Below are 144,179 nucleotides of genomic sequence, written 5' to 3'. Positions count from 1 at the left end.
ACCCCAGTTTGCCCATGCTATGCAGCCACACTCCCTCTTCCACTTTATCATTTTCCTCTTTCACACACACTCCTCCCTCTCCTTCCCACTCCCAAACCTGCAACTCCCATGTCCTAATTCACCCTCTTCACCATTTCCACATCTCTCACACCTCCATAGCCTTCATCCTCCATTTCTACACCCTATGTGTCCCCCTTTCTCTCTACATATATGTCCATATTACCATACTCTCTTCAGCTTTGTAAAGAACTTCAAAAAAATCAGCAAAAATCCAAGGATAACCTCTGCAAATGAAGGCTTTTTATCATGAATTTTCCAAGGTTGGAAATAACATAGCTTCATCGACACGCGCTGCTCCGCCATGCTGACTGCTTCTTCTTCCGGTGCTGTAAAGAGGTGAATGTCAACTTCTCCAAAGCTTCAACCTCTCTTTACAAGCTCATCCTGTCTCCAAATTTTCTCATCATATATCTCACCATTTGGTGAATGATTTTGTAAATATTTTTTAGTGATAATTACTAACTACTAACCACTAACCTTATTGTAAAATGTGCCCTCTACTAGAGTAGGCACTCCCAAATTATTCACTCAATCCTCTCTCCATTCATCCTCAATAATTCTCTTCCCTTGAGCCCACATCCATGTGACTCAAAGGACAAGAGAGACCCACCCTCATTAAAATAAAAATAGAAATATGCATAATCTTTTATTCCTTCAAATAAACTTGATTAGGCCTAATCCTAATCGGGGCTTCTAAAACCTATAAATAGAGGCCTTCTCTCCCTTGTAAATTATCACATGATCATACTACACCACACCATTCTCAACACATAACACACCACTCTTCAAGCCTAGTTGTGTAGAAGTGTGTGCATTGTGAGTGCTCTATTCCATCACTACACATAGGTGCATGGAGAAGCTTGAAGTTAGTTATGCCATCTAGAGGAGTGGAGTGATACTATACTCTGCAATCACACTTGTAGCCTACTCTTGTCCATAAATAAGATTCATAGTTTTGGGTGCAATTGTATGCTGCAACTACGACTCTTCTCTCCAAATTGACTTGATAAGTTGGCTCATCAGGTGGTTGAAGGTATATTGTCCTTGAAGTTTGTTGTGCCATTTCATGCTTGGTGGTTTGAGGGCTTGTTGAATTGTTTGCCAAAACTTTCAATTGTAAGAGTGTGCTCGGTGAGAGGGCTCCCGTGACCCTAAGACAATTTGTGTATTGGCAACAAGGTCAAGTTTTGTGTTGTCTCTCTATTTCTCATCAAGCTTTGTGTGCATCTAGTCTTTAAGGCTAAGACTGAGTTGCTCAAGTTGATTTGTGCTCTTTACCTCTCTCTGGCGTGGTGAATGTTTGTGTTTGGTGTGTGTGGCTATCTTACATTCCCCTCTCTTTGTGCGTTTGAGTACAAGGAGATATCCCATGAGTCCTAGTTCGCATCTACAACTAGGTGGTGCCCCTTTTCTTGTTTGGTTTCTGGCTGTGGGTTGTTGTTGTCTCTGATTGTGCTTGCCCCAGCCCCAATTGAGCATCACGGGAGCCTCGAAGGGTGTTTAGAGGCCGCTCTTCTTGTTGCCCGCCCCGGACCGCCTTTAGTAGATTTATCTACTCATACGCTATAATTGCAAAATCACTTTACGCATTGATAACTAAATTTGAGTGGAAAAATGAGTGCGAGAAAGATTTTCAGACTTTGAAGAAAAGATTGATATCCGCTCCAATTTTGAAGGCTCCGGATTGGGAAAAGATATTCCACGTCCACGTAGATGCATCAGCATTTGCTATAGGATGCATACTGGCACAACCTGGAGAAAACAACATGGATTTCCAATCAGTTACTCTAGTAGACAACTAAACAGTGCAGAGAAGAATTACACAACAACTGAAAGGGAGAGTTTGGGTATGATCTATGCTGTGAAAAAGTTTAGACATTACCTACTTTCCAATAAATTTGTATTCTTCATTGATCACCAAGCACTGCTGTACTTGGTAAAAAATCCTTGCAGTATGGGGCAGATTGTACGATGGTTCATCATACTGCTTGAGTTTGACTTCACGGTTGTAATCAAAAAAGGAACTACACACCAAAGAGCGGATCATTTATCTAGAATGGTGCATGGGGAAAACCTTGTAGGAGTTGATGATAATTTGCCAGATGCATATCTCTTCAACATAGAAATGGTTCCAAGATGGAGCGAGGATGTAATTCCTTTGTTGACTATTGGGTCATTGAATTTGACAAGACAACCATCTACCATTGCAGCATCTAGATCATTGGTAATGCTGGTTGGAAGGCTATACAAACAGGGATCGGATCAAATCCTTAGGCTTTGTGTTGAATCAATTGAACATGACTTGTATCTAAACCAGACTCTTGTACAAACAACGGGGATTCACAATGGGCATGCACAGACCTATCAAAGATTGATGAGAATGGGTGTATATTGGCCAAAAATGCAACAAAGTGTTCATATGCATATCAAATCATGTGTTATCTGCACTTTTCAAAAGCCGATAGAACACGCGACTCTATTCAAATTATCTGTAGCACCCAGATGGAGTAACTACATTGTAGAATACCTCACCACCGGAATACTGCCTGAAGGGATGAGTAAATCACGTATCAAAACGATCACAAAAGAGGCAGAAAACTATGTATTGATTGAGGACAATCTTTACAAGAGGGGAAAAGACAATCAATTGAGAATGTGTGCAACGGAAGAGGAATACATTCCTATCTTAGAGCAAGCACATGGCGGACAAGCTAGAGGACATTTATCAGCTGACAAAACGGCCAAAGCAATTCTTATTGCTGGCATATGGTGGCCTACACTATTCATGGACGTCGAAGAGTTTGTGAAACGATGTGACAATTGCCAGAAGACAAAGATTCCTAGAGCACGAGATGACATGCCCTTGAGGCCAATGATGGGGGCAAGAGCGTTTGCAAAATGGGGAATAGATTTTGTAAGACCAATTGTGCCTCCCGGATATAAAACGCATGCTCAATACATTATTATGGCAACAGATTATCTAACAAAGTGGGTTGAAGCGAAAGTGACAACCAAAAATGATGCAAAAACGACAGCACAATTTTTGTATAAGAACATTTTCACCAGATATGGCTTACCAATAGAGATAGTGAGCGATAGAGGGACTCATTTCGTCAATGAATTGATCAAATTCCTATTGGATGAATTCATGGTAATTCACAGGAAGTCAGATCCCTATCACCCACAAGATAACGGCCAAGCAGAAAGTACGAACAAGATTTTGGTGACTATTCTCACGAAAACTTTTAGTGAATCCAGAGCCGACTTGTATCAGAAGCTGCATTCAGCTTTATGGGCATATAGAGTAGCGTACAAAATCTCAATCGGAACGACTCCGTTCAACATGGTTTATGGAATTCAAGCAATTTTGCCACTTGAATTTCTTATCCCCACACTTTGGGTAGCTAAAGAATTAGAATGGACGGGCCATGAATTATCCAATCAAATAGATAATCTCGAAAAACTGGATGAAACTAGATTGAGTGCAGTTGCATCAATCTACGTGCAAAAACGAAACATGAAATCATTCTTTGATCAACATGTTATTAGTAAGGAATTTGCTACGGGGGATTACGTCTTAATGTATACCCTGAAACAACATTCCCGAAAACTCAAAAAGCGAGGCAATGGACCCTATGTGATTCATGACATATCATCTAGCGGTGCCATTAAGCTTGCGACATTAGAGGGAGAGGAGATGCCTAATTGGATTAGTGGCTGCAGATTAAAGAAGTACAACTTACCACTAACCTCAGAGATGCTTGCCAAAATCCACGCTGCGAAGGAGCACAAGAACAAGGAAAATGAGACAAAGGCTCAAGAACTGGAGGAGGCCAGAATCAAGATTTTAAAGCGGAAACATAAATTACAACAACAAAGACTTCCTCAACCAGCAGATACGGCTCAAATTCCTCTTTCTATAATTCACACTGACGAGCAATGGGAAATAGGATTCGATGTTCGCATCAATGTCAGACTTTCGAATGGCAGATATCAAAGAGCATTGATTGACACAGGGGCAAGAGTCAATGTGGTCAACTTCTCCACTTACAAGATGCTTACCGACGAACCTCTAGTGCAATCCACACGATATTTACAAGCCGCGAACGGGGCAAAAATGCCAACATTGGGCATGGTTAACTTACCAATCAATATTGATGGAAATAGTTGTCCTCATCAATTTCTCGTAATGAAAGACAGAGGAATCAGAGAATCAGTATGTTTGGGAGTTCCATGGATGAGAACGTACAATGCAGTTACCGAACGGTCAGAACATGCGCTGATGTACACACACAACTCTAACACGTACATGACTCCATTCGCCAAAATAGATCATTCGTGGCCGATTATCCCCATCGACAAAAAGCAATCAGCTCATCAGCCAAAACACCGAAAATGGCTATTCGAAAAGTATGGATAAAGAAAACCGTCATGCAGAACAAACGGAGACAGATATGGCTACCCAAGGCACAACTCCCAAGGAAAGCAACGCCATATCAAAGACCTTCAGGAGATAATCCAAAGTGGAAATGGCAACCAAAGCTAGAGACAACCAACAATTCGGCGACAAAGATCAAAGGGAGACCAAAAAGTAAACACAAGAAGCCTAATCTAACGAAATGGCAATGGAAACCTAAGAAAATTCAGGAACCTACATTAAAATCGGCAAATATGAAAAACACTGAATACAAATGGGTTTCAAAAATAGTTGCCATCAAAAAACTAACAATCAAGGAGAGAGTAATCAAACTGTAAGCTCTTTTGTTCCATAAACAGCTAGCCTCGCCATCCAAAGCCACTGAAAATTACATTCAGTCCCCGCATCTTGCACAGCTAATTTTTGCCAGTTAATAAGTATTTTCAATTTATTTTGTTTGATTTTCGATAATAATCTTCCAAAAATTTACAAAATATTGCCCACAGTGTCGGAATCAAGTTCTGGAAGCAAACACCAAAGTATCATGATAGGGTTATCAAGCATGAAAGATATGAAGCTAATCTGAAGATGTCGAATTTTAGCCTTAATGATCATGACCACATTTCGCCAGAATCACATCAAATGGTCATACGACGCCAGAATGACGAACGGTTCGACCCACAGATGGTATGCAGATTATATCGGGATCAAAGGTAATGAAAATAATACCTATGTCACGAAAACCTCGGGAAGATATGGGTCAGGTAGGCCAAATTCTAGCTCATTGTTCATTTTCACATTTTGAGAGAGAAGAAGAGAGCTTCTTGACCTAGAGCGATCTGCCACATTTCTACCCCATACGGACGTTCGGAGCCAGCATTTCATACCAGATTTCACAGGTATGTTCCTTATCAAGTAAAGATCAAGTCTATTACGCATGCAAGCACGAATCATTGCACAAACGGGCGAATGGATCAAATAAAAGTTGGATTGAGTCAAATAGGTCAAGGGCCCTTAGAGGCATCATGACAAAACTTTTTTAGGGACAGAACACATCAATGTGCTCCCCACAATGTCAGGAACAAAGCCATGTGATCAAATCTCAGTTTGGTGGTGGTACAACGATCACAATTAGTGTACCCCACTGACCAAAATTGACATTGAATTTGCAAAAAGCCTCCTCTCAACTTTGCCAACAACCTGTAGGTGTCAAAAATTAATTTGGGATTTATGGTACGATCGCGATCGGTGCCCCCAGTTGCAGGTTTAAAATTTTTGACATGGCCCAGGCTTAGAACTGAGTGAGGGATACACTCTCTTGAATTTGCATGAAAAATGCACAAATTTTGCTCATAGAATGGGCCAAATTTGTCAAACACACCCGAATCGAGAAATTTGACCTACAACTACTAAAATTCGACTGAAAATTATGACGGGTGGTTTGAAAGGCATACCTGTCCGACTAGGAGTCCGCACGGTAGTAGAAAATCCTGATTGGAGCTCAGAATCTCCTACAAGGACAGAGATGACCATTTAAGTCTTGGGTGATCACACAAGGAAAGAATTTGGCCGAACTAATGTCAAAGACTAAAAGATGACTTAGAGATGCCCAATTATCCCTTTGGTACCCAAAGAATGCCTGAAAAATGCAGAAGTCTGGAAAATCTCCCAAGACGGGGTAAAAAGTGCTTGATCAAGTCAGAATCAGACAGTGGAGTAGGCTGATGATAGCAACACATCATGGAAGCAGTAAAAGCTCAAAAACTAACATCAACTAACTCCAGGCTCCAACCAAAATTCATCAGGAAAACCCAATATGGTTAGACTTAGTAAAATAAGGTCAAACAATGAAAAATTGCTCTAATTTGTTCATTTTAAGTCCAAACTTGAAAATAAATCATCAGTGGGCTAGGCAGGCATTGGGACCAAAGCCATCCAGTTTTCACCCAAAAAAGCCCAAGTACTACGATTGCGATCAGTGTACCTCAGCATCAGATTTTGACCAAAACCTAACAGATCTCTTGTACACATCTTGTTCAAGTCACACATCAAGCTTCAAGCCAATTGGACATCAAAAACCCATGAAAAATCAAAGTCTAGTCCAAAACTCCCTTGTAACCCAAAATTGGGACTTATAAACTCAAAAGTGGTTCAAATAAAAGACAAAGTGGACCAAAATGACCCTCTAGGTATCAGCAAACCACTCATGTGATCAAATCTCATTTTGACCTCTGTACTACGGTCGCGATCGATGTACCTCAGGCCCAGATTTGGCTCAGATTTCGATCAGTCATAGATCTAGTCTTCCTAGTCCCACTGGTGAAATATGGACAAGAATGGATGAGATTTGTTCAAGTTATGATCAGTTTTAACTTTTGAACTGCTTTTTACTAAAAGTCTAAATGCTACTGGTTGCGAAAGGAAAATCCTGACAGCTTGTGATTCTAATGACACAGAATGCCTTGCCAAAAGCAAGCAAGGCAGTGGACAACAACACCATATGAAGTGGATGAGCTCTCTACAAACGAAAAAGCTCACATCTCGGATGAAACACTAGCTTAGATCCTTGCTCACATTTTCATCGCGAAGTTTAGGGATGCTGATGGTGATATGGTAAAGACGACTATCATGCCACGAGAAATATGGAATCTCCACCGAAGGCCAGAGGTCACAGAAATCATGTGGGCTGTGCATTTGGAGCAGTTTTTCAGATTGCAGCCATGGGGAACAGACTACATGAGGGCCCACGAGCTCATGAGCTCGATACAGTATGATGGGCAAGTAATGCTCACCAACAAGGATGGTTCAAAGGTAAAAGTAAAGATCACAAAAGAAATCATGAACGAAGCTTTGCACTTCCTTCCAGGGCAACACAACTTGCTGGCAAAGACCAAGTCACTGGATAACGAGAAGGCATTCATCAAAGCAAAAGGAAACAAGTACAAGTAGAGTGACATGATATACGGTGAGCTGGAGTTACCAATGAGATTGATCTCCCAACATTTCAGGGTACAGAAGCCTCCTTGCTACACCGAGCCGATCCTGCACATGGCAGTGGTCATGGCTCTAGCAACAGCTGAAAACAGAACCATCTGATTCGATTATGGTTCTTACATCTTGGAGAACTTGATCGAAGAAAATTTGAAAATCTCGGCAAAGAACAAAAGCTACATGAGTGTAGGGCCAATGCTAACAAGAATAGCATACCAAGCTTTGGGCATGATTGAAGACTTGCCGGCAGCCAGTTCTCAAACGGCCTTGATTCAAAAAGCAAAGCTGGTTGCTCACTCAGTAAGGACGACCACTAGCGCAACATCGTCGCGCTCGGCCAAGGCATCCAACAAAAGCTCAAGTGATGAAGAAGAGACGGAGACTGAAGACGAGGGAAACTCTCAAGGGTCAAAAGACAAAGGACCATCAGAATTTGAAGAAAGCGAGGAGGAAGACTCCACCACACCGCTTGAGAGAAGAAAGAGGGAAAGAAGTACAGTGCCGCAGTCCGACCTTCAAAAAGCATATGCAGAGGCCCAACAAAGAATTGAGGAAAGAAGGACCAAGTTGCGTGCTGACAGAAAAGCAAGAACTGTTGCAACACAACAAACAGAAAAACGAAGGTTCGAGAAGCAAAGACAAGCAAGAATAGAAAATGCAGTTCGCATACGGGCTGAAAAACAAAGGTTAGAAGTGGAACAAAGGCTGCAAAAGTGGACATTTCTTCTCAGTCCACTGAAGGAACAAAGGAGAAAGAAGCGGTTGAAGATACAAACCAAGCAGAGCAATTAAAGAAAGCTCAAAGAGAGAGGAATGTGGAAGCACGACGAGCGGCGGATTTGACTCGCCAAAGAATAATAAAGATTTTAAAGAAAAGAAAAGCGGACACGTCTGCTTCACAGCCAAGGGAAGATACATCGAAAAAGAGGCATGTACAAGTACTGGAGAAATCACCACCTCCTCCCTCGCCGAAATCTCCTCCTCCTCCTCCTTCTCCATCAACCCAAAAACCACCACCTCCTCCTCCATCATCTGCACACAAAGAGTCTGTGCCCCCTACTGAAGCAATAGGGTACCAAGAAGCCTGTCAGGTTATGGTTGAATTTGACTACAGAAAAACCTTGTAAGATCTGAAAAAACAATTCCAATGCTAGCACATGGTGCTAGAGAAAAAGAAAAGCAAATACAGTGATAGCCAACTTTCGAAAAAAAAAAAAAACTTATTTCCCCCCCCCCCCCCCCCCCCCCCCCCCAACCCTCATTACCCCCCCTGTAGGTTATTCCCCCCCCCCCCCCGCCCAACGGGCATTGGATAAAATAACACCCCCTCTCTCTCTCTCTCTCTCTCTCTCTCTCTCTCTCTCTCTCTCTCTCTCTCTCTCTCTCTCTCTCTCTCTCATTTTCCCTACATCCTCTCTCCCTCTCTCCCAATTTACCCCCACTCTCATTACCCCCCCCCCCCCGGCCAGGCGCAAGCTTTGAGCACTCACCCCCCCCCATCCCCTCTCTCGTGCTCCCTCTGTGTGAGCTGCATGGAAACCCCCCCGCCCCCCCCCCCCCCCCCCCCCCCCCCCCCCTCCGCTCTCCCGTATTCTTACACTCACCCTTACATCCCCCCCCACTCTCATTACCCCCCCCTTGGCCCGCTAATATTCTTTCCCCAACCCCTCCCCCCTCTTCCCCACCCGCTCGCCTCACCCTCCCCTAGGCCTAATTTCCTCCCCCTTGGCCCGCTAATATATTCCCTCACTCCCACCCATTGAATTGCTCCCCTCCTCTCGTCCTTAAGCTCCCATGCAAGACAGTAGATGCTATTATCTCTCTCTCTCTCACCCACACATCTCCCCTACCCCCCCCCCCCCCCCCCCTCCTTCACTCTCTTGTCCGGCAGCCCACAAGGCGTGGACCTATCCCTCTCTCTCCCTCACTCTCTCTCTCTCTCTCTCTCTCTCTCTCTCTCTCTCTCTCTCTCTCTCACTCACGAGCCTATGAAGGCGCCGAAAAAGCACTCCCTCTCTCTCCCTTATCCACACACACCCCCTCCCTTACACACCCTCTCTACCCACACACCCTATCCCTCCCTCTCCCTCTCACACTCTCTCCTTCTCTCAGCCCGAAGGCGCGGACCACTCTCTCTCTCTCCCTCTCAGGCGCTCAGGCCACGCATACCAATCTCTCTCTCTCTCTCTCTCTCTCTCTCTCTCTCTCTCTCTCTCTCTCTCTCCTTCACACGGACAGCAGGAGTAGAACCTCCCTCTCTCACCCTCTCCACACGAACACACACACACACACACACCCACCCACCATCACTCTCCCCCTTTGGCGTTGTGCACGAGCCCACAACAAAAACTCCCTCTCTCTCTCCCCCCGGGCACTCAGGCCGCAGCAGACACTCATTCGCTCTCTACACACACACACACCGCACACACTCACTCTCTCTCTTAACCCCATCTCCCCCCCCATCCGCCTCGCATAGTTTAGTAGGCAGCCAGCCGTAAACCATCAACGAAAAAAACATAAAAAATGTATATATATAAATATATTGTATATATTAAAGCCCCCCTTCCCACGCACGTTTACGTGCCCACACATACATATACATACACACACATCCACCCTCATGCACCAATACATACATACGCATAAACGCACCGTACCACAAATACAAAAAGAAAACAAAGGTTATGACTACGACATCGACGAATAAAGAAGAAGAATCCAAAGCACGCGCCGCCAACAACAAAAAGAGAAAATGCGCTGAAGGCATGCCCCGACCGACTCGGAAAAGAAGTACGCTCGACATCGACGCACCGGCAGCACACCATTCGCCGGCAATACGCAACCACGACGCCATTCTAGTAATTTATAGGTTATTTTCATCGTTATCTTCAGTTTTCACCCGAGCCATTGTAAATTTCCATTTTTTGTAAATATCCTCTCTCTAGGTGATGGTCACAAAGGCCCACCTAGAGATTCCCATCTTTTAATAACCTCCCAAAACAAAGCAAGGGTCAACCACACCGGGCCCACCACTTGCTTTGTCTCCTCAATTAAGCTTATCATAACCACACTAAGATTACCGTAATCCAAGCAGCCAACACCTATAAATTGGCACTGAGAGGTCACTATCGGGGGGGGGCAATTCATGAGGAGCCAAGCATTTGGTAGAGTGTAGTGGGAAGGATTGACACCATCACCATCACGGGAAGGGGAGCTTTGTGTGTTGGGTTTGCCTTGGGAATTGCACCATGCGAAGGGAACCACATCCATCTCTCGACTCCAATGGTCGATGCACACACGTATACATGCTCTTGGTAGTAAGTATTCACAATCATTGAGTCGTCTTAGAAAACGCACCAAGTAGGTTGCACCACCTCCTCTCCCTATCTCTCTACCACCACGGCATGCCACTTTGTAAATGTTGTAGAAATAATTCACCCTCACACCCCCGAGGGTTTTCATCATTTGCAAATTTATCTCTCTCTCTCTCTCTCTCTCTCTCTCTCTCTCTCTCTCTCGGTGTGTAAGTTTACGGTGTTCATATCATCGTGGTTTTCTTTCTAGATGCTTAAAGCTAGGTGGTGCCCCCTGTTTGCTTTACCGTGACAGGCTCGAGGCGCGCCATTCGGTCCCCGGCGTTTTAGAGGCCGTAGGGGTTCGGGGTTTGCTTTGCGTCCGTCATTTGGTGCCCCCACGGAGGAGGGCTTTTCTAAGACCCTTCAGTTTACAATGCTGAAAGTGACGCCCACTATCAATCATGGACGAATGGCTAAAGGAATTTTCTAATTGGAGGACGGAAGAAGAGGAGACGAAGGAGGCACTGGCCGCCTTCATGAGGTGCTATTGCCAGGATGCAGTGTCGTGAGCATTCAAGAGGTAAATTCTCCATCTCCTGTCGCTCGTTCTAACTATAAATCGAAAGCATAAGGTGGGAGGTTGGTGAAGTGCCATCACTATTGTCAACCAAGGCACATTATCAATGAGTGCCAGCAACGAAGGCAGCGAAAGGGTTGGAGTCATCTACATCAACATTCATCGCCAAGAATTCATTCACGTCAAGGAAGGGAAGGAAACGGCGAGACCTATTTTCCCTAAAGAAACTGCAGTCAAAGATATAACTCCAAAGTGGCCTAAAGGGGCTGCTCGAGCCAAAGGCAAGGAGAAGATCAGCCAGTCTGGAAACACATGACCCCGAAGGGAGAAGCATCCGGCCAAGAAAGTGCTTCAAGCTCACAAATCCGGGTTGTACCCACTTTGTCAAGGAAGAAGTCATCCGAAGCTAAGCGGCGGAAGGTCGCCTACCGATTTGCACGACGCATGTGAGTGCTACCAATCCACTTCGACTATCCGGAAGAAGAAGTGGTAAGAAGATTCCCATGTCCTAGAGAAGAGTGGTTCGGCTACTGCTCTCACTGTTTTGGGAAGTGGGTGGAGGACCTTCCTCCTCTCCCTGTACAACTTATCCTGAAGAAGCTCTCCACCACGGGAGAAACCCAGTGGGCTGGGGATGAGTTGCAACTGAATGGAGTAGAAATCATGTAACACGCCGATTACGGAAATTACGTGCAATTGCTGTTAGCCAAGAGGCTGGGAGTGGTCAGACGCGTTGCCATCACCCCGTACGTGCTGAGCAACAAAGGAAAGGTAGAGCCCATGAAAGGCGACGACCTCTTGTGGATGTGCCGACTCATCAAAACTGGCACGGTAAGAGTATAAGTAAGTATTCCACCCTCTGTGCATGATGGAAAACGGGCCAACGGCATTCCCATTCAGATTCCTGCAGCATATGCATGTGAATATCTATGTAGATAGGAAAGTCTTCTACCAACAGAAGATCGTATATCTATTCGGTGCGGTGGTACTAGGATAAATCCTCAACTCCCCGAACCCTATCATTCTTCCCATATTAGATTACCATCATTCCTTTAATGTCTCTATTTTTATCCCGTTTTAACTTATCCACCCACTCCTGTAAAAAGCCGCTACTGTTGATGTAAAAAAAAAAGAAAAAGGGTTTGTAATTTCCCGAGTCACCACCATGGCAAGTGTTTCTTTCCCCACGTTCAGTGGAAAGAAGGGAGAGGATCTCACCACCGATTTTTTGGATGATTTCGACATTTATTGTGTTGTCTGTAGCAAAAATGACGACGTTTCACGAGTGAGAATTTTTTCTCTATTGATGAAAGTAGAGGCCAAGTCCTGGTATAATGCATTGCCCCAGGCTACCAAGAATGCATGGGATGTGTTAAGGGCTGCTTTTGTAAAGAGGTTTGGTGGAGGCACAACCTCGGAGAAGCTATGGCAGCTACTGACAGAATCAAAGCAGGGAGGCCTGCTAGAGTATGCCACCTACGAGTCAAAATTTGTGGACTTATGGGAGAGATGGGTTGCCTCACTGGAGGAAGGTGAAGGAGCACCTAATTTCCTAAAGAAGGACCGTTTCATTGCTGGTCTATGGTCACCGCTTAGAGATAAGGTGAAGGGAATGTTTCCTGCAACATATGAGTTGGCAGTCGAAGTAGCCCACCTTAAAGACAAGAAGCTGCGCATGCAATCAAGAGTAAACGAGTCAGAGGAAACAAGCTCGGCCCGACCAACCCCAGTGGCTGCAACAGCAAATCATAGAGTCCAACCGCAGGAGGCATCAGAAGAACAACAAGACCTGCTAAATTGCATCACCACCCAACTAGAGAGTTTATATGTGCATCTGGTGCAGCAAGGGCATGCATCTGGAAAAAACCCAGAACAAGGAAGGGGACAACGAAGGCAGAACCCAGAGTACCACTGTTACAATTGCTGGGAAGATGGCCATGGAATGTACTACTGCCCACATCCAAGGAGGCAGAATTTCAATAGAGGGGGGAGACAAAATCAGATCTCTCTGCCAAGAGCAAGACCACCACCACCTAGGCAGCCAGGACCAATCCCACCGGTCCAAATCCTTCGACCACCTGTACAACAGCAACCACCACCCCAATCTCTCATTCCGCCACTATCCCCACCACCTGCTGTGAACCAAGCGGTGAGTGTTATTAGCTTGGAGGCTAAAGGGAAGACAAGGTAGAAGAATCAGCTTGAGAGAAGCACAAAGGAAAAGCGAAGGTAGAAGAAGTGGATGCTATGGGAGTGAAACGTGCAAGGCACGAGGAGGCATCTTAAAGAGAAGAGAAGATGAAAGGGAAGGCCGAGTCTAGCAAGCAAGCAGCTAAGCCGCGGCGGAAGATAGACATCGTGGACTTCTCACTAGGTGAGTATGCAAAACCCTATGACTTAGTTCAGGATGTGTTAATGCAAGGTCCGAAGATAACTTGCCCCCAATGACTCCACCTTGCACCCAGAATGAGGAGGCAGTGGACGAAAATGGTAAGTACCAGGAAATCAAGACCCAGGATAGCTGGGGCTATCTCTGGGAGGGATCTCGACAACATCTTGCCAACCATGGACGCTCACATCAAGGGGCAACGGATTTCAAACGTCTACATAGATGGTGGCGCGCAAATATACGTCGTGAGTGAAAAGATGATTCACCATCTAGGTCTAGAGGTAAGTAGGTTGGCACCCTGCCGAGCCAAGATCGCAAACAATGTAAGAGTGAAATGCGTAGGCATTGTAAATGTGGTCAAAGTAAAAGCATTGAATACAGAAGTGGAGGTAGACATCTTCGTCATGCCACACAAAGGGGAGGGCTACCCCATCATTCTTGGGAGGCCTTGGCTTATGGCTATGGAATCTAAACAAGACTGGAGCACCGGGATGATCCAGATGAAGGATGATAAAGGGAAGTCCATATTCTACAACATGAGGACTGGAAAGCAGCGCAACATGATCTTGGAGGCTTCAGAAGACGAGTCCACCAGCGACTACTCGTCTACCTCAGGAGAAGAGATGACCATCACTGATGGAAGTGACAATAGCATCGAAGTAATGGGAGTCATTCTTAAAGACCCAAACAGATTAACACAATCTGAAACAACCTCGACAAACCAAGAGGGATCATCAGGTATGTAGTCCTTGGAGGATGCAGGTAAGCTACAAAAAATGCTCTCAAATGAGTTAACCAATGAAGAAAGAAAGGAGTACGTCTCCATGCTAGGTAACTTCACTACTTTGTTCATTGATGGCTATGATAAGATCACAGGAATCACAGTAGTACAACACCACATAAAGCTCAAGGAAGGCAGTAAACCCGTAGTACAAAAGCTCAGAAGACTTGGAGTAATCCAACAAGAGGCATTGCTTAAAGAAGTGAGAAGTTTTCTACAAGCAGGTTTCATCTATCCCGTCGAAGACTCAAAATGGGTCTCCCCAATAGTAGTCACACCAAAAAAAAAAGGTAAGTGGAGAGTCTGTGTGGATTATAAACCTCTCAATGCAGCCACGAAGAGGGACCACTTTTCCCTCCCATTCCAGGATGAAATACTCAATGAAGTGGCAGGTCACGAGCAATACAGTGTATGCGATGGCTACTCAGGATACTTCCAGATTAGCATTGCGGAGGAGGATCAGAAGAAGACAACCTTCATCACACCTTGGGGATGTTTTGCCTACAGAGTGATTCCGTTTGGCCTCACTAATGCCCCGGCCACGTTTCAACGCTATGTGACTTTTTTTTTCCAACCCTACTTTGGAACATCAATACGGGTTTTCATAGATGATTTTTCCATTTATAGCTCACGAGCCCTTCATTTAAGCAAAGTCTATGATGGCTTAACTAGGCTGCAAACCTTGGGTGGACAACTCAACGTGGACAAGTGTCACATTGGTGAGAGCAAAGTCACTCTCCTTGGTTATGTAGTTTCAACAAAAGGAATCGAGGCTAACCCGAGCAAGATTCAGGCTCTGGTATCTTTATCGTCACCCACCACCGCCAAGCAGCTGGTTTCTTTCCTTCAGAAGGTAAGATACTTAAGCAGGTTCATTCACCTGCTATCTCAAGTGGTCCTTCCCCTACAACAACTCACCCAGAGGGATGTCTTCTCATGGAGTGAAGAGAATGAGCAACAGTTTACTGAGGTGAAGCAAATCCTAGCTAAGCTTCCCACTATTTCACCTCCTAAGTGGGACGAGCCATTTTATGTGAACCCTAGTGTGGGAAGTGATACACTCGGAGCAGTGCTAATGCAAAAGGACCCCAAAACTTCTTTCATGCGCTCTATTTACTTCTCTAGTCGGGTCATGACCCCGTTAGAAAAAGGATTTACCGAAGTAGAACACATGGTTCTGGCACTAATGTTTGCTACCACAAAGTTCCACTCCTATCTCCTACCTAGACCCTTTGTAATCCTGACAATGGTGGAGGTTTTCCCATATGTAATGCGACACATGGATGTCTCATCTAGGATCTCAAAGTGGTTAATTAGACTACAAGAGTTTGACTACACCATGCAAGTAGAAAAATCCACCAGGGCTAGTTTAGCGGGAATTCTCACTCATCGCCATTATGAGAAGAAGCTGAAGGTCAACACAGAAGCAAAGGAAGAAACACCAACGATAGAAAGTCCTAGGCTAGAGAGGGCTCACTCTCTTTTCTTTGATGGAGCATACAAGAGAACAGTGGATCAGTCTGCAGCAGCAGGCATAATCGTTTTCAATGAACGGCAAGAAAGAATATTCTCCATGGGGCAGTTATTACACTCCCACTCCAACAATGAAGCAGAATATGCAGCCCTAATTCTTGGGCTGGAACAATGTATTTCACAAAGAATTCATTGCCTAAATGTGTTCGGAGACGCTTTGCTTTTGATAAGGCAGATAAATGGCACCTGGGATTGCAAAAATCAGGTTTTACTTGGTCAACTTCGCCAAGTTAAGGACCTTCTAAAGAAGTTTGAAGCAGTGAAACTATTCCATGTCCCCAGAGCAAAAAATCAAGAGGCAGATGCGCTAGCTAAAGAAAGAATACATGACATTCCCGTAGGGGCGATTAAATTAAAACTACCCCTCTTCCAAGGTAGTGATGCTATGCCTGATGTCATCAGTTTCCTAGATACAGGAGAATGACCAGCAGGACACACCAAAGGCCAAAAAAAGTGGATGGTAAGGAAGGCTACTAGGTACCACCTTATAGATGACCACTTGTATTGTAAGGGCAAATATCAAATTCTCAGGCGGGTGCCAACCTCCAGTGAAATCACAGAGGTAATTTCAAGTTGCCATGACGGCGTCTGCGACGACGGTCATTTTGCTCTAGATATCACCAGTAGGAAGATTATACATGCAGGATACTTTTGGCCTAGTTTGAACAGGGATGTACACTATTGGTATAAAACATGTAAGGCTTGTCAAGTGGCCAGTGATCGCACGTTGACCTACGAGCCACAAACCCCTATCATTTCATATCGCCCTTTTGAGAAATGGGGAATAGATGCAATCGGTCCTTTACCAAGGGCCCAATCAGGTAAATGTACATCATAGTGGGTGTAGACTACATGACTTGATGGGCAGAAGCAACGGCCACCACCCGCATTATAGCCCAAGAGGTGGCAAAGTTCATTTTTGAGCATATCGTTTGCCGTTTTGGCACTCCTCTTGAGATAATATAAGATAGAGGACCAGGATTCAGAGGTGATTTGGTGGGAGAACTGATGAAGAAGTTAGGCATCACACGTCGGCATTCCACACCATACTATCCACAATGCAATGGTCTGGTAGAGAAGGTAAATGGAATGATTTGCAAAATCATCACAAAACAGGTAAACAACCACACAGGGGATTGGGATAAACATCTCATGGCAGCTCTTTGGGCCTACAGAACAAAGTTTCGAACATCACTAGGTTTCACTCCTTTCCATCTAGTTTATGGGAAGGAGGCAATTCTACCCATTGAGGTACAAATAGCCAGCTTACGAGTCTTGGCTAGCCAGACACATCGTCCAATTGTAAACCTCCGAAACCACATCTTGGATCTGGAGAGACTCCAACTGGATAGGGAAGAAGCTATCAATCACTATGCAGCACAGGTAGAATGACGTCGGCTCACTTTCAATCAAGGGCTTAAAGAAAAGGGACTGGAAAGAGGCATGTTAGTACTGCGATACGACAACAGATTTGACACTAGAAAGGATAAGAAATTTCAACCCAGATGGGAAGGGCCATTCATCATCAAGAAACCCTATGACAACGGCAGCTATAATTATGCTGATGGAAGCAGATGGGAGAATTCACAAGACTAGGGTCAATGGATGGAGACTGAAAAGGTATTTTCGTAGGTTTGACCCAGAATTCGTGCTAGACATTCCAGAGGAGGGAGAACCCTTTAACTCTACAGCTGAGGAAGCAGAAGAAGGGCTAGAAGCATGACTGCCTCTAGCCAAAAGGGAGAGGGCTAATGATAGCCGACTTTCAAAAAAAAAAAAAAAAAAACTTATTCCCCCCCGCCCAACAGGCATTGGATAAAATAACACCCCTCTCTCTCTCTCTCTCTCTCTCTCTCTCTCTCTCTCTCTCTCTCTCTCTCTCTCTCTCTCATTTTCCCTACATCCTCTCTCCCAATTTACCCCCGCTCTCATTACCCCCCCCCCCCCCCCCCCGGCCAGGCGCAAGCTTTGAGCACTCACCCCCCCCCCATCCCCTCTCTCGTGCTCCCTCTGTGTGAGCCGCATGGAACCCCCCCCCCCCCCCCCCCCCCCTTTGGCCCGCTAATATTCTTTCCCCAACCCCTCCCCCCTCTTCCCCACCCGCTTGCCTCACCCTACCCTAGGCCTCATTCCCTCCCCCTTGGCCCGCTAATATATTCCCTCACTCCCACCCATTGACTTGCTCCCCTCCTCTCGTCCTTAAGCTCCCATGCAAGACATTAGATGCTATTCTCTCTCTCTCTCTCTCTCTCTCTCTCTCTCTCTCTCTCTCTCTCTCTCTCTCTCTCTCTCACCCACACATCTCCCCTACCCCACTCCATTGCCAACCCCCCCCCCCCCCCCCCCCCCCCCCCCTTACTTCACTCTCTTGTCTGGCGGCCCACAAGGCGCGGACCTATCCCTCTCTCTCCCTCACTCACTCTCTCTCTCTCTCTCTCTCTCTCTCTCTCTCTCTCACGAGCCTGTGAAGGCGCCGAGAAAACACTCCCTCTCTCTCCCTTATCCACACACACTCCCTCCCTTACACACCCTCTCTACCCACACACCCTATCCCTCCCTCTCCCTCTCACACTCTCTCCTTCTCTCAGCCCGAAGGCGCGGACCACTCTCTCTCTCTCTCTCCCTCTCAGGCGCTCAGGCCGCGCAGACCAATCTCTCTCTCTCCTTCGCACGAACAGCACGAGTAGAACCTCCCTCTCTCACCCTCTCCACACACACACACACACACACACATACACACACACACACACACACACACACACACACACACACACACACACACACACACACACACACACACACACACACACACACACACCATCACTCTCCCCCTTTGGAACTGTGCACGAGCCCACAACAGAAACTCCCTCTCTCTCTCCCCCCCGGGCACTCAGGCCGCAGCAGACACTCATTCGCTCTCTACACACACACCATACCTACACATACACACACACACACCGTACACTCACTCTCTCTCTCTCTCTCTCTCTCTCTCTCTCTCTCTCTCTCTCTCTCTCTCTCTCTCTCTCTCTCTCTCTCTCTCTCTCTCCCCCATCCACCCCCCCATCTGCCTCGCGTAGTTTAGCAGGCAGCCAGCCGTCAACCATCAACGAAAAAAACATAAAAAAAATAAAAAAATAAATATATTGTATATATTAAAGCCCCCCTTCCCACGCACGTTTACGCGCACACACATACATATACATACACACACATCTGCCCTCATGCACCAATACATACACACGCATATACGCACCACACCACAAATACAAAAAGAAAACAAAGGTTATGACTACAACATCGACGAATAAAGAAGAAGGATCCAAAGCACACGCCGCCAACAACAAAAAGAGAAAATGCACCGAAGGCATGCCCCGACGGACTCCGAAAAGAAGTACACTCGACATCGACGCACCGGCAGCACACCATTCACCGGAAACACGAAACCACGATGCCATTCCATGTAATTTATAGGTTATTTTCATCGTTATCTTCAGTTTTCACCCGAGCCATTGTAGATTTCCATTTTTTGTAAATATCCTCTCTCTAGGTGATGGTCACAAAGACCCACCTAGAGATTCCCATCTTTTAATAACCTCCGAAAACAAAGCAAGGGTCAACCACACCGGGCCCACCACTTGCTTTGTCTCCCCAATTAAGCTTACCCTAACCACACTAGGATTACCATAATGAGAGGTCACTATCGGGGGGGGGGGGGAATTCATGAGGAGCCAAGCATTTGGTAGAGTGTAGTGGGAAGGATTGACACCATCACTATCACGGGAAGGGGGGCTTTGTGTGTTGGGTTTTCCTTGGGAATCGCACCATGCGAAGGGAACCACATCCATCTCTCAACTCCAATGGTCGATGCACACACGTATACATGCTCTTGGTAGTAAGTATTCACAATCATTGAGTCGTCTTAGAAAACACACCAAGTAGGTTGCACCACCTCCTCTCCCTATCTCTCTACCACCACGGCATGCCACTTTGTAAATGTTGTAGAAATAATTCACCCTCACACCCCCGAGGGTTTTCATCATTTGCAAATTTCTCTCTCTCTCTCTCTCTCTCTCTCTCTCTCTCTCTCTCTCTCTCTCTCTCTCTCTCTCTCTCTCTCTCTCTCTCTCTCTCGGTGTGTAAGTTTACGTTGTTCATATCATCGTGGTTTGCGTCCTAGCCGCTCAAAGCTAGGTGGTGCCCCCTGTTCGCTTTACCGTGTGACAGGCTCGAGGCGCGCCATTCAACCCTCGGTGTTTTAGAGGCCGTCGGGGTTCCGGGTTCGCTTTGCATTCGTCTCAACAGGAGGCTCAACAAAAGCAAAAAACTAGGCAAGAGGAGTTAGAGAGCTTGCGGGCACAACTGGAGCTCACAACGAAGGAAAGAGACACTGAGCGACAGCAGGCTCAGTCTCTGATCAAAGACCTGGTGGATGTCAGGATGGAGTTGACAACCAGGGAAACGGAATGCCAAGCTTTGACAACAAGGATAAAGAAAGCGACGGAGTAGCTTGATTACAAAAGCGCAAGGTTCCAGAGGGTTAACAGTTCATACCTCACTGTCAAAAGTACCCTAACAACCTTGCTGGCAAACCAGGAACGTGCTGGAGAAATGGTCTCCACATCAGACAATGATACAATAGTGAACACCCTAGCGGCGCTAAAAGAGGAGCTAGAGCAAGAAAAACTTCAAAGACAGCTGCTCCTATCGGGAATGATGGCCCAGACGGTGGCCAACGAGCAAAAAGTGAAAGAGCTGGAGCAGCAACTCGCACAAGCAAGGGGCGAGTTAGAGACTCAGAAGCAGATCATTGACACATTGTTGAAAGAAAAAGAAGCATTGAGTTATCAACTGCAAATCAGAACAGAGGAAGCCCAAGTGCAACCGCAACTGCTGCCAGGACAAGAAATGCTTGACTTGCCTGAAACATCACACCAAGGAGAACAAGAGCAAGGATCGGCAGAGGAAAATTTGAACATAAGAGATGATCTAACTCATACCATCAAGGACATGCCAGAGGGACCAGCAAAAGATTACACGATATATGAAAAGAAGATAATGGAGTCAGCGGCCCTGGCGTTCTTACAGCCAGAAGAGCAGGTGGAGGGGTTTGGCCATGAGTACGACCATGAGTACCTACCTTTTCCCTTGATATGCCACGAAGCAATCCTATGGAAGGAGAAGATGCGGCCGACCCTGCGACGAAACAAAGACGGGGGTTACGAAGGTGTAGCACTGATAGCTGAAGAAGCACAGGTACTCATAGACAACCACCTAAAGTGGAGGCAGAAGTGGCTGGACAAGCGGCCACAAGATCTAACCAACTACCACAACACTCCTCAGCACATTCAAATAGATCCTACTTTCTGCCCAATCCCTAGAAGACGCACATGGAAGGAGTTTGCCACATGGAAAGGCTCGAGGCAGCAAAAGCTGAACTACCCAGTCCTGACAGCGCAAAATCCTCCTACAATAGCCTATGTAGTCAACACTCTGAATTCAACAATCACCTTGCTGCGGGATGTCCCCAACGTGGCCTGTCAGATGCTCGTAAAGATAGCCCAAATGATCGTCACCTGCATCCAGGTGTTCAAAGAAACTGAAGGCGATGATCATCCGTGGAACCTGTTCCTGGAAGGGCATCGAGGGATTTGCTGGAATCTCCAATGTTCGCCGCCACGACATATTCTGATGGCAATGTACTCAAGACTCATGTACCTACCGTCACATTACTTGCAGACATTCGAGGAGGCCTTCGTCAATCGACTCAAGAATCTTTCATCCTATGGCGAAGGACCTCAAGGCACGGTACATAGCATACCAGCACACATTAAGTGAAAACCCTTTCAGACAGCATCAAGAAGCCCTGGAGGCTATACTCCGCACGCGAAGCTCTTCAGCAACTCTTGCCTCCTTGGAGCCCCATCAACGACCAAAGCTTTGAACATGCACGAGGACGTGCAAGGATAAGGAAGGGGGGAGTGTTTGGCGGACGAAGCTGCGGTTTCCAGAGAAAGAGTCACATTTTAGTGGGAAATCCTTGTAATATTCTTTTGTAAGAGAGCATCTCTAAGCCGAGAACTTGTAAAAGAATTTATGATTATTTTTCTGGGAGCAATTGTATAGTGGAGATCTAGTTAGAAGTTTAGGACTTTTTGGCCGAACAAGCCATTTGTAAAGACCAAAACTATAAAGGTCAAGTTTTGTAAGTTTGAACATCATCTTTTTTTATGACAAACTGAGAAGATAGCGTACGTTTGAGAGCCTCCTCTTGCTCCAACTTGTAATCTTCGCTGCTGTGGCTACGGTAATCCGAATTCAGATTCGTTTATTGCATTGTGTTCCTCTTACTTTGCTCTTCCATTCAAGTGTAATCATTCAAGATTCAGTGTAGGTTTTCAACTACGTGTTTGAGACCTTAAATCGCTATTTTGAGTGCTTATATGTGTATTTTATGTTGTTTTGACCCTAGGAGAGGCTTTAGGGACCCTAAAACGACCCTTTGGGATCACCTGTTCACTGTTTTTGCGGACTTTGGGATGAACAATCGTGATCTTTGTACCTCTCCAGAATGGTTTGATAGTGATAGGATATGCTCCTGATAGTCCCCTGTAGCTCCCCTTCAAGTTTCGTGCGAATCCGACATGATTTGCATGGTAAATGGGCGTGATGACTGTAGAGCTGTGTAGAAGGACATAGGCATATTACTTGGCTTTAGTGCGTATGATTTCCTTGCAGAGTTAGTAGTTGCATCTCATCGAGTTTACTTCATTAGGAATGACACCCTAGTGAGTTTCCATGCCTCATCCTGGTCGCTTCCCTTGTATTGATATTTTATGTTGATGCGTGAGAGCTACGCTATGGATGTTCGTCGCGGCGACCCGCAAACAGATTGTTAGAGCTAGCGGCAAATGATAGAAAAACTGCAAACAAACTTAAAAAACGCAACGATCTTCAAAAACAACTTGTGAACTTCAAAACGCAAATGGACTTCAATAGCGCACATAGACTTAGAAAACGCAAACAAAAACAGACTTATGTCAAACCCTAATATATAGGCATTGACCAACAAAGACGAGATTGTTACCCGGTGGTCTTGATCTCCGTGCACCTCTAGACAGAGGTGTTCTGGGATCGGGCATGGCTAGAGAATGTGAGGTTTTCATCCTGTAGTTAGCGGTGTGTACTTATAAAAAGAGTGATTTGTTCATTTGTTGCATCATTGGTAGATAAAGTATAGACAATAGGATGGCATATCCGTGTGCATGTTGCAAGCATCAGATCTTTTGAAAAAAAAAAATCTACGATCAACACATACGCAATAACGGTCTCTTTCCCATAGAGCGACTACCAAATTTGTGTTATTAATATCATGGTCCGGAGGCATTAGATCAACCCCCGCAAGTAGAGATTGCTCCAATTTTATCCCAGAGAAGACGATTATCAAAGGAGTAGCCATCAACGGAGTCCACCCCACCAATACTCGATTCCACATTTCAAGACGTTGAGATGGAGAAGATGTTAGACGCGTTCTTTGACATGGATCCCATCATTAAAAACCTAGAAGGTGACAACATTCAAGGAAATATTGTGAACCAACCTCAATCATCCCGTCCATATCGATAGCATGATAGCAACGATAAAGAGGGCGAGATGATGCAGACTCTTGCACGTATGCCACTTTACAATGGTGCAAAATCTTACTTCTCCGGACCGCTTTGGCAATGCTTAATCTGCACTCTATCTACGGGTGGTTTGACGCCTTCGTCACAGAGATTTTCGGGTAAATATATTGTATCCTAAGCATGCCAAAGTCCAATTTACAGTTCAATAATATGATCGTTGTGTTCACTTGCTAAAAAGCTTCTTACTAACTTGGGCTTGGATTATCACAAAATACATGCATGTCCTAATGACTGTATACTCTTTCGATGAGTATGCAAATTTGGAACAATGTCCCAATTGTGAATCAAATAGGTATAGAGAGGACACACGAGGAAAATTTATCCTTGCAAAGGTCCTTTCAACACTTTCCTATCATTCGAAGAATAAAGAGCATGTTCAAGTGCAAGTCTATAGCCGCTTTGATGACATGTCACTCAAATACTAGATCGATAGATGATGTGATGTGGGTACTTTCTAACTCTCGTGCATGGAAGCACATAGAAGAAAGATGGCCTACATTTAAGGATGAGCCTCGATGTATCTGTTTTGGTTTGGCAATGGATGGAGTAAACCCATTTGGATTATGGAGTTTTTCATGGAACACGTGCCCTATTTTCTTGGTTAATTATAATCTTCCACCATGACTAGCTATCAAGAGGGGCCATCTGATGTTTTCACTGATCGTCCCCAAGAAAGTACAAAGAAAAGAACATGGACGTCTATCTGGCACCACTTATAGAAGAGCTCCAAATCTTGTGGACAAGGATCGATGTGGTTGACATGTCACAACCAATTGGATGACAAAATGTACATGTGCAAAGTATTCTCATGTGGAGCGTGCATGATTGACCAGTCTTCGACGAATGTTTAGGTAAGTATCTCTGAAACGCTCACATATATGCTATTCCTGGCTATGCCAACACTTTTATTTTATTTTTATGGATTTTCAGGCTTGAGTTACTCGGGCAATCATGCATGTCCAAAATGTGGACCTTGAATTGACTTCTGCTGCTCTGATCATTTGAGCAAGTTTAGGAGGAGCATGGTAGATTTTTCCTGAAGGACATGAGTTACATGGACAATACATATGCAAACATGGCATGCATCCACTAAAAGCGAGCGATTGAAAAAACATATGACTAGAGAGGGGAGATTTCAAGCCACCCAACATGAAAAGATTTTCTATTTTCCATGAACTCCCATATTGGAGTGAACTGCTGATTAATCATCTGCTCGACCCAATGCACATCGTCAAGAATATGGGGGAGATCTTATGGAAAACCATCATTGGAAAAAGGAAGAGCAAGGCCCAAAGAGATGACCTACAGGCTGTGGGTCAAATGCCAAAGATGTGGCCTCAACTTAAACCTAATGGAAAGTTTGCTATACCAAAGGTTCCATGAGTTTAGGTTCGTACAGAAGAGCAACAAGTGAAGAAGACAATAGCTTCATTCAAGACTTCCAGTGAGTGCATGCGATGTTTGAAAATAGCTTTTACTAGAGATGACAATCTTAGTGGGGTCTTAAGTCACACGATTGACACAAATTTTTATAGTTTATCATACCAATCTACATAAGGATTTTCTAACATATGACATTAGAAGAAAAATATGTAAAATCAGTGAGTTGGTACGTTGGATCTCTTCAAAAGAAAAGACAGCATGGATATAGTGCGCTTAAATTCTATTGAAACAGTGTATATGGTGGAGAAGTACTTTCCAACAAACATTCTTACCATCCAAATGCATCTACTTGTACATGTGGTCGATGAAGTTGCGGTTGCTGGGGTAATCCATAGTAGGTGGATGTTCTTCTTGGAGAGATTCATGAAGATTTTAAAGGGGTTCATCCATCAAATGGCTCGTCCCAAGGGTAGCTTGTACAAGAGTCTCTTGTTCTCATCATCAGTGAATTTTTGGGCTCAATTGATCCATAGATGCACCAAATGTGGACTACTGAGGTCAACATCAAGGTGATAGGGTCGCAAGGACAAGGCATCATTAGGCAGATGGATATCCCAATGCAAGAAAAGGTTATGAGATTTTGTCTTCTCAACTCAGACATCAGGCAAAAGTGGCTAGAGAGGTACAAAGGAGAAAAGCAACAACGCTTAACAAATCGCTTGCAATTCAAGTGCAACCATGCCACTAGAAACCTTCCTTTTCAAGATCATCTTCAAAAATTGCATGACTTTCCTACTGGGCGGTGGCTTGATGTGACAATCTCAGAGGCACAGAGAAATGGAGTGATGATTACTGAAGAGGAAATGAGATGTCAAGGGGTTGAAATTGGTATGTAAATATTTTCACAATTTCCTTTTGCAGGTCCTGTATCTTTAAATTTGTTTCGATTTTGTGGTTGCAGTGGTCACAAACATGGAGCTTTTGTGGGTGCATGGGAGAAACTTTAGAGTGCAATGCATAGATGAACAAAGGGTCACATTCGACAATGATGTTAGGGCAAGCTTTGTCCAAGAAAGTAGGAGTAGTGCCACGGATGAGAACACAGAGACTAGCGAGCCTGAATACTTTAACTACATTCAAGACATCTTGAAGATTAGCTTCAGGAAGTTTGATACTTTTATTTTTGATGTCAAGTGGTTCAAAGTTATTACTAGCGGCCCTAATGCAACTGTGCGCAAAGATAAGAGTGGATTGATTCAAGTGAGCTCTAAGTGGATGTGGACAGATGCGCGGGATACATTCATACTTCTGCAGCATTGTTAACAAGTTGTGTTCACAATAGATCCACTATGGAGAGAAAATGATGAAAAAACCGCACTGGCTCTATGTTATTCAAGTTGCTTCCCGAAGCAAGCAAGTGTGTGAAGGATTGGAAGTTGAGGTCAAAGAGCTTCATGAAGCAATTGCACGGCCAACGAATGATGTGAGGATTTTGAGCTGGAGGTCAGTGGTGAGCAGATGCCTGAACCTAGAAATACAGATGCGTAAGTTGATACGAAGTGCGACGAAGGAGTGGAGTTTGATGACAAAGATGCAGAAGTATAGATTGAGATAGACATCTTTGGTGCATCAACTCTCATAAAAGATGAGAGATTGACTACTTACTTTTGCTAGGAACTCTTTTGTAGAACTCTTCTAATTAGTCAACAACACTGGATAGATATAATGAGTTGTGTTGCAATTTTGTTTTTTTTGTTATTTGCATTGCGTAAGCTTTTCTTTTGTAAAATAACGTATTATATCTATGCTATTTGTGTATCTATAGTCATGGACGATGACGACGATACATACTCTCCTAGTTTTAATTTTCCTGTCACTCCGGCCGGCATGTCACCAGAGTAGATGGGCTCCTTTTTATCACAGTTCACACCGGTGCAGGTTGCTTATGCACATAATCTTTAGGGATCTGGTTCCTGTGGACCTATTAGGGACGCCCCTACGCCTAGGACTAGTGTGCCCCCTACATTGACCGGCCCTAAACCTCAATCGAGTATGTCCCCTACACCGATGGGTGGTTCTTCTTTGAGACGAGGTGGGCATCATTCTCGAGGCGGTGGTTGTTGTGGTAGCGATTCTACCGATGCATCCACACCACCGAGAGAGTGTCATCACTCTCTTCAGTAGATAGTTCACCAATTGGCACACCACGTACACCCTGGGGATCACACGAGCATGATCCTAGCAAGTTGTACAAGAGAAAGGATGGGGCAGTTGTGGAAAATAGGGTCAGAAAGGCCATGTGATAGAGGATTTGACAGCTCTGTACAGTTTAGTTTGGGCACTCTACGATGGAGATTTGGGATGATCAAGATGATGAAAGAAAGAATTACATGGTCGAGGCCATTCACAGAAGAGACAGATACAACGACGACAGTCCAAACCCAACATAGTTGACCGAGAGGAGTGGGCAGGGATTCCACGAGAGACACAGGACAATCCTCAAAGATTTTAACAGTAGTGGAGAGATGTAGCAAGAGCACGTTTGGAGTCTGCTGGAGCGTCACATCTTGGGAGCGAGGGCTACGACACACTTTGATATGAGTTTGTAAGTATTATATACATGCTTTAAACCCTCCGACACATCGAGAGGAGAAGTATGGGTTCAAGCATGGACTTGTGGCCCTTTTGATCTAGCTGCAAGAGGAGGGAGATGCCGTTGACTGGGAGGTATTACCATGAGGGTGACATCCTCCATATAATTTTCTTTTTAGTTCTGGTCTTCTTGATACACTTGTGCTCATTCATTGTATACATGTATAGCTTCACTCTTATGTTTATAATTTTGCATTCCGTTTACAATTATGATTATGGTATGGCAATTATGTTATGGTTTGGCAATCAAGTTATAGTTATGGTTTTGCAATGATGGTATGGTTGTTATGTTATGGTATGACAAACAGGTTATGACTATGGTATGAAGCAGGTTATGGTCATGCAATTATGGTATGGCAATCATGGTATGACACACATGTTATGGTTATGGTTTGGAAATCAGGTTATGGTTATGGTTTTGCAATGGTGGTATGGCTATTATGGTTATGGTATGACACGTAGTTTATGGTTATGGTATAGAAGAAAATTATGTTTATGGTTTTGCAAATCTCTTTTGGAAATCACATTATGGTTATACCTACGGTTTTCATATCTTGTTTTAATTATGGTTGAAAAATCTTCATGTCCTTGTGCCTATGGTTTGGGAGTCAAATTTATGATTATGCTTTTGGAAACTTGTCATGTTTAAACTTTTGATTTTGTGGTTTTGTTATGCTTACAATTTTGTTAGTCTGTACTTACTAGCTCTTCAATGTCAAACTGTAGGTGGAGTGTGGTTGCTTTTGCACTCTTCCTTTGGGCAGAGAGGGTTGTTTCCTGGTGTTGCTGTACATGCAACATCAATTCCCAGCCCTCTCTACCTAAAAAATAAAATTGCAGGTTTTGACACCAGTACATGTGTTTGTATAACCATCGGTATACGCCTCGTAAAGTGTTGGTATTGTTATAGTGCTTATTTCAATGTTTATATCAGCATGTATTCCATTGAGTATTTTGACATTGTGTGTATCGATACGTATACTAAGGATATGAGGCCGATGCTTATACCGACGCTTATACCATGGTTTTTTACTTTCAAAACAAACCTAAAGTCGTCGATATCCACATCGATTTTTGCCTGATGTGTTGTAGTGTTGTTCCTAAAAGTTTTTCAAAGCATGCCAACACAAAAGTTTTTGAAATAAATTGGACAGAGATTCCTTTGTATATATAGCATAATTTCAAAATATATCATAACCCTTTAGGGGCACCTCACATGATGGTTTGTCTTGAAAATAATATCAAAATCTTCCACCTTTTGAAATCTTGCATTAATATGAAGCTTACTCCAAAATAAGATAGATACAAGTTTTCTAAAACAAAATTGATAGAGTTCCCTTGGCATGATTTCATAATATAATAGAACACGTTAGAGCTACTCACATGATAGAAATAGATTCTTAAGCAAAACCATTTACACAATTGACTTGGTTGGAGGGCGCCCTCGCCGTCCTGGTGCTGACTTTTGGCTTGCCATTGCTCTCCAATTTGTGAGTTCTTTTCTCCCTCTACCTCCGCACGTCGGCATGAGCTTATTATTTACGCCTTGCACAAAACAATTGACATAAGATTAAGAAGCAATTGAGAAAAGCTTTTGAAGAACTACTCAAAAGGTGCTTCTTTGGAGCTACCAATCTGAACCACCACATGCCGGTGTGTGCTTATTTAGGAAGCATTGGGATGGCTATGTTAACAAGAATAATTTGCTAAGTTTTTCGATCAAATACTAAATGTCCCATTTGATCTTCATTGTGAACCTGAACCAGAGATAAAAATTTACTAATTGAGTGAACCTAAACATGCAAATGGAACGTACAAGTGCTCAAGATGTTGAAATATGTTCTCAAGAGCCTTTTAGTACATCCAAGAAACTGGAACGTACAAGTGCTCAAGATTTTATAATGGGAAAGTTGGTCATGGAAAATGCTAACGACATTCAGTACATTGGGGATGGCGAGTTCCTTGAATTTTTGGACACTATCACTTTGTTGTCTGATAAGCGAAGGATTGAGAAAATCTTGGAATGTTCCAAACAATTAAAGAATGTAAGTGATTGAGGCTTAGAGGCAGTGTTGGATCTTAAGAGCAAGAGTAGGTATCCATACATACATAATGTTCTCTTTCCTGGTCAACTTGGAAGTGGCCAAGAACCACATGTGTTCAAGATGTCCATAATTGGATCGGCCAGTGGAGTTGATCTAGTGAATCCAATGCGCCCGGGTGGGAATTTAGAGCACATGTGGGTGCACTTTGATCATGCTCATTGTGTGCATGGATGGCCTACAATGTCTAAACGTGTGTGTGATCTATTTGTGCGTGAACTTATGACAATCACAACACGTGAATTTATCATGGAGAATAAGTTTGCACAAATAGAGTTCTGGAAGATGCTCAATAATGTGGTCCAAGAGGAAAGATATGATACGCCTGATTTTGAAGGTTTTATGGCAGATGAATAAAATGCAAATTTGATAGCAGTCATAACTATTACTTTAGAGGTCCTGAGATGATTGTGCCTGCCAACAAAAGGTCATGTATTTTCCATTGGCAACAATCAATAATCCAACATACTATCAAGTGTATTCAACCTTCCTCCCAAGAAGAACATAAGATTTTGTGCTGCAAATGGCAAAGTGTGCCATCAGAGAACCATGCAAAAATTTGCAAGGGGGAGCTATGCCGCTATTGGATTGTTGGGCATGCTATTGATAGAGAGGTTTCTTGTTTGAAAACATGGCTAGCATGGTGGGATGTCAGAGTTTCATATTGGGGAGAAAGATTTGTAATGCAAAATGAGTCCATCGTTTTGTTTAGGAAAAAAATGAGTCCATCATTTGGTCTCATTTTTTTCCTAAACACCAACTTATCCAAAACTAAACATGCTAGCATGCGGGCAGCCTTCGATTACAAAGATAAAATTAGTATGTATGAGGCTATTGGGGCAGATATGGCAATGGCTGTGCTTCAGAGTGTTAAGTACAATGCATACCTTAAAAGTTCAAAGACGAGCAATCATTAGGAAATTTCGGAGGTCATTTTGAGGGCTTTTTAGAAGAGAGAGAAAACAGAGCTCTTCCAATGAGAGAAGAGCCAACATTACGTAGAAAAAGAGACTAATATTATCAAAAATAATGAAAAAGGTGTCACCTACTCATTTAACTCCATGGATCGTTGAAAACGGTTTCCTTTTAATTCAATGCAAGTGCCTTTTTGGTGGCGTAGGTGTCGCTCATTAAAAATTTCTTTTGGCATCACAAAAATAAAAAAAATCACAAAACTATTATCTAGTGGTGGAATTTGAAGCTTTTGACACCTCCAATGCCTCGGAAGCGCCCAAGAACCTAAAAAACGAATATCTACATGCCTCATTGTGACACATGGAGAGGGAGACAAGCCCAAAACACCACTAAAAAGTGGTTTTTGGTAAATGGTGCACAGATAGGAAAATTCTCAAACATGAATATGAGTGAAAACCTATCAACATCAAAAATAGAAAACTACCATGTGAAGAACTAGTCATTGTCGTTGTAAAAGAACACTTTCAAAATGAATAGCTTCTATTCCAATAAGGATTGAATATCACAAATAAACTCAAAACAACACCCAAAACTCTCATTTCAAACACTCAAATAAATTTTCTTTCTTGTCATGACATAAAAGAAGCAAATCTCATTGGAAGATGTGCCTGAAGGCACACTTTTTATTTTTTATGATCATAGATCACCACATATGAAATTAGTAAGATTTCATATCTTGAATTCTATGCCTTGGAGGATCACAAAATTGATAAATGAAAAAGCCAAGGAGAGAAAAGTTGTACCTTCATCACAGAAATCACATAGAAAACATTAGAGCCTTGCAAACGTTTGTTTCTTTGCCAACAAAGAATATGTGCACATAAGAAGATTAGGGACACACGAACCCTACCAACCTTGCAACAACTAGGGAGTTTTTATCTTATGAACTCGCCATGCGCTATATAGAAGGAGATTAGCAAGTTGAATGAGTGACAATAAGCTTACTTGCAAAATAGTTACAAATGTGCCTAAAAGGATGACGGGATGATGATAAAATAATATTGAAAACACAAAGAAGAGCCACACTAAGTTAGCTTGAAGAAAGCAATACTTACAAAGTGAATAGATAAGCGTACAATTCGCCAAAAATCAAGAAGTGGAGAGTGGTGTGCTCACAAAAGGTTATATAGAAGAAACTTCACCCACCGTCTGTTTTTTTTTGGGGTTGCCATCTAATGGCTCACCCACCCTCGTTACTCCCTTTTTCCAACCATGTGTTTTCCCTTCATTTGTAGACGCGTTTATTTCTAGGCTAGAATTCTTTAAAGTTTCCCTCCTCTATTGAGTCTCTCACATTTTGTACCATTTTGATCACTTTGTAACTTGTTCTCCAAGCGGGGTTTTTTCACCAGATTTTGATATGTGATCAAGCAAAGTGTCCTCATAAGCTCAATTTTTAAAAAAGAAACCTGATAAAAAATTACTAAATTTATGGGGGTTTCCAAACGTCATTTTTGAAGCCACTTTAATGGCTCAAGCCACTAAAGTGGCTCAAACACAACCCTAGTCGTGCAAGCACAATATGTCATTTTCCATAAGCCCATCATTCTAACCAGATCTGCTGCCCACTTATAGTGCATGGCCAATCTGTAAGTAGGGTACAACCCATCACAATGAATATATTTGATATATTTTACGAAGATCCACAAACAAAGATACTGATGTCCAACATGAAGACTTTCATGAAACTTTTTGATAAGCTCCTTTTGAGTATCCTTAGCATCCACAGCATCCCATTTCTTTTTTTTGGATGCTTCCACAAGTACCCATCTTTGAAAAAGTATCCATAGGCTTTTCCACGTATGCTTTTGAACCCTCAAATGAGACCACCCTTCGTGCCTTGTAAAAGTGCTTACACAACGTCCAATGAAGACCTTTGTAAATGCATAATATTCAATACATATCTCCTTGTTGCATACACTCCTTACTGTAAATACAATCATGTGCCGATCTTGATGAACACAGTTGTAGTTCTCAACTTTAAGACTAAAGGCCTTTAACATGTGCTAGTATCCATGCCAATGTTGTAGTGCATAACTGTTTTTTTGGAACATTTGTTTAACAATGGTAACAAGAAAAGATCTGGTTGTTGGAGCCATTTATAAAATTCACTGTTGTAATGGAAACATAATTCATCATATAAGCTGCCTCTTCTGCCCATGAGAGAAGCTTTTGGAGAATACGAGGGAAATATGGAAGAAGAGAGTTCTTGCAATGCTAAACTAGGCAAGATTTGTAGTGTTGGAAGAACTAGATTGCACTCATTAAATTTAGTGTAATGAGGGGCAGAATCCATGTGCATTGCCGTTGAGTCTTTTTTAAAGTGGTTCTCGTAAAACACCCAACACAATGGATACTTTCAAATTGAGAACAGAAGACCAATCTTTTAAGAGGAGTGTAGAAATCACAATGCCTTCATTGATGATTAGTGTGGCACTTTGTACTACAGATGACATGGCTTGCCATAGCAAAGTGCATAAACAATTGAGTAAGCACAGCTTAGCACGGAAGATATAGAACCACATGATCCATGTCAATTTTGAGATTTTCTCGGGTTCTTTTTCACTTGAGAAATCTCGCTCAACCTACGGTAAAACTCTGGTAACATAACCTTGTCTGCTTTGGGTTTATTAGTTGAGCTTATAAATTGTATCTGAGAATTTTCCTTCAGAAGCCGGTGGTAGGAAGTTTATAGAAATTGCAAGTCCTCGAACTTTAAAGGGTGCATGCGCATGCGCACACACGCACACGCACACGCACACGCACATGCATGGTCAAATTCATATAAACATGATATACAGCTTTTAAGCAAGTAAAATGGTCCCAATTTCAAAGGGAGATCACCCTCATTTTCACTATTCTACATTACAAAAAACTGACCAGTAGACTTACATATGCAACAATTTGCATCGCCATGCTGGATAGATCTCGAGTATAGCAGCACTCAAGAGGCTTTCAGTCACCATCTTAATGTGGATATGCAACAATTCACATCACCATGCTAGTAGAGAATATCTATGCATGTGCATCTTAACGTGGATAGATCTCAAGTATAGCACCACTCAAGAGGCTTTCAGTCACCATGGATGGAACTGAAGCCAAGGATGGCAAGGAAGGATTACTTGAAGAAGGGCGTTTTGCATGGTCTACTTCCATCTCCAATGAGGCCTCAGAGAAAAATTTGGATGAGTCTGTGAGTGGAGTTGATTGCCAGATGGCTGTCAGTGTTCTTACAACCTCAGCAATGGAAGGTCGCAACTTCATCTCGTCTTTTGAACATAAAATGGCTAGCTCTATGAGAGGGAACATGCATTCGGTGGGATACACACCCATTCGAGAATCCACCATTTCGAGCATTGCACCCCTCTCCTTTGCACGTCTCACCTGTATGACATGTAAAAAATGAACGGCTCATTTTAATGATAACTTCATCTCAACAGTACTAGGTGCAATTTGGTGGTGCTAACATAGCATCTATATGAGTTAATCCAAAAACAGTATATATGTATTAGAATACCAAAACTACTATGGTAGCGCATTCACAATTTGACAAAACAAGGCTGTTCCGAATTCCGAAGTTGACTATCTCTTGAGAGAATACACCCTTTCTGGAAGCTGATTGAATGCAAGAAGCCTCAATAGAACTGTAAGTCTAGTTGAAGTTTAGCTTTTAAGAGCCAAATGCATGAAGCAAAAATTCAAGGCTGCTATTACACCATGTAGCAAAATGCAAAACACTTAAGAAGCATGCTTTAAGCTCATAGGTGGGCACTAATGATCTCAAGCCATGTGTGTGGGCTCAAGTGGAGAAAATTTCTTTGTTTGACATAATGTTTGATAAACTATATGCTACTTCATTAGGTCATTAGGCACTAGACAAAAGGTCACAGAAGGCTAGTCCCAATGGCTTAAATTAACTATTTTGATATCATTCCATGTCAACTATGAGGTCAGAATGCAAGAATGAGGTTACATTTTCTCTCTTAGCTAGAGAGCTAATATACACCTTAAAGTGAGCTAGATGTTGTGCAATATTAATAGAAAATGTGTAATATTCAAAAGCCTCCAGGCAGACTAGACAACCTATTACGAGAGTGGAGCGGCACACGGAAAGGCCTCCTACCATTTCAAACTCTTCCTAACACTGAAAGTATGTTTCAAGACCCATTTTTTCACTCAAATGCTGTGTTTTAGGAATAGCCCCTCAGTACAGAGATCTTTACCAAATTTCAAGAAATTCTATTTCACTCACCTCCCTAACAAGATTCTTTCCATTGTAGATAGGCTGCATGCCTGTCACTATCTCCAGAAGAACCACTCCAAAGCTGTATACATCACTTTTGTCGGTTAGCATGTGCGTATAAAAGTACTCCGGATCCAGATAACCCTGCAAGTGAATGCAAAATAAACTGGTAAGTAGCTTTTCGTGTCGCCCAATTGTTTGTCGAGAAAAACATTTATCTTTCTGAAGTGTTTTCATGCTGGCTGTAAACTGCAAGGATTCACTATACTTTTATCATACCGGAGTACCCTTGACCACCGTTGAAACATAACCACCGGCATCTCCCTCTAAATCGGCTGCAGGAGCAAGCTTTGAAATCCCAAAGTCTGCAACCTTCGCTCTCCTCTTCTCGTCAAGAAGGATGTTGCTAGCTTTAATATCCCGGTGGTATATGGGAGGATTGGCCTCAGTATGCAAGTACAGAATCCCCTTTGCTGAACCTAAGGCTACTTGAAGACGAGTTGAAAAATCAAGGGGGGCCTTCGAATGTGCTGAAAATTGCATGGTGATATTGGCATTATAAGTGCAAGAAACAAAAACCAGAAGTATGCAAGCATAGTAAGAAAATTTGTGTGTGACAGTATACAGCAAGCATGTGCACATACATGCATACAGAGAGCAAAACACCACTCACAGTTTAGATGATCATGCAGAGTCCCGTTTGCCATGTATTCGTACACTAACATCTGCAGAATATGCAAATCATTTAGCTAAAGCTTTCTCTTGAAAGGAACATTTATGCTGCAGCTCCACTGTACACTTACTTGTTCTCCTTCGTCATCACAATAACCAATTAAGGAAACAAGGTTACGATGGTGTACACGAGACAACAACTCTATCTCTGTATAAAATTCCTTTGATCCTTGCAGAGATCCAGTTTCTGCCCTTTTAATGGCAACCACTAGCCCATCATTCATTATTGCTCTATATACTTTTCCATAGCCCCCTTGCCCAACTTGCATAGAATTGTCGAAGTTGTTGGTTGCTCTTGCCATGTCCACATATGAGAAGCTCTTTACACCAGCAACTTTGATACGCTCATGTTGTTTGATTCCTGCAAAGATCATTCAGTCAGCACTTCGTTTTGTCAGCTTAGGGGAATTTACAGCAACTATTTTAGTAGTCATTTAGATATGTGCATTCACACACACACTTTTTTTTTGTACATCTTTTTTGCTTAATTTACAAGTGGGAAGCCTCAAAGTGAGGAAAACTCATCAGCAAGATCAGATACAAAAGGAAGAACACAGAAGTGTTCCGTGATGTGAAGGCTCTAAAAGCATAGAAGAGCTGAAGGTTATCCGGGGCTATGTCCCCAACATCAAGGGCAAAATGTAAGGATCGCCTAAGTGCAATCTTGAACGAAGGAAAGGGATACGCATCATGCTGATGGAACATGCGAAAATTGCCTTGGTGCCACAAAGTCCGTGAAGACCAGAATCTCACTCACGTGAAGAAGACTGAAAATAGTGGAAGGGAAGTTGGGAGGATGCCAAAAACCCAGAACCGTTTCTGGAAAATTGCTGAGAGAAAGCGGAGGTGCATACAGGTTGATATGCCATCAAGGAAGGCCCTGGTAAAGTGACAATCCTAAAGCAGGTGTCTGACAGTCTCATCACATGCTGAACATTTGACACAACAAGAAGACCTGATGTGATGTGCACTAAGGAGAGTTCCAAACAGGGAGAACTCCCAGCAGACGCTCCTTCAAAGGCAAATGGCTCTTCCAAATTGCAGTGTGATCTTTCTCCACCATTGATCAGATTTATGCGAAGACCATGACGCATTATAATGGTCAACCAGTCAATATCTAGGCAGGAGAGAAGCATAAATGTTGCGAGGCAGAAATGGCAACAAAAGGTGTGTCCCAAAAGTCCAATCTGACATACGACATCCATTGGCCAATGGTAGAAAGGGCAGGCAAGCAACTAGCATGTACTCAAGCGTGCTCCAAATCTGACGATAATGCATGCCCAAACCAAATTGTGTAGCTGCCTGAGGAGAACGAAGAATATTCCTAGACGTGTCAACCACATCATCCACCATGCGTATGCCACGACAAGAAAGGAAGTATGCTTGGTGTGGCGACCGGTCAGCAAGAGTTAGCGAGAAGGCCCTACTCCAGTGAATGCTTTCCAAGTGTAGCAAATTCCCATTTGGTTGTTGTGTACCATGCCATGAAAGATGACCAGTAACGGATTTCCAAGAAAAGAGTAAACTAGAGGTAACCGAGCAACCAAGAATATGACCGACCACCTTGCCAAACACAATCTCCCAAAGGGACGTGTGACAGTGACCAATGGCAGAATTGGTAACATGCTGACACAATGAGGCAATCATGATTGTCCATGGCTGAGACTGCTACGCAAGAGTAGGTGATAACATGGACTTCCTCGCAAGAGCTTGGCGACAGCAAAGGTCTAAAATATTCAGCCCCCCAAAACGCTTTGGGGTGCAAAGTTTCTCTACTGATAACAAAATGGAGCCCTTTCTTGCGGGAACTAGTGCACCACAAATGAGATGAAATATTAAACATAAGCGATGTGAGGCAAGGATGAGGCCAATGCAAGAACGGCAAGTAGAGCTGAGTAGAGGCCATCATGATGCGCTGAACAATACAGAGACGAACATGTAATGGCCATGTGCACAGTTTCCAATATTGCAATTTGACGTTCAAGCGTTGCATAACCCAATCCACTTGTTGAGTATTTATACCTTCCAGCCAATGGGATTCCCCAAGTGTCTGGTAGTCACATGTGGACACAAAAGATGGTGCCAGTCACGTGCATTAAGAGGTACGAGTTTGGATTTTTGGAAATTGACCGTAAGGCCTGTCACAAGCCCAAACATATCCAATGCTTGCATAATCTCTCGCATGTCATTCTGGTTATTGCAAGGCATGAACAACGAGTCATCGGTATGAGCCTGCCCAAGAAAGTCATTTCTAGAAGGTAATTGCAACCCGTGAAGACAACCAAGCGAAGTCAAATGATCCAAATGAAACAGCAAGAGGTGAGTAGCAATGGCATACAGTAAAGCACTAAGGGGCCAGCCTTGCCTGACAAGTGGCGAAGGGTCAGTCACCTCACTATCAAGAAGGCAAGAAGACATACTATGAGCATATAAAAGATATATAACATTGGTTAACTTAGGACCGAATTCAAGGGCCCACATTGTGTCGGAAATGATCCCACCGTACCATATCAAAGGCCCTTTCATCCATTCTCCAGTGTTCATGATGATACTGACATGCATCAACACAAAAATGGGCAAACAAGTCAAAGGTAGACTGCCAAAACATGAGTGTATTTCACATCTCCCACAATCGAGCTAAGTGCCATAATTGAGTTGTTCCAATTTACTGAATGTGAGAGCTCGATCCCCTTTTTTCTTCGTCTCAATTTCTACAGAGCATTAGACACAAACGGAGAATTCCTCTTTGCCTACACAAAGGGACTCTCGTGAAGCCCCCTTTAGCCACCACTCAGAGTATCCCATTCAACTTTCTCTTTCACCGGAGAAAGAAGACTAGTTGGTAAAGACGATTGCCTCCAGGCGCACTCAGTCATCTGCAAGATAGTCAGCACGCACCTAATAGAGAGGGATTTTGGGATTTAGTTCAACATTATGGGATGAGGATATTATACGCTACAGTTTCAGAGCTGGAGTTCTTGTACGTGACCCCCATGCTCTCCCCAAGGTGAGAGGTGGGTGGGTCCGATATTCAGGGCTGCCGAATCAGTGTTTCATTTTCTGTCAGATGGGCCATCTGGCAAAGACTTGTCCAAGTCGGAGTGGTTGGATAAGCCCAACTTGTGGCCACACAGGAAAGCCCTCTAGCCATCTAGGAAAGGATAAATGATGAGTTGGTCCAGTAGCAAAAGGATGCAAGCTACTTGGCCAATGGATGTAAAGTGGAAAATCGAGTTCTGTGCACTTTGAATTTGTCATTGTGTTTATGCTTAGACATAGCCCCTGGGTAGTCAGAGAGGGTTGGAGGTAACGGGCCTTTTGAGGCATGGCCTCTTGCGCAACTGTAGTAGGACCCTTAGGAGTGGCTTTGAAGAGACCCCCTTTACCCCACCGAGCACCCCAGGCTGCTCTTCTTCTAGTATACTGCAAGACTTGGCGGTTGTAGTTTGATGGCTAGATGAGAGGCCATATGGGCCAGCAGCACGGCACTGGTGGCAACATGGTCTCACAAAGGGCTTCATATCACCATTTTAGACACCACCATACTGCCCTCAGGCACACTAGGTTGGCTTAAAGTTTTCCATATAACGGCCTCCATCCTTCCAGACATGGCCTAGACCGGTTCGTAAAAAATAGCCATCTTTACACCTTCTAGTTTGTATGTCTAAAAGAAATGGTCAGCCTTATTAGGCGTTACCCTTGACTACAAGATGGAGCCCAGCAATTTAGCTGTTCAGCGACTCAAAAGGGAGATTTTTGATGAGAGCTGATAATCAGTCTTGGCACTCTGGTTTACACAGACCGCTCGGTGGTTCTGAGTTTTCAAGGAGCACCCGCAATGATTGATTGGGACTTATTGTCTCGTGTAAATTCATACAAGGAACCTTAGATCGGAGAGGCAGTGCCAGGACTTTCTTAGCCTTCGGGGGCCTGGACCCTTCTTCATGGTGCTTCTCACCCCTCCCAAAGGGCGGCCTGCGCAGTGTATAATTTGACAGGCTTTAGGATATCCACTTGTATCCATTCAATGTTTGTTGTGTACAATTGTTCTCTGCACTAGTTTTTAGCCATCTCTTGTGTTTTTTCTTTTTGCTTTCCAAAAAGTAGATCAATCTATCAGCCAAAATCCTGCCCAAAAACGATTGTATATTGGACAGAAGTAAAAACGAGACCCTGTAGCTGCAAACTGAAAATAGACAAATGCAAAATTTTGATTTGAAGCAAACTGAAGTGGGTATGGATGATGATAAGGGCTAGAGAGCACTAAAATTGAAAAGCATGCCAGGACTCACTTGCGCAGCTCACATACATAGGTAAAAAAAACATCAACCACACTTATGCTAAAAAACATCGTAATCACAATACTTGGACTGTTTTCTTGTTAAAATTGGCATCTTGTTTGTTAATTAGGGTGCTTATAGTTTTCAAAGAACTAAGGGAAGGTCAGAAGAAATGGCAAACGAATTACTACCTGATTTAGTGGCAACCGCATATTGATGCCTATGCTTTCTCAATACAAACATAGCGGCAGCTACAACAATGGTGAATACGACTGCTGCAGACACTATACCGGCAACTGCACCAGCACTTAAGCTGTTACCATCTATTCCAGAGCCCGAAACATCTACAAGCATGTACAGCCAGAACTAGTCAGACCAAGCTATCAATTCAACATGACAAATATTTCAGGAAAACGATTACCATTGTATGGAAAGCCAATTGTGAAAGAAAGCAGCTCATAAGGACCAAATGTGTTGTTGGGTGTAAAACTCCAACTTGTGAAAACACTGTACAGATATTCGACTTGATCTTGCTCAAACTCATGGACAGAGCTATCAGGAAAGAGTTTGATTGTCATCCTCAACCGGGGTCCCGGCTCCCAGCGATAGTGGGAAACATAAACTTGGTAGTCTTCCATTCGCAAACCCGATGCTACATATGCAATAAAATCATCAATGTATGATGGAAACACTGCAAAACTTGGGCTCTTTAGGCGATATCCTACAACTAGTGGATATACACAATCGCATGTCCCTTGGGCAAGCAGTCCAGGAACAATCTCTTGCCCCCTAGCTTCATCACATGCATTTTCTGAGCAGAGAGCAAAATCCTGGGTGGCAACTGTCATATCCGATAGATTAAGAACTGCAGTGCTGTCTTGAACGCAATATGAATTTAATGGAGCATTGCCAGCCACATCATTGCAGACAGGGTTTCCGAATAATCTGCAAGGAAAAATTCAAGGTCTAAGACCAAGAGCACCTCCTTTGTGACGATCTTACTGTATATTACTAGAGGTTATGGAGGCATATTAAGAGATTGAGTTTACCGGAATGTGACATTTGGCACAGAAGACAAACCCCCAGGATTAAATTCTGAGAAGTTGTTGTACTGCAAATTGCTGCACAATCATCTCCTAAAAAATTAGTAGTGGAAACAAAGGCCGGCTTGACTAAAATAGTTTAGAATTCATCATGCCATCAGAAGCCTTAATGCATTTTTGTGCAGTTGATAGACTAACTAACGACAGCCACTGTCTTACAATAGCAGAATTGATTGTGTTGCTGGGAAAGCATTGTGGGTCAAAACGTTTGCTGAAAACGTTCCATTCAGAGAGTTATTCTCCAGTATCCTGAGAAGAAGAACTTCAGAAATATCTGTCAAATCCTGAGTTTCATCAAATATCATATATTTCTTTTGCTTTTCTTTTCATTTTCTGCTTGTGAACAATGTTTACACTCTGTTAATCCAGAACCTCTACGTAACCGGCATGAAACAGGGAGAAGAATCACAATACTTACAAGAATTCCAGATTTAGGAAAGAATAATAGTTTGATGGAACCTCTCCATCTAGATTGTTGAAAGAGAGATCACTGCCAATCAAAATAAAATGCCAAAAATGAGAGAAAGTAGTGCCCAAATCAGATTAGTCCGTAAGCTTTGGATTTTAACTGCCTAAAAACTTACATAGTTGTGAGGACATCAGATGGGGAGCGCAAAGAGGGAAGAGATCCGCTCAGTTGATTTTTACTCAGATCCCTATGAATGAGAAATAAATTCATATGCAGTAAGTGCCTTCCCTGGCATGAACACATCAATCATGCAATTGTTGTTAATACACTTACAAATATGCCAAGTATGGCAATGCAGAGAGGTCAGGAATGGTTCCGTTCAAGCTGCAATTTCTCAAGCTCCTACGATTGAAATCATTGTGACTCTCTCTCTCTCTCTCTCTCTCTCTCTCTCTCTCTCTCTCTCTCTCTCTCTCTCTCTCTCTCTCTCTCTCTCTCTCAGAGTTGGGAGTACCCACAAAGATCATATGGGCATAGTCACAAGGGACGCATTCCGGGACGGGGGAATGGGGGACGGGGGACGGGGCTGAAATGGATTATTAGTGTAAAAAAGAGAGCGGGACGGCAAGTGGGGACGGGAAGCCCGAAAAAGGGAGTCCCCTGTTACTATGCATATGGGGGATCATGGCTTTATACGGCTCAGTGATGACTGGCCAGGTACGCACTCCTGAGGGGATTTCTGACATTGTTCATTCCACTATTGGAGTGAAACAGGGGTGTCCTTTGTCCCCTACACTTTTTGGTATGTATGTAGATGAGTTCTCTGACTACATTGACAGAGAGGGTGACAGAGGCGCTCAGTTAGCAGGGACATGGATCCCTTTATTATTATATGCTAATGACATTGTGTTGATATCAGAGTCGCCAGAGGGCATGCAGAGACATTTGGATGCATTGCACAACTTTGCAGAGGATAGTGGACTGTCTGTGAACCTTGGTAAAACCAAGGTTATGGTGTTTAACACCACACCATGTGGGTCAAGAGATCGGCACCTGCATTCGTATATGGTCAAGACACTGTGGAGTACACAGATGAATATACATATCTGGGGGTGGCATTCACGGGACCGAGGTTTACTCTGAGGAGAGCAACAGAGACTAGACTGTCCAGAGCCTATGCGGCATTGGGAGGGCAAGAGAGGATGTGTTCGCAGGTTCAATTTCAAGAACCACGAACAAAGTTATGGATCTTTGATACTTTGGTTGCTTTAGCTATGCTTTATGGGGTCCAAGTGTGGGGACCATCTATGAATCATGACAGTTGGAGGAACATGGAGAGACCCTTGGTATTTATGATATCCCGGATGATTAGAGCCAAGGCCTCCGTACCACATGCGATTATTCGAGCGGAGGTAGCCGCCCCTCCTATAGAGATTGAGGCTCTTACCAGATCAGTGTCCTTTATGCACAGTCTATGGGATACACATAGAGGCAGATATATCAGATTGGCTCTTGAGTCCTCTAGACAGTTAGCGATGCAGGGAGATGCATCATGTTGGTATGCGCAGATGACCTCATGGTTTCAGAGGCATGGTCTCAGCATGGATAGATTTCCTCCCTTTTAGTATTCCCTGGATGCACCCTCCCTACCAGTCACACGGACGGAGATCACTAGACTCATTCGGCAGGATCTTATACAGTTGGACACCAGAAGGACATGGGTAGAGCTGATGCAAGAGTTGGGCACCAAGATGGCTTTCTACAAAGAGCACCTTCTCCAAATTTCGGGAGATGGGTTTGTGACTCGTCCAAGCTACATGGACACTCATTTTTCTCATGGTCTGTGATGTGCTATTGGTCAGATTCGCACATCCTCACACCAGCTGGAGACTGAGACGGGTAGATTCAGAGGGATACCGCCGGAGTCTAGGATATGTCAAATATGCGGTAGAGAGCCAGAGACAGAGCTACACTACATATGCCACTGCACTGTGTATTATGAGATACGAGGGCGCTTCCATTGCTTATTCAGGGAGGGTTTTGGACCCCTAGATAGAGTCATGAGGTATCACGATCAGAGATGCCTTGGCCTATATCTACTTGAGCTACACTGACATAGAGATAGTCTGTTGAGGAGACATGGAGTACGACAGTCGCAGAGACAGATCATAGACTTCTTTGGATTGAGGGAGCCAAGATACCAACCACCAGCACATGGTTGTACCCGCATTCATACGAGAGGCACCCTCATTGACTGGGCGACTGAGCTCGGGAGATCGAGACGACCACGACCGAGACATAGGAGCACACTACATCGACGGATACTCCAGCAGAGGATCAAAGGCATTCTAGCACGACACCCAGATTGTCATTGAGGGCCTATTCTACATTTTCAGATTTCACATTTCACACTTCATTTTCAGTTTTCATTTTTACTTTCAGTACTTTTTGTACTTGTACTTCAGACATTGTATTAGATTCACCACTTTGTATCTGATCTCATAGGTCATTTTGGCCTTTTGAAGACGTTAATATATCATTTCATTTCATTTCTCAAGTGGGGGAAAAAGCGATAAGAGTGCACGATTGAACCCACGGGCTGGCTGCACAACAAACAAGGGAGACTTAACGTAGTACGCTAGTACGCAGATTTCTTCAGTCTGAGTACCACAGAGGCAGAGGGGCCACCATCACCACAGAGCTCGGTTCCCACCCATACACACACCAGTGGTACTCTCATTGACCGAGCTATAGAGTTGGGGAGATCGAGACGATCACGACTGAGGAGGGGAGCCATGCAACACCGACGGAGATTGAGGTAGAGGATCCACAGGATTCTAGCACGACACCCAGAGTGTCGATCAGGATAGGCTTCATGCTACTGCTATATTGTATCATGGTGACACTTATCCCCACTTTGTACCTTTGTGGCATTATGCCATTGCTCAGCTTACCAGCCACCCATAGGAGTCGGTAGCACTCCTATCTCAGTTTATAGTTTGTAGTTTTCTTTGTTTGTACCCAGACTTTGTACTAGACTCACCATTGTAATCAGTTTGGTCTCATAGGTCATTTTGGCCTTTTGTAGACGTTAATATATCATTTCATATCATTTCTCTCTCTCCGCATTCAGCAATGTGGCAGTAACACAAGGGGCAGGCAGCGCAAGCGTGTGAGGGAACAAGTTCTACAGGGTCGTGCTAGTCGTGGGGGAGATGGACAAATCAACCCACCTCGGAGATGACGATATCTTTGAAACCCCACCTAAATTCAAAGCAACATTTAGGCCGAGGATTCGAGAGAGCACGGTTTTGTGAGAGCACAAAAACTTTCTAGAGTCAAAGATGACTTAATGTTTGAGAAGGTACAGGTGATGATTAAGGCAGAGTTGAACCTTTTGACGGGTGACATTGATAAAGAGATGTATGCAAATGCAGAGACTTACAAAAAAGCTATGTATGCAGATGTCAGGAAAGAATTGGACAAATAGATGCTTTGTAAGCGGGACGAGATGTACACATCATTGAAGGCCGAAATGCAGACGATTGTGAGGGTAGAAGTGAATGTATTGGAATGTATAATGCAAAAAATATTAGAGGATGCACTTGTTGTGTTTGAACCTTGGAAATAAAAAATGGAAGATCGCATGAATGAAAAGGATACATTGATCGAAGCATTGAGGGAGACCTCGCAACTTGCAAAAATACCCCCGCAAAGGAGGGAGAAAATCAACCCTCAATGATAAAGGAGCTCGAAAGCAGCAGGTGAAAACTCTACGGGAAGAAGAAGAGCAGAAGGCCAGGAACAACCTCTTCATAGGTGGAGCACCTATTCAAAACACAAGGGATGGTTAATAAAGCTGAAAAGTGGATCGAGGACCCAAAGAAAGGAAAAGATAAGATGCTTGAAGCCATAGTGACATCCACTATCATCAATATGACAATTGAGGAGGAGCAAAAGAGAGAGACTAGAGCCATTTATGTGCGTGTTACAGGTCTCAAAGACATTGGAAAAGTAGAAGAAGAGGTGCAAGATCACTTGAAGCGCATGGGTATTTCTGAACCCACACACATAGGTGCTTGGAGAGTTAGCAAGTAGGGAAGTGATGAGGAAGGCCCAAGGAAAGAGCACTCACTGTACGTTTCCCTATGCTGGAAGCTAAGAAGGAATTCTTGAAGAAGAGACCAGCACTCAAGCAAACTGGGATACTTTTGGGCGACCACCTCACTCTTAACACAGGTAGCACACATGCAAGAGCTAATGCCAGAGATCAAGGCAGAGGGAGAGTAGTGGTGTTAGAAAAACGCATTGCATGACGGTGCGAGACCTATGGGACCAACCTTAAAAATGGCAACATGGAACTGTAATGGATCAATGAAGCTAGATGTAGGCGCATTTGAGGATAGCTTTAAGGGAAGAGACATTATTTTTTACTCACAAACACATCAGACTCCTTGGGCCACATTATTACCTAGAGTGACAGGATAACATTGGGAGACTACTTGTAGGCAGGATGTGAGATCAAGGCATAGAGGACGGGGGTCAAGAGGTGTGGTAGTCCTATTCAGGGAGGAGCTTCAACCCCTCATTCGCATTGTTCGAAGAGATGAGCATGCCAGATATATGTGGTTCAGAGTGAGAGTGGAGACAAGGAGGCCACTCTACATTGCAATATGCTATTTTTCCCCCAGCACATCTCATTATGCATCCCTCAGGGGGTAGTCACCCTACATGATATTAAATGAGGACATATGGGAGTTCTCTAGGGATGGAGACGTCATTCTCTTGGGAGACTTTAATGCCAAGATGGCCAGTCTCAGATAGCTTTCTATGATACCTCAGAGGAAATGTCGAGAGAATTAGATGTCAATAATATGGGATTGGCTAGGTGTTTGCAGGATGGAGAGCACATTGGATATGGGAGATATCTGACAGAGAGACTACAGGATGCCGTAGCAGAGGCATACCCACACAATGAGCCTGGGCAGCAACAATGTTCTGGGAGCATACCTCGGAAAAGCTGGTATAACGAGGAGTGCAGAGAGACTAGAGGCCGACTTCAAACGGAGGTAATTCTAGGGGTTATTACTCACGGCACTCACGGATTGCTTCTCGGCGTTTGGTATGACGGAAGAAGAGGTCATTTCTAGCTCGACTAGAGCAAGATTTACATCATTTGTTTTTGAGCCAGGATTCAAGTGAGGCATGGGGACTCTTCCATGAGCACTCTCCTTACCAGTCATCACTTCTATGGAGGTATGGGATCAGTATGCATCATTTCTCTTCATAGTCTCAGGGCAGACACCTCTTCCAGATCCGCATGAGCTATTCCCACACACATGTGCATTCTTTACCGCCGAGATGGTAAAGAAAGCCATTGATAGGATGAAGACTAGGAGAGCATATGATCACGATGGCCTGGTAGCAAAGCATTTTATACATACCGAGGATTTGCTTGCATAGCTTCTAGCAGTGATGTTCAACCGTGCCATGTGCGAGGGCCTACCTGATACTTGGAGTTTGTCGACTATCGTACCTATTTTCAAGTCAGGGGACACTGTGGAGCCTGGGAATTACCGCACTATCATGATTGGACACACATTGGCATGGTTGTACGCATTCATCCTTGAGCAGCAGTTGAGTCGATGGGCAGAGATATGATATGATATATTAACGTCTTCAAAAGGCCAAAATGACCTATGAGACCAGCTGATACAAAGTGGTGAAACTAGTACAATGTCTGAATACAAAAGTACAAAGGTACTGAATGCAAAAAATAAAAATGAGAAGTGAGTAGTGACAGTGAAAATGAAGTGTAGAGTAAGTTCTCAATGACACTCTGGATGTCGTGCTAGGATGTCCTTGATCCTCTGCTGAAGTCTCCGTCAATGGAGTGTGCTCCTGTGTCTCGGTCGTGGTCGCCTCGATCTCCAATCGCCCTGTCAATGAGGGTGCCTCTGGTATGCACGCGGGCACGACTCTGTGCTGGTGGCTGCTCCCCTGGCTTTCCCGATCCAAAGAAATCTGTGATCGATCTCTCTGACTGTCGTTTCCCATGTTTCCTCAACAGACTATCCCTATGCTGTTGTAGCTCAAGTAGATATAAGCCAAGGCATCTCTCATCCTCATACTTCATGACTCTATCTAGGGGTCCAAAGCCCTCCCTGAATAAGCAATGGAAGCACCCTCATATCTCATAATACACAGTGCAGTGGCATATGTAATGTAACTTTGTCTCTGGCTCTGTACGGCATAATTTACATATCCTGCTCTCCGGTGGTATCCCTCTGAATCTGCCCATCTCAATCTCCAAATGGTGCGAGGATGTGCGGATCTGACCTATAGCGCATCGCAAACTATGAGACAGATGAGTGTCCATGTAGCTCGGACGAATCACAAACCCATCTCCCGAGAGTTGGAGAAGATGCTCCTTGTAGAAAGCCATCTTCGTGCCCAACTCCTGCACTGGCTCTACCCATGTCCTCTTGGTGTCCAACTTTATAAGATCCTGACAAATAAGTCTAGTGATCTCCGTCCGTGTGACTGGTAGTGAAGGTGCATCCAGGGAATACTGAAAAGGAGGCAGTCTATATAGGCTGAAACCATGCCTCTGAAACCAAGAGGTCATCTGCGCATACCAACATGATGTATCTCCCTGCGTCGCTAACTGTCTAAAAGACTCCAAAGCCAATCTAGCGTATCAGCCTCCACGTGTATCCCATAGGCTATGCAAAAAGGACACTGATCTGGTAATAGCCTCAATCTCTATAGGAGGGGCTGCTAGCTCCGCTCGAATAATCGCATGTGGTACGGAGGACTTGGCTCTAATCATCCGAGAGATCATAGATACCAAGGGCCTCTCCATGTTCCTCCACCTGTCATGATCCACAGATGGTCCCCACACCTGTACCCCATAAAGCACAGCTGAAGTAACCAAAGTATCAAAAAGCCATAGCTTTGTTCGTGGTTCCTGAAACTGAACCTGCGAACACATCCTCTCTAGCCCTCCCAGTGCTGCATATGCTCTAGACAGTCTAGTCTCTGCTGCTCTCCTCAGAGCAAACCTCGGTCCTGAGAATACCACCCCAAGATATGTATATGCATCTGTGTATTCCACAGTGTCCTGACCATATACGAGTGTAGGTGCCGATCTCCTGACCCACTGCGGAGTAGAGAGAGAGGGTGTACGGGTAGCAGGACATCCGGGTTTCAGGAGAGTTTTCTCTACTCTTGATCATATTCTAACACTTAGATCCATTATTGAGGAGGGGAAATCGCGCAAGAGACGGCTCTACTGTTGCTTTGTGGATTTCTGCAAAGCCTTTGATACAGTGCCCAAAGCTAGATTGATGCGCAGACTGCAAGAGATGGGGGTACCCAAGGAGTTGATTTGGGGGATCATGGCTCTATACAAGTCAGTAGTGGGGCATGTACGCACTCTAGAGGGGATTTCTGATTTGGTTCACTCTACTATTGGGGTGAAACACAGTTGCATGCTCTCTCCTACACTATTTGGCATGTATGTGGATGAGGTTGCTCACTACATTGAGAGGGATGGTGATAGAGGAGCACATGGCAGGGACATGGTTCCCACTATTGTTATATGCTGATGATATTGTGTTGATTTCTGGCTCCCTGGGTGCAGTGTCATATGGATGCTTTGTACACATTTTCCCACGATAGTGGATTGCCTCTTAACCTAGGGTAAACCAAGGTTATGGTGTTTAACACAACACCGAAGTGGGTCAAAAGGTCAACACCCAATTTTATATATGGCTAGGAGACTGTGGAGTATACAGATGAATATACCTATCATGGGGTAGTCTTCAATGGGCCAGTGTTTTCATTAAGGAGAGCAGCAGAGACTAGATTGACGAGAGCTTATTCAGCCTTGGGAGGATCGGAGAAGATGTGTTCGCAGGTTTAGTTTCAAGAACCTCGAACAAAGCAATGGATTTTTGACACTCTAGTGGCTTCAGCTATGCCTTATGGGGTTCAGATTTGGAGGGACCCTCATTGGACCACCATGGAAGGTTTGGTAGCACTGATGTATGGAGAGGCCTCTAGTCTCTATGATCTCTCGGCTGATTTGGGCTAAGGCCTCAATGCCACATGAGATTATTCGAGTGAAGCTAGCTGCCACCCCTCTCGTAGTTGAGTCCCTTACTAGATCAGTTTCCTTCATGCATAATGTATGGGACCTCCCCAGAGATAGATATGGTCGGCTAGCCCTAGAGTCATCCTGACTGCTAGCGCTATAGGAGGACACAACATGCTGGTATGGGGAGATGACATCATGGTTTCAATCGCATGGATTCAACATGGATAGACTGCCCCCATTCCAGTACTCCTTGGATGCACCCTCCCTTTCTCTCACACGGACAAAGATCCTCCACTTATATGTCAGAAGTTGATTCAACTCGATACTGGAAGCACATGGATCCAACCGGTACAAGAGTTGGGCACGAAGATGTCTTTCGATAGAGAGCATCTTCTCCAACTAACAGAGGATGGATATGTGATCGGATCCGCCTATATGGACACTCATTTATCCTATGGGATACAATGTGCTATTGCTCAGATGCCAATCATCACATCAGCTAGAGATTGAGACTGGCAGATTTAGGAGAGTACCAATAGAAGCCAGGATATGCCAGTTGTGTCATTAGAGCCAAAGACAGAGTTACATCACATTTGGCATTGTCCGGTATACTATGAGATACGATACCGCTTTCACTATCTATTCAGAGAGGACTTTGGACCGTTTGCTAGATTCATGAGATATCAGAATAAGAGATGCCTTGGGTTGTTTTTGCTAGAGCTGCGCAGACACAGGGAGTCTCTTGAGGGGACCAGGTAGTGGGAGACATTCACAGAGGGAGACACTGACTTCTTTTGAGCAGGGACTCAGCAGCCGGATAAGCATGCTTCACAGCAGACTTCAGAGCCCACTTATACAAGACGTATATTACTGGACAGAGCCACTGAGCTCGGGAGAGCTAGACGCCCACGTCTATGAGGGCGACCATGACATTGATGGAGGCTCCATTAAAGGATCAGGACTATTCTAGCGCAATATGGGAGACGCCCAGTACAACTATTTACAGAGACGGACATTGACGAAGATCTTCAGGGACCGATGCAATATTTTCTCAGACAACACCCGATGCCGGGCTTCCTCGGGCATTGATAATGATGATGATGATGATGCTGATTTTAGTTTGACGATTTTAGTCTTTTAGTTTAGTCTTTTACTTTACTTCATTTTATTTTTGTGCCCAAACATTGGATTAGATCCACAAGGATTGTATCAATTTGGTCTCATAGGTCACTTTGGCCTTTTGAAGACGTTTAATATAACATTTAACTTCATCTCTCTCTCTCTCTCTCTCTCTCTCTCTCTCTAGAGGATATGAGACTCTTCATCCATGGTGTTATCCTGGGGTTTGCTTTCACCCTTGGCAATCATTGACTACAAAAAATATCTCACGTGTTTGAGATCTTGCTCTCATAGAGCTTCCAACCACGGCATTGGTTGATTAGGCGGGAAAGGCCTCTTGGTTAAAGTAGCCTTATAAAGGACTTTTTTTCATTATACTTTTTTTTCATTATTGTTTTTTTAGGTGGTTTATTGTGGCCAGGCGTGACGGGTGAGACTTGAATGCAATAATGGTTTGGAATGAAGGGTTTCTCCCCAGTCTGACGCACGCTATTTGGGGCAAGCTTTAGCTGTAATGCCGCCCGGAATTGTGGGGGTAGGGTGTAGTTTGATGAAGGCTCTGCCGCGGTGGAACTAGCCATCCTGTGTGGGCTCCGAGGATGTGGCGAGGTGGTTTTCTTCCCGGTTTTATACCGTGCAGCCAGCCAATTGCAGGAGGAAAGGAAAGCTTTATAAGGTGAGCATTAAGCTCACTTAGTTTTCATTCTGCAAGTTTGTGTGTGTTCTCTCATTGTGTGCATACTCTATTCATCGTCCACGGCTTCACTTGAGGGTCTCCATAGCATGGCTCCTAGCAAGAACATTGTGGATTCAACAGAGGTAAGGGAGAAAATTTTGTTTGCTTCAAATACTTCTTATCATTTCGGGTACGGCATGATTTTTTTTGGATTTACAACCACAACATGGGCTGGTGGTGATGAAAATTAAGCATGTACAGATAAAAAATTGAAGGGTTTTTTGACCTCGTATTGCTGCTCTTGGAGATTCTGTTCGGAGTGAGTTGTTATTGCATGAAGTCGTTTTAATGGGGTTAGATTTGCCAACCAAGCTGGCACCGATTACGGTTTGCATAGCCTATGAGCTACTGCTATATACAGACCGTTGTAAGGGATTTTTTTGGATCTCGGGTCGTATTATGATGTACTATCTGCTAGCATGCATAATTTGAATACTAGGAATTGTTTTGGGGATGGTTCTGGGTGGTTTTGGATAGGTTTGGTATGACCGGCTAAAGCTGCTCTTACTGCTCCTATTTGGGTGGATCTAGTTATGGCTTGGCTTGCTGAGCTTGACATTGGGAAATGACGGTGTAAATTCTTGCCAATGCTCTTCCGGTATGAGTCTTCTCAGCAATCTGAGGATTGATTTGCTAGCTAGTCTTTATTGGCAGCTAGCTTGCATGGTATAAACATTTTTTTGCCTTTATCTTTATGGGTTGTCTCCCCCACCCTCTTTGTTGAGATGAGTAGAACTTGGTACTGATAGAATGCTATGGATGGGAATTGAAACTGTAAGTTGGTTGCATAAGCATCATATGGTTGAAGCTTGTTTTGCTGGTTAATCTATGGATCTCTCACTAATGATTCTAGTGGTTCTGTTCTCTACGGATTAGTACTGGTTATAGAATATCTATTGAACATAAACGTTGAGAATTTTTGAGAAATGTTCTCTTATTGCTACTTCTAGATTTCTTCGGAAAATTTGAAGCATATGATTGGGCTAGTTACGGTTGGACATGCAGATCGATTCATTACCGGTTACTGGTATTGGGATGTACGGCAATATGGAGAGGAATGATAACTCCTTTTCTGGTGTCTGATGATTTTAGGAGAAAAGACCAGCTAATTTGCATATTCTTTTACTGGCTTGGAAATTGCCTAATTATATCCTATTGCATGCCATGATTGGCTCAAATGACGGGTCAAAATTTAACACGCCTAGCTAATTAAAAGAAATTTTGCATATACATTGGATGGGTTTGCTGTCTATACCGGCTGACTATCCAATCTTGTTGCATTATCCCACCTTGTTTTTTAACTGAGCAGAATAACATAGTGCTATTTACAGGTACTTGAGAAGGTATGGTCTTTTACTGGTTGGTTTTGGGAAAAGGAATGTGGTGGCATGAATGTACATAGGTAAAATTTGACTTGCTGATTAAATTCATTGACACATGCTCATTTATGATATTCTGATACTGTTCCTATTGGAAAGAAAACGGTCTTCGACTTTGCTGGATAATCTTGCTGGTACAGGACTTCTACTGTACTGGTATTGGTTCTCTCTTTATCCGTGTACAGAATATGGAAAGAATACTGTAGGGATAGTGTGGCTTATGGGGGCAGGTTTATATTTCAAAACTGCATCTCAGTTGAGAGTACCCATCACTTACCCTAATCATAGTTGGCTTTCGGACTGTTTGGCAGGCAGTAGATATGGGATACTGGTTGCTTTTTTGTATAGGATTGTACAAATTGCTGCTTGGGATAGTAATAACAAACACTTTGTTTTGGTTTTGACTACTTTATTGCTGCACTTAGGGCTGATATGCAGTTATCGGCCTTGATTTTATGGACCTAGTATCCAGCTAATTTGGGTGGACTTGACACAACAATAGGCTGTCGTTGTTCTTTTTTCTGCTCTATGGTGTACATGAACGTTATAGACCGGATATACATTAGGATTCACCTCTTCTCTATGTAAATATACCGCTGGAGTACTTCTAGTTGGTATATACAGCCTGTATATATCGAAGTCTTCTTGATTTGGGCTATATGGGCTCGTAATCAACCACGGTTTAATTTCAGACTTTGGTTAAGCTGTTGGGCTTGGCTTTACTATATCTAACTTGGAATTATGCTAATGGTTGGTGTGTTGCAGACTAGTTGGTTTTATTGACTCACACTACTGATGGTAAAATGCATCTATTGTCTTGGTTTTTCTTGAGAGATTCTCTTAAGGGCCGCTCTTTATTGGGGGATTACGGTTTACTGTTTTTTTGCCTGTAGTAATGTATCACCTGGTTCGGGCCCTGTTGACCCCGGGATACGATTGCCAGATACTAAAACTTGACCGATACAATTCTAAAAATTGATAATTTGTTGAACAGTTGCTGTTCTGAGGAAGATTTAGACTTCAAAAACTGCATTAAACTTACTTTTTTTGAAAAGCTTTAACCTTATTTAGATAATGTTAAGGAACAATTGGAAAAACCTTTTTCATACTCTACTTTACACTTCAAATTAATAGAGGGATGTACAATGAAAAAGAGTCGACCTAACACTTTGATAATCTTGTTTCTTTGCATTATGGAAACTGTAACACATCACTTATATTTAAACAGCATGGCTTTCTTCTTAGGCTAGTACTAGGGTGACATGGATGACAACTAGATCACCCCACTTACCTGTTATGCGGTCTGAAAACTAACGAATTGTTTGTTTTCTTACTTTGGATGCAGGTAAGGGTGTCCTTTCCTTGGCTGCTAATTGAGAGGATGTAATGTTGTACACTGATACTGTAACACTAATTAGGACCTTCTTTCCTTAATATGGCTTGATACTGTGATGTATTTGTTTGGGTATTCAGTCGAAAGGAATACATGATTTTGTACTATGGATTGTAGACATTGGTCTTTGTAGTTTGTTTCATGTGTTATGTATATTGTAAATAGACTAAACTCTCTCTCCTTAAGCACATGGGTGCTTTGGGTTTTAGACCTATGGCACCAAGACCTAGTCTGCAGGATTTGTATCCTTAGGAGATGCGGCTTGAAACTTGATTTTCTAGGGTAGGGGGTACCCCACACAACCATTATGACCTATGTCTTGGTTGGTTTTAGGATGGAATACCTACTAGCTCCTCTTTTTAGATCTTATTGATATTGATATTTTTTACTTCAGATTGTCCCTGTCTCTGCTGCTCTTGACCTTTCCACCCTTCCCTTCTCCCCGTCATCCCTGCTTGTGATTAAACTTATCCAGGACCCTTTGGCGATTTCTCTATAAACCAATTCTCAAAGGTTACAGAACCCATGACTCTATCATGAATCTAATAACCTGTAATGACTGGGTTCTTATCCTTGCCAATTTGGTGGCTGAGACGAAAGGAGTACTTCACCTTCAAAAGTTGGCTTCTAACCTTGCTGCAATTGAAATGAGTCATAAATCCGATCTTCTTCAGCTCTCGGCTAAAGGAGCCCACCTTTCTAACTTTATCAAGAAAGATCGGCTAAAGGAGCTGACCTTTCTAACTTTATCAGAAAACTTTGTGGCTTTGCTTCTTGTTTTGCCACCACTAAATCTTTTGATCTTGCTAAGGCTCCAAAAGGCCTCTTTTGTAGGGATGATGCTGCTCTTGAAGCAGTAAAAAACTTTCAGCAAGGACTCAGCTCGTCTACTGAAACTTCTTTACTAGATATGGTTCCAAAATTCTCTAAGTGTTTTCCCTTCTTACCTCCGAGACAGATTGCTATCGAAGGAATAGAGCTTGACCATCATCTTTGGGAGCTTCAAAACAAAGCTTTTGTCGCACTCATCTCGATCGAGACTTGGGTTTTTCTTGCAGCCCTACCTGCCTCCACAAGTGAAGACTGTTGACTGGAGACCCTCAAGGGAGTTCAGTTCTTGGATAAAGGTGATGTTATAAAAGCACCTTTTTGTATGGATTTCTTACATTCGAGAAAATTCCCTATCTTATCTGGCATTTATGTCAGAACCAAGGGAACAATGACCTTTTCTAAACAAAGCAGTGAATTCTATTCTGAATCAATCTGGAACATCTACCGCCCCTACATCAAATGTGCTTGCAAAGATTTGGATGCAAAAGCTGATTGTGAGAGTAACATCCTTTGGTTTGATCATGCAATTTGGTTCCTCCTCAACCATCTGGAGGACCTCTTCCCATCACACACAGAGGAGCACTTTCTACCTATTAATTGTTCTTGGCTTGGGGATCAGGCTAAGGAAGCTGTGCGAGCCCAAATCGTTACCTTCACTTCAGGAACTTCATGTACGAGGCTCTGAAAGAGCTAAAGTTAGACGCACCAAGTCATCTGCTCTCTAATTTAAGTGCTTCTAAAGGCATCAAACATATCCTATCCCTTCTCAAACCTTCTCTAGATGCAGAGGAGTCCCCTAACCTCAAAAGGCCTTTGTTAACTAGTTCTGCTTCACACTCGATCACATATTTTTTATCCCCTGCTTCTACACCAGGGTCCTCTGAAGGACGTAATAAAGCTAGAAGCTATGTCAAAGGCAGGGGGAAGAATTTCCCTATCAAGAAAATGTTTAACTCTTGATTGTATTGCTCTTTCACATCAATCGGACTGCTTCTAGAAAGCTGTTTTTATGCAAGGAAGAGAATCAAAAGAAGCGTATTGTTCATTGCTACTTTGCGAATCGTATTTTTGATTTGTTTACTCCAAAGTTTTTGATACAATATGCTTTTTTACATGTGTTTAACAACACCGACAAGGTGGATGAACTAACCTTTGGTTGGACCTTTGATCCTCCCTTGAAAAACTTTATGTATTCCACTGAATTTCTCACTTCAGGTAAACAACCATCTTGTATGTGCTCTATCTTTGGAAATTTTTGTTATGACTTCCAGGATTTTGGACAACACGTGTGTACTACAGATCTGTCTCTTATTAGTTCAAAGGAAATCAAGGACCTATTGTGTAAAGGTCCGAATCATATCCCACTCCAACCACTAAATCCACACTTGGCTTTTGCCGCATTACTTACTTGCTTGACTAACATAGTCAAGTTACTGAATTTGGACAGTCTATAACATGCTAGACTTGCTGATTTTATATCCGCTCGCTTTCAAACGTGTATTGAGTCAATCCCGCCTGCATGGATTAGTCAAGAAGCAACATGGCTTTCCCCCTCACTATCCTCTCTGATTCATAAACTCAAAAAGGATTGGTTTGTGGTAGGACTTGACACAGCCCCTCATATACCCACTATTGTCTGTAAACACTTAGCCAGGATGATGGCTTAGTCAAGGCTTAAAGGACCAGAATTTTTGCTTTCTGAAATGGGTCCTTAAGAAGCCATTCGTTATCTAGATTCCTCCCTGAGGTACTTTAAATTAGATACTCAAAGTTCGAAACTACCTATACTTTTTCCCACTTACAAAAGTCACAAGCATAAGTTCGGATGGATTTCAGATGCCTCCAATTGTATCATGTTACATGTCACTAATGTAATCACTGCTTGCCTCAATCTTATTCTTACCGACTTAATAACATTTGTGAAGAAAATTTTGTAACGGTGAAGACCTTCACTGGACTTATGATTAATAACTTCTGGCTTGTGAAGAACTCTTTTGAGGTATTCCTTAATCTGCCGCAAACATTGTTTCAATGTTTTCAGCTGATATCACACAATGCTATGAAAACATATCCCTCTTTGGGCCTTTTGGGCTTTTCTTTGTTCTACAGCAGATTGGAAAAATGGTTTTCGCAAGGAGGAATGAGATGGGACACCAAACTATTTCACTAGCTAGAAGCCCAACATGGGTAAAAAACATACAAAAAGGACCACCCACCCATTATAATCTCTATAATCTAATAGAGATTATTGAATGGCTCTTTCGGAATTGCTTTGTTATGCTAGGTGAGCAATGCTTTTAACAAATCCATGGTATCCCAATGGGCTTCTCATGTTCACCAGTCATGTGCAATCTATACCTGGCTTTTTTGAGTATAAATGGGTACTTAAACAGCTGGAGATAACTGACACTACCATTGATCTTACACAATTTCAACAAACTTATAGATATATGGATGATCTTCTAAGCTTAAACAATCCAAACTTTGCACAATGCTTAACGTCAATCTATCTTGATACTCTTAAGATTGAACCAACCTTTTTGGAGTACCTTAATATTGACAACAAAATTGTTGTTACTAAAACAGTTTTTTTTTAAATCTGGAGTTGACACTCTATTCTCCGTTTACTGGGAGTTATATCACTGAATTCTCCTGGAAGAGAGACAAGCTACAACTAGGCCTGATTGAATTCGTCAGGAGAAAGAGTAATCGTCCACGAAAGATAGCAATAAAAACTTGTCTGGGCATCCTTAGATTCTTTCATCGCGTTTCAGGAAGTATGTCATCTTATGAAGAAGTATGTAGCAAATGGGTTCGCTATGAAAGAGCTGCTAGGCACTATTCAGCATTTTCTTAATAAAAACTCTTGGCCATTATGCTTGGCTAAAAAAGAGACTGTTATTGAACTTTTGGAACTTGTTCACTGATACACTGGTTGTAGGGAAGGTCTCACCACCTGGTGATGACCCTCCTCACCATGTGGTAGGCCTTTCCCTCGGTAAGGGTGGGTCTCTCTCTCTCTCTCTCTCTCTCTCTCTCTCTCTCTCTCTCTCTCTATGCTTCTAGAGGATATGAGAATCTTCATCCATGGTGTTATCCTCAGGTTTGCTTTCACCCTTGGCAATCATTGACTACAAAAAATATCTCACCTGTTTGAGATCTTGCTCTCATAGAGCTTCCAACCACTGCATTGGTTGATTAGGCGGGAAAGGCCTCTTGGTTAAAGTAGCCTTGTAAAGGACTTTTTTCCATTATTGTTTTTTTAGCTGGTTTACTGTGGGCCAGGCGTGATGGGTGAGACTTGAATGCAATAATGGTTTGGAATGAAGGGTTTCTCCCCAGTCTAACGCGCGCTATTTGGGGCAAGATTTAGCTGTAACGCCGCCCGGAATTGTGGGGGTATGGTGTAGTTTGATGAAGGCTCTGCCATGGTGGACCTTCTTCCCGGATATAGGCCATCTTGTGTAGGCTCCGAGGATGTGGCAAGGTGGTTTTCTTCCCGGTTTTATACCGTGCAGCCAGCCAATTGCAAGAGGAAAGGAAAGCTTTATAAGGTGAGCATTAAGCTCACTTAGTTTTCATTCTGCAAGTGTGTGTGTGTTCTCTCATTGTGTGCATACTCTATTCATCGTCCACGGCTTCACTTGAGGGTCTCCATAGCATGGCTCCTAGCAAGAAGAACATTGTGGATTCAACAGAGGTAAGGGCAAAAATTTTGTTTGCTTCAAATACTTCTTATCATTTCGGGTACGGCATGGTTTTTTTTGGATTTATTGCCACATCATGGGCTGGTGGTGATGAAAATTAAGCATGTACAGATAAAAAATTGAAGGGGTTTTTGACCTCGTACTGCTGCTCTTGGAGATTCTGTTCGGAGTGAGTTGTTATTGCATGAAGTCATTTTAATGGGGTTAGATTTGCCAACCAAGCTGGCACCGATTATGGTTTGCATAGCCTATGAGCTACTGCTGTATACAGACCGTTGTAAGGGATTTTTCGGATCTCGGGTCGTATTATGATGTACTATCTGCTAGCATGCATAATTTGAATAGGAATTGTTTTGGGGATGGTTCTGGGTGGTTTTGGACAGCCAGTGCCGTGGGTATTGATGACAAAAGGTTTGGTATGACCAGCTAAAGCTGCTCTTACTGCTCCTATTTGGGTGGATCTAGTTATGGCTTGTCTTGCTGAGTTTGACATTCGGAAATGACGGTGTAAATTCTTGCCAATGCTCTTCTGGTATGAGTCTTCCCAGCAATATGAGGATTGATTTGTTAGCTAGTCTTTATGGGCAGCTAGCTTGCATGGTAAAAACATTTTTTTGCCTTTATCTTTATGGGTTTGTCTCCCCCACCCTCTTTGTTGAGATGAGTAGAACTTGGTACTGATAGAATGCTATGGATGGGAATTGAAACTCTAAGTTGGTTGCATAAGCATCATATGGTTGAAGCTTGTATTGCTGGTTAATCTATGGATCTCTCAGTAATGATTCTACTGGTTCTGTTCTGTTCAGCTCAAGTCGAGCCTGCGACATCTGCTCCTTTATCCAAGGGCTACTTGGCTGACACCCCTACATCTGCTCTAAGGAGGCAATGCCCCATCGGAGTCGCTTCTCCTCCTTCCTAGTAGCAGCCAAGCAAGTTGCAGACTCCTAGAGGAAGAAACCACAAGGCTAGTGGCTTCTCTAGCAGCAAGGTTCCCCTGCGTGTTCAAACTCTCTGTCCACACGCCTCTCTGGAATGTGTAGCATGACACTAGCCCTCCTCTATCTATCTGACACAATAAGAATTAATGAAAAAATGATCCGAAAAACTAGTCCCTGTCAAAATCCAAATTGATGTGGTCACTAGCATAAAAAAGATCTATCCTAGATTGATTCATGCCCCCATACTATGCAGTCAGACTAAGAGAAAGAGAGGCTATTTGAGGGCTGTAAAGCCTGGATGCAGCCATACATCCGAAATCCTCAGTCATAGATAGGCATTCCCAAGCAGCCAGCAAAGCCCCGTGAACTGTAGGTGAACTATAGCATGGCTGCCCTATATCCTGTCCGAGGGGTCCTCCAACATGTTAAAGTGCCCCCCAATGCACCACTATCTGCATGAGGCAAGGACTCTACAATATGTGACCAAAACCCAACCCGTGTACTCGCATAGTTGTGCGCAAAAATGTTCAAGAAGCCCACAAGGCTACCTTGAACGTGCATGGTGACCCACTCGGCTCTACCTGACACAATAATACGTTTGTCCACAATGGACCACTGCCATGAGTCCACAATAGTCATACATACACCTCCCTGAATGCCGCTAGGCCCAAATGCAGCTGACCAAACTCTCTCATATCTACCTCGCACAACATAGATGATGCTCCTATAGCATGAAAATATCAATAGGTCCACAGGCAAGGCATCTCTAGAGCTCCTGTCTCAGTCGACTCCAATGGTCCACAAACTCTGGTCCTCCAAGGCCCTGGATATTCCATGAGACAATCCTCATGGGTCAATGAGGGAAATACCGTTGTTTCTACACTAACCAAGTGAGCCATCTTCAAAGACGATTTAGATGGGAGTAATCCACATCCAAGCAACCCCGAGACAAACGAGTCTACATCACATGCACGGACCTGGTGCCATCCCTCCTCGGTATGGCCATTTGTTATTGTTGAAGCTCGATCTCTAGGGTCCTTTGAAGCCCCGGATGGGGGGACCTCGGAACTTGGTGGAAAGTCAGACGTAGGGGCCTGTGGTTGTGGAGCTCGTTGAGCTCTCCTATGTGGACCCTCGCAAGATGGCCTGTCTGTCTGCAAATGAAGCATTAGTTCGCAAGGCCAGAATACTCCACACTCCGTCTAATCCAACCATCACTCACCCGAAACAACAAAACCACCTCCGTGAGTTTAAGTGTGTCCCGAACAAGAACCCACACAGTGGGTAACCCTGCAGTCCTGGCCACAACTGATTTTGAAGTGTACGGGGTCTCCAAGATCGTCCCAATCATGGAACCAATCCTGGAAAGTAAGCGAAGATACTCAAACCTCAGGCGCAAGAGCCAAATTGAGATAGGAAGATATACCTCCTCGAGCACATCTGAAGTCCGGTCGAAACCATGGTGCCATTGTCTAGAGTAAGCTCAAGCCGCTCGAATGCCTAGCGGACTCATCGATATCACTTTGGCTGCCATCTCTAGAGACTCAAACTCTATTTGGTAATAACGGATCTGCACATCAATGATCTTGCCCACTTCGGTGAGGAGCCCGCTTCAGTAGAGTCCCTATGCGGTGGAGCAGGGGCACCATTCTGTGTCTTCTCTTGAAAAGAAGAAGGCGACGACGTCAATGAAGACCACCCGTAGGCTGAATACAGCAGATAGCACACGAGGGTGAAAGTGGGATGGGGATGGAGTAGAGTGGTTTTGCGGGGTGGGGTGGGGCAACAAGAAGCAGGGAGAGCCTACAGGGGGCGGGCAGGCAGCACGGAAGGAGGGGGGGGGGGGGGGGGGGGGGGGGGGGGGGGCGCAGCAACAAGCTCGTTCGATCAAGTATATAATGGTATCTCAGGTTGATAAAAAATGGCAAGCTATAGTTGAAATTGACGTATTCCTTGAGTGCGGTTTGCAGTAGTTGCATGCTTGGATCCATGTTGATGAGATAAAAGTGAGTGCATGCATGCACGCAGCACCTAAAAATGTGTGGTTCCATATTATGGAATGTTGCAAAAAATGAAAATTCATTGACCTTGACAACATTGATGAGAAGTTATACAAACTGTAATAAAATATACGTCCCTTACAATTTAGATAAATTCACAAGCGTTGAGTAGCTTGAAGGAATGGAACCACTGAATTTATTGTTGTCCAGTTGCCTGCATCAAAAGGTTTAGATTCAAGCTGGAGACATTTTGACACGTATAGCTGCAGAAAAATAGATAAGATTTCCTCACAAGATGACTAAGGTAGAAATATTTGAAAGCGCTGGTGGAAGCTCTCCACTCAAATTGTTGTTATCTAGCAGCCTGCATCACCACTAGCTAAGCAAATAAATATTTCTAAGCTATGATAAAGAGGGAAAACAACGTACTTCAGGACTCACAGATGGAGTAGTTGAGGAAGCTGTCCCAGCTCTTTTGGAATGTTTCCAGTCAACGAGTTGTTATTAAGATGGCTGTTTGATTGATATGGAATGGGTTGAACACACTTTCTCTCTCTCTCCAAAAAAAAAAAAAACTGAAAAGAATCTCCTATTGAAAGAACATCTTGAGGGCATAGTCCCCAAGATAGAATGGAAAAAAGTACGCTAAGGTTGATACCAAAATCATGAAGGTATACAATTAGTTACCAAAACTCTTTGTTCGTTTTCAATCTCCAGAACTCCTACGTTGTATTATTTATCAACTTCAAAGGTGGAAAAATTTCCTCACATTGTGTCATAAGAACGAGAGGAATATCATCTTTTCCTGAGCTTTAAGAAGGAACAGAAAAACAATCAGGAAACTTGTCAGGCTCAGGAGAAGCAGGTGGTAAAGCTGCCGAGCGGACCCTGAACCAATAGGTCCTTGCACCTATACACTTGTATAACCCAAGGAGCCTCTACCATCTTCTCCTCCTTTTCTTTGCTTCCACCCTAGATCTCCTTCCCTCATGTCTATGAGCCCATGAGACCCCCATGGAGTCTCCTACCTCTCTTGAAAACATATGTCTGTTGTCTATTCTTTTCTGCTAATGGATTCTGATTGTGCGAGCTTGCTGAACCCCCCTCTGCAGAGTGCGCACAGGGCAGAGCCCCCTCTCCAGCCCTCACCATCGTGTCCTCTGCCCCCCCAGCTCCCTCGCCCTCGCGCTCCCATCCTCAGCTCGCCCCTACCCTCCGACCTCCTCGCCCACTTTCAGCCCGCCATCCCCTCTTTTTTCCAGCCCCCCACCCGTCTCCTCTCCTCATCATTATATCACACGGGCATGCTCAAATGGGATCAATGGTGGAGGATGAAAACACGGGGCACGTCAATCGTGGACCATCAGATTCGACAATTTCCCGAATTTACAAATTTGCCCCAAATTGACTAATTGTCCCACATTTACAATACAACATACTTGAATCCCCTATATTTCAACGAACGCATGTGGGCGTAGTGGTTAGTACACATGGCTTGAAGTGGGAAGGTCGCGGGTTCAAGACGTGGGCGCTGACTGCCCTGAATTTACAAGCCTACCCAAATTTACCAAATGGCCCGAATTTACAAGTGTGCATCTAACGGTCCGAACCACCTCAACCGTAGATCCCATTTGAAGCCGCCCATGCGAGATAGTGTGCAGGCCCACCCCGCACGCTTGTTAAAGTTATCGCAACTCAAGTGAACTGCCCAATATGATCTCATTATTTATTTGGCTTTTAGGTATTTATTTTACTTATTTGTCGAAGTCTGGGTAGGGCAATTTACTTAGGTGGGTATATATGCAACCCATTGGCCCCATTGTATTAGCATCGATTACTCATTGCCAAGGTTGGTTCAGGAGACTCGTGCTCTCTCGTTTATACAACAATTTGATGTCGCCTTTTCAGAAGGTCCGTTCTCAAAATACTCCAAGGACCGAAGGGCGGCATCTTACTTGAAAGAAAATGCACAGAAATATGTTGTTACGCAGAGAAGCACCTACGATGTGGGTAAAATTTAAAAGAAATTTCACAGCAGCTTGGATATCAGACGCAAGATGCTGCCCTGAAGTTTCCGACTAGTCAACATTGATGCCTGTCGAAGTGCTCGCTACTGCTGCCCGCACGCTCCCCCTCCCCCTTCCTCGCCACCACTACCTTCCCTCCCTGCCCCTGCGTTGCACCCCTGCCCTCGCCTCCTAGCGCAGCCTTCCCTGCCCGCCCCCTGCGCAGCCCGCCTCCTTGTGTAGCCATCCCCCCTGCCCGCCCCGTGCACTATCCACCTAGCCCGCCTGCTGCCGCGCCCGATTCCCAGCCCGCTGCCCCGCCCTGCCCCGCCCGCCGCCCATATCCCAGCCAGCCCACATTGCCCGCCCCCCCCCCCCCCCCCCCCCCCCCCCCGCTTCCTTCGTTTTTGCCTTTCTTCTCGAAGGTCTCCTTTAGCCGGCATTGGCAGTGCTACTCCTTGAATAGTGGTTGTTTGCAGCGAAATCACTCTATCCGCTTGTCCAACACAGGAGTAGACACAGATGGAGGCTCCAGCTTCACCACAGAGGGACTCGCCCGAAGCCCCCTCGGCCGACCCCGTTGAGCCCACCATTCAACTTGCTCTTTCACCGACAGAGCAAGCCAGCCTAGCCCGCAGAGGTAGAGCGCTTGGAGGCGACTTCTGTCATCTGCAAGATTCTCGGTACCCAACCTAGCAGAGGAGAGCTGCGTGACCTTCTCCAGGCCCGCCTTCTCGCAGAGGTGGGCAAGATCTTGGACGTACAGATAATCGGACGAGGTTACTATCAATCGAGTTTGAGACCTCCGAGATGGCGTCCAAGGTCATCGCCATGAGTCCACTAACCATCCGAGTAGCACGTGCCCACTTTCGACAGTGGAGACATGGTTTCGACCCTGCTTCGGATGTTATAGTAGAGGAGGCAGACATCCCCTTCTCTGTCTGCTTTTCGGGTTTGCGGAGGTACTTACCACTTCTGTCCAGGATCGGCTCAACCATTGGGACTGTCCTGGAGACACCTCGCACGGCAGCCTTAGTAGCTGCCAAGGCGGCTGGCATTCCCTCAGTTCGCATTTTGGCAAGAGAGACTTACACGCTCCCGAAGGTTATTCTTCTGCCTCGGGTGAGTGGGGGTTGGTTTAGACAGAGTGTGGAGTATTCGAGCCTACCTAACCAGTGCTTCATTTGTCGACAGATGGGCCATCTAGCGAAGGCCTGTCCACGGAGGAGGCCTCTACCTACACCACAGCCTCAGCCCCAGCCTACAAGGGCTGGCCAGCAGACACAGCCAGCGACAGCGCACACAGGCAGATCCACCCTCTGAGCCTGGGGCTCCAGCGGAGGAGGGATGACAGCAGGCCCGTGGTAGACGACGACAGGGGCCACGGCACTCAGAGTGGTCCTCTTGAGCAGGATGAGGTTCCTGCTCCAGCCTCCACCTCAGCTTCACCCTCGACAGCCCCTCCCCCCCCAGAGTTCCCTCCCTCTTCCTCATCCTTCCCCCCGCCTCCTGCTCCCGCCGCCTCTTCCCCCCGCCCCACTACCTCTGTCGCTCCCTCCCGCCGCCTCTTCCCCCCGCCCCGCTACCTCTGTCGCTCCCTCCCGCCCCTCTTCTCCACCGCTCCTCCCTGCTCCTTCTCCCCCCTCTCTTGCTTCAGCTCCACAGTCGACCCAGGGGACAGGGCCTTCTCCTGCGGCTAGGCGATCTCTTGGTAGCGCCTTTGCCACGAGTCGCCTAGCGAGAGAGGGACAACCTTTCTTGCGGCCCCCTCTGCAGGTACAGACATCTTCCCTTGCAGCTATCCCTCGTGGTATGACGAGCATTGACATCCGGCGCCGATGGGACTTCTTCGACTACGGCTTCACTCGTTTTCTCGGCGACCCCTCAGCAGACCATGAGGCAGCCTGCTTCGGGGTCCATGTTCTGTTCCTTGCCACTAGGGGGACAGAGGCCTTGGACTCAGCAGTTGGCTTCTCCTTCCCCCTCTGCGGCAGAGACCAGACAGAGTGGACTCTCGACTCAGTGTTGGGATGGTTACACACACTGGTCCTAGAGTTCTCTCACCACATGGAAGAACTAGGGGTTACAGACATGCTCCAGACTTTGTGGCCATTGGCCAAGTTTGCGGTGACACCTCCAGACTCAGCAGGATGTAGACACATTGTGGTTTACTTCTTTGCCGATACACAGTGCTTGCCATGCTATGTATACATTCATGAGGACTCCTGGACAGAGGAGGTTGCTTTACGTACGGCTCGCTCTGCTTGGGCTTGGACCAGGCACTCGTTGCAGTCACGCCTATCTAGAGGACGCTCGGATGCTGATTACTCCCCATCCAAGCCAGCCTCGAAGATAGCCCGTCTAGCTGCTGCGGCAGCATCTGTTCTCTATCGCTTCCCATGAGGATCGTCTCATGGAACGTGCAGGGACTAGGTGGGCCCCAGTTTCAGCGTCAGCGGGGCCGACTGCGTCAGGAGCTTCAGCGTTGCCTTGTGGGAGGAGAGATTGATCTCCTTATGCTTCAAGAGCACCATCTGTGTGAGAGCCGCATTAGACGTTGTGGTCAGCTCTTGCGTGGACGATATGATACTTTTTGGTCAGCTACTTTTGGACCTTGAGGCATCTAGGGTGGGGTATGTATGACTATTGCAGACTGTTTGCAGCAGGCCATTGTGGGCAGAGGGATTATTGTGCCAGGCAGGGCTCAGTGGATTACTATGCAGGTTCAGGGTGGCCTAGTGGGTTTCCTTAACATCTATGCGCCCAATGTGGCGAGTGCTCGTGCAGAGTTTTGGTCACGGATAGTTGAGTCTCTGCCCCGTAGGCAGAACATTGGTGCATAGGAGGGGACTTCAACATGCTGGAGGACATGGTTGGTGGTAGCCATGCTACTGTGCATGGAGTTGAGTTGGCAGCTTGGGAGAGGTTTTGTATGACTTTGAGGGTCTCGGATGTTTGGCAGCACTCTGGTTTTGTGAGGCCCCCAGATAGCCTTGCCTTCTCTCGATCGGACCGCAGAGTGGGAAGAGTGAATCTATCGCGGATAGATCACTTCTACACTAGTGACCACTTCAGTGACTTGGGAGGGACAGTGGGTATCCTGGCAGGGACCTTCTCGGACCATGCACCATGGATCCTCATAGTAGCAGACAGGCAAAGGAGTGGGAGCACGATGCTTCGCATCCCAAAGAGGGTCTTGTTGGACTCAGCACTCAGAGAGAGGGTAGAGGCTCTCTGGACAGAGGGCTTGGACAGGCAGGACTCTCCTGCTGACAGAGTGGCCTCAAGCCTAGCTCAGATTAGTCGTTTTTTTCTCCAGGAGTCTCTGACTCGCCGGGCTGCAGCGAGAGAGGCAGAGCAACGTCTCAGACGGGGCATTGCTTCGTTACAGAGGATGTAGGAGCAACATCCAAACAGTCCTTGGTTGGAGGAGCAGTTACAGCAGGCTCGACAGGAGCTTGCTAGCACAGAGGAGAGGCGACATGAGTTTTCTTTCCACCAACAGGCATCTCAATGGCCCCAGGTGGGCGACAGAGTGACTGGTGCTTTCTTTGAGGCAGTGGGACCTCGGCACTCGCATGCCAAGGTCAGTCAGTTGAGGAGGCCCTACTGGTAAGTTGCTTCTGAGCCCGAGGATATGCGTGCAGTTGCTACTGACTTTTACCGTGAGTTACTCTCTGCAGAGTCCCAGTCAGAGCGTCAGGTTGCATGTAGGGAGCAGGTTTGGGCACAGATTCCTTGTCTTGTGACTCAGGAGATGCGTCAGAGGCTTGAGCTGCCACTTCAACTTGAGGAGCTACACACGGCTCTTAGGGCCCTCCCCTGTGGTAGTTGTCCAGGTGAGGATGGGTTGACTCCCAGTTTTTTCTTGGAGTACAGGGACCTGCTTGGCCCAGATCTCTGCAATGCTTTTCAGTACATTTTGCACACAAGAGTGATGCCCGACAGCATGAGTGAGAGCCTGATCTACCTCATTCCCAAGGAGGGTAGCTCCTTGGATGAGATTCGACAGTGGCGTCCTATCACCATCCCCAACTCAGCCTACAAAATTCTTGCCAAGGCTCTGAGTTTGAGGATTCAGCCACTTCTAGAGAGCCTTATACATGGGACTCAGACAGGTTTTGTCAAGGAACGCAGTATCCTTGACAACATCTTTACTTTTTGGGAGGCTTCTGTCCTGGCACGGCTCCGTGGTGAGGACCTTGTGATTCTTCTTCTCGATTTTGAGAAGGCATACGACAGAGTTGACTGGGACTTTCTTGAGGGCACTCTACGCAGCCCCTTGTCTGGAACCTCATGGTTAGCATTCAGAGAGGCCACTTGGTTGGTAGTCGGCCTCATGTTTCTGGGGGTCCCATGGCAGCAGGTCCAGCGCGCTCTTTAGGTGACTGGCTAGAGTTCACAGGTTTGTCAGAGGAGGTTCAGGGTCTCCAACTAGAGGGCATGAAAGGGGTGCAGAGCATGTGCCAGGACATCTTAGAGTCAGTTCCAGCTGAGTGGATCACGCCTCTCGAGCCAGTAGCACCCTGGTGGATGGGAGCCTTCACACGACTGGAGGTTCTCATCTCAATCAGGGCCTGCTAAGAGACTGTCCCAGCCCTTTTCTTCAAGCTTCAGGGTGGCGGACGCCTTCAACGAGTTGCAGTAGAGGCCCCGTAGGTAGCAGAGTGGTATTTTCAGAGGATCCGAGTAGTGGGCATCTGTGGGAGGACTTGTGTCATTGACCCTGACCCAGCAGCTCTTGAGACTGGACACTGGAGGCTATGGGCTTGAGAGTGTTGTCTACTGGCACGAGTACAGTGGGATCCTGGTGAGTGGCTATGGAGGGATCCCTTCTCTTTTGCAGACCACCCAGGAGTCCCATTCTTTCAGTACACTGTTCGATTGGGACGTCATATACTAGCAGCAGAGAGAGAGGCCCGCCCCGCTGCAGCACCTCATTGGTAGGAGGAGGGTCTCACAACTGAGTTCTTGGCAGCATTTTGGGAGAGGTTGTGAGACTCCAGACAGCCGAGGCGAGTCACCTTGTTTCAGTGGCTGGTCGCACACAGAGATACAGCAGTTGGGAGTTGGCCAATGCATAGTGGTCTCTCGGCCACATGTGCAGCTTGTGACCACCTAGTGGAGAGTCAGCGTCACTGTCTTTGGGACTGTCTCTCGGCCCAGCAGGTGTGGCTACGAGTTCTTCGGCTGACGCTTGCTCTCTCCACGGCTCGACAGTACACTTGGGGAGCAGCGGCTTGGTCCACCCTCTCAGGCCCGGCACTTCAGTTTAAGCTATCTTCCACCAGCAGGATGATAGTGATGTTGGAGGGGCGACCTACACTCTAGCCTGCTGCTTACTCCACACGAGTGGTGCAGTGAGAGAGAGGAGTGTTGGGAGCTCATCAGTGGCCTGACACTCTGGTTCATCTGGCGGGCCCGTTGCTTCCGCATCTTTGAGGCTCGCCCCGTGCCACCAGCACAGACAGTTCGCGATTTTTGGCTAGAGCTGATCCACACTCTCAGAGGACAGCTCGAGGGACTACAATGCAGCTCGGACCGCATGCGGGAGCGCAGAGAGGCTTTCCTTCGACTCTGGCGTCCTGGGCCTTTCTACACCATGGTCCAGGGTGTACTCCGATGGCATTACCGACCACCTGTGTGGCTTTTCCCTCCCCCCATTTCTTGATTTAGCCCCATTGTACATATGCTGGTTTTTTTCATTGGGAGAGTCTCCCACCATGGTTGTTGTAGCCCTCTCTTGAAGAGGTGGTTGTAGCCCTATGGGCAGTTTCAGTAACTAATAGAAGGATCTTTTTCTCGAAAAAGAAAAAACTTGGATATCAGACGAATATGAAGAAGATTTCATCATGGTGTGATGATCGCTCGTTGCTGCTATCCGTACTTGCATGCCCCAGCTTCCCCTCGTCATCGTTGTTCCCCCCCTCCCCCCCCCCCCCCCCCCCCCCCCCCCCCCCACTGCACGTGCCCGTGCGCGCTGCCCTTGCCGTGCCGTCCGCCGCTACCCACCAGCATTCGCTCGCCCTTGTAGCCCGCCAGCATCCGCCAATGCCCGCTTGCGCGCTACCCTCTCCCACTCGCCCTCGCATCCCGCCAACACCCGACTTCTCGCTGCCTTATCTCCCTCCAAGCCCCCCAACTCGCCTCCTCATTCCCTACCTCTTGCTTTCTTAGGGCAGGGTCGTCGCCTTTCAACCTCACTTTGTTGTCTCGTTTCGCCTTCACTTTGTTTTCGTTCGCTGTCGTAGCAACAGATACACATGGAGAATTCTGCTCTGCCACAAAAGGACTCGACGGAAGCCGCTTCGCCTGACCCTGTGGAACCCACCATCCCACTTGCTCTTTCGCCGACAGAGCAAGCAAGCTTAGAGGGAAAGGTGAAGCGCCTTCAAGCCACCTCTGTTATGTGCAAGATTATCAGCACCAGACCTAGCGAAGGGGAGGTGCATGATCTCCTCTAGGACCGCTTTTTAGTAGAGGTGGGCAAGATCATCGACGTTCAGCTTCTCGGGCGCAGCTACTATCAGATAGAGTTTAAGACTTCTGCGATGGCGTATAAGGTCATTGCGATGAATCATGAGCCCCTAAGGATCCGAGCAGCTAGAGCTCACTTTCCGCGGTGGTGCCATGGATTTAATCCGGCTACCGATGTTCTTGTCTAGGAGGCAGACCTTACCATCTCAGTCTGCTTCCCACGCCTGAGGAGAGAGTATCTCCCGCTCCTTTCAGGGATTGGTTCAGAGATTGGGACTGTCTTGGAGAAACCTCACACGACAGCCTCTGTAGATGCCAAGGCGACTGGCATACCTACAGTACACGTTCTCGTTCGAAACACCCACACCCTCCAGAAGGTCGTTCTACTACCTCGGGTGAGTGGCGGTTGGCTCCGCCAAAATGTGGAGTATTCAAGCCTCCCAAATCAGTGCTTCATTTGTTGATAGATGGGCCTTCTAGCGAAGGCCCACAGAGGAGGCCAAGACCTTCGGCACATACCTAGACCCAGCCTCTTAAGGCTGGCAGACATAGCAGACAGAGACACGGGGAGCTCAGACAGGTTCCTCCTCCGAGCCTGGTGCCCAAGAAGAGGAGCGATGGCAGCAGTACCGTGGTCGTCATCACGCCAGTTCGGCCCCCTTGGTGGTCGTCCTACACCAGGCCAGCAGTAGTAGGTTCCCACAGGGAACCGTTTCGAACCCCTATAACAGAACAAGGCCACAGATACCCCCTCCACCTCAGCTTCACCACCGACAGGCCCTCCTCCCCCTGTGCTACCCCCCGCCCCCCCGCCTCCATCTCCTCCACCTCCCCCCGTTACCGTCCCCTCCCCTCCCATTCCACCCACTAGCCCTCTTGTTCCATCATCTTCTCCCCCATAGCCGGCTCATGGGACAGGACCTTCATCGTCCGTTGGGAGGTCTCTTGGCAACGCTTTTGCCACAAGCCGCATGGTGACAGAGGAGAAAACTTTCTCGCGGACCCCCTTCTGGTGCAAACGTCACCCTTTGCCGCAGTCCATCGAGGACCGACTGACGAGTTTCGACATCTAACGCCGGTGGGACTTCTTCACCTACGACTTCACACGATTCCTCAGCGACTCTTCACCAGACATTGAGGCGGCTCGCTTCAGAGTCCATGTACTGTTTCTTGCAGCTAGAGGAATAGAGGCCCTAGACTCATCGGTTGGTTTCTCTTTCCCTCTCTGTGGCAAGGACCAGTGTGAGTGGACACTCAACTCAGTGATGAACTAGCTTCAGGCTCAGGCTCTTGAGTTCTCTCATCACACAGGAGACTTGGGGGTGACAGATTCGTTACACACTCTGTGGCCGTTGGCCATGTTCTCGGCGACACCTCTCGACACAGCAGGATGTAGACACATTGTGGGACACTTTTTTGCTGACACGCAAAGCCCACCATGCTATGTATTTAAACATGAGGACTCCTGGACAAAGGAGGTAGCCTAATGGACGGCACGCTCTTCTTGGGCCTCGATTGGACAATCTCTACAGTCGCGTCTATCTCGGGGTCGCTTGGATGCAGATTACTCCCCATCCAAGCCAGCCTCAAAGATAGCGAGGTTGGTTGCTGCTGCAACATCAGTTTTCTCTCATTGACTCCATGAGGATTGTCTCATTGAATGTGTAGGGATTAGGTGGGCCCACTTTCAGCGCCAGCGGGGTCCGCTGCGTCAGGAGCTTCAACAATGTCTTGTGGGTGGTGTGAATGATATTCTTATGCTTTAGGAGCATCGTCTTTGTGAGAGCCGCATTAGACCATGTGGTCAGATTTTGTGTGGTTGTTATGAGATTTTTTGGTCAGCTGCATTTGGACGTGGTGGTATCTAGGGAGGGGTGTGTATGACTATTGCGGACTCATGGCAGCAAGCCATTGTGGGCAGGGGTATTATTGTGCCAGGTAGGGCTCAGTGGATTACTAGTGGAGTCTCTACCGCATGCAGAGAAGTGGTTTGTTGGGGGAGACTTCAACATGTTGGGGGACCCCTCAGACAGGATTGGAGGTAGCCATACTACTGTGCACGGGGCTCAGTTGGCAACTGAGGGTCTCTGATGTTTGACATTGGTGTGTTGGGGGAGACTTTAACATGCTTGTCTTTGTCTCACTTTGACCACAGAGTAGGAGAAATGAATCTATCTCGAATAGATTGCTTCTACGTCATTGACCACCTCTGTGACATGAGGATATGTGTGCGATTGCTACTGATTTCTATCACGATTACTGATGCCTAGCCTTGTTATTGAGGAGATGCGTCAGAGAGTAGAGCTCCCTCTCCAACTAGAGAGCTCCATGAGACCCTTAGAGCACTCCCCCGAGGTAGCTGTCAAGGGGAGGATGGTTTGACTCCCAGGTTCTTTTTGAAGTACTGGGACTCGCTTGGTTCAGATCTTTGCAGCACCTATCAATACATCTTGCACACTGGAGAGATGTCTGACAGCATGAGTGAGGGCTTGATCTACCTTATTCCCAAGGAGGGAGGCTCCTTGAATGAGATTTGGCTGTGGAGACCCATCACCATTCTCAACTCAGCCTACAAAATTCTAGCAAAGGCTTTGAGTTTGAGGATTCAGCTACTACTTGAGAGCATTAAACATGGGACCCAGACAGGTTTTGTCAAGGACCGTAGTATCCTTGACAACATTTTCACCTTTTGGGAGGTGTCTGCCCTCACTGAGGAGAGGATCTTTTGATATTCCTTCTCGATTTTGAGAAGGCTTACGACAGAGTTGACAGGGAATTTTTGAAGGGCACTTTACACAAGACGGGGTTCTTAGATTCTTGGATCAAAGGTGTGTAAGCTTCTACAGGTGTGCGCACACTCAAGTGCTCTTGGCAGGGGGAAGAGGGGAACACTTCATGTTCACGCATTCGGTCAGATAGGGTTTCCCTCTAGCCCTGCTGAGGTGATGAGCAGATTTTTTACTTCTCAGCAGGTTGGTTTGCATGGTTTAGAGCTCCCTATTAGGGGAGATGAGCTACTTCACGCTAAGTTTTCTGACAACTCAGCCTTGTGCTTGGAGGGTTAGGAGGCCAATTTGCATAGATGTGAGCAGACTCTTGAGCTGTTTTGTTGTGCATAAGGGACATTGATCATTTGGAGAAAGCCAAGGGAATCCTGGGTTGGTAGTGCTCCTACGCGTGATTGGTCGCAAGGAGAGGGCTTCAAGTGGATCCCCCCCAGGGACTCCAATACGATATCTGGGTTGTTAGGTCGGCTTGGACTTGTCCCCTGAGCAGCAGACTACTCTCCTCCTCCTGTTTATTAGGAGGAAACTACTTCACTCGAGTTCGGCATGGCTCTCTTTGGCAGGTAGAGTTGTAGTGGCCAGCCAAGTGTTGTTCGCTACTATGTGGCACATAACGTCCTGCTGGATCTTCTCGAGCTCATGTATCAGCCAGCTAGAGAGGTTGATCAAAATTTTTCTGTGGTCAGGACACGACACATAGTTAGCCCCGGCCAAAGTGGCCTGGCAGGTCATCACCTTACCATGTTCTCAGGGGGGGCTATGGATCATTGACCCAGCTCAACAGAGCAGGGCCCTCCTTGGGAAGTTTGTGGTCAGAGGATTGCTTCCGGGGGAGGAGCCCTGAAGGAGTTGTTGCTTCACTGGCTTCAAGCTTGAGTCCCTCATGCAAGAGGCCCTTGGCGCCCTCTCATCAGGTGGATTTTTGCAGAGATGTGCAGAGTTGGTCTGAGAAAGAGGTTGGAGGATCGATTTACTGCAAGTCTGCTTAGGTCTTGGGAGCAGTTGAGGATTGGCCAGGAGCAACATCAGCCCACTTGCACGGAGGAGCATTTGAGGCAGCCCCTTGTTTGGAACCCCATGCTTAGCACTCAGAGAGGCCACCTAGTTGGTATTAGGCCTCATATTTCTTGGGGTTCCATGGCAGAGGGTCCAGCCCGAACTCTCGGCGACTGGCTTCAGGTTCGAGGAGGTTCAGAGCATCTAGCTATGAGGCATGAGGGGGGTGCAGAGCATGTGTCAGGATATTATAAATTTTATACCATCTGAGTAGCTCACCCCTATAGAGGCAGCAGCTCCCAGATGGATGGGGCCCTTACGTGACTAGAGGTCCTCATTGCAGTTCCAGCTTGCTCGGAGTTTGTACCCCACATGTTCTTTGAGGTTCAGGGAGAGGGTCGCCTTCACAGAGTCTTAGTAAAGGCTCCTTAGGTTGCAAGAGTGTTGCTTTCAGAGGATACGAGTTGTTGGCATCTGTGGGAGGACCTGTGTCATAGATCCTGACCCAGCAGATCTTCAGACAGGCCACTGATATATTTTGAGATAGGCCACTGACGGCTTTGGGCTTGGGAGAGTTTCCCTCTTGCAGGAGTATAGTGGGACCTTGGAGAGTGGTTCTGAAGGGATCTCTTCTCTTCAGTCGATCACCCAGGGCTCCCCTTTTTCTAGTACACAATTCGATTGGGGAGTCACATATTGGCAGCATGGAGAGAGGCTCGTCTTGCTGCAACACCTCATTGGCAGGAGGAGGGTCTCACAGCTAAGTTCTTGTCAGGTTTTTGGGAGCGGTTGTGGGACTGCAGGCAGCCGAGGAGAGTTACTCTATTTTGGTGGCTAGTTGCACATAGAGCTACTGTAGTTGGGAGCTAGCTAGTACACAGTGGCTTCTTGGAAGAGTCACTGTCACTGTCCCATGGCACAGCAGGTTTGGCTTCGCGTTCTTCAACTGATGCTAGCTCTTGATACAACTTGACAGTACACTTGGGGGACTGTAGCCTGGTCACTCTCGCCGGCCTTGCGCTCCATTTTGAGTTGGCTTCCATCAGCAGCTACACTACAGCTTGCCACAGAGTTTACCCCCCATGAGTGGTGGAGTGAGAGAGAGGTGTGTTGGGAGCTTGTTTGTCGCCTGACACTCTGGTTCATTTGGCGGGCCCGCTGCTTCCGCATCTTTGAGGCTCGCCCCGTCCCATCGACAGAGAGAGTTCGTGACTTTTGGTTGGAGCCGATTCACACTCTCAGGGGTGAGTTCAAGAGACTTCAGGGCAGCTCCGACAGCATGCTGGAGTGCAAAAAGGCTTTCCTAGGACTCTGGCATTGTAGCAGGGCTACACTGTCACTGGCATGGGACAAGCAGTTAGTTGCAGTTGGGCTTGCGTTCACACTGGGCGAACTCTCGCCTCGGCAGTGACACGTGGCAAGTGTTACAGATGGTGGTCTAGTGGACACCGTGGCCAGATCACCATTACCTCAGTTAGGAGATAGGCTTAGCTGGATTGGGATATCTACCAGCTGTTTGTGGCTCTTAGGAGATACATATGAGTGGTTGGCTCCCGTCGTGGCGACGCATCATCATCTACTTTTGTGTGGCCAGTCATCTAGAGTCTCTCATTCTCTCCTCTGGAGTTGTACACAGCAGGTCTGCACCATCCTTGCACGATTGAGCCTCCACACCCCCGTTGTACCTATGGGATCTGGGCCGGAGGTGAGTGTGCTGCCATGCCAGAGTTTGTATTGGTTTCTTTGAGTTTGTCGATGTTCGCGCTGTTCATGATCTGCTGAGTCATACTGTTCTTGCTCTGTTGTTCTTTGTCTTCCGTGTTTTCATCCTGTGGAGTCACGCACTTTGCACTGAGGAGCACCCACTAACACATTATCTCCGCTATAGGTGCTCTCATTTTTTGCACGCCCAGTGGGACCTCAACTGAAGTCTCACTCCGTCTAAAGTCGAGTTGAGGAGCTATTGGTTGGGCCTACCTCGGCTTGGTTCCGTCTAATTTTCCCTCAACCTGCTTAGTTTTCAACGTGCTCGTCTAGACCTGCTTGACTACTCTCTCGCCCTGGTCTAGTAGTCTCTCGGCCTGGGACTAGGCCTGGGACTAGTCCTTCTCGTCGAGGTCTAGTCAAGTGGTCTAGTCTCTCTCGTCCAGGTCTAGCTAAGTGGTCCAGTCACTCGGCTCGGTCTAGTGGTGATTGGACCAGTTTTCAGCAAGTTACAACAAGTATAAGGTCTTCGTGCCCAAAGCTTGTGTGGGATTTTGGTTACTGCATGACACATACGAGGCAGTCAAAAGAGAGACAAAGCCCACTACTCAGTCCTTTGAAGTACTACCACATGAAGCATCAACTCTTCGTGCCAAGTAGAAGTCTACCAGCTCCAGTACCCCTACCTTCCCCTGCAGCTACCTCCATTCCCTCAACAAGTTCTACACCTCCGGAGTCATTCCAATCAATAAACATCTCATCCCCTGTGTTACAGCAAGCTCTAGTGCAACAAGCTCCTGCACAGACAGCCATGGAGGAGCTCACAAGCGTTCTAGCTAAGGTGAATATTAAGTTTCCGACTTTCAAGGGTCTCTCCATAGAGGATGCTGACGACCATGCCCGGAGGTTTGTTTCTCTCTGCAGAGGTTGTGGCCTCAACCGAGAAGATGCCTACTTAGTACTCTTCCCATCTACCTTGGATGGTTTAGCAGACAAGTGGTACAGTCAATTTGCAGAGAACCACTTTGCGACTTGGGCCACTTTACGACAACACTTTTGTGAAGCTTTCAGACCAGGGGACTTCCAGGAGAAGGTCCTCGATGAGTTGGCCAACCTGATGCTCCAGCCAAATGAGACTTTTGCAGAGCTCATGAACAGAACAAAGCCTCTGGTGGCCAAGCTTCCTCAGAAACTGGGTGAATTTATGTTTAAGAAGTAGGTGGAGAAGGCTCTTCCCAAAACTTCCCAGAAAAAACTCCGAGAGAGTCTCCGACCTGACGCCACTCTAGAGGAGTTTGTCGCGCCTGCTACTAGGATAGAAGGAGCTAGGAAGTTGTTCACTGACTCCCCTCAGGTAGAGATCCCCTCAATGTTTTTAAAGTCCTTCTGATCTGTTAACTTCTTTACGCAGGGAATTGGAAGCCCTAAAGGTATAGCAAGCTCTTCAAGAGGAGAGGACCTTCTCTCTTAGACAGGAGGAGCCTCCACATCACGAGGCATTGGAACAGATAAAGCGCGAGCTCAAGTCTCAGCAGGAGACTAAGGCTATGGTTTGGTGTAGCTTATGCCGCTCTCCAGGGAACCCGCCACATGAATGCCCCCTTCGGGTTTACTGCCACTTCTGTGCATAGTGTGGACACGAGGACAAGGATTGCTACTACCTCAAGGGATTGCGAGTGACAAATACAGCAAAGTCTTGGTCCTACTCTTAAACAAGGGCCACCACTTGCATCCAACATGGTTTCCCCCTATGGCCATCCAAACCACATGCCACCTTTGCTGATCGCCCCTCCTATTAAGGTATGCAGAGCACTTTTTCCGCTCAGAGATTTTATCATACCCATGCTCCCTTATCACCTCAAAGCTTCTATGTCTCCACCTCCAACTCCATGCACTAGGAGCAAGGACCACCTGGCCCTTCGACTCGCCCATTGAATCGGCCCATTTTGTGCTACAGATGCGGGGAATATGGTCATTACCAAAGCAAATGCCCCCTGCCCGAAGGGTCCCCTCCCTGCCGTCATTGCCCTGAAACGAAGGATCACTACAGTAAGGATTGGCCTAAACTTCGTGCATCCACGGCTTTAAACCCAAGTCAAAGCTAGAATGAGTTTACCTTTCCCAAGCTCAATCTGATAACAGTTAGCACCGTTCTTCAGTCGCCCCCTTCTACCCACGTGGTTACCCCTCAAAATAAGCTGCAGTTGGCATAGGAGCCAGCGGGCATCCTCACTAGGACCCAGAGAGCCGCTCTCGGTCTTAGCTTTCCAGCACATTCAACTCCCCCACACATTCTTACACCAATGGATACCCTGCCTTCATCTATTCACAAGCCATCGACCAGTGACAAGCAAGAATCCAAATCCTTTGCTCTTCGATATTAATGAAGCCTTCTTGGAAGCAGTTTCCGATCTACAGAAGATCAAGGTACCAGAGAAACCAATGGTAGAAAAAGATAAGCTTACAACAGAAGAACACCTTCCAACAAGTGTCCCTCTATGACATATTAATGCTAGATGTCAGTCTTAGGAGTGACACCCTTGCAGTTATTCAATCACTTTACCCCGGAGCAGGTCCTAGTGGGGGGCACCTCCCAATGCAACCATCAGAGTCCTATATGATATCCCATCCTGCTGCCCCCCTCACTCATTATAAAAGCCCTCGTCTCACCGTGTCCGTTTTGGGACGACACTTCTCAGGAGTGATAGTGGATGGTGGATCTAGGTCTACAGCCTACTCGCCTTGCTCCCTTCATAGTAACATTGGCCGACCAGCGGACAGTAGTGGACAAAGTGCCTCTGCACGTACAAGACTTTACCTTTAACTTGAAGTTTGTTGTGGTTCGTCTTCCCGAGGTTGAGGGCGGATTTCCCTTGCTCATCGGTAGACCATGGCTGCGACACACTAAAGCACTTCATGATTGGGGAAACGACGCCATGTGGATACATATTCCTGGCTCCCCAATGCAACCCATTCGCCTAGAAGGAGGCATGGATCCCGTTGTGCAGCAAGTTTCTTTGTCAATGGAAACCAACCTTGAACAAGAACAGCCTACTACACCTGAAGGGTCATACGAAGATCTGTTAGAGTGGTTGGAAGCTACCAAGTCTATGCCTTGTTATGGATTATCTATTCAACCTTTACCTGAGGTCACACCCTTTTCATGTGTTCCTACCATAACTGAGCCCAATGAGCCAACAACTAGTGTAGAAGTCAAAGAGGTTGATTGCTCAGTTGGCCCTTTACTAAAAGCATTTACACTTGGTAAGCTCACAAAGGCGTGCAGTAGGAGGAAGTTTGTCGTTGCTGCCATTATGAAAACTCAAGTCATAATAACTACTATATTCTCATTGTGTCTATCTCTCTTGCTCTTGTCTGCTGTTTCCTTCCCAGCCCCTATCCACCTCTCCCTTGCCCTGGCCCCTATCTATACACACTCTCGCCCCTCTCCACACCACCTCGCCCTTATCCACCTCTAAATTTCCCTCTCCTCTACCCACCCCCTTCCTCCCACCTCGCCCATACCCTCGCCCCTCTCCACCTTTCCCTCGCCCCTACCCACCTTCTCTCCCTCCCTCGCCCTATCCACCCCCTTCCTCTCCCCTCGCCCCTACCCTCTCTCGCTCGCCCCCACCCTTTTCCCCCTCGCCCCTCTCCACCTTTCCCTCGCCCCTACCCACCCCCTCTCCCTCCCTCGCCCTCTCCACTCCCTTCCTCTCCCCTTGCCCCTACCCTTTCCCACCCTCGCCCCTCTCCACCTTTCCCTCGCCCCTACCCACCCCCTCTCCCTCCCTCGCCCCTACCCAACCCCCCTCGGCCTATCCACCCCCTACCTTCTCTTACTCGCCCCTATCCACCCCTCACACCCCCTCGCCTCTACCCACCCCCTCTCGCCCCTACCCTCTCTCACTTGCCCCTATCTAGCCCAACCCCCTCGCCCCTACCCACCCCTCCCACTCGCCGCTATCTAGCCCCCCTCGCTCCTACCCACTCACACCTACCCTCTCCTCCCCTACCTCTCCCTTCCCCTCTACAGCGAAAGAATCAGGCACTGAGATGCCCATGTATATAGAGAAGAATGAATTTTCTGCGAGAATCAGTCATGTGCACGCATTGCAAAAAGGAGAAACCGTAGACCACCACTTTATTCCTCTTGGCAGTCTTCAGTTTCTACTTTCTGGTCAACTTACCTAGCCGGGTCATTACTTCTTCAGCATATCTTGCAAATATCGGCATTGCTTCATTGGTACTTCCTCCTTAGGAACTCAAAATCTTCTCCAAACATCACCTTCTTCAGTTAGAGTGTACTGCGTTTTTCCGCATTTTTCCTGGTGTTTCGCTGTTCTCTCTAGTTTCACTGTTCTCTCTCATCGGGACGATGAGTGGTCTTGTGGCGGGCAACCTGTAGATAGCAGGGCTACACTGTCCTCACTGGCATGGGACAAGCAGTTAGTTGCAGTTGGGCTTGCTTTCACACTGGGCGGACTCTCGCCTGGGCAGTGACACGTGGCAAGTGTTACGGATGGTGGTCTAGTGGACACAGTGGCCAGATCACCACCACCTCAGTTAGGAGATAGGCTTAGCTGGATTGGGATATCTGCCAGCTGCTTGTGGATCTTAGGAGATACATATGAGTGGTTGGTTCCAGTCATGGCGACGCATCATCATCTACTTTTGTGTGGTCAGTCATCTAGAGAGTCTCATTCTCTCATCTGAAGTTGTACACAGCAGGTATGCACCATCCATGCATAGTTGAGCCTCGACAACCCCGTTGTACCTATGGGATCTGGGCTCGAGGTGAGTGTGCTGCCGTGCCAGAGTCTATATCGGTTTCTTTGAGTTTGTCGATGTTCGCGCTGTTCATGATCTGCTGAGTCATACTGTTCTTGCTCTGCTGTTCTTTGTCTTCTATGTTTTCATCCTGTGGAGCGAGATATCACGCACGTTGCATTGAGGAGCACCCACTATAGAGGCCACGACACGTTATCTCCGTTACAGGCGCCCAAGGTCTTTCTTCATCGTGGTCCACGGTGTGCCCAGATGGGCACTACCGGCCACAGGTGTGGCTTTTTCCTCCTCTCATCTTGTGATTTAGCCCTCATTGTACATATTTTGTTCACTCAATGGGAGAGTCTCCCCATGCTTTTGATGTAGCCCTCTCTGATAGAGGTGGTTTGTAGCCCCATGGGCAGTTTTATTAAGTAATAGAAGGACCTTTTTCTCGGGAAAAAGAATGTCATCATGGCTTGGTATCATCTTAGGATGACACGTTGGATGACTACTGCCAGAGGTTTTGGGAAACTTATTTGCTAGTGTCCTCGTATCGGAAGATTACTTTGAGGGACCAAATTGAGCAGTTTTGTTGTAGTTTGCCAAAAGAGATTCGACAGTATTGTCTAGAATAGAAGTCTAACTTGGATATCAGACGAATATAAAGAAGATGTCATCATGGCTTGGTATCATCTCAAGATGACACGTTGGTAGATGATGTAGCAGGCTACAGTGTCACTTTCACATGACACACAGTTAGTATAGTTCGTCTGGGCTGGTTCACACTGGACGGACTCTCTCCGCTGGACAGTGACACGTGGCAGGGATACAGGCGGTGGTCTAGTGGACATCGTGGCCAGGTCACCACCACTCAATTTGGGGATAGACTTAGATGGCGGACATTTATGAGCCGTTGGTGGTTCTTTATGGTGGTACTTAGGAGTAGTAGCGGTTGGTTCATCGGATTATCTTCTAGATATATGGTCCAACGTCGTCATCTAGAGGAGTGAGTCTATACACACAGCACGTCTTCACCATCCCTGCACATCTGAGTCTCGACAACCCATTGTACCTGAGAGTCCTGGGCTGGAGCTGAGTGTGCTACCACGCCAGAGTCTGTATCAGTTCTTTGAGATAGTCGAGTCATTTGTTGTGGTCTGCTGCTGTTGTGTCTCTGTGAGCTCAGTTGTTGTCTATTGTTTCTTGTTTTCGGTCTGTTTTGAGTGAGATTGTCACGCACATTGCATTGAGGAGCACCCACTTTTAGAGAGCACGACACACTATCTGCGCTACAGGTGCTCTCATTTTGGCGATCACGGTGGGACCTCAACTGAAGTCTCACTCTCTGATGAGAATACAAACAGTGAAGCTAGTGGTTTTTACCTAGCTTCGCCTACCTTGCCTTACACTGTGTGGTCTGCTGGTCTGGTCTCCTCTCGCCCTGGTCCAACGGCCCTAGTCCTCTCTCGCCCTGGCCCAACCAGCCCCCAACCCTGGACTAGTCCTTCCTTGACCCTGGTCTAGTCCTGCTCAACCCTTCCTTCCTCGATGGTCTAGTCCTCCTCGACCCTAGTCTAGTCCTCCTCGTCCCTGGTCCACCAGCCTGGGTCTAATCACTTGCCTGGTCTAGTAGAGTCTAGACCTGTCTTCAGCCAGTTAAAGGTTTTCTTGCCCAAAGCTTAGTTGGATTGGTGGTCGTTGTGAGGCAATCTTTTCCATGCATGGGAACCCCCCCATATATCTTTGCCCTTTTATCAAAATATTTCCTATTATATAAGTTACTTTTGATTTTTCTTCCCTTTTTCACAAAAGTTTTAGCCTTTATTAAATAAATAAGATTTATGCTAATCAATCATGATGTAGCATAAATAAGTAAGCTTTCATTGATGATATCTCTTTTGACCTTAAATATTAAATATATATATTCTAAATTACCTTATATAGTTTAGTATTTTCTAATATATTTTTCATGTATATATATTATTCCACCCTACCAAATATTTTATTCACTAGTTTTCATTTTCAAACCTCAACCCCACTTTCAAATTTCAATAATACCTCCATCTAAATGATTGCCAATCTTTTCAAAACTCTACGTCATGTTTTCATACACATGAAGGAGCTTACACTTGAAGGCAAGAGAGAAGTCCACTCAAAGGGGACCACCAAAAGACCTTTGCAGCCACAAATAATACATTATTTGGATGAATTTTTTAAGTAGAGAAGAACCCCGAATCTGAAGGAGCGTTCAACATGAAAGATGTAGCTCGTGATCTCAACTTTTAACTCGAATTTTTTCAGAATTTTTGGAGTTATGAACACGGAGATATGATTTTTGTAGTGGACCCCAATTTTCTCGTGTAATGGTGACACAGGCCATCCCCAATTTTCTTCCCTCTAGAATGGCTATGGTTCTACAAGTCTTCAAGCATGATTACAAGAGACAAGGCTCTTTTAATGAGGTCTTGGCAAGTTTAGAGTGATTCTATCACCATTTTTGGAGGATCCATCCTCATCAACAATTATCCACCTTCGACAACCTCTCTTATAATTTTCTTACCTCTCTCTTCTCTCCCTAATAAGCTTATGTCTAGCCAAAGCTAGACTATTGTAAATATCTCCTATCCTCTACATCCTACCCACATTCTCTCATCTTCTCTCTCTATTGACTCTGGTATTTCAAATAATGAGGAGACAAGATGGGAGCCACAGTCACATGCACCCCATTTTCCTAGTCACCAAAGTGGGACACTCACCTCAAATAGAAATATTGCTAAATCCTCCCCTCCTTCCCTATATAAGGAGGCCATGAGAGCTCACTTTGGGGAAGGACACAGACACACACACACACACACATACCTATCCATACACACTCTTGTGCTACATTCTTGTAGCATGAACCCTAATCACATAATCACAACACCATCATCATCACCATCACCATGCACAAAAGATGAGCACCACACCTCCACACCACTTGTAATTAAGGGTTGAAGGCACAATTTCAAGAAGAAGAAGGGTGGACACACTCATGATATTCCTCGCCATCAACTCCCATCTCTCCATTATGCCTCCTACGATCTTGTTCCCTTCTCATTTTCTTATCATACGCTACCTATTGTATTCATCTTTTGCAAGCAATCAACACACTCCATCTTGGTGTCATACTTTGTGTGGCTTTGGATACATCTCATTGTGAGTATGGTATATGCTTGTTCCTTGCCTTTTGTTTTTTTTTTCTGCTTATGTTAAGGTGTGCGGATTCGCCACCATACACACACACTCTCTCTTCTTCTCATATTCCTATCATCTTGCTACTTCCATCTTGAGGTGTGCAGATTCGCCACCTTTTGTATGAGAAGTGAGCATACTTGCATGTATCCCTGACCTCGTTATCTTCCTTACTACATGCACGAGTAGCGAGCCCATTCTCACTCACTCACCACTCCTCTCACCTTATTCTCTGACCACCCCATTCCACATTTGGGTATGGATCTTGAAATTGTTTTCCATGGCATGTTTCATTGTGTATATGTATGCGTCCTATCCGCATATCTTGCTAGGTGGTGCCCCTATTGCGTATTCCCCATGATGAGGCCATTGTGCATAGTCTTGGTGTAGAGGCCACCGGGTCTATTTTTTTCACTTCCGCCTCTCATTTGGTGCCTCCACTGAGGAGGGCTCTTGAAACCTTCAGTTTACAAGGCTGACATGTTTACTTCTCTTCATAGACGAGTAGCTTTTTGAATTCTCTAATTGGACCACTGAAGAGGAGGAGCTTCAAGAAGGTTTGACTCAAGTCATCAAGACACTCTTGCCAGGGTGTTGTATTGTTAGCATAGAAGAGGTGGTAAGACCCTCTTTCCCTACTCAAATTGTTTACATTTCTCATCATCCCTGCAAGCGTAAAAGCAAGGCACAAGCTGCATCATGCTCACATTGTAGCCAAAAAACCGCACGTTCGATATGAGTGCAACCCAAAGTGAAGAAAAGGCCATCATTTTCTCCCTCGACATCCGCACAGGCGTTCTCACATCAGTAGGCTTTCAAGTAGCGCCATGCTTCTCTACATCTACGTCCACATCTTTGCCACCTATTCCACCTACGCCCACAACAAGCCTTCACAACTTGAGGAAGCTACTACGAATGCGTGGTCCCTCCCTCTCCCTTGCACCAAAAGATTCAAGGGTTTTCTAGCACCGACAATCACCCCGTCTCCAAAACAAAAGGGTAAATCCTCCAAAGTCTTTCTATATCTCACTCTCATCTCATGAGCCAGGAACTAGAAACAGCAGCATGGATTCTACGTCGTCTACCGAGTGAAGTGGCGGAGCTTGTCATCGACAAGGTCTTTGACACTCGTTTTGCTTGGCGGAAAGACAAGACCCTCCACCTTCAAGGGGTGTTGCTTGTGGATCAACGCTATGATGACGACTTTACAGCTTGCTATGTATCCATCCAACTTGGATTAATACAAGTGGTAAGACTCACCACCTACCTCATCACACCTGTGTATACACTAGATGGCACTCTATCTTGCAGGAAAGTGAAGTTACTCAAAGAGAGAGAGTTCAAGCTTTTCCAAGAGCTTGCTAGAGGGACAGTCCTAGAGCTAGAAGACGAAGACAACCTTGTCCTGTGGTACTATAAATTTGACCTCGACTACCAAGAGCTCTACACCTCTGACTATAACCTTCCACCACAAAGGAGAGAGCCTTTCTGAATTATCATGTGATAGACCTAGCACATCAACCTTTTGCAAGGAACCAAACTTATGCACCACAACGAATTCAATCAATCAAAGTAATCTTGGACCACAAGATGTTTTATCAGCAGATCATTACAACCATGTTTGGTAGAGAACGACTGCAAGAGATAAACACCTCTTCTCTACCCTTTATCCTCCCTATGATTAATCATGAAGTGTCTTTTGATGTAGTTATTTTCATCCTTGTATAGTATGTTTTCCATTCACCTAGCACCCATGTATTGAATCTCTATTAAAAAAAATAAAAAATAAAAAATAAAATCTAAGTCGAGTTAATTTTCTCACTCTCACAATGGCAAGTGTAGCATTTCCAACCTTTACTGGTAAGGTGGGTGAGGATGCGGCAGACTTTCTAGACAACTTGGAAATAGCATGTGTCATCTCTGCGAGAGATGATGATGCTTCGCGCTTGCGCATCTTCCCACTTCTAATGAAGGTGGAGGCAAGATCATGGTACAATGTCTTGGCACAAGCAACCAAGGAACGGTGGGACTTATTAAGAGCAGCCTTTGTCAAGCGTTTTGGAGAGGGCACAACATCAGAGAAGCTATGGCAATTGTTGACAGAGTTGAAGCAGGATAGTATGCTAGAATATGCATCATATGAGTCAAAGTTTGTAGATTTATGGGGACGATGGGTTGCATCGCTAAGAGAGGATGAGGGGGTACCTGATTTCCTAAAGAAGGATCGGTTTGTGGCTGGGTTATGGCCAACTCTTAAAGAGAAGGTGAAGGGAAGGTTTCCTGCTACGTATGAGCTAGCAGTTGAAGTGGCCCGCCTTAAAGACAAGAAGTTGCGCCTACAAGCCAGGAATATCGATGAAGAGAAAGCCGTTAGGACCCGACCACCTCTAGCACCACCTACAACAGCCACCCAGAGGATTCAACCACAAGAACCAATTGAAGATCAGCAAGACCTGCTCAATCGAATCACCAATCAACTTGAGAATCTCTCAGTCCATTTGATACAACAAGGGCATGCACACAATTGCAACCAAGAGCAAGGAAGAGGACAACGAAGGCAAAACCAAGAATACCACTGCTACAACTGCGGAGAAGACGGTCACGGTATGTACTACTGTCCCAAACCACGACAAAACTATAATAGAGGAGGTAGGAGGAACCAATTGTCACCCCCTAGAGAAAGAACACCCCCACCCCGAGCACCAGCCCCACCAACACAAATTCTATGCCCGCCACAATCACCACTTACAATCATCCTACGCCCACCATCAATTGGTACCCGCACACCAAGTATCATTGGTCTTGCAGAAGAGGTCAAGATGAAGGTAACCGAAGAAGGATCAAGCGAGAAGTTTATTCAAAGAACTGAAGCAGTGGAACAAGAGGTTAAAGAATCAAAAGATGCTACTCAGGTGGGGGAGGTAAGTCAAGAAAATTGTGTTACAAATGTGAGTACATCTTTAACCTTGAATGAAATAGGGACCAAAGCGATCAATCGACAGCATTGGGCAGTAAGGGTAAGAAGGTGTAAAGTGTTGATTAGTCCTCGTCAGAGTAAGAGGAATACAAAGGGCATGAAAGATACAAGAGAAGAGGAAGACCAGTCTGCTAGCAAGGCTTTGCAGAAGGTGGACAACATATCAAGCAAAGGGGAGGGCTTTGAAAACGAAAGCCTGTGCACCAGCATGGACCCAAGACAGTGTAGCAAGCTAAAGGAATCTTGCATCAAGGCAGTTTCACTTGAGGACCATAACGAAGAGGTAAGTATGACTGAAGGTTTGGAGTTGGATATTGCTCCAGAGGCTTGGCAGCCGAGCAAGACTTTATTGTGTAGTGTTATAGACTTAGAGATGGGTAATGCCTCTAGTCTACTAAAGGGTGTTATAAACTTCGAGATGGGTAATGCCTCCAGTATATGTGAGGATGTTCATAGTAAGTTTGATGATCAATATGTTGCCAACCTTTTAAGGATGTTCCAAACTCCTCCACAACACAGCATTGTGTTTGCATGGGGTGCATCAGACCTATGGCTATGGCTAGCCGCTATAACATATAGAGAGAAGATCAGCTTGGAGATAAGAGCAAAGGAGCCATGGATAGACAAAAACCTGATAGAATGCAAGAATGAAGACCTCCTTCGCAATTTGGTACAAGTTTTTACAATTAGTGCATCAACTCTTTGGAGAAAGGTAAGTGGATTACGCTTGTATTTAAGCCGCAAGGTAGGTGGCTTGCTATTAGCATCAGTAAAGGAAGTTGACATGTTTCAACACACCCAAAAGAAGCATGATATGCTTGCAGGTTTTTCCAATCATGGCAGTAAGCAGGATTCTGAAAAAAACTGGAGCTCACCACACCAACAAGGCGGCCATATATGGTGGATTCTTGGCACACTCTTGGGAATCATAATTTTCAGTTCTGTCTTTGCAAGAGCCAAGATGCTCATTTCCCCTCTCGCTACTGGTGGTTACAAATTTGGTCCAATTTGGCATGCAAATTTTATTGTTCGGACACTGCAGACAATGATCCTATTTTTCACTTGGGATCCAGGAGGACATTGGCACAAAGTTCTGGAAGCCATGGGCTTTCCCTTTAATCAACCGACACTATTCCAAGGAACAAGCTATCACCCGGACCTGTTACAGATTCATGAATATCCCAGAAATCTCACCAATGGCCAAATGGAATGGCTAGTTCAGAAGGCAACTCGATATCGGATCCTACAGCTAAGCGGAAGACGAAACAGAGCTAGAGACATGAATGCCTCTAGCCTTAGGGGGAGGGCTAATGAGGCAAGCTTTTCCATGCATGGGAACCCCCCCCCCCCATATATCTTTGCCCTTTTACCAAAATATTTCCTATTATATAACTTACTTTTGATTTTTCTTCCCTTTTTCACAAAAGTTTTAGCCTTTATTAAATAAATAAGACTTATGCTAATCAATCACGATCTAGCATAAATAAGTAAGCTTTCTTTGATGATATCTCTTTTGACCTTAAATATTAAATATATATATTCTAAATTACATTATATAGTTTAGTATTTTCTAATATATTTTTCATGTATATATATTATTCCACCCTACCAAATATTTTATTCACTAGTTTTCATTTTCAAACCTCAATCCCACTTTCAAATTTCAATAATACCTCCATCTAGATGATTGCCAATCTTTTCAAAACTCTACGTCATGTTTTCATACACATGAAGGAGCTTACACTTGAAGGCAAGAGAGAAGTCCACTCAAAGGGGACCACCAAAAGACCTTTGCAGCCACAAATAATACATTATTTGGATGAATTTTTTAAGTAGAGAAGAACCCCGAATCTGAAGGAGCGTTCAACATGAAAGATGTAGCTCGTGATCTCAACTTTTAACTCGAATTTTTTCAGAATTTTTGGAGTTATGAACACGGAGATATGATTTTTGTAGTGGACCCCAATTTTCTCGTGTAATGGTGACACAGGCCATCCCCAATTTTCTTCCCTCTAGAATGGCTATGGTTCTACAAGTCTTCAAGCATGATTACAAGAGACAAGGCTCTTTTAATGAGGTCTTGGCAAGTCTAGAGTGATTCTATCACCATTTTTGGAGGATCCATCCTCATCAACAATTATCCACCTTCGACAACCTCTCTTATAATTTTCTTACCTCTCTCTTCTCTCCCTAATAAGCTTATGTTTAGCCAAAGCTAGACTATTGTAAATATCTCCTATCCTCTACATCCTACCCACATTCTCTCATCTTCTCTCTCTATTGACTCTGGTATTTCAAATAATGAGGAGACAAGATGGGAGCCACAGTCACATGCACCCCATTTTCCTAGTCACCAAAGTGGGACACTCACCTCAAATAGAAATATTGCTAAATCCTCCCCTCCTTCCTTATATAAGGAGGCCATGAGAGCTCACTTTGGGGAAGGACACAGACACACACACACACACACATACCTATCCATACACACTCTTGTGCTACATTCTTGTAGCATGAACCCTAATCACATAATCACAACACCATCATCATCACCATCACCATGCACAAAAGATGAGCACCACACCTCCACACCACTTGTAATTAAGGGTTGAAGGCACAATTTCAAGAAGAAGAAGGGTGGACACACTCATGATATTCCTCGCCATCAACTCCCATCTCTCCATTATGCCTCCTACGATCTTGTTCCCTTCTCATTTTCCTATCATACGCTACCTATTGTATTTATCTTTTGCAAGCAATCAACACACTCCATCTTGGTGCCATACTTTGTGTCGCTTTGGATACATCTCATTGTGAGTATGGTATATGCTTGTTCCTTGCCTTTTGTTTTTTTTTCTGCTTATGTTAAGGTGTGCGGATTCGCCACCATACACACACACTCTCTCTCCCTCTCATATTCCTATCATCTTACTACTTCCATCTCGAGGTGTGCGGATTCGCCACCTTTTGTATGAGAAGTGAGAATACTTGCATGTATCCGTGACCTCGTTATCTTCCTTACTACATGCAGGAGTAGCGAGCCCATTCTCACTCACTCACCACTCCTCTCACCTTATTCTCTGACCACCCCATTCCACATTTGGGTATGGATCTTGAAATTGTTTTCCATGGCATGTTTCATTGTGTATATGTATGCGTCCTAGCCGCATATCTTGCTAGGTGGTGCCCCTATTGCGTATTCCCCATGATGAGGCCATTGTGCATAATCTTGGTGTAGAGGCCACCGGGTCTATTTTTTTCACTTCCGCCTCTCAGCTGCATGACACATACAAGGCGGTCAGTTGAGCGTCAAAGCGCACTACTGAGTCCTCTGAAGTACTACAACAGAAGACGACCCTTGGTACCTAGTACAAGTCCATCAACCTCATCACCCATACCTCCACATACGACATCACCCATTCCTCCATCCGCTTCCACATCTTCTAGATCACCTTTCCCAGTAAAGCTCTCTCCTATTCTGTTACAGCAGGGTATTGAGCAACGGGATCTTGATCAAGGGGTTATGGAGGCGTTGGCTAGTGTTTTGGCCAAGGTAAACATCAAGTTCCCTACCTTCAAAGGACTCTCTTCAGAAGATGTTGACAACCATGCAAGGAGGTTTGTATCTCTCTGTAGGGGTCGTGGTCTTAATAGAGAAGATGCTTATTTGGTACTCTTTCCATCTACCTTGGATGGCTTAGCAGACAAATGGTACAGCCAGTTTACAGAGAACCATTTTGCAACTTGGGCAGCCTTGAGACAACAGTTTTGTGCAGCATTCAGGCCACGTGACTACCGGGAGAAGTTTTTGGATGAGTTTGCCAACATGGCGCTCCAACCAGAGGAGACTTTTGCGGAACTTATGACTAAAACCAAGTCTCTGGTTGCCAAGCTTCCCCAACAACCCGGTGAATTTATGGTTAAGAAGTGGGTGGAGAAGGGGCTTGCCAAAACTTCGCAGCAAAAACTCTGAGAGAGTCTCCGACCCGACGCCACTCTGGAGGAGTTCATCGCAACTCCTACTAGGATAGAGAGGACTAGGAAGCTGTTCAACAACTCCCCTCACATAGAGACTCCCTCTGTGTTTTTGGAAAGTCTTGCTGGTTCATTGGCTTCTTTGCGTAGAGAACTTGAAGCCCTAAATGTTAGGTGCAGCGGAATGAATGTTTGTGCTTTGCTCAAGATGAGTGCTCCGAACTGTGCTCAAGGTTTCTTTTGTTCTTATGGAAGGGAGAGCCTTCCGTTCTTAATGAGAGAATGCTATGATCACAAACAAAGTGAATGGACACTGAGCGTGCAAGTGTATGAGACTGAGAGATAGAGAGAGAAGAGAGATACGACACTAGTGGCGTTGTAAAACCCTCCTCCGAAGGCCCCACTCTCGTCGGCGAGAGTGGTCTACTTATGATTGCACAAACTGGTACAAACTGAATGCATGTGATTGATGCAAGTCTAGGCTATGTTGACGACGACGACGGGGATGCCAAGGCCGACACTAGGGCTGAAATCTGCAATCTTTCTACTGCTGTCCAAAAACGCTATGGGCTGAAATCTGCTGCAGGTCCAAAAACGCTGATTTTGGGGGCTGTTTCTGTGGGTCTTTGTTGCTGAAAATCTGCAGGTTTAGGGCGGAAAACTGAGGTGTCTTTAGGCTGAAAACCGATGGTCTATCTGGGCTGAATCTGCTAGTCCTTTTCGGGCTGATCTTGATGGTCTTTTAGGGCTGCAAATCGCTGCATATGCTGGATCTGCAAGGGCTGAAGATGGGACCAAAACGCTGGGCTATTGTGTTCCAAAAACACTAGGTATGCTGGTTTTTCAAAACGCTAGTGAAGGTCTTCTGCTGGTGATCCTTGTTGATGCCAAAATGCTAGACACTATCACTTGCTGGAGATGACAAGGCTGATGCAAAAACACCAGGTTGGGATCAAAACGCTAGAGATGTCTAATGAAGAAAACGCTAGCATTGGGGGTCTTGCTTGAAGGAAAACCGCCAAGGTCTTTGTCTTGTTGAGAAGTTGCCTGCTGAGCGTGGCTCCTGTTGCCTCTTCTGCCAAATAGTGCTAGCTCTAGTTTGCTTATATACAAACTTACTCAATTTGCTCTACCTACTTTCCAACAAAAGTCACTTAAAAATAATAAGTGAAAAATGTCAAAAATAGGTAAAATAGGCTAAATGCACTGGAAAATTCCCCTGAATGATTCTGAAGGGAATGCTTATGATCATGCTGTGTGCAACCGGAGGATATGCATCTACACTAAGTGACTGGGCATGCACGGTCTACGAATAGACTCACAAAAGTTCCAGATCACTTCTAATCTAGATTGACTGGATTGACTGAACCCTTATCGTGCTGTAGCTCGTCCACGGACACATGGGGTTGGATGTGTCACGTGACATCCCCTCCTTTTCAAAGTGAGGTACTGGTACCGAACTGTATGGCATCGAGGGAGATCGGCAATAGCATCCGGAATCCTGGAAGGGACTCTTCGCTGGTCCACTCTGATGTGTGGGTCGTGCGGTACTTGAACTTCATAAAGGTCTGCAATGCTTGCTTCTTTGGGCCGCGCCGAAAGCGACACAAAGTCTCCTGTGGCTCCTTCGATGCTTCAACTTTGTCGAGAGTCATGCTTCTTTCTTCTTCAAGAATCTCCATGGCTGAAAATTCCTGAAACCACTTCCAACACAAAACCATGAACATACCCATTCGATGTAAGTGAGTGGAAAAAATCTTGTCTTTCTCAAATATTGTGCATGCAATGTAGATGAACCAATAGACGGAGTGCCAAACCGTTCACCACATACACGCAAACAATGAGATCGAATCTTTCTCTTATGATCTAGAGCAATCAACCGTGGCAATTCACAATGGAAATGCCTATGCTGGTGCTCATACTTTCATGTGCTCTTTCTACGAATGTTTCATGCCAAGGAAGAGACATGGAATGTGACTTCCTTGGGTGCATACTTTTCATCTTTCCATGAACAATCCGCATACATTTGTGCTCATTCATGAGTGAAATGTGCTCAACGTACAATATGTCATGCCTAATAAAATGGATCACATAAAGACGCTGAATAAAATACAGGAAACGATCACGAATGAAACACTCGAACAATGCGTGCGTATCAATCATGCGAACACATAATACTTCCTGTGAGGGTTCTTTGGACCTAGGCTCGAGAGCCAAGATCGGGTCTTCGGGATCTATCGAATCTTCTTGTGGGGGATCTGTGGACCTTGACTCGCAAGCCAAGATCGATTCTTTGTGATTGATCGAATCTACAACGAGGTTAGCTTTGCTAGAAAAAGCATCAACTAACACATCATCTTCCTTGTGAACAATCACATCTTCTTCATGCAACTCATCATGCTTGTGAGAAATCACATCTTGATCATGCAAATCATCATGCTTATCATTATCATTCAATTCATCATGCTTCTCATAATCATGCAAATCCTGTGTGTCATGCTTTGGAGAAGAAGAGACTGAGAGAGTCTCCTTTTCCCGAATCTCTTGCATCTGTGCCTGAACTTGAGAAAAGAGTCGCAAGAACTCTTTCATGTGTTGGTCGCTCTTTTCTTTGATGGCTTTGTTCTCGCGATCAAATTCTACTTGTCTTGCTTTGTTCTCGCGATCAAATTTGGCTTGACTTTGTTTTTCTTCCAAGTCGTACTGACGCTCTATGGATTCCATTCTTGCATCGTATTCACGATCTATGGCTGCCCATCTTTCTTCGTAGTCACGATCTATGGCTGCCCATTCTTTCTTCGTAGTCTAACTTCTTGTCCATAAATATCTAGTCCAACTCCTCCATAGAGTTGGCACAATCCGTGACTTAGATGGGGAAGGGGGAGGGTCGGAAAAACCTCTTGATGGGGACAATTCTTCTTCGCCTCTCTCATACTCATCACTTCCAAGCGAAGTATCCATTCCGCTTCGAGATGACCATTCTGAAGTCGTGGGTTCTTGTGGGTTCTTGTGGTCTTGGGTTCTTAAGTTCACGAGGAACTGTTCTTGGGTTCTTGAGGGTCTTGAGTTCTTGAGGTTCTTGAGGTTCTTCTTTCGCTTGCAATTTGTGTTCGAGAAGGATCTTCTCTTCACCCGAGTTCTACTCTTTTCCGTGGGCGCACCCTTGGCGGCCTTGCGCTCACACCAAGGTTGCTTTTTCCCACCTCACGTCGATTGGACGGCCGCTAAGTGCACGGTCCGCTCTCAATGAGTGAAAAGAGACACAAGGGGAGGCTAGACAAGCCCTTCTTTCCTGGGATTCCTGTCACTCTTCAAAAACACGATTAGGAATCGACACGCCCAAGCAAACTTGGATTTGTGCGACCGCAACAAGCAAAAAGAAATTCTTGTGATTCTTGTGGTTCTTTCCTTGAGTGATACAGAACACTGCCAAAGCTCTGATACCAATGTTAGGTGCAACGGAATGAATGTTTGTGCTTTGCTCAAGATGAGTGCTCCGAACTGTGCTCAAGGTTTTTTTTGTTCTTATGGAAGGGAGAGCCTTCCGTTCTTGATGAGAGAATGCTATGATCACAAACAAAGTGAATGGACACTGTGCGTGCAAGTGTATGAGTGTGAGAGATAGAGAGAGAAGAGAGATACGACACCAGTGACGTTGTAAAACCCTCCTCCGAAGGCCCCACTCTCATCGGCGAGAGTCGTCTACTTATGATTGCACAAACTGGTACAAACTGAATGCATGTGACTGATGCAAGTCTAGGCTATGTTGACGACAACGACGGGGATGCCGAGGCCGACACTAGGGATGAAATGTGCAATCTTTCTACTGCTGTCCAAAAACGCTATGGGCTGAAATCTGCTGCAGGTCCAAAAACGCTGATTTTGGGGGCTGTTTCTATGGGTCTTTGTCGCTGAAAATCTGCAGGTTTAGGGCTGAAAATTGAGGTGTCTTTAGGCTGAAAACCGACGGTCTATCCGGGCTGAATCTGCTACTCCTTTTAGGGCTGATCTTGATGGTCTTTTAGGGTTGCAAATCTCTGCATATGCTGGATCTGCAAGGACTGAAGCTGGGACCAAAACGCTAGGCTGTTGTGTTCCAAAAACGCTAGGTATGCTGGTTTTCCAAAACGCTAGTGAAGGTCTTCTGCTGGCCATCCTTGTTGATGCCAAAACGCTAGACATTGGCACTTGCTGGCGATGACAAGGCTGATGCAAAAACGCTAGTGAAGGTCTTCTACTGGCGATCCTTGTTGATGCCAAAACGCTAGACACTGGCACTTGCTGGCGATGACAAGGCTGATGCAAAAACGCTAGGCTGGGATCAAAATGCTAGAGATGTCTGATGAAGAAAACGCTAGCATTGAGGGTCTTTCTTGAAGGGAAACCGCCAAGGTCTTTGTCTTGCTGAGAAGTTGCCTGCTGAGCTTGGCTCCTGTTGCCTCTTCTGCCAAATAGTGCTAGCTCTAGTTTGCTTATATACAAACTTACTCAATTTGCCCTACCTACTTTCCAATAAAAGCACTTAAAAATAATAAGTGAAAAATGTCAAAAATAGGTAAAATAGGCTAAATGCACTGGAAAATTCCCTTGAAGGATTCTGATGGGAATGCTTATGATCATGTTGTGTGCAACCGGAGGATATGCATCTACACTAAGTGATTGGGCATGCACGGTCTACGAATAGACTCACAAAAGTGCCAAATCACTTCTAATCTAGACTGACTGGACTGACTGAACCCTTGTCGTGCTGTAGCTTGTCCACGGACACATAGGGTTGGATGTGTCACGTGACACTAAAACTACAATGCGCTCTTCAAGAAGAGAAATCAATCTCTCTTAGATAGGAGAAACCACCACATCTGGAGGCTTTGGATCAAATCAAGAGAGAGCTAGAAGAGCTTCGGTCTCAGCAGGAGACTAAAGCTATCATATGGTGCAGCTCATGTCGCTCTCCAGGACATCCTCCATAGGACTGTCCCCTTCGGCTTATTGCCACTTCTGCGAAAAGTCTGGGCATGAAGACAAGGATTGCTACTATATCAAGGGATTGCGGCAAATAAAACAAAGTCTAGGTCCTTCTCTCCAACAAGGGATAGCACCTGCATCCAACATGGTTTCACCCTATGGCCATCAAAACCCGATGCCACCTCTGCTGACAACACCTTCTATGCAAGGTATACACAACAACTTTGCATCCCCCAGCTTTTATCATGCTAGTACTCCTTCAGTCCCCCAAAGCTTCTACACTTCAGCATCCGGCCCCATGCAGCAAGGACCGAGACCACCTCGCCCCTCCAATAGGCCAATTTTGTGCTACAGGTGCGGGGAGTATGGACATTATCAGAGCAAATGTCTGTTGCCAGAAGGGTCCCCTCCTTGTCGACACTTCCCTGAAGCTAAGGATCACTATAGTAAGGACTGCCCCAAACAACGTGCATCCACATCTGCAAGCACAAGCCAGAACCAACAGGAGTTTACATTCCCAAAGGTTAACCTCACCACAGTAAGCACCATTCCAGAGGCCCCGCCTTCCACTCTTGTAGTTGCCTCTCACAACGGGTTGAAGCAGGTGGAAGAGCCAGCTCGGGTGCTCACACGGGCACAGAGAGATGCTCTTGGTCTCACCCGCCCTGGCGGTCCAATTTTTTCATCTCCAGTCACACAAATGAGTCAAACTCCCTTAGTAGCTGACAAACCAGCAGGTAGTGCCAAGAGCCAACCTACCTCTCTTCTATCAGATATTGATGGTGCTTTCATGGAAGCAGTAGAGGACTTGCAGAAGCTTAAGATACCAGAGCAAGATCTGAGCAAAAGAGAGAAGCCTACAGCAGAGTCTATCTTGCAAAACACCTTTCAGCAAGTGTCACTGTACGACGTGGTTGGACTTGATGCAAATTTCTGAAGTGACACCCTTTCCATCGTCTAGTCTCTGTATCCTGGTGCAGGACCTTGTGGCGGGCACCTACCTGTGCAGCCCTTGGAGTCCTACATGATTTCATATCCAGATGCTCCCCTCACCCACTACAAAAGTCCTCGTCTCACTGTGTCTATTCTTGGGCATCAATTCTCAGGCGTCATAGTGGATGGTGGATCTGGGATCAATCTGATGCCAGGATTTACTATGTTGGCCTTAGGTCTGGAACCTACCCATCCTACTCCATTCATTGTTACATTGGCAGACCAGAGGACAGTCTACCCTGTCGACATAGTAGAGAAGGTGCCTCTAATGGTACAAGACTTCACATTTAGCTTGGATTTTGTGGTGTCAGTCTTCCTCATGTGGAGGGACAATTTCCTTTGCTTATTGGTAGACCATGGTTGCGACATACTAAGGCACTTCATGATTGGGGAAACGACGCCATGTGGATACATACTCCTGGCTCCCTAATGCAACCAATTCGGCTCGAAGGAGGTATGGATCCAGTGGTTCATCACAGCTCATTGTCAGTACAGTCTAACCCCGACCCTGAGCAGCCCATTCCACCTGACGAGTTTGACGAAGACCTGCTGCAGTGGTTGGAAGCTACCACCTCGATGCCATGCTACGTGGTCTCTATTCACACCCCACCTGTGCTGGTAATAGTCTCTCTCCCAGCTCCTCAGGCGGACACCAATGTCCCAAGCCCTACAGCAGAAAGTGTGCCAGTCGAAGAAGTAAGCGTGTTAGTCCCTGATTCCCATGATTCAAGTGTTCCTCTGATGGAATCCCACGGCCTTGGTGAACCTATAACACATCACCGAAGGGGGAAGAAATCTCCTCCGCATGAACTCGCCAATGATTCCCCCTTTTTCTAACATCTCCCAGGTCGGACGTTCCGTCCCCTCAAAAGCACTCTACTATGTCTGTGTCTGAAGATTTACCATTTTATGAGCTTCCACCAAGATGGTTACAAGAAGAGTATGCAGAGTGTCCAATCGATCAAACACCAGCCCATGATGTCTCGAAGCTCCAAGAGGCCGCTCACTTCTCAACTTCCGAAGTACACTCCACAGTTACACCTACTGACCCGGTCGAAAAAGTCAACCTGGGCGACCTTGACAACCCTCAGTACGTCCTCTTAGCAGCTTGGTTATGGGAGCATCCCGCATTACTTGATCAGGTAGTTCTTTTATACACTCTTTTAAAGATGTTTTTGCTTGGTCCTACAAGGATTTAGAAGAGATCCCACCAGAAATGGGGGTGTCCACACTATCCCTCTGGTTGAAGGGGCTAAGCCTGTCAGAGGCCGAGCTTACAAGCTCAATCCAAAGTATGGAGAGGCTGTTAAGTCTGAGCTCGAAAAAATGCAAGAGACAGGGATCATTGTACCTATGGAGCACTCTGAGTGGTTATCACCCATGGTGATAGCGCGTAAGAAGCAGTCAAATAAAATCCGTGTACGTAGATTACCGTGCTTTGAACAAGGTAACTATCCCAGATGGTTTTCCACACCTTTCACTGAGCGTGTGCTCGAGGATGTAGCAGGGCATGTATTGTACAGTTTCATGGATGGGTTCAGTGGATACAATCAGTTGGGCATCCATCCAGGTGATCAGCAAACGGCCTTTGTGACTCCCTAGGGTGTTTTTATCTACACTAGGATGTCGTTTGGGTTGAAAAACGCTCCACCTTCCTTCAATCGAGCAGTATATCTTATATTCTGTCCTTTACTTACGGATCATCTTCGCATCTTCATGGACGATTTTTCGACCTTCTCAGGTGCCCAATGTTCAACCCCAGTGGAAAATCTAGAGGAGCACTTCGCTCAGCTCTCTGCTGTCTTCCTCAGGTGCAGAGAGGCACGCCTAAAGCTCAATCCTAACAAATGTCATTTTTTGGTCATTGAGGGCACACTTCTAGGCCATGTGGTGTCTGCCAAAGGTTTAGCGCTTGACCCAGAGAAGATCATTGCCATCTTGAAGTTACCACCTCCCATCAACCCGAAGCTTTGTAGGCCACATAGGCTATCATCGCAGGTTTATACGAATGTATGCAGAGGTGGCTCAACCATTGACTCGACTCACTAGTGCTACTGTACCCTTCCAATGGTCAAAACCTGAGGCTGAAGCATTTGCATACCTCAAAAAACGCCTCATTGAAGCACCTATTCTAGTAGCTCCAGATTGGTCTATACCTTTTCATGTGCATACTGATGCCAGCCAACTGGTTGTGGGAGCTGTGCTGACTCAGCCTAGTAAGGAGTACAACCTGGACCGCCCTGTTCACTATGCAAGTTGCCTGCTTACCAAAGCAGAGCGCAACTACAGCACCACAGAAAGGGAAGGTTTGGCTATGGTGTATTTTTTACAGAAGTTTCGTCAGGGATTCACTTCACTATCATCACGGATCATCATGCGCTATGCTATCTTTTGAATAAACCCCAAGTTACAGAAAGAGTCTGGAGGTGGCTATTGATATTCCAAGAATTCGATTTCGAAGTAGTTCTTAGTCCAGGCAAGCGGCATGTCATGGCCGACCATCTATCTCGCATACATACAGGTGAGCCCGATACTGGGTTGATGATGACTTTCCTGATAGTCATCTCTTTAAGGTCGACACGACCCCAGGATGGTATGGAGATGTGTTACATATGATTTCTACTGGCCTATATCCTGAGAATGCTTCTCCCTTGCAAAAAAGAAGACTATTGCTGAAGTCTCGACCTTTGTTTTTGATTGGCGGACAGCTCTACATATCTGGGCCAGATGGTGTGGTGCGTAGGTGCATCTCCCCTCATGAAGTAGACCACATTCTAGAAGATGCACACAATGGTCCTACAGGTGGCCATTACCCTGGTCACATCATGGCGCAAAAAATCTTACAAACAGGCTTATGGTGGCCCTATCTATTCAGAGATGCTATTATTCATGTCAAAATTTGCGATGTCTGTCAACGATGTGTGCCCAAGCCTAGCAAGCAATCCAATCGCCCTCTGCAGGTATCTATGGCGTGGTTGCCCTTTGAGCGATGGGGCTTAGACTTTGTTTCTCCAGTTACTCCACCTGCTCAACCCTGCAATCATAAGTATCTCCTGGTAGCAACGGATTATGCAACAAAGTGGGCCAAAGTGGCGGCCACCATCGCCTGTACAGCCACCACTGTTGCAAAATTTTTGTATGAAAATATTTTTTGCAGGTTTGGGTGTCCTCTAGAAATCACCAGTGATCGAGGTAGTCATTTCGTCAATGACCTGATCTCCACACTCCTCACGAACTACAAGATTTTTCATCGCAAATATTGCTCTTACTATCCTAGAGCAAATGGGCAAGCTGAGAGCACTAACAAAGTGCTAATCGTGCTTCTCAAGAAAGCTTGTCACCTGCATCCAACTTCTTGGGCTCAGGCTATCCTCGGCACAGTTTGGGCTTATCGCACCTCCTTCAAGGCAACCACTAACTACACCCCATTCTAGCTAGCTTTCGGTCTAGAAGCAATTGCACCATATGAGTTCAACTCAGGTTCAGCAAGAGTGGGAAGCGTTCGCATCATAGCGGGGATTGCTTCCGCAAACCTCTCTTGTCTCTCAATGTTAGAAGAAAGCAGGTATTAGCTTCACATGCTCTCCAAGCCGAGCAACTTCGTCGCAAAGCGTGGCATGATCGCAAACTCAGAAAGCCGAAAATAACGCAGGGTTCCCTGGTGCTACTCTATCAGGCTAAATATCTAAAGAAAGCTAAGAAGCTGGTCCCAGCCTGGCAAGGGCCATTCATGGTACAAGAGATTTTGGCACAGGAGGCTGTCTAGTTAGTCACTCTAGAAGGTGTTCCCTTGCCACTGGTAAATGGATCAAGAATCAAGTGCTATCACTCGCTGATTATATAAAAATCTAATGATGTTAACCATCCCACCACCGTATGTTTGTCAGTGTTATCTAAAGATTCCCTTGGTTTCACTGTGTGTATCCATTTTGCTCTCATCTCATTGAGAATGGGTTTTTGGAGTCCTACTATAATCCAACTTTACTGCTCTGTCTCTACGGCCTCTCTATCCTTGTAATTAAATATACGAGGTTACAGTCTCGTCGGATAGATCTTTGATTTTTTTGATATTGTTCCTAGGACGTTAAAACATGCTCTGCTGCATCTCCCTTTCCCTCTCTATCTTATGGTGCGCTCTCACACAAACACATCTCTCTCTTTGCCCTTCTGGTGCGACTTTCGTAGCACTCCTTCAATATGCTTCATTCAAGATGCCTTCCTCCTTTCATTTGATTCTATGTTCCCTCTCTCTCACACACATACACGGAAGCTCGAATTGTGCAAGTTTCCCTTGACCTTTCTGATAGCCCGCATCCTGGTTATTGAGAAGCCCAACTCCTAAAAGAGGAGAAGTAGATAAAATTTTTACTCCGGCTACTGTTATCTCTCTATCTCTTTTATCTCTCTATCTCTGCCTTTTCCTTTCTTTCTACCGCTCACTGCGCCCCTTCCTTAATGTGTCCCATCCCTTACTGTGTCACAGCGCCTCTTATGAAAACCACCTCTCTCCCGACCCTTGCCTCCCTGTCTGCTTCCCTTTTTACCCCTCGTCCCTATCTAGCCATGGACCCCCTTTCCCACCCCTCGCCCCCCTTATCCACCCCTCGCCCCCTATCTAGCCCTCACACTCCCCCTACTCACCCCTCGCCCTCGCCCCCTACCCACCCCTTGCCCCCCCCCCCTTTTTTTTTCCCTATCTACCCCTCGCCCCTACCGAGCGCTCGCCCCCCCATCTACCCCTCGCCCCTAGCCAGCCCTCGCCCTCTGCCTTTCTACCCTCAACCCTACCCAACTCTCGCCCCCCCTATCGATCCATCGCCCCTACCCAGCTCCCCTATTGACCCCTCGCCCCTACCCAGCTCTCGCCCGCCCCTCCCCCCCCATATAACCCTCGCGCCTCGCCCCCTTTCGAGTCTTCGTCTCCCTCTCTCGCCCTCGCCCGGCAAAATCTACCCTTGCCACTGCCCAACCCTCGACAACCGCCGCCTGATACTCCACGCCCCAACCCTCGACCCTACTGCCCGCCTGTCTTCTCCCTTGACCTATCGAAGCTGGCTCCTCCCTCGACCTATCCAACCAGGCTTGATAGAGTAGGCTCCTCTCTCGAAAAATCCAAGTTCATACTAAATCCTCTGCCTTTCTCAGAGTTTCACCCTACCATGTTTCTCAGAAGCAGAGATCTGGATATTACTGTTTGCAGAGTTGCAATTGTATTTGGGACAGATTTGCAGTTAAGTATGAGACACATAGTGATGTGGTGAGAAATGTATGAGCTGGGGATATTTTCTATGTATGCTCTTGGGGACCTTACAGAATCTACTTTGCAGTAAGTTTGCTATAAGCTGTTGGGTTTTATAAAGGACACTACTACAGTGTGTACAGTGAGCAATCAGTGGCTATGGCAGGAGGCAAAAAACTGTTGCCGAGGAAAAGGACTCAACCACAAAAGCAGGTCAATTATGAAACTGAAGCGGAATCAGAACCTAGCAGCCATGGGGTCAGGACATGATGTCTAGTGCTCCATCTGACGAAAGTTACAGGGCCTCAGCATCAGATGCAGATTCCAGCTCAAGCTCGGACAGTGGTAGCACTTTAGACAACGGTAGCTCAAGTGATAAAAAGAAAAATCCAAAAGGAAAAAGAAAAGTCATGAGTCACATAATCAGTCATGAAGTTGCAAGGCCTGAAAAAACAAATCACAAAACAAAGTTTTCACTCAATTTTCACATACAGTAGCCCAAGCCATCTCTCAGAGATGTGCTCTCACAGGCCCAATTGGACAACTTGGGTATCAAATCGCTAGCTGAAGCTATCCTTCTTGATGACATACCTGTCGGCATGATTCATTAGATGTTGAAAAATTTTCCAAAAGTCAGAGGGTACACTTTGACAGCTACGCATCTAGGACATGCAATGGGGATGACCAACTTTCCCTCCTTGCAGCCTAGTACTAGGTCTTACTCAAAGCTCTCCAAAGTTGATACCATAAAGGCATATAAGGAATTGTTCCAACCCGATCATCCTGATCTGCAGCATCACAAAGCTCTCTTAGCAGTTTTCAGATATTACTTTTTAGTGAGAGATGCGCAAGGACCAAAGGGGAAAGTAGAAGTACCTACCACGTTCCCACTGTGTGATGGTCTTTACTGCTTAATAAAGAACATACCTTGTGGGTTTCATCAGATCCTTCTTGATGACATACCTATCGGCATGATTCATCAGATGTTGACAAATTTTCCAAAAGTCAGAGGGTACACTTTGACAGCTACGCGTCTAGGACATGCAATGGGGATGACCAACTTTCCCTCCTTGCAGCCTAGTACTAGGTCTTACTCAAAGCTCTCCAAAGTTGATACCATAAAGGCATATAAGGAATTGTTCCAACCCGATCATCCTGATCTGCAGCATCACAAAGCTCTCTTAGCAGTTTTCAGATATTACTTTTTAGTGAGAGATGCGCAAGGACCAAAGGGGAAAGTAGAAGTACCTACCACGTTCCCACTGTGTGATGGTCTTTACTGCTTAATAAAGAACATACCTTGTGGGTTTCATCAGATCCTTCTTGATGACATACCTATCGGCATGATTCATCAGATGTTGACAAATTTTCCAAAAGTCAGAGGGTACACTTTGACAGCTACGCGTCTAGGACATGCAATGGGGATGACCAACTTTCCCTCCTTGTAGCCTAGTACTAGGTCTTACTCAAAGCTCTCCAAAGTTGATACCATAAAGGCATATAAGGAATTGTTCCAACCCGATCATCCTGATCTGCAACATCACAAAGCTCTCTTAGTAGTTTTCAGATATTACTTTTTAGTGAGAGATGCGCAAGGACCAAAGGGGAAAGTAGAAGTACCTACCACGTTCCCACTGTGTGATGGTCTTTACTGCTTAATAAAGAACATACCTTGTGGGTTTCATCAGATCCTCTTTACATCATTGCAGACAAGGGCACACAGCTAGTACAATTGGTCTGGGCTGGTTCACACTGGACGGACTTTCTGGGCTGGACAGTGACACTTGGCAGGGATACAGGCGGTGGTCTAGTGGACATCGTGGCCAGGTCACCACCACTCAGTTTGGGGATAGACATAGATAGTGGACATTTATGAGCCGTTGGTGGCTCTTTAGGATGGTACTTAGGAGTAGTAGCGGTTGGTTCATCGGATTATCTTCTAGATATATGGTCCAACATCACACACAGCACGTCTTCATCATCCCTGCACATCTGAGCCTCGACACCCCATTGTACCTGAGAGTCCTGGGCTGGAGCTGAGTGTGCTACCACGCCAGAGTCTGTATCAGTTCTTTGAGATAGTCGAGTCATTTGTTGTGGTCTGCTACTGTTGTGTCTCTGTGAGCTCAGTTGTTGTCTATTGTTTCTTGTCTTCAGTCTGTTTTGAGTGAGATTGTCACGCACATTGCACTGAGGAGCACCCACTATAGAGAGCACGACACACTATCTATGCTACAGATGACTATTGCAAGAGGTTTTGGGACACTTATTTGCCAGTGTCCTCGTTTCACAAGATTAATTTGAGGGACTAGATTGAGCAGTTTCGTTGTGGTTTGCTAAAAGAGATTCGACAGTATTTTCTAGAACAGAAGTCTAACTCTATTCAAAGGCAAAACTACTCTAATAGATGCACGCACATCGCTGCTGCTCGCTACTGCTCAACCTCCCCCCCCCCCCCCCCCCCCCCCTACCCCCCCCCACTGTGCCATCCCCCACCCCCGCCTGCCCTTGCACGCGGTAGCCCAGCCTGCTTGCCCCTCTGCTGCGCGTTCCCGCCCCCGCCTGCCCTTGCACGCGGTAGCCCAGCCTGCTTGCCCCTCTGCTGCGCGTTCCCGCCTGCTGTCCCCCTGCCCGCCCGCTGCCGCCCTTTCAAGCCCCCCCCCCCCCCCCCCCGCCCGTTGCCTCTTTGTGATCCCACATTTTGCCCGCCTTATTCGCTCCCCCCCCCAATCTTCTTCTTTCCCAAAGATTCCTGCATTTGGCTCTGACAACACTTCTTCTTTGGATGTGCTTGGTGCGCTCGGTTGCAGTCTCTTCACCGTCCTCTTCTTCGCCACAGCAGTAGACACATATGAAGGCTCCAGCTCCGCCACAAAGGGACTCGTCCGAAGCCCCCTCGCCCGACCCCGCTGAGCCCACCATTTGACTTGCTCTTTCGTCGACAGAGCAAGCGAGCCTAGCCGCAGAGGTAGAGCGCTTGCAGGCGACTTCTGTCATCTGCAAGATTCTCGGCACCCGACGTAGCAGAGGAGAGCTGCGTGACCTTCTCCAGGCCCGCCTTCTCGCAGAGGTGGACAAGATCTTGGACGTACAGATACTCGGACGAGGTTACTATCGGATCAAGTTTGAGATCTCCGAGATGGCGTCCAAGGTCATCGCCATGAGTCTGTTGACCATCCGAGCAGCACGTGCCCACTTTCGACAGTGGAGACATGGTTTCGACCCTGCTTCGGATGTTCTAGTAGAGGAGGCAGACATCCCCCCCTCTTCCTCATTCTCCCCCCCGCCTCCTGCTCTCGCCGCCTCTTCCCTCCGCCCCTCTACCTCTGCCGCTCCCCCCGGCCCCTCTTATCCCCTACTCCTCCTCCCTCCCCTCCCGCTTCAGTTCCACAGTCGACCGAGGGGGCAGGGCCCTCTCCGGCTGCTAAGAGATCTCTTGACAACGCCTTTGCCACGAGTGCTTGGCGAGAGAGGGCCAGCCTTTCTTGCGGCCCCCTCTACAGGTACAGACGTCTCCCCCTTGCAGCTATCCCTCGTGCTCTGACGAGCATTGACATCCGGCGCCGATGGGACTTCCTCGACTACGACTTCACTCGTTTTCTCGGCGACCCCTCAGCAGACCATGAGGCAGCCTGCTTCGGGGTCCATGTTCTGTTCCTTGCCGCTAGGGGGACAGAGGCCTTGGACTCAGCAGTTGGCTTCTCCTTCCCCTTCTGCGGTAGAGACCAGACAGAGTGGACTCTCGACTCAGTGTTGGGATGGTTACACACACTGGTCCTAGAGTTCTCTCACCACATGGAAGAACTAGGGGTTACAGACATGCTCCAGACTTTGTGGCCATTGGCCAAGTTTGCGGTGACACCTCCAGATTCAACAAGATGTAGACACATTGTGGTTTACTTCTTTGCTGATACACAGTGCTTGCTATGCTATGTATACATTCATGACGACTCCTGGACAAAGGAGGTTGCTTTACGTACGGCTCGCTCTACTTGGGCTTGGGCCAGGCACTCGTTGCATTCACGTCTATCTAGAGGACACTCGGATGCGGATTACTCCCCATCCAAGCCAACCTCGAAGATAGCCCTTCTAGCTGCTGTGGTAGCATTTGTTCTCTCTCGCTCCCCATGAGGATCGTCTCATGGAACGTGCAGGGACTAGGTGGGCCCCAGTTTCACCGTCAGCGGGGCCGACTGCATCAGGAGCTTCAGCGCAGCCTTGTGGGAGGAGAGATTGATCTCCTTGTGCTTCAGGAGCACCATCTGTGTGAGAGCCGCATTAGACGTTGTGGTCAGCTCTTGCGTCGATGATATGATAATTTTTGGTAAGCTGCTTTTGGACCTGGAGGCATCCAAGGTGGGGTATGTATGACTATTGCGGACTCTTTGCAGCAGGCCATTGTGGGCAGAGGGATTATTGTGCCAGGCAAGGTTCAGTGGATTACTATGCAGGTTCAGGGTTGCCTAGTGGGCTTCCTGAACATCTATGCGTCCAATGTGGCGAGTGCTCGAGCAGAGTTTTGGTCACAGATAGTTGAGTCTCTGCCGCAGGCAGAACACTGGTGCATAGGAGGGGACTTCAACATGTTGGAGGACCCTTCTGATAGGATTGGTGGTAGCCATGCTACTGTGCATGGAGTTGAGCTGGCAGCTTGGGAGAGGTTTTGTATGACTCTGAGGGTCTCGGATGTTTGCCACCACTCTGGTTTTGTGAGGCCCCTAGACAGCCTTGCCTTCTCTCGTTCGGACCGCAGAGTGGGAGTGAATCTATCGCGGATAGATCGCTTCTACACTAGTGACCATTTTAGTGACTTGGAAGGGACAGTGGGCATTCTGGCAGGGACTTCCTTCTCGGACCATGCACCAGTGATCCTCACAGTGGCAGACTGGCAGAGGAGTGGGAGCACGATGCTTCGCATCCCAGAGAGAGTCTTGTTGGACTGAGCACTCAGAGAGCGGGTAGAGGCTCTTTGGACAGAGAGCTTGGACAGGCAGGATTCTCCTGCTGACAGAGTGGCCTTAGGCCAAGCTCAGATTAATCGTTTCTTTCTCCAGGAGTCTCTGGCTCGCAGGGCTGCAGCGAGAGAGGAGGAGCAGCGTCTCAGATGGGGCATTGCTTCCTTACAGAGGATGCAGGAGCAGCATCCAGACAATCCTTCGTTGGAGGAGCAGCTACAGCAGGCTGGACAGGAGCTTGTTAGCATAGAGGAGAGGCGACATGAGTTTGCTTTCCACCGACAGGTATCTAAGTGGACCCAGGTGGGAGACAGAGTGACTAGTGCTTTCTTTGAGGCAGTGGGACCTCGGCATTCGCATGCCAAGGTCAGTCAGTTGAGGAGGCCCGACTGGTCAGTTGCTTCTGAGCCCGAGGATATGCGTGCAATTGCTACCGACTTTTACCGTGAGTTACTGGCTGCAGAGTGTCAGGATGCATGCAAGGAGCAGGTTTGGGCACAGATGCCTTATCTTATGACTGAGGAGATGCGTCAGAGGCTTGAGCTGTCACTTCATCTTGAGGAGATGCACACGGATCTTAGGGCCTTCCTTGTGGTAGCTGTCCAGGTGAGGATGGGCTGACTCCAAGTTTTTTCTTGGAGTACTGGGACCTGCTTGGCCCATATCTCTGTAGTGCTTTTCAATACATTTTGCACGCAGGAGTGATGCTTGACAACATGAGTGAGGGCCTGATCTACCTCATTCCCAAGGAGGGTGGCTCCTTGGATGAGATTCGACAGTGGCGCCCCATCACCATCCTCAACTCATCCTACAAAATTCTTGCCAAGGCTCTAAGTTTGAGGATTCAGCCACTTCTAGAGAGCCTTATACATGGGACTCAGATAGGTTTTGTCCAGGAACGCAGTATCCTTGACAATATCTTTGCTTTTTGGGAGGCTTCTGCCCTAGCACGGCTCCGTGGTGAGGACTTAGTGATTCTTCTTCTCGATTTTGAGAAGGCATACGACAGAGTTGACTGGGACTTTCTAGAGGGCACTCTACGCAGGATGGGCTTCTCAGATGCTTGGATCAGAGGGGTGTTAGATTTGTACAGATAGGCTCACAGTCAGGTACTTTTCGCAGGAGGTAGAGGGGATCGCTTCATGCTCACACGTTCGGTCAGACAGGGCTGTCCTCTTGCCCCCTGCCTCTTTCTGTTCTATGCGGAGGCGATGAGCAAGTTTTTGGTGTCGCAGCAGGTTGGTCTACGTGGCTTAGCACTCCCTATTCGGGGAGATGAGCTACTGGACGCTGAGTTTGCCGACGACTCAGCCTTGTACTTAGATGGCCAGGAGGCCAACCTTCACAGGTGTGAGCAGGCTATGGAGACCTTCTGTTGTGCATCGGGCGCATTGATCAACTGGAGAAAGACAGTGTCTTTCTCGGTTGGTAGTGCTCCTATGCCCGATTGGATGCTAGGAGAGGGTTTTAGGTGGATTCCCCCAGGGAGTGCAGTTCAGTACTTGGGCTGTCAGGTTGGTTTGGACTTGTCTCCCGAACAGCAGATTGCTCCCCTTCTCCTGTCTATCAGGAGAAAGTTGTTACATTGGAGCTCAACACGACTTTCTTTGGCTGGCAAGGTGATAGTGGCCAACCAGGTGTTGTTGGCGACTATGTGATACATCACTTCTTGTTGGATCTTCTCGAGTTCTTGTATCAACCAGGTAGAGCGGCTGATCAGGAACTTCCTTTGGTCAGGACGTGACACTCAGATAGCCCGAGCCAAAGTGGCTTGGCAGGTCATTACTCTTCCTTGTTCACAGGGAGGGCTTGGGATCATTGACCCAGCATAGCAGAGCAGAGCCCTTCTAGGGAAGTTCATTGTCAAAGGACTTCTTCCAGGTGAGGACACCTGGAAGGAGTTCTTGCTACAGCGGCTTCGTGCTAGGGTGCCTCAGGCAGGAGGCCCCTGGCAACCTTCGACCAGATGGATCTTCACAGAGATGCGCATAGTTGGTTTGAGCAGGAGACTGGAGGACCGCTTCGCTGTGAGTTTGCTTCGATCTTGGGAGCTCTTGCGACGAGGCTTGGAGCAGAGACAGCCTACTTGTACGGAGGAGCGCTTACGGCAGTCCCTTGTCTGGAACCCCATGGTTAGCACTCAGAGAGGCCACTTGGTTGGTAGTCGGCCTCATGTTTCCTTGGGTCCCATGGCAGTGGGTCCAACGCGCTCTCTAGGTGACTGGTTAGAGTTCACACGCTTGTCAGAGGAGGTGCAGGGGTTCCAGCTACTACAAGCATGAGAGGAGTGCAGATCATGTGCCATGACATCTCAGAGGCAGTTCCAGCTGAGTGGCTTACGCCTCTCGAGCCAGTAGCACCCAGGTGGATGGGAGCCTTTACACGACTGGAGGTTCTCATCTCAGTCAGGGCCTGCTCAGAGACTGTTCCATCCCTTTTCTTCGAGCTTCAGGGTGGGGGACGCCTACAGCGAGTTGCAGCAGAGGCCCCGTAGGTAGCAGAGTGCTGTTTTCATAGGATCCAAGTAGTGGGCATCTGTGGAAGGACTTGTGTCATAGATCCTGACCCAACAGCTCTTAAGACTGGACACTGGAGGCTGTGGGCTTGTGAGTGTTGTCCACTAGCACGAGTACAGTGGGATCCTGGTGAGTGGCTCTAGAGGGACCCCTTCTCTTCTGCAGACAACCCAGGTGTCCCGTTCTTTCAGTACACTGTTAGACTGGGACGTCATATACTAGCAGCACAGAGAGAAGCCAGCCCCGCTGTAGCACCTCATTGGCAGGAGGAGGATCTCACAGCAGAGTTCTTAGCAGCCTTTTGGGAGAGGTTGTGGGACTCCAGACAGCCAAGGCAAGTCACCTTGTTTCAGTGGCTGGTCGCACACAGAGCTACAACAGTTGGGAGCTGGCTAGTGCATAGTGGTCTCTCGGCCGCATGTGCACCTTGTGACCATCTTGTGGAGAGTCAGCGTCACTGTCTTTGGGATTGCCCCTCGGCCCAACAGGTGTGGCTACGTGTTCTTCGGCTGATGCCTGTTCTCTCCACGGCTCGACAATACACTTCGGGAGCAGCGGCTTGGTCCACCCTCACGGGCCCGGCACTTCAGTTTGAGCTATCTTCCACCAGCAGGATGATAGTGATGCAGGAGGGCGACCTACACTCCAGCCTGCTACAGAGCTTACTCCACAAGAGTGGTGCAGTAAGAGAGGAGTGTTGGGAGCTCATCAGTGGCCTGACACTCTGGTTTATCTGGCGGGCCCGTTGCTTCCGCATCTTTGAGGCTCGCCATGTGCCAGCAGCAGCAGAGACTGTTCGCGATTTTTTGCTAGAGCTGATCCATACTCTCAGAGGACAGCTTGAGGGACTACAGGGCAGCTCCAACCTCATGCGGGAGCGCAAAGAGGCTTTCCTTCAGCTATGGCGTCCTGGGACTTTTTACACCATGGTCCAGGGTGTACTCCGATGGCACTACCGACCACCTCTGTGGCTTTTCCCTCCCCCATTTCTTGATTTAGCCCCATTGTACATATGCTGGTTTTTCATTGGGAGAGTCTCCCATCATGGTTGTTGTACCCCTCTCTTGAAGAGGTGGTTGTAGCCCTATGGGCACTTTCAGTAACTAATAGAAGGATCTTTTCCTCGGAAAAAAAAAAACTCTATTCAAAGGCTTATGGGACATGCTAACCAAGGATTTGGAATGCATGCCAACTCATTGACTTATCCTACGAATAGGACCGTATCCACCTCAACAGGGCAAGAGTCTTCTAGTTCCGGAGCAGATACGGAATCACATGGTAGCACATCTGAGGGCTCTAAAAAACTAAGGGAACCAGATGCAAATTTAACAAAGGATTCCAGAGAAGAGAGGGGATCGGATGATAGTGCGTCACAGGGCTCCGACGATCCAGACTGACGTATCAACGGACAAGGGAGTCCAGCAAGGCTACCCACAGGTGAAAGAAGGTAAAGAAAATTAGCTGGTAGATCAGAAAATTCCACAGTTTCAGATTGAGGTGCCAAGGACAGTGAGACCATCAAGGCTACCAGCAGGTCAAAGGGCACAAGCAAAAAACAGAAAGGTAAGCTAGGTCACTGGGTACTTTTTGGCCCTCGATGCAAAGTGGATGGAGGAGGAGAACCTTGCAAATTTTCTTCAGAGAGAGCTGTACCTTGAAGCTTTTGAGCTACTACTAATGTCTATGCCAAAAGTTACCCATGAATCAACAGATTGAATCTGGTGCAGTGTGTACTGCACAAGAGGGGAGCCACTTCACTCCTTTGTCATAGTTGCCTAGATTAAATAAAGTCACTAATTTCTCATTGAGATTTTAGGGTACTAGTAGGCTAAGAGTATTTTGCATAATGACTTTATGAATGGATGTGCACTAAATTGGAAATTTCCTTAATTTAATTGAAACCATGTGCTCTTTCATGTGTGTATTGTTAGAGACATGTAGAGAATGATATGCTAGGGACGGTTCACACCCGGTAAGTGCATATGCTAAACTGACTGTGCAAAAGAGGGTAATGCAACTATGACGGGCGTGGACATGCACGTCCTGCTAGAGGCTCACAACGGTGCCAGGCTAGGTCGTATGCTAAGACTGACGCTAGACTATGGCGTGAAGTACGCACGTGACAATAAAACTGCTACACCTCCTAACCCACGTCCTCTATGCTCTGATCTCACTTCTTTTCTACAAGTGGTCTCCCAATGGTATTCCATCACTCTAGCCAATGTGACACAGGGAGTTTGATGTGTCTCAGAGTAGAAAATAATGTATCTTCCCTTGAAGCTATCCTGAAATGCACCAACATCTAGCTTCAGTCATCCATTATAGTTCCATACTGCCATTTTAAGGCTGGTCCCATAGGTCTTGCACCGTCATGCAATGCGTCTTTCCAAGATCACCACTCTCCCCCCTCTATAGAAAGCAATATTTCCCTTTCCCTCGCAGCCTTGATTTCTAGCATCAGTCCTTGCATGTGTGCAATTTGTGCTAAACTGAGGTCATCGCCCAGAAATATCCCAATTTGTTTAAGAGTTGGCTCCTGCTTCAAGAACTCTCTCCTAGTTTCCACAGTAGGGAAACGTAAAATGAGTGCTCTTTCCTTGGAACTTCCCCACTGTTTCCTTTCTTCCCCACTCTCCATGCACCTGTGTGAGTGGCTTCAGAAATACCCATGCATTTCAAGAGTTCTTTTACTTCTTCTTCAACATTTCCAAAGTCCTTGAGGCCTATAGCACGCACATGAAGGGCTCTAGTCTTCCTCTTCTGCTCTTCCTCAATGGTCATATTGATAATGGTGGTTGTCGGTGTAGCTTCAGCCATCTTGGCTTTTCACCCATGAAGTGGCTGTTCTAGCCTTCTGCTCTAAAAACGTGCTCACGGTGGTTGTGAGTGTATTTGCAAAATATGCAAGGTGGTTGTAGCATTGTAGTGAGGCTTTAAGTTAAGATTTTGGAAGGCCTTTAGTCACTCGAGACTCGTCTTTGCAGAGCACCCTATGCTCACAGGTGGCCATGAGGCCTTGCCACAGGTTATATAAAAAAAAATTATGGGGCTATGACGTCCAAACTTGAGTGTGGACTATCGGCCATGCATCACTTCTTTTGGAGTTTTTTTCCAAGGGTTAAGGTGGAGTCTACATGGTGTTCTTTTGGATGAGTGAAAGGAGCTGATGTTTTTTTTTGAAAGCAGAAAAGGATGTAGTCAGTAGGGGGTTGAAGCCGACATGAAAGAGAAAGAAAAGGTTGCATTACATGAAACAAGGGACGGGTGTGTTGTTGCAGGTGGGAGGTAATGCTGCATAAAAAAACAAAAAAGGAGGCACACTACAGGCAGGGAGAGGGTGACGTGAGCAGGAAAGAGGCTGTCCCGACTTTTCCACCTAAATGTGACCTTTGCTTTGCTCTGAGTTTGATATGCATCTGGATCAAATGTATTGTCTGGTTGGTCCATCCTTTATGAAATGTGCCTTGACGATTTCTGTGGTAAAATCCTAATCGAAGCCCTCATGACCTACTATGTCAACTAATGCAAGTTTGCACGCACCCTGTTTTACCAGCTGACTGCACAACCTCTACCCTTCCGCGTGCAACACTTGCAGCGTGTGTGCGCACCACAGAGAGAGAGAGAGAGAGAGAGAGAGAGAGAGAGAGAGAGAGAGAGAGAGAAATGAAATGAAATGAAATGTTATATTAACGTCTTCAAAAGGCCAGAGTGACCTATGAGACCAAACTGATACAAAAGTGGTGAGTCTGTTACAATGTCTAAAAAGTGTGAAAATGTGAAAATAAATGCGAAAAACTAAATACAAAGTATTAGATAAGCATTCTGGGTGTCTGGCTAGAATGCTTCTAATCCTTTGTTGTAGTCTCCTCCGGTGAAGTGTGCTTCTGCATCTCGGTCGTGGTCGTCTCGATTTCCTAAGCTCAGTCGCCCTGTCAATGAGGGTGCCTTTGGTATGAATGTGGGTACTCCTTTGTGCTCGCTGCTGGCCTCTCGCTTCTCCTTCCATTCCTGCTTCTCTCGATCCGAAGAAATCTGTGATCTGCCTCTGAGGCTGTAGTGCTCTTTGTCTTCTCATTAGATTATCCCTGTGCCGATGTAGTTCCAGTAGGTATAGGCCTAAGCACCTTTGATCTTGGTATTGCATGACTCTATCTAGAGGTCCAAAGCCTTCTTTAAATAGGCAATGGAAACGCCCACGTATCTCATAGTATACGGTGTTGTGGCATATGTAGTGTAATTCTGTCTCCGGCTCCATTCCGCATAACTTGCAAATTTTGCTCTCAGTTGGGATTCCCCTAAATCTGCCAAATTCAATTTCCAGCTGGTGTGAGGATGTACGAATCTGACCAATAGCACATCTCAAACCATGAGACAGGTGGGTATCCATGTAGCTCGGGCGAATCACAAATCCATCTTCAGATAGCTGTAGGAAGTTTTCTTTGTAGTCGGCCATCTTCGTGCCCAATTCTTGTGTAGGGTCTACCCATGTCCTCTTAGTATCCAACTATATAAGATCCTGACGGATGATTTTATTAATCTCCGTTCGTGTAATTGCCAGTGATGGAGCCTCAAGAGAGTATTGGTCGGAGGGTAATCTTTCCATACTGAACCCGTGTCTCTGAAACCACGAAGACAGTTGCGCATACCAGCATGATGTATCCCCTTTCATTGCTAACTGTCGAGAGGATTCGAGGGCCAATCTAGTATATCGGCAATTACTTGTATCCCACAAACCATGTATAAAGGACACTGATCTGGTAAGAGCTTCAATTTCTATCGGAGGGGCAGCTAGTTCCGCTCGGATAATCGCGTGTGGTACGGAGGCCTTGGCTCTAATCATTCGGGAAATCATAGATACCAAAGGTCTCTCCATTGGCTTCCAATTATCCTGATCCACAGATGGTCCCCAAATCTGGACCCCATAAAGCATAGCCGAAGCCACCACAGTATCAAAGAGCCAAAGTTTTGTTCGTGGTTCCTGAAATTGCACTTGTGAACACATCCTCTCCAACCCTCCCAAGGTCGCAGAGGCTCTGGACAATCTAGCCTCCGCTGCTTTCTTAAGAGTAAACTTCGGTCCTGCAAATACCACACCAAGGTATGTGTATGCATCTGTGTACTCTACTGTATCCTGGCCATATGCAAATGTAGGTGCCGATCTCCTAACCCACTGCGGTGTGGTGTTAAACACCATAACTTTGGTTTTACCCAAATTCACCGACAGTCCGCTGTCCTCCGCGAATTTATGTAATGCATCTAACTGCCTCTGCATTCCATCTGGTGATTCTGCTATCAATACAATATCATCTGCATAAAACAACAAAGGGATCCATGACCCTGCAAGTTGAGCACCTCTGTCACCCTCTCTATCAATGTAATCTGATACCTCATCTATATACATACCAAATAAAGTAGGGGACAGTGGGCATCCCTGCTTTACTCCAATGGTGGAATGAACAATGTCGGAATCCCCTTTTGGAGTACGTACATAACCAGTTACTGACCAGTATAAGGCCATGATCCCCCAAATAATCTCTTTGGGGACCCCTAACTCTTGCATTCTGCGCAGCAATCTGGCCCTTGGTACTGTATCAAAAGCTTTCCGAAAATCCACAAAGCAACAATACATCCTTCTCCCGCTTGCTCTTTCTTCCTCAATAATGGCTCTGAGCGTAAGAATGTGATCTAAAGTGGAATAACCCCTCCTGAATCCAGCTTGTCCTGTTGCCCTTATGCCCTCATTCTCTGCCCATCTACTCAATTTTTGTTCCAGAATGGATGCGTACAGTCGGATCAATGTGTGACCCACCATAATGGTACGGTAGTTCCCGGGTATCATAGGATCCCCTGACTTGAAAATAGGTACGATAGTAGATAATTTCCAAGATTCAGGTAATCCTTCACACATGACCCGATTAAACAGAGGAGCAAGGACTTCTGAATGTAGATCCCTTGCATGGATTAGATGTTCTGCTACTAAACCCTCATGATCATATGCTCTTCTTGTCTTCATCTTATCAATGGCTTTTTCCACCATTTCAGCAGTAAAGAAAGTACTAGTAGCAGGGCATGGCTCTAGCGGATCTGGTAATGGAGGCTATCCAGATACCGTATATAATGATGTTACATATTGACCCCAAATCTCAGGAGAAGTAACTGTCGGAGGTGATGAGTGCTCGTGAAATAAACGCCAGGCCTCATGTGAGTCCTGACTCAAGAAGAGCTGATATAAATCCTTCTCCAGTTTGGCTAAAAATGCCCTTTTCTTGCGACGTACTATACGCCGAAGAGCAATCCGAGCCTGCTTATGTGTGATGGTCCCAAGTGTAAGCTCTTTCTGGACCTGGGTTCTCGACTCTCTGCATTCCTCGTCGTACCAACTGTTTTGAGGCATGTTCCCAGATCCTCTCTTCTGATCAGGCTGAGTATGTGGGTATGCCTCTTGTGCTGCTCCATGTAGTATCTCTGTTAGCTGAGAAGTAATCTCCTGCTGCCCACATCCTACTATAGATCTGTTCCACATAGACTGAATCAGTCTCTGGCGTGAAAGTATATCTTGTGTGCGTCTTCTTCCAATGTACTTGAGAGGCATTGTATTGGAAGGAGATTGATAGGGTCAAGAGAGCATGATCCACTGCAATCCCAAACGGTCTGGGTCCCACCTTAAAGTCCTCGATACTAGAAATAAATCTTAGTGAAGTCATGACATAATCTACTGTGCTGGCCCCATGCCTGTGCCGGAAGCATGTGAATCCCCCAGATAAAGGGAAATTCTCTAGACCATTAAGTATGGCCAAACCATGTGTAGTTGCCATCTCCATGAGATGTCTCCCATATTCAGTGTGTTCTTTATCCTGTGAGTTTCTAGTAAGCCCCTCCTGTGATAAATCCACTTCTCTGAGAATTTCCTCAGAAGTATCATAGAATACTGCTTGAGAGCTGGCCGTTCTGGCATTAAAGTCCCCTAAGAGAACGTTGTCTCCATCTCTAGAGAACTCCCATATGTCATTATTCAATATGGAGAAAGGGGACTGTCCTTTAGGTGAGGAGTAGACTGATCTACTTGGAGGGAAGTAGCATATAGCGATATATAGAAATCTACCTGTCTCGGCTCTCATTCTCACCCACATATACCTTGCTTGTTCATCTTTCCTGATAATTTGTAGTAGTGGTCTCAGCTCCTCTTTAAATAAGACTGCTACTCCTCCTGAACCCCGGCTACCTCGTAGAGATCTCTTGTCTGGTCGACCAGCTGTTTCCCATAAATACCCCTTCACATGTGGCATAAGCTGTCCCGGTATCTGGTGTGTCTCCGAATAGAAAACTATGTCTCTGTCCCTAAAGCTGTCTTCAAAGGAACCTACATTTAGCCTATATGATCCATTACAATTCCATGCCGCTATGCGGAGCGTCGCTCCATAGGTCTCGCACCGTCATGATGCGCGCTTTTCCAGAACCACTACTTTCCCTCCTCTATAAAAGGCGATTTTCCCCTTTTCTCTTGCTGCCCTGATCTTTGGCATCAACTCTTGCATGTGTGCCACTTGTGCCAATGTAAGGTCATCTCCCAAGAAAATCCTGGTTTTCTTAAGAGTTGGCCTCTTCTTTAGAAATTCTTTCCTTATTTCTATATTCGGGAAGCGGAGAATGAGTAGGGTCTGTGATGCCCATGCGTTGTAGCAGTTCCCTCACCTCTTCATCTACATTCTCTTTGTCCTTGACTCCTGTGACCCGCACATGCAGAGCCCGAGTCTTCCTTTTCTGCTCTTCCTCAATGGTCATATTAATAATGGTGGAAGTAGGTGTGGTCTCAGGCATCTGGGCCTTCCCTTTTTTCGCATCCTCAATCCATTTCTCTGCTTCATCAACCTTTTCTTGTGTCTTAACAAGACGTTCCGCCCATGAAGATGCCGTTTTCGATTTCTGTTCATCTCCTTCCCGTAGAGCTTTCATCTGATCCTTCATGTCCTCGAGCTCCTTCAACACCGAAGGTTGGTCGTCTCCCTTCTCCTTAGTTGCAGATTTGCAAGCCGCAAGTTCTCCTTTTAGCTCCTCGATTATTGCATCTTTTTTCTCCATGTGCTTTTCCATATTTGTTCTCCATGCTTCAAAACTTGCTACTGCCTCATCGAGTTTCTTTTGCATAACGCATTCTGTTACATTTACTTCGGCCTTGATTAGGTTTCGTAATTCCGTTTTCACGATCTGAATTTCCTCGTTATGTATCCCCCGGATCTCTCTCCTTAGTTCTCTCATCATGTCTCCATACATGGAGTTCCTGCAGCTCTCGGCGTTCGCGTGCATTTCCTTCCTGATGTCATCCCTCATATAGTTTAGCTCTGATTTGAGCATCACCTGGACCTTCTCCATCAATAGCTCATCATGTATCCTGGAGGTTTTCCCAACGCGTAAAGATCCTGGTGATAGTACAGTATCTCTGTTTCTCCGTTTGAAAGTAGCCGTTGTTTTTTTTGGGGTGGTGTAGCTATCTACACCCGGCCCTTCCCCTTCGGTAGGCGGGTCCATCGAACCCGAGCCCCAAATCTGGGATAGGGTACTAGGATACTAGGGTGAGGGATTGAGAGTATGGCAAACTTAACCAGTTTACCTTAAGGCCTTAAATCGCTTTAAATTGGACGCAAAGAGAAGGCTTAAAATCTCTTTTAGACTTAAAATTTACCTTAGGGCTTAAAAATTGAAATAAACTTAGACGTAGGGGCTCTTGACTTCCTACGCGTAGAACAGCTGGGGCGATTCTTGGCCTTGCTACGCGTAGAACAGCTTGACGTGCTACGCGTAGGACTGCGGGGAACAGACATGCAGCGCGAGCCTCAGGGCAACATGAGCGCGAGCCTCAGGGCGGCATCAGCAGCCCGCCATGGTATCCTTCTCGCGAGGGGAATCAGCAGCCCACCATGGTGTCCGTCACGCGCGCAAAGAGCAGGGGCAGCAGCAGTCCTTCACGCGCGCAAAGAGCAGCCCGCCCTCAGCAGTCCTTCACGCCCTCAGAGAGAGCTGCGCGCTCAGCCCTCAGCCCGCTCAGAGAGAGAGAGAGAGAGAGAGAGAGAGAGAGAGAGACAGAGAGAGAGATGTGCATTTGGGAACATGCATGATCAGTTTTTACCACAGCTCCATACTAAGTGAATCTGCTTAAATATGAGACAAAAAAAAATTCAGCAAGATGAAAAGTGTAATCAGCTTCTTACATGTGCCGTACACTACTCAGGCCTTGTAAAGATGGTGGCAGTGGACCTGATAAGTTGTTCGAATCGATTTGCAGCCTATTCAATTTGGAGAGGTTGCCTAACTCTGGTGGCAAAGTTCCACTGAACTCATTACCATCAAAAAGCCTGTAAACATTTGAGCATTAGCAAGTTCAGCTAGCAGCTAGATCCCTGAGTTCAAGCACAACAAGAACTGCAGAAGCACTTACAGCAGAGAAAGATTGTTTAATTTTCCTATTTCCGGAGGAATTGGCCCTTGGAGTGTGTTCCACATGAGATTACTTGACATAAAAAGAACATAAGACCAAACTTTAGGCATAATAGGAGGCTCATATCAAAGCACAGTCTGATAGTAAAAAATCCTTACAGTATTGAAAGATGCGTCAAATTTCCAACATGTGGCGCTAGGATGCCCGTGAAATTCATGTTCATCAAGCGGCTATTAGTGAACAATTATAATCCAGAATCACTTTCTACAAACTGGAACTTTTGTTTGCAGTGTGACATAAGATAGATGTCAAAAGAGTGCAGACTTACAGCTCAGAAATGTATTGTGTACCATCAATGGGTGCACAATAAACTCCTGTCCATCGTGGGGTCTCACATGGATCATCTCCCATCCAGTTGGAAAGCCTGTTGAGCCCATCCCCAATGCTTTCTTTCATTGCCAAAAGAGAGGTAACTGAACGAAGAGAGCATACAATCCCACCCAATATGTTCAGCACAACACCCATGTACACACAAAAAAACCGCCACCATTCTAACAGCCTGACAAAAATAACAGATAGCATCTAAATGTGTACCATTGAGGTTCCATTCATGTTTGTGCATTGAATTGACGCATAAAAAATATCTCATTATAAAACAAAAGTTGTGAACAAGAAGATGAATGTGTTAATTACTCAAACAACCAGAAGGGCTACAATCGTGCCCTCCTACAACTTTGGAAGACGTTAATGATACAACGGAGACACAAAATGGGCTCAGAGGGCTCTGTCACAAAGGGAGGTGGGAACAGCCCCACCAATGCCCATATTGCCACAAATGTGCCTTTCTCTCTAAAGAGGAAGGGAGCAACCCACCATGTATTGATGAAAAGCCTGTCATCATTCCAGCACATTGTTTGAGCTGCTTTGTAAGCAGTCGTACTGGCTGCATAAGGTATGGACCAACTCGAACCACGGGTCTCTGATGGTCTCACATTAGGAAGAGGATGGGGTGTAGGAGGGCTTCTTTATTTGCCATGAGCTTAGGAGGTGATTAAGATTATTACGAATAGGTGTATGCCATGTGTGCAAGAATGGTGGGTGTGTAAGAGTGGTCAAAGGATGTACTTTTCCCCCCAAAAAGGAGGTGGACAATTTTATGATTTTTGGCCTTCATAACTCCCACATATGATCTCCGATTTGAGTGGAGATCATAGATCTGAAATCTATGCGTCAAGCTCTTTCCGTAGATATGCTACATGATATGGTTTTACCAGCTAGATTTTAAATTTCATTTTGGGGGAAAATTTTGAATTCAAATAAACTAGCCGTTTTGCCTGTTTGCATTCAAAAGATGTCCTTTGATTACTTTCTTAAAACTAAAGGTTTGACTTCCTTAAACTGCCAAATAAAGGGGCCCCATCTAGACCCCATTCTCTTCCTAATGAGTAGATGGCAAAGCAACAAGGCCTCCATATGAACTGCAGGAAGGCTTCTAATGAGCTCCTAGTTCTCGTCATGCTCTTGAATCCACAACTGCAATGCCACATCTAGGGAGGTGCAATGGATGAGACACCTCTCCTAGATCCGACCTGAAATATTATCAACCTCAACCATGCACCCTAATGCAAGGTCGGAAGGTGTGCAACACTCCAATGACTCCAACATGGCACTTCTCAAAAACGTTTCCTAGCCTCACCATCGGGACAAAGGACCATTAACAATGTGCGTTACAATAAGCAAACTTGTAATCTAGATCCTTGGGTCGAGGATCTAAAGGCCACAGCAAGACAAAGCACTCACACGAAACAACCAAGGATACTTTGGAGACAATTATTAGATCGTATCCACTAAGAAACAATGGCCATATTGCTTACTTGCATAAGCAATTAGAGAGTGGACATAAGGTGAAGGTGACTCTGTAGAGAGTTTCTTGACCAAGGTCAAGGATTTCACAGACTCTTTGAGGTGGTAGAGATGCATAGGCTCATGAATTGATTGCATTATATGTGAAGTGTGCTATCATTACACACACTCCTGCAAAATCCGGATGCTTCGGATACACTTGCTTGATTGTACCAAGTGGAAATGAGGCTTGTGTTGCTAGCCTGGGTCCTGCACAAGAAATTACTGATTAAGCACATGAATGAAAGTGACTCTATGGACAGTTTCTAAGTTCCGCTAGCTGTGTTGACGTGGCATCTGTACGGAAATCGCAGATTGCGCTGGCAGCTTTAGCGCTAGTGCTTTTGGAGCCAGGAGATTTTGAGTTGAGGCTTTTCATGTAATTGCTTTTCCATGGCCAAGGGCCTTTAAAAAAGTTCCCTTGGCCTCTTTGTAGCTCATATATGCTGACGAGCCTGTGAGCAGAGAGGACCCGCGGGCAACTGTACTCTGCTCAAACATTAATACAAAAAGAAATACTGAAAAGGGGCGCCAGTCTTTGGGGCCAATCTCTCTGGGCATGAAACTATGTCGGGCCGTGTCGACTCAATTGAACTGTGATTTAAGTGTGAAGTATTTAAGAGTGATTCTCTCTCGTGTGTCGTGGCAAATTTGGGGTGCCCAGTCTGTTTAAGTGGTATCAGAGCTCAATCGATTTCTCTTCTACCGAGAAATCTAAATCCATTTTTCCATGACACACATGAATTTTGGCAAGAATCAGACGAATCCGTCTGACACTTTTGGAATAGGAGGCAGCACAGGCAATTCAAATGGATCAGTAGAGCAAGAATATGGGCCACCTCGGCCTACGGAGTATCAACTAATGGAGATGCAACGTCAGCAGAGCAGGTTGATGATTGCGCAAAGGAGATGCTCTAGTTTGTGAAGGATCCACAATATGCCAAATTTTTGACCCGACACCCAATTGATGAAGTGCATATTCACTGGCAGAAAGCCATTGACACACCAATAAAGTCAGCCCTCAAGAAACCTTCTATCCCAAGGATGTTTACTAAAGATGACGTTGTCGGAAGGCACGTCAATCAACTTTTGGCAACGAAGAAGCAATCGAAGAAGCGCAACAAGGGGACTGACTACCCTAGTTATTTGGGCCATCAATCTTCTTTTGCAGGTGCAAGAAAACAGAAGAAGCATGTACGCTTCGAAGGATTGTCCAGTTCGTCCTCATCTTCCTCTGACAGCTCGGATAGCTCTTCCTCTTCTGATTCGCATGATGAAGAAGAAAGAACCAGAAATTTGGAAAGAACAAGAAGAAGGCCAAGAAGAGCATAACATATCACAAATCTCGACACTTTTCTGACAATTTTGGCAAGGATTCATCCTCTTTTGAGAGTTCGGACTCCGATGACCACATGTTTTATTCAAAGATGAAGCACTTTTACAGAGCCAACCAATATGATTTTCTTGAGGACAAGGGCAAAAAGACCAAGGAATTCAAGGAAGGTGGACACGCAATAAAATTTGAAACCTTTTCGGGGTTTCGAGATGCTCCCAAGGCTTTAGCCTTTATTCAACAATTTGGCATAGCATTCTCTAGAGGGCGCTACTCAGAGCACTCCAAATCAGGAGGGCAACATCATTTTTGAAAGGAAATGCACGAACGTGGTGGTCCACTCTTCTCTTATGGAAAGAAGCCCCGACCAAGTGGTAAAAGTTTAAACAGCTCTTTATTTCCTCTTGGCTGACTCAGGAGTACGAACGAGATGTGATTACCGCTTTGGAACCATCTTCGTATAACCAAGGCCAACACTTTGGATGCTTATTGTAGGAGATTTTGGGATGCTTTTCTACCTGCTGCTTCTTTTAAGGTCACTTTCAAGCAGCAAATCGAGCGATTTTGCTCTGGACTTCCCAAAGAGATCCGAGATTACTGCCTTCAGCAGAAGTCCGAGTCCATACAACAACTGATGGGACATGCTAAGCAAGGATGTGCTATGCATTCGGGGGAACCTGACTTACCCCGCTCATCAAGTTTTGACACCAAGGACCGGAGACAAATAGTAATAGAAGGACACAAAAGTTTCAGAAAAAGAAGGATGGATGACCCCAATTGTCAGAGGAACAGAAATTAGAATACCTCAATGAAGGGATGTGCTTTGACTGTGGAGAACAACTACACATCTCTGCAAGGTGCCCCAAACAGGCACAAAGAGGACAATCAGAAGGTAGGCCAAAGAGCTCCAGAGAAGCCGAAGAATGTGGCAAGAAAGGAAAGATGAAAGCAAGACTGGAACCAGATTGGATGGGGACCGTCGATCCAGATCAAATGGATGAAAGCACAAAACTTTGTCGTGCATGGGGCAAAGTACGAGATCAAGAAGCCCTCATCTTCTTTGACAGAGGAGCCAAGGCCAACTTCATTTCACTCGAATTGGCGACTCCACTTGGAATTACGCCCGACAAAATGAGGCCACAGGCGGAGGCAGTTCTAGCGGCACCCAGACAGGATGTTGCAATTACACTTGTCATTGGCAAGCTTAGTTTGCATTGTCAGGGGTATTTAGGCCATGACTACTTTTAGATCATGCCTTTGGAAGGGTATGACATCCTCTAGAAATCCCTTGGTACCACAAGAACAACACCATGGTTGATTATGGGGCCAAAAAAAGCTACTTTGAAGAATTAGAAGGGCAAGAAAATTGTGCTTGATGTAAAATTGAAGGGCGAGTCCGTCCCTATTGTATCGGCTTCGGCCATTTACAAATTGATAAAATCCAATCTTTTCGTTTACTCGATCTACTTGAAAGAATTAAATGATGAACAACGAACCAATATGTCTGAATTGGATAAGTAACAACAAGAGTTTCTATACACACGGGTTGATTATTTCTCTGAAGGCCTATCAGGCAAGTTACCTCCATCTGGTTCTGAGGACCATACGATTGATTTGATTCCTGGAAGTACACCACCGAACCGGCCACCCTATCGAGTTAGCCGAGCCCATAATGAAGAAATAATGAACCAAGTAGTAGAACTTGTAGAAAAGGGTCTCATCTAACCTAGCACGTTGGAGAGGGGGAAAGGGGAACACACCCAGCACACAACACAATGCCTCACTATAGCCCAGGGTACACACAGCGCCCCAATCCACTAGAGTTCACCTTCAAAACTCAAAACTATCCGCAAGCAAACCATTGCTTTCACACAATCATACGCACATACGCCTTGCAATGCATCAGACAGACTCAATCACTCCGCTCCGCTCAATTCATAGCCTTCCATACTCATACAACCTCTCTCTATCTCTCTTTGCACGACCAGCCTCGGGGGGCACACAGGCCTACACACGCCCGGAAACACACGTACACAAGCAGAGAAGAGAAGAGGGAAGGGGGAATGACGCCAAGAAACAGTAGGGAATAGTCTTCCAACATAGGCAATATCATGTACAATCAACACACCGCCGGCATGAACCTCGGCAACCAAAAACAAGAGCTCCAAAAGCTTTGGCAAGAAAAAACCCTCCTTGGTCCAAAGACCCTCTTTGGCCAAAAGACCCTCACAAATGAACAAAAACCTCCTTCTATAGGGGTGTGCCTAGAAATCTCAAAAAAGAAAAATGTGGTGTCATTCCATGTCGTGCACTCCATTTGAAGTTCCTTTTAGCATTAACTTGCATTGCCAACACTTGGCCTAGCTCACTTTGGAAAGCTTTGCATGGTGTGTCCACTTGCCCTTTGCACCTTTGATTTTGGACGGCCGGACTTCTTTTTTCTTGGCCCTTGAGTATCCTAGCCAACTGTCTTTACCGCCACCTCCTTGCAGTGGGACCCCTTCCCCTCAAGGCAATAGCGATGTCGCTATTGTGGGGGGGAGGGGGGTACACCCCTTACCTCAAAAGTTTTGGCCCAAACAGGCGCGGGCACCGCCTCTTGGCTACCTGCCACGTCATCAACAAACTCCCCCGCCATGCGGCCACCCACGGGTGCCACCGCCTCGCCGCCTTGCCAGCCGCCGCCGCCAAAACCACCAACATTCCACCCCTGCAGCGCCGCGCCTCACGCGCCATAGCCACGAGCTCCAAGAGCTCTCCACGCCCTTGCTACACACCCAATGAGCCTCACGGCCCTGCTAATATAGGCTCCTCTGCCGCACTCCCTCAGCGCATGTGGGATTCGTCTCCCGCCACGTGGCAGCACCCAGTGCCTTGAGCCTTAAGCCCTTGAAGATAAGCAAAAGCCCATTGTTTTTTATAAAAAAAAACCAAAAAACTTTTTTGCTTGCACTTGCCTGGCTCCCATTTTCTACTCCCGTGTCGTACTGCTGAGCCACAAAGCCCGGGTGAAATCTTGCACTGCCGCCTTGCTTCTCCATAATCCTCATTGCTACCCGATTTTTCCAGGCCCAAGATCCAATGCGACCAAAACACGATCAAACCATCTGCAATCAACTTCGGGCAAAGATACCCAATCTTACGACTGTCGTAACTTCTTGCTCCGGACTCCGTTGGCATGCAGTCTCTTCCTGTTAGCTCCGTATAATGTACACTCCGCTCTAGAACTTTGTCGAGGCTCAGAAGATGCCAGACGGCACATTTTCCAATGTGGCCAAGTGGGCTCAGACCCGGTCCCCCGTCCAAACTTTGACAGCTGATATCTTGCTCACCGTAGCTCCGATCATCGATCTGAAAAGACGAGTAGGCTCCATGAATTGAGCTCTACACATCTATACCTCAAACTCCACTTGGACCACCTGTCTCCAGCCGCCCTGTCCGGCAAGAACCTGCAAACCGCCAAAACTTCAACCTTCAATAACTTGGGCTCTGTAGCTCGGTTTGATGAACCGTCTGGACCTGCTCCTTCAGCACTTCAATCTCTTCATTCCTGGATCCCAAAACTGCACTTTGCATTTCTTTCACCTGCTACCCCAATTAGCCCCTTATATAGCCTTTCTTGGCCTATAAGCCGCATCATGCATACACTTCCGCTGCTACCTGCTATCCCGTGACCTTCCTAGCTGCTCTAGTCCTTTACCATGCTTCTGCTTGCCTGTACACATCTGCCCATGTCACCTTCTAGAGTCGACACACTTTGGCTGCACCAACGTCATCTTTTTGTTCTCCGAAAATTGCTAGTACTAAAGAAAGACGGATCTTGGAGAATGTACATTGACTACAGAGCTCTCAATAAAATCACCTTCAAGAACAGATTTCCTATTCCAAGGATCAATGATATTCTCGACAGACTACAGAGATCCTCTTGCTTAAGCAGAATTGATGTAAAGAGTGGATATCATCACATCTGAATTGCTCCGAGGGATGTCTACAAGACTGCTTTTCGGACAACCTTTGGCTTATACGAATATTTGGTTATGCCTTTTGGACTTACGAACGCTCCAGCGACATTTAATCCAATAATGGATAGGATTTTCCAAGAGTATCGATCTTTTGTGGGCAGCTGTACTTTGCTCAAGCATTAATACAAAAAGAAATACCGAAAGGGGCGCCAGTCTTTGGGACCAATTTCTTTGGGCATATAACTACGTCGGGCCGTGTCAACTCAATTGAACTGTGAAGTATTTTAAAGTGATTCTCTCTCGTGTGTCGTGCCAGATTCTCGATCACTATTACAGACTTGGGCACCCCCATTTGTAAATCTCGCACAACACACGAGAGAATCACTGAAAATACTTCACAACTTTGTCACACTTTAAAATTGATTCGACACGGCCCAACGTGGTTCCGTGCCCAAAGATATTGGTCCAAAAAATTGGCGCCCCTTTTGGTATTTATTTATATATTAATGCTTGATAAAAGTTACAACTCCCGAGGATACCTCTGCTCTCAGACTCTTCATCTAGATGCTCTGGAGAGTGAGGCCCCAAGGGCTCTTTTAAACAGTACAAGAGATGTCAAAAGCAAAGCCCCAAAAGCAATCAATTCAAGCATCAATTCAAGCTGGAGATTCCCAAAAGAAGACAACGTAATTTGCGGAAATCCGTACAGCCTACCATGTGGCATCTGCAACGCAAATCGCGGAAATTTTGTACGGCCCTACCACGTCAGCATCCGTAGGATCTGCCATGTCATCGTGTTAGTGCATTTTACAAAAATCCCTTTCAGGGTTTAAGCTTCTGGTATTAGGGTTTCGAGCCCCACGGCCGATGCTTCATAAGTTCTTCAAGTTAGTTCGTTCAGTTTCTCTTATCCACTTGGCCATTTCTCTGCTAGATAATCATGCCATGTCATCACTTTGCGACAAACCCCCTCTTGAAAGAATTGTAATCGCCCTCGATTACGCCTACAAAATCAGACACAAGCCATAAACCAATTCAGTAGACATTGACTCTAAGTACCAACGCACTAGACGACACAAATCTAGTACTTGCACAAAGACGACAGTCGCTGAACATCAAATCACATTCATATCAAATCACATAGAGTCCATCGAGATCTAGGACCATGATTCCTGGAAACTGTTTAGAAATCGCATCTAGATCCACATCAAACCTCACTAATGTCGGATTAACTAATTCTTATTGTGATCGTGTCCTAGAATCTCAAGACCGAAATGCTGCAGTCATTTCTTCTTTCAAACCTACACTCAAACACAGTCACATATGAGAGCACACATAAATCAGATTCATCTCGAGAATTCCCACGTCGAAGTACTTATTTCATAAAGTCATCCAGCAGAATACTGTCAGCAAATCAGTATTCCTGAAGTCCAAAGGAAAATCAATGACTTTTTTCCATTTGGGTAATCTGTGACAAAGGAGCGGAGTGACTCCCCTCTTCTGCGGTCCCGTCTACACCAGATTCAACCCAGCTGATCTCTGATCTCTCGTCTCAGCAGAAGGAGTGCAGATGGACCCGGCCAAAATTGAGACTATCCGCGATTGGCCTGACCTAAAGAATGTTCATGAAGTTCGAAGCTTTTTGGGCTTGTGCTTTTATTATCGACGGTTCATTCCAAAATTTGCAAAGATAGCTTTACCTTTGCATTTACTGACTCAGAAAGGAGTCCGTTTTATGTGGGGGACCGACAGAGGTGACCGCTTTTCAGGCGCTCAAAGGAAAATTGACTATTGGACCAGAGTTGGCTTCGCCAGACTTGCAAAAGCCATTCGAAGTTTATTGTGATGCTTGTGGTCGTAGTCTGGGAGCAGTTTTGATGCAAGAAGGCCATGTCATTGCTTACGAGAGCAAGATGTTTTCACGGCCAGAGTTGGTAGCACAGATTTATGAAAAAGAGCTATTGGCAGTTATACATGCTCTTACATAGTGGCCACACTATTTATTGGGAGCTGATTTCACAATCTTTACGGATCATCAGAGTTTACGCTGCTTCTTGTCAGAGAAGCAGCTTTCGAAAAAACAGATGCGATGGGCTAACATCTTGTCACAGTTTCACTTCCAGATTGTCCATGTTCAGAGACAGAAGAACTTAGTGGCAGATGCATTGTGTCGGAAGCCCTTAGTTCTGGCTATTTCCGCGATACATCACCGAAGCTTCAAGGATATGGTTGACCAGTACGCCACAGATCCTGACTTTGCTGACATTTTTACCCAGTTACAGAATGGGGAGACAGTTTCAAGTTATTCCATATGGGACGGCTATTTGATGCGGAATGATGTTGTGTGTTACACAGCCTTTGAGGGAAAACGTTTTGACAGTGCCATTGTCCACCTTTTACGGGACACCGCAGCATAGATAGCGTTGCTTCTATTCGCCAAGGCTCAAAAAGGATGTGGATGACTTTGTTCGCAGTTGTTTAGTATGCCAAAAGGTAAAGTTTGACAATCATAAGGCACCAGCACCTCTACAGTCTTTACCCATTCTCTCCCACCGCTGGGAAAGCATTGCTATGGACTTCATCTTTGATCTTCCCAAGACTCAAAGTGGGCACAATGGCATTTTGGACAGTCATTGACAGATTTAGTAAGAAAGCTCAATTTATTCCAGTAAAGAAGACGATCAAGCCTGATCATTTTGCGAGACTATTCATTGCTCAGATTTTTCGGTTACATGGCATGCCTCAGACAATAGTTTCGGACAGAGATCCCCGAATTACGAGTTTGTTTTGGAGGGCAATTTGGGAGAACATTGGCACACAGTTGTAGTTCTCATCATCATTCCACCCGCAGATGGATGGGCAATCTGAGATAGCCAATTCAAAAACGCTGCTGGCTGATCTGGAAAACGCTGGTGCAAAGCTATAAAAATGGTGGTACTGCAGGCTATTGCTGAGAAGGGCACTACTGCGGGTATTGATTCTTCTGCTGCCTCTTCTCCTTCTTCTAGCGCCCAAGGGGCTTCCTTTATAGCATGGATAGAACTGGGTCAAGTAGCCTGCTATAGCAAACCCCACGATTCTCGAATTTGAAGGGTCATCAATAATTAAATTGCCTATAAGAGGTGGTTCACGCGAGATAGGGAAAGTGGTCCAATGTGGTGACAATGTTTATGCTTGGTGCAGGGTATTGATGCTAATGCTAATGGGTTGTGCAATAAGAGGGTATGCAGCTACTCTAAGTGCCTGGACATGCACGTCCTGCGTACAGGCTCACAAAGGTGCCAAAACACTTCCTAGGCTGACCGAAACCCTACAAGTAATTGTCCACATGCACGTAGGGTTAGATGTGCACGTGACATTCTCATATGATGCCAAGCTGTGATGACATCGTCTGGGCATATGTGAAAGCTCTCTAGAATTTTACCCACTTCTTAGGTGCTTTTCTGCGCAACAAGAGAGTAGACCACCATGTGTGTTTCCTTTCAAGTAAGATGCCGCCCTTCGCACCTTGGAGCGTTCCGAGAAATGACCTCCCAAGAAGGCGATATCAAACTACTGTACGAATTCAAGGGCTCGATGGGTGTACTAGTAGCCTGAAAACATATCAATCTTGACTTTTTGACGCCCATCCTCAAATTCCTTTGTCTTCTTGTTCTCTTACTCACTGTCAAAACTATCATCAGAGGATGGAGTCTCCTCCTCTGACCTGCTAGATGGCTTGTGCGGCGTGCCTCATAGACTTTTTCACAAATCTCTAGAAAGAGGATAGAAAGATGGTCCCCTTCTCTCTAGCACCAAAAGCTGCCAGTCAATTTGTAGAAATCCGACGTTGTGCCACGTCGACAGTCCACGCAAATTTTGGGTCCTTGCTTGATTTTATCCTCTTGTGTCCCCTGGTCCCCATCGGACGGGACCCATAAGTTGGAACAACTTATAATATTGTGTTTTTGTCAGTTTCTCTAGGTTTTGTCCGGTCAGACATGCAAACGTCATCACTTTGTGACATAATAGTACATAATGATCAATATAACGTGAGTTTTGAGAGGACATAGTACATATTAGTATACTACATAGAAGTTAGAACCTAGAAGAGGGACCCGAGGACTTACCGAGCCTTTACAAAGGCGACGTGATCATGATAGAAGAACCGGGCAATGGCAGCATCCAAATCCTCCTTTTTCGGATCCCAAGACACATCTAGAGTGCTTTGGCAAAGGTTTGCAAGAGGGTTGAAGAGGTAGGCGTAGAGAAACTCGATCGGAACAATGCTTGCACTGCCACAGCACTACCTCCACAACCATTTGTAGAGGGAAACACCAAACAGTTTGGGCCGATTACTTGGCGCTTGAATCGGGCATTGCCTTTAGCTTGTAAGATGGCACCCTTGGCAACAAACTCCACCTTCTTCTTCCCCGCCATTTCTTTACAAGAAGCAACTTGTTGTCCCTCTAGTTGTAGGATGTCTGCTCGAACTTTGGTCATCCCAGACTTTCGTTTAAAGCCACAATGCTTGCATATTCATGAACGTGAAGCACCGTCCATTGCCAAGAGTTCGGAGGTGGTCACATCCCACCATGACCACTCCCCGGCTTTCTTCTTTGTTCTCTGAGCACTCGAGGAACCTTCACCATGGGAGGGGGGGGAGAGAGAGAGAGAGAGAGAGAGGGGGGGGGGGGGGGTGGAAGGTTGAGAGCTTAAGCCTTGACTCTTGAGAGCTTGAGAGAGAGAGGTAGAGGTTGAAGCTTTCTTGCTTGAGATATTGAGAGACTGAGGGTGAGCGAGGGGGAGAGGTTGTAGGCTAGAGTTAAGGGCTTCAAGCTCCTTGAGAGAGAGAGGGAGAGTGAGGGAGAGAGCTTGCTTGCTTGAGTGTGAGGCTTGAGCCTTGCTTGCTTGCCTCCCTTTATATAGTAAAACCATAGTTACTTGGAACAAGAAGTCATAATGGGGAACAAGGAACGGCAACAGGCATGAAATGCCACACGGATACTCACGTTTGAAACATGGCGCGGGGATTCAGAACGGGAAGTTTGGAATGGTAACAGGGGAACAGAGACCAAAAATGGCCATTCCCTCTAACTACAGTAAACATCCCCCCCCCCCCCCCGCTCCCAAAAAAAAAAAGCTTGGTGTGAAGAGGGCCCAAGGGCCAATGCCCCTACCTCCCTGTAACGTGCAACAGAATTGAAATGGTGAAGATCTAGACTTTACACTTCCACGAATCTTTACTTCTTTCCTTGCTTGAGTGTGTGTTATTTAGTACGAATGATGGTTTCTTTTAGAGACAAAATGAGAGAGAGAGGTAGAGATGTGGAGGAAGAGAAGAAGAAGATAGTTTTACCGTCGTAGAGAGAGAGAGAGACAGAGAGAGAGAGAGAGGAGAATGACACCTGATGGGGTCCCAACCAACCCTCTCAAGAGCCCCCCACATTGTTGCCGATGTGGTATTTTCTTTTGATTGAGTAAATGGAATGTACACAAATGCAATACCTCAATGTAGACTCTATTGACTCGAATGGGAAATGTCGCCTCGGTACTCTTCAAGATGAAGCACCTCCGGGGCTAATTTGATGCACCTTTGGATCCGTCATAATGAGGGTTGCTAATTGCCACCAAGGGGTGGATCCGGGGCTGTTTCACCCTCCCGATCTGAGAGGAATGAAGGGCTGAAAACGCAGATGATGATGGAGCCAAAAATAGACAGCAATGGGCACTCGGTGCAATGAGGGAATGGCTGAGAAGAGGCTTAATGAGCTGCTGAAGATCCGGGCTGCAACAAAGAGATTGGTGTTAGCAAACGGGAGGCTTTCAGGCGAGGAAGATGGGCCAAAAGCTGAAAACGCTGGCTGCATGGCTGATCCGGAGCAAATGGACTCAAGATAAAGATCCAAAACGCCAGTTAGGTGGCCGTTACTGCAACTAGCTTCAACCAGGGAGAGGCTTGTGAGCGGCAAAGAGGGGAAAACGAAGCTCCCTACAAATGATTTGGACCATGTGTTGGAGTTCAAGCCCGTAGGTCCGAGTTCAAGGCACAAGCATCTGGCAAGGAACCAACACAACGTATAATAACACTATGGATGTGTGCACCAATCCATTGTTGTTGGCTGGATTACATACGGGATGCGTTTCAAAGTTCATTGTCTAGGAAAGTTTGGACGTAATGTGTTCATAGTTCACGAATGGGGATTCTTGGACGTAGTGTGGTCTAGAGTTCAATTTTTTATGAGGCAACAACCGAATGGCATTCTTCTAAGGTAAAAAGTTGGTTGTGTATCCAGTAGTAGATGTCACTACTAGGGTGTCCATGGTAACTTCTTCATTGACTTGGTCTTCCGACATACGTCCATTATGAGTTGCAGAGAGGGTGTTAAAGTTATAGCATCTCAAGTGAATGACCCAATGTGATCCCAATATTTATTTTGGCTTTAGGTATTTATTTTACTTATTTGTCAAAGTCTTGGGTAGGGCAATTTATTGAGGGGGATACTTAAGGGCCCCAGGTTAGTATATAAGCAACACCTTGCTGCCATTGTATAATCACAAATTCATTGCCCGGGAAGTTGGTTCATAACTCACTCTCTCTCTCTCTCTCTCTCTCTCTCTCTCTCTCTCTCTTATTCTCTCCATTTCTCTACGCCTCTGCATCGTCGACTTTGAGAGTTGGGGCCTTGTCATGCCAAGCTCATTCGTTACTAGTATTGAGACTCCACGTGTGCATGGCTCTGTACTAGCTGACCGATAGGGTTCACGTGAGAGATCCAGCTACAAGCAATTCCAAGATCTGGTTGTGACTGGTCATCCCTATCAATGCCTTTGTTGCTATTCTTTTGGGCATATGGTCTAAGATTGCCTTATCTCTTAACTCTTGCAATGGATATTTTCTCTATTGGGTTTTATCTCAAAACTTCTTGCTGTTGTCAAAGGATTCTGGAAGATTGCCTTGCCTCTTAACTCTTGCAATGTACATTTTCTCTATTGGGTTTGTCTCAAAACTTCTTGCCTAAGTTAGAGGATTTTGAAAGCTTTGCTTTTGATAGATTGGATCTCTCTGGAACGGAACTATGCCGGGCCGTGTTGTCCCTCTCAGTTGTGATTAAGTTATTTTCAGTTTCTCTCACTTGTGTTGCATCAGATTCTCGACTTGGGGTGTCCAAGTCTGTTACGGAGAGTGACCATCATGTACGTAGTCAACAAGAGTCCATCCAAGGTAATGCCGCGTGGCACTCTCAATACTGGCAGTATCCTCTGGTGTCAAAGGGTTCAAGAGCAGCCATAGTAGTGCCCGTAAACTGGCATGGTAGCCGCCCATGGACAATGATTGGAAGGAGGGATGCCAATGGGAATGTGGATTGGAGGAAAATCTCTCTCTCTCTCTCTCTCTCTCTCTCTCTCTCTCTCTCTCTCTCTCATGCAACGACCAATGCGATCCATATCCATCATTTATATTTGTTCTCTCTCTCTCTCTCTCTCTCTCTCTCTCTCTCTCTCTCTCTCTCTCTCTCTCTCTCTCTCTCTCTCTCTCTCTCACATGCAGCGATCAATGCGAGCCATCTCTAGATTTTGATACACATATCCACCATTTTGTATTTGTTCTCTCAAAGACACACCCACTTTTTGTAAATGTATCTCTCAAGCTCTTGGTACCCTCCTTTTACAGCTCTAGTAGAGTTTCTGTTCGGTTAGTTTCTTTCTTTTTTTTAATCGAAACCTTGTATCAGATTCACCATGTAACTCTTTGTTCTCATAGATTAATATGGCCTTTAAAAGACGTTAATATAACATTTTGTTTAATCTCTCTCTCTCTCTCTCTCTCTCTCTCTCTCTCAACCTGAGTTCAAGACCTGCCCATAATTATCTGTTGAAAGTCAATTGGGATTGTTGCTAGGACCTTAAAAAGATCTTCTTCTTCTTCTTTCCCCCTCTGCACATATGTATTCCTATAGTATGATCTCTTCATTGAAGAAAATAAAGAAGTGAATACTTTTTTAAAGGTGAATGAATAACGAGCTCCTAGCTTGTTTGAGCTTTATCTCTTCATCACCAAGCGAGTGAGAGCTTCAATTTTTATGACAATTAAGGTATAGAAGAAGTTTTGGACAAATTCTCACAATAATTCCCACATTGTGACTTACCTCAACATCATGAGCTTCTGTGAGACAGGCACCGCATACCTAGCTAGGTATGATTGGGGGCAGGGGACCACCGGCTCGGTGGGAGGGCCGGTGGTCCCCTGCCCCCAATCGTACCTAGCTAGGTATGCGGAGCCTCTCGAGCAGAAGCTCATGATGTTATTCATTGTATGAAAAACACTGGAAAAGACTCCGTTTTCCTACATGAGAAAATTTCTAAATCTTCTTGTGTATCTGCAATAAACTGGTGAAGTGAAAGAAACTATGAAAGTAAGAACAAAAAAGAAAGCAATACAGTACTACAAGATTGAAACACAACCTTCATAACTCAAAGCCTTAGCTCACTGCCATGCAAATTGTTTTGAATCAGCCAATTCTCCTTGAATGTTGTTAATGCTATGCAATCCTGATAACCCAACTGCTCGAATGGTGAGGAAAGATAATGAGGAGGCTCACCTTCGGTGGGGTCGGAAACTCCATGGGCAGCTTTATGCATAGCAGCCAGAAAGAGAGCACAGGCGATGAGGAATGTCTGCGTATCAACCATATTTGATGTTGTTGAGCAAAATATACTCATTTCATGAAGGTTGCGCAATTATGGACTGCAGTGTGGTAGCCCGAACGCGCGCGCGCGCGTGTGTGTGTGTGTGTGTGTGTGTGTGAGAGAGAGAGAGAGAGAGAGAGAGAGAGGGAGAGAGAGAGAGAGAGTAATATCACATGGTGGCTGTTGATGGCTGCATGGCTTGCAAGTTGCATCACGTTGAAGAGAAGGAGCGAGTCTTTTTCTTTGACTGGCAAGACCACCGATCCATCACGATTCTTATAGATAGCATTTTGCCTTGACAATAGGGACAAGCAGCACGAGAGAGACATTTCATTGTATTGTCTCATCATCATGGGCACATTCAACATTGGCCTTTAAGACTCCTCCCTTTGGGCCCCTTTGGGTATAATTTATTTGTCAAAACCCCAATTATTTGATAATAAGTCTCCTGCCATGTGCTTCCAACCGTGTTCAAGAAAAGTGTGTGCCTTGGGCCGGTTGAAAAAGCAAAACATCCGGTTGAAGGGAGGTGGAGAATGAGAAAATCCGCTTGGAAAATTAAAGAAATAAGAGATAAATTGCAAAAAATGCCGATTATTTTGGAAATTTTCCACTTTAAATCTACCCTAAAAGAATTTTGTATGTTTATGAAATTGATTTTTCCCAAACAATGGCTTCCAAGCTTCACATTGCCTTGATTGTTGTGAATTAACCAACTATTAATGTCATGTCTTCGAGTTAGGTACCCCCCAAAAGGAGGTCGGTAATCGTAAAAGATAGATTGAATGTAGTTGATTTGATGTGGAGAGCTTCACCAAGAGATGGGGGTAATGTGTGGGTTTTGCAACTACACCTCATTGAGTTGCAGTTAGTTGAGGGGGGAGGGGATAACTGAAAATAGTTCCCCCCCCCCCCTCCCCCCTTGTGGAATCCCCTTAATCTCCTCTTCCATGCATCAATCGTCAGAGTTTTGAGCGATGTTTTTTACAATCAACTCCATGGGCACCTCGATGTTCCAACCTCATGTAAACTTTATACCACCAACGGTATTGTTTCTCTCAACATTACAATACAAACAATGTGAAAGACACATGGTTTTGAAATTGTAAAATGAAAGGGAAGTCAAGTTATATAAGGCTATGAAATAAAGGGGCGCATTTTTTTTCCCAGTACAACGCGTGAATTTATATAAGAAAGAGCATTACAATGAAAGGCCTACCAGCCTGATACAAATAGAACAAGTGAAAGGGTCACGATGGCTTTCTAAAACAATGAGGTTCAAAAATGTCTCTTTTATGAAGCGACCGAGTTTCCTTCTTGCAAAGAAGCGAACCAAAAGTACTAGAAAAAAATTTTTAATTTGTGGATTTTTAAACTAAGTGCTCACATATTTCATATGTCTCTTGCCTTTACCATGACTTGCTCACGTGTGTGTGAGATATATATATATATATATATATACACACACACACACACACACATATATGTATATACAGAACTCATTAATCTATATATATAAATGTGTGTGTGTGTGTGTGTGTGTGTGTGTGTGTGTAGAATTTATTAGAATCATACAAGGTGAAGCTTCACTTTAGTATTTTAAAAGAATAGAATGCAAGAGAAGTCAAGCTATGTGAAGATGTGAAATGAAAGGTGAAATAAAAAGATCCATTTTATATTTTAAAATCGAAATAACATTTAAGGTAATTTTGCATCAAATAATCAGATACTACTTATTTCACCATATTTGGCAGATACTACTTCTCTCACCATATTTGGCAAGCAAGGAACCGCCGCGTGTTTGAGGGGGATCTATTGTGGCAAGCTTTTGTGAAATCATACAAGAGAGCAGAGTGACGATCCACATGATCGGAGGCAAACAAGCCTCAGAGGATTGGTCTAGAACCATACATGTCATGATGACAACTTGTAATAAGTAAAGCCTAGGAGTAGTTGTGGTCTCTCTGCCAAGCAAAAAACTTGTAATCTTTTGACCCTCAAGGTTCGGTTTGAGCTTGAGGTTGGAGTATATTTCGGATGTTCTTAATACTATCCACTCACAATTGTGAGTTTTTGTAATAATAATAATATAAAAAGTTTGAATCGTCATTGAAAACATTGAAAGTATGCTAAATCAACCATACTCTAAGGCTTCTTTTATAAAGCCAAAACCCAAAAAAAAATGACACCTTATTTTTTGGGTTTGGGCTTATGCCTAGAGGCTTTGGTGGGTATGTTGGGTAAGGGGACTCGCTTTGAGTTTTGCACTTCCATAGGCGTTGGCAAATTCAAAAGGAGAGAAAATTTCAATGCTTCACATAAGGGACACATTGGCAAACTAAAAAGGAAAGAAGATTTCAATGCTTTCCCATAAGAAGGTAGGTCCAATCCGCATAGGAAATAGCAAACTTTGAAATGTGTACTAACTCTCTTCTTCTCTAAAGCTTTCTTTAGAAAGCCAATGAACACTCTCTCTCTCTCTCTCTCCCCAAAAAATAGGGATTTTGTATCCAATCCACAACCATATGTCAAACCATATGTGAATAAACCCCTCAAGATCTCCAAAGAACAAAAAAGTTGGGAGAAAATACCAATTGGAATTGTATAGTTATCAACATATGTGCAAACACGGAGGGTAGCAATCTGAAGAGGTTGATGATTGAAATAGAGTGCTGCACAAATGTGCCCAAGGCATACTGCAACCCCAAGGAGTACATGTCTACTAGGACTACATCCTCTCTAACAAGACTACAACTTTCAATTGGGATTTTACAGGTATCAACATATGTGCAAACACGAAGGGTAGGAAGTTGCAGAGGCTTATGATTGCAATAGAGTGCTATGCAAATCTGCCAAAGGCATATTGCAACCCCAAGCAATACAACTCTACAACTACATCCTCTCATAACTCCCCTTACTAACTAGTGGCACTCACCACCAAGATAGCATACACTTGAATAACCATCCACACCATGTTGAATCTATCACAAGGAAAGCACACATCAAACTTGTATAGATATCGTCACCATAGCAATACAAGTCGCACTACAAGGGCGCTTTATAAGTAGGGACACCTGCAAAATTTACGGGCATCATTGAAGTGACGCCTAATAATTTGTCCCAAAAATAACAGGAGCATCGATAACAACATCACTAAGTGCATCACTAAATGCATCTCATGTTGCTATGCTCTTCGTGACGCTTACAAATTGGAAGGTGTCGTATAAACGATGGCGTCGCTTACACGATGCTAAAAACTTCACAAAAAAATCCCCTAATTTATCACCGGAGCCATTTTCACTCCCACGGCAATTGAGCAGAGACCCCCCACGCCATTGCCCATTAGCTGCCCCCACCCCATCTCTCCTTTGCCAACTATTTAACTCCCGCATAAACTGAGCAAAGACCCCCCACGCCATCACTCTTCAACTCTTCAGCGGCCCCCACGCCATCTTTCCTTTGCCATGTACACACACATAGATGTGAATGAAATGAAATATTGGAGAGAGAGAGAGAGAGAGAGAGAGAGAGAGAGAGAGAGATGAAATGAAATGAAATTTCATAAAATCTAATATCTAATCCAAGACTTATGCTACCGAAGTAGATCAACGCTCACAATGTGAAAAATACTTACCTCTTGTAGAGTATGATTACAATAATATTGTACATACTTCTACGAGAAAAGCACCTTTTGAAATCATTGAGGAAAGACCCAAAAGTCCCTTCCTACTTAAGGTACATGGAAAGATCTTCGCTGCTACCGATGAGTATAGCCGTGACCTACAAGAATCTTTTCAAAAGATTAAGGATGCTATATCCATCTCTTAACAAAGGCAAAAAGCTTTCTCTGACAAGCACAGAATGTCCTTAACGTTCAAAGAAAATGATTGGGTCTTACTTAAGTTTCCTAAGGCTCGATTGAGGCAAACGACGGGCAAAAATCCTATGGACAATCAAAAGTATTATGCTAAACTAGCAAAAAGATACTGCTGTCCTTTTAAAATCTTGAAGCCCGTCAATGAGATGGCTTATCAACTCAAGTGTCCCAACCATTGGCTCATACACAATGCTTATCATGTGAGCCTACTTAAGCCCTACAAAGGAGAGCCACCAAGTGAACCAATTATTGAAGACCCTCCCGAAATTGAAGACCAAGAAGAGGTGCTAGCTACAATCCGAAGCTATCCTTTGGCATGAAGACAAGGTAGTATGACATGGTAAGATTATCCAATGGTATCTGATCAAATTTAAAAATTATCCCTTTGAAGATGCTAGGTGGATGAAAGGAATACAACTTAAGGATAGTATGAACCTTGTCAATACTTACAATGCTACATTAGAGTAAGAAAATGTACAAATTTCTTTTAAATGACCAATGTTTTTGTCTTATAAGACTAATTCTCTTTTTATTGTGCACAAATTTAAATAGTATGCATGCTTAGAATCATGTTTGTGATGACGACGTCTCTCAAACACCAAGCAGAATTTGTCACTCTACTTGGAAGAATGAAATGGACTAAAGAGAACACATGCTTGCGGCAGCTATGTCTCCGAAGCACCAAATGGATTAGTCATCCATCTTAAAAAGATGTCGTAGGGTAAAAAGGGATCCTCTACCCGCTAAGCAAGATTGACTAATGACAACGGCTTTATTTCTTCTACCTCATAGTCGAGGAGGACATGATCTCAAGAGAGAGGTAATGTCATAAAATCTAATATCTAACCAACCTAGATGATTTTTTCATATTAAACTGATCATTTAATGTGGGAGAATCAACGAGAACAAGGGTTAGAGTATTGACATGTGCTTACAGATCTATCTCACCACAGGGTCAATGGTAAAGGGGTCCAAATGAGAGATGGTCTGTCTAAGAGCAAGGCTAGCCAATGGAGCTTTAAATACCTTAGGATTTGCTTCGTTGGAGACCTCCAAAGGTTAGTGTTAAAAAGTCCTTTGACTTTAGGTAAGCTAGGCCTAAGCTTGAGGTGGGAACCCGGCCCAAGCTTAAGGTGCTTGAGGTGCTTGTCGTGCTTGATGACTAACGTTCTTGAGGTGCTTGTTGTGCTTGATTAGTAAGGTGCTTGATATGCTTTTCGGGCTTGATGACTAAGGTGATTGAGGTGCTTGTAGTGCTTGCAGACTAGGGAGCTTGAGGTGCTTGTGGGAACACCACCCAAGTTTGAGGTGCTTTGTCATGCTTGCGGACTAAGGTAAGGTGTGCACAAGTCAAAGTCTATCCCTACAAAGAGGGGGCGAGCCCTACAAGAGGGGGGTAGAGACAGAACACACACACACCCTCACGTAAGGTAAGTTGGTACAAAGAAAGCATTTAGGACACTTGTCAAGTTCCTCATCATGTTGCCCTCATGGTGTGTCTAAAGCCTATTGGTTGGCCACCCAAGGGATCCAATGATAATTTAGTATAAATAATTAATTTTTTTTGCATTTATCAGGTCTTGTCTCTCAAAGGGAAAAGGTGGACACTTATCCCAAGACTAGCCTTGTTGCTTGTAATGTCTCTTGCTTGTGATTGGCTAGGCTTGGAGGGGTCCAATGAGCTTCAAGCATGAGCTACAAGGGGGGGTTGACCAAGGGAAGCTAGGGGCATGGTTGGGGGGTATACTCTCCCACACACACACACACACACTCATTGTGTAAAGTGCAAAGTGGAAGAGCTCCATCTCCTCTCCAAGCTAGTAGAGAAGTTGAGATCCTACACCAACCTCTTGACTATGGAATGCAAATTCAACCAAGACGCATGATTCAATGCTTAATCTTGCCATCTTCTCCATCTTCATTAATGTGCTATTATGCATGCTAGCAAGAAGAGTGATGATAAGTGAGGGACAAGTTCTTTCTCCTATGAAATGTTTCTTCCTCCTCTTCCCTACCCTCATTCCCCGCTAGCTCTCTGTACCTTCGAAGGTGTTTGAGGCCTTGGGACTAAGGCTTGGGATAGTTAATGCTTTCCACAAAGTTTATGTTATACTCGTGCTGCATGAAGCTTTCCATCTTCATTGCATCACCTAGGTCACAAGGAACACAAAGATTGTATTGTACCAAGTCTCTTTTGATGGGAGAAACTATAATACAAATGCCTATTGGAGGGGGGACCGGCTCCACATAAATCCGGTCCTCAATTGTTGTCATGCTCTCTACACTCTCTCTCTTGCAATTGTATTGTTCATGCCAAGTTAACTAAATTCTCGGGGGGTTCACCGTTCAGTACCCCTTATATAACGTACGTTCGTGGGGTATTAAAAAAACTTCTCTTTTAACATGTCTGAATGAATAAAATGACCCCTTATTTTAGAAAAAAAATCCAAAATTGAATATAAAAACCTCTTATCTTAATGTATCTCTATTAAATTGCTTAAATTTTTGGCATTTTAAAGCCCCTCCTTTTGAACTCACGCTATACATTAACATGATTACATACTGCACCCCACGAGACTAATGCTATGTTTATGTTGCCACCATCAATCAAGTTCATCTTCTATGCTCACAAAGTAATTTTACCAAAGTATTTCTTTAATTTTCACTACTCTCAAAGTTAATAGGCCATTTCCATTACATTGGTATCAGAGCATTTGGTTTCTCTTTTCTTGCTTAAGAAGAGAGGTCCTTAAGTAGCCTATAAAAGATCGATTTTGTTAATTATATTAGGGTAAGTGGGACTGGGATCTATAATCGGTTTTGTTGAGTCCACTATGTGGGATATGGTGCACACCTCGACATCTTTGGACTTTATAATGGGGTCTTTTTAGACTTGCCTACGGCTTTACCATTATTGAGCCATAAGAAGTCCGAAAGGAGCTAGTCCTTGGCAATTCTGTAATATTATACCCACTCCACTACTGTCTATAATTAACCACTTCGAGCCATGGGTGTAGATACTTAAGTGCGAATTTTCAAAGGATACGAGGAGTAGCAACTAAGGTTTTGAGTTGCTAAAGCATACACTAAGTAAGTACACTAAATTTGTTAACATGGTTGACAAATAATCAAGAGAGTAGAATGAACATTGATAACTTTGATTTTTCTCATGAAGGTGCTATTGATGATGACCCTATGTTTGTCAATTATCTTGTCACTAGGTTGCACCAAGCTACCCTGCTTTGCAAGCCGAAGTTACCCACAACTTCACGCTTATGGGATTTCCCTTCCTCTCCAAGAGGAGAGAGAGCCTAGGAGGCCTCTTGAAGAGACTCCCAAAAGACTCGACCCTCTCCCATACAAGAGAGTCCAGGAATCCAAAGAGCAAGAAAGCAATGAAACTTTTAAGTTCCTTTGAAGATGTAGCTCCACGAAGATGGCGGTCTAGAAGATCGCCAAGTCCTCCCAAGAGGAAATTTTCAACCCACAATCCTTCTCCTCGTAACTCTGAAAGGGAAGAGAGGAAACAAAAGAAGAAAAGGGCAAGAAAGAGGTCACCCTCTTCTCCTTCTTCTTCTTCTTCCTTCTCTTCTGACGAAATCTATGGCTATTCTCCTAGAGAATACAAGAGGGGAGGACATCATAAATAATACCCGGCATGGCAAAGGTCACAGAAGATAAAGAAGTTCAAAGAGGGAGGAAAGAGTATCTCTTTTCTCACCTATGATGGCATCTTTGGTGCTACGGACAAAGTGTTGGCCTTCATCCAGCAATTTGACACGGCCTTTGGAGACGAGGGCTTCACGGAGTCCTTCAAGCTACACCATGCAGCTATGAACTTCCAAAAATTGGCTCATCAATGGTGGGCTAGCCTCCATGGCAGCGGCGAAGCCCCAAAGACATGGAAAACTCTACGAGTTTCCATCATGAAGCAATTCCTTGCAAGCAATGCAAAGGACAAAGTGCTTACCCAATGGCGTAGTTTGAAGCTTCTCTCTCATGAGTCTATCCACAAGTATGTAGACATGTTTTGGGATTTACATCTCAAGGCTATTGCCTTTCAAAAGATAGACTTTGCCAAGCAAAATCAATAACTTTGTGCGGGATTACCTGAAGAGATGGCCGAATACGTCAACTCTCAACGGCCTGGTTCTATCACCAAAGTAATCTACCACACCATGGTTGCTTCGCGCATCAATTTCCAACAAGGGGCTAGACGGAATGTCAAGCCCATGGAAAACAAATATAAAATTGATGCAAAGGGGAAAACCAATGCCCAAAATTCTTTTCAAGGCAGTTCCAACAACAACAACAACAATCGGTCCAAGGAGAAGGGAGTTTACAAAGGTTAAAAAAAAACATTCGCCTGAAGAGCTTGAAGATTTTCGCAAAGACCATAAATGTTTTAAGTGTGGGGAGCAAGGACATGGCTATCGTTCTTGCTCCTAGAAAAATGCTCGCAATGAGACTCCTAGAGCTTCCACCATTGAAGCTCCAAAAGAGGATGCTCATTGAAAAGGTGCACCTCTCTCCTATGCTTGGGGAAAGGTAAGGGATCATGATGCCTTCATTTTGCTTAACCTTGGCTCTACTCACAACTTCATATCAATGGAGTTGGCCACCAAGTTGGGCATGCAAGCTTTCAAGATGGGAGATGCTGTAACGGCCGACACTCCTTTCAAGGGACAGCGAGCCTCCGTTACTCCCTTGATTGGGAAGTTGAGTCTCCATGTCCAAAGCTATGTCGACAAAGCAGAATTTTTTATCTCTCCTCTCTAACATGAGGATGCTATCCTAGGGGCAACATGGTTCAACCGCATGGCTACCAACATGAAGTATCTTGAAAGGAGAATCTACTTTACCTACAGGGGAAAGAACATGTATATAGATTCTAGTGTTTGGTCGCACTATACCACTTGTAAATCCTCCTACTTTTGATAAATCAATGAAGAGCTTAGTTTTTGCATACATGATTTTTGTCAAAGAGTCTCTAAAAGATCCTAATGTTTCATCAAATGTAAATGATAGGAATCAAGAAGAGTTAGACTTGTCTAATTTTCTAAAAGGATTCCAAGATGTGCTCATCGATGATATTCCTATGGATTTACCTCCAAAACGAGGGGATGATGACCATCGAATTGAGCTTCTACCAGGAACCTTATCACCTAACAAGCCTCCTTATCGAGTTTCCCAAGCTCAACAAGAGGAGATCATGAGGCAAGTACCAGAATTGGTTGACAAATGGATTGTGAGGCCTAGCTCCTCTCCCTTTTGTTCTCCATTCCTTTTAGTGCAAAAGAAAGATGGTACATACCGTATGTGTATGGGCTATTGATCACTAAACCATGTCACTATCAAAAACAGATTTCACGTGCCTCGGATAGAAAATTTGTTTGATAAGCTACAAGGCTCCACCTACTTCACTAGGATTGACCTTAAAAGTGGCTATCATCATCAAATAAGGATAGTGGATGAAGGTATGTCCGTAGAGCCACTCGGTCAAAGAGTGAGCTATTTTGCCATGCTTTTGGTAGTGCTATGTATTCCATTTGTGGATTTTGCTATTGAAACACCGAGTGTCTATTTCCATGCGTATTTGGTGA

General features: G+C 45.6%; 1 protein-coding gene across 2 annotated transcripts; it reads right to left on the bottom strand.

Moving 5' to 3' along the window:
* Window positions 1-33,344: 33,344 nt before the first annotated feature.
* Window positions 33,345-134,928, bottom strand: LOC147452130 (putative LRR receptor-like serine/threonine-protein kinase At1g06840). Of its 2 annotated transcripts, none has more exons than XM_086517933.1 (20): window positions 134,612-134,928; window positions 119,161-119,305; window positions 118,991-119,062; window positions 118,833-118,904; window positions 118,606-118,749; window positions 62,254-62,325; window positions 62,105-62,176; window positions 61,955-62,026; window positions 41,942-42,010; window positions 41,784-41,855; window positions 41,618-41,689; window positions 41,359-41,448; window positions 41,146-41,217; window positions 40,518-41,041; window positions 40,288-40,440; window positions 35,888-36,177; window positions 35,758-35,809; window positions 35,364-35,569; window positions 35,094-35,228; window positions 33,345-34,225 (listed from the first exon to the last, which is right to left on the bottom strand). In XM_086517933.1, exons 1-20 carry the CDS (start codon window positions 134,730-134,732, stop codon window positions 33,872-33,874), a joined length of 2,859 nt encoding a protein of 952 aa, XP_086374059.1. In that variant the 5' UTR covers window positions 134,733-134,928; the 3' UTR covers window positions 33,345-33,871. The 2 variants fall into 2 exon arrangements, with proteins under 2 accessions (XP_086374059.1, XP_086374058.1); XM_086517932.1 differs by having other exon boundaries at window positions 33,347-34,225; window positions 35,364-35,614; window positions 134,612-134,927.
* Window positions 134,929-144,179: the final 9,251 nt, after the last annotated feature.

This window comes from Adiantum capillus-veneris, chromosome 8 (assembly GCF_014529385.1).
Source record: "Adiantum capillus-veneris isolate H3 chromosome 8, ASM1452938v2, whole genome shotgun sequence".
NCBI lineage: Eukaryota > Viridiplantae > Streptophyta > Polypodiopsida > Polypodiales > Pteridaceae > Adiantum > Adiantum capillus-veneris.
Note: the sequence above shows the minus strand (reverse complement) of the source record. Positions and strands in the feature narration are given on the sequence as shown.

Bases quoted from the DNA above. Each gene is read 5' to 3' on its own strand.
- LOC147452130 (XM_086517932.1), bottom strand. From the start codon at position 134,732: ATGAGTATATTTTGCTCAACAACATCAAATATGGTTGATACGCAGACA. The intron at 62,177-62,253 runs GTGAGTCCTGAA...GTGGTGATGCAG, and splicing joins CTTCCTCAACTACTCCATCT to GCTGCTAGATAACAACAATT. The intron at 34,226-35,093 runs GTGAGTGAAATA...CATGTCATACAG, and splicing joins GAAAGAATCTTGTTAGGGAG to GTGAGACGTGCAAAGGAGAG.